The following is a 144,179-nucleotide window of genomic DNA, read 5'->3' on the forward strand; positions in this document are numbered from 1 at the left end:
AAGCTTTCACTTAGATGGAGTCGATAAATCAGCGTTCACATTTTTAAGTGTTTGCTGATTTAATATAGACCCTGATAAAGGGAATTTCCAAACTCTGGATCATACAAAGTTTGGTTTTGTGAAGGGTAGATCATGGCTGCTCAGCTTGTCGACTACTTTGAGTCAGTCACCAGAGCTGTGGATGAAGGCAAGGTGGTTCATACAGCCTACCTTGATCTAGCCAAGGCCATTGATACCATTCCCTACTCTGGAATCATAGGAAAACTCACTAAACTAGGCATCAACCCCTATATCACTAGGGGCTCAGAGACAGAACCCACAGTGTGAAAGTAGCTGACTCCAAGTCAGACTACAGACCAGTCACGAGTGGAGTCCCAAAGGGTTCGGTCCTGGGTCTGTTCCTGTTTGGAATCTACTTCTCTGAAGTCCAGGCCAACATGAAGGATCTCCGGCTGACAAAGTCCACAGATGATTGCAAGTTGGGAGCTATTATTAACTCCCCAAGTGATGTTGACATCCTACAGAATGGCCTCACTGAGACCAACGACTGATGTCTGAACCATGGCCTTAAGCTCAACGCCAAAAATATGTTGTCATCCCCCTTGGGAAAAACCCGGTTCCCTTGAATTACCACATCGATGATAGTCCACTGAACACAGAAGGCATTATAAGAGATCTGGGAACACAGGTTGACAACAACCTTGTTTTAATCACCACATTGTCACTGTGGTCAGAAACTCCTTCTATGTGGCACATCTCATTACTAAGGGTTTTGCATCCAGGAAGAAAGAGTTCATTTTCTCCCTCTACTCTTCCCTCATTAGGCCAGTCATTGAGTACAATGCCCCATTTGGCATGTACCCCACTAAACACCTGCAATAACTGGAGAGGCCACAAAAGTACCTCACAAAGAGGATCTTAGGCCTTAAACATTTGTCCTATATGGACAGACTAAAAAAACTCCAACTATTCTCTGTCTCGTTTCGCCTGCTTAGAAGCAATCTCTGCTTGACTTACAAAGCCATGTCTGACCCAGCTCTGTTAGAAATGCTACATCAAAAGAAATCCCAATCCCTCCACACCACATGCTCCAGAGACCTCAACCTCATCAGCACAATCAACAAAACATGCTGAAGGAACAGGTGCATAACCCAGAGACTGCCCATGCTCTGGAATAGACTTCCCATATATGTCAAGCAGAGCACCTCACTGGCCTTCTTCAAGTGATATCTTGATGAGTGGATGGGAAATAGTAAATTCATCCTGGGGATCACTCCAGTGGCTCTACTAAACAAAAGCACTAAGGTCAGGTGACACAATGCCAGGGTAATCTTATGGGCTAGGTTTGTAAAGGCTCCAGGGCCATTAGCCTAGTACACACCTATGAACCTATATGCTTTAAGCATTGTTATGTCAGTATGTGAGCCACTATATAAATTCTAAGCTGTCATATCACCCAATCTTTCAGATGTCAAACTGCAATAGGAGAGACAATTTTACATATCAAGGAAATAAAATAATAGTAGAGGGTCTGGGCCAGCATGGCTGCATCCTATTTTGATGGACAGTATAGAGATGATACGGTATAGAGAAATCTATTGAGGACAGATCTGGCATACATGATAAATGCCATGGGTGGTCACAATAGGTCCAAGGATGCCTGCCAATGACATTGTTCTGACATGATGCTGCACATAGCCAAAAGATTCTTCCACTATAAGAGGAGGGAGAATACCACTAAATGTGGGCCAACATTGCATTCCCAGATGAGATAATAATGTTCCTGGCCTCCGATCACATAATCTTCCAGGATCATTATATACCTGGTGGAGGTATTGAGGTAAGTGTTCAAAAACATACAGGTATGTCCAATGTTCACAAGCACTGGAGAATACACTAATTGTCATTATAGGGTATTAATTCACAATTCTTACAGTAATGCTATATTTGTGTTATAGCAACAGAACTAGGTCATGGACACACCTGATGTTAACCCACAATATAAGTCTTGTAGCATGTAATCTTACCAACACAGTACAGACATAACACTGTCAGCAACATCTGTGATGTTGTGCTTTTCAGCTGCATAAGCCCATCAGCATCTTTACAGCTGTTACATATTTTACTTTAGTGTCTCCATAGCCTGTTAGTGAGATCCATAGTTGTTGTGTGTGTCTCTGTTATGACTGCGGGATACTCACATGTTGTTGTTTGCATGCCATTTTATAATACAGGTTCTACTTTACATCAGATGGTATGTTCCTCAACCAGGGAAGACATGCCTGGTAAGGCAGCCGGTATAGTTGCTACATTTCACTATTGATAATTATATATATGCCCTTCATGACTAATGTGGTCTTGTTTACCAGCACAGGACATCTGCAATCAGAATGTCAACATCACACATACAGTAGGTGTATATCTTATTTTCTGTGTGTTATACATCATTTGGAATGCTACATGATGCCTTTGTTTGTGCTTACTACTGAAATGTGTCTGTTCATCTTTTCACATGGCAGTTTCATTTCAACCCTCACAACCGGTGGTTGAGTCAGCAGTGGATATGTCAGGTAGGTTTTAGTAGTTGTATTCACGTTATCTGTCATATGTGATTGATATGTAACTGAGATGGCATATGTGTGTTATACAGGGTCCCTGAACGATCCATAGCCATGATGAACTGGTAAGTCTATATCATCATTAGTATTGTAGTCATATAGTTGTTTGAATTTCAGTATTATGCTGCATCATTTGACTTCTGTAAATGCATATGATGTGTCATCTGTCTCTTTTTGCAGTGAGCCTGCTAACTGCTTCTTCTAGTAGCCCATCCACTGAGCCTGAGGTGGGATGTGATGTGCCTCACTCTGATAGTATGGTCAATGGCACATGGGCCACTACATTTGGTTCATTGTCTGGCCTGGAAGGGGATAGACATGTGGTTCATGGTGTAGCTTGTGATAGTGAAGATAATGTGGACAACCATTTTGATGATGTGGGGACACCAGATGATGGATATGTTGATAACCATGACTATTGCCCCATATAGAGTCTGGTATTGATGGTGACTTTTCCCCATGATGGACTGTCCATCAGACTACATATGGAAGTGCAGTGGATGTGCATGGATGCATGTCAGAGGGCATCCCCTTATTATTACAGACAAATGAACATTCACAGTAATGCTATGGCTCTGACCTACTGGTAGCTGCCCATGTTGCTAATCATGTAGCACACCAATTGTGTGTGTTACATGAAGGTCAGGAGTACAGACATGGGGACGCCATGACAACATTGGCTGCACATCATGACAGATTGGTACCTGTTGCACACTCTCTTGAGAAATTTGTTATGGTGGTATTAAAGCAGTGCCATAGTACTAACCCCGTGTTATATGTCCTAACTGTACTGAGCAGATTACCTTCAACAGTGAGAGGTGGACCTCCTCTCATTAGACCTACACATGACATTTGGACATCAAAGTCTGTGCTGCAATGTTGATTATTCAACTGTAAGCCCAGCAGTCACATCTAGTGAATCTGACACATTGTACTACTTCTCTTAAACACATTGTGTCTCAAAATTATAGTGTCACCACATCCAGTACAGCAATGTCAGCTGAGTGTTTCTGGATGTTACATGGGCAGCCAGGACAATGGTGTGACCCATCAGCATGAGTGTCTTAGACTGCATTAGATTAACACTGATGGTTAATCCAATGTGCACCCTGTTGTGTCATTCTGACCTGCTAGCAATGATGACTGCTTTGCTGACCACTGACTAATCAATCTGTAGGAGGTTTTTCAAATGTCTGATGTCACTGAGTTTTTCTGATAATTTCTCTGAGCTAGGTGACTAGCTTGAAGTGTGATATGTAGTACATATTTGTCATTAGTTAGTCATATATTGAGAACAGTAATGCTCTGCGTGACAATCGCCATGCTTCTATGGTTGCATCTCTTGCTAATTGACAAATACCACATATTTTCATGATTAACAGCATGTTATCTTAGCCATCCATCATTGATTGCTACATTACTCATATCCTTGTTGCTTGTCATTCTCGCATGAGCAGGTATGCATCTGTAGGTATGCTAGTGCTATTTATAGCATTTTAGTATAGTACTGCACATGCCTCACTCTCAGCACTCACTACATTTCTGTGGACCAGTTTCTACTTTCTGTTCACATGCTGACATTTAGTTCCCATGTATGCATTCCCATACCTCCCTGAGTCCACCCACATCCACCCCCCCACACACACACCATATAACTTTGTTGCTGTACTCCACTGATGTGTGTTCCATGGCCGATGTGTACTCATTGTCATTGATGCTCTGCATGATTGAACATGTGCCTGCCTTTAACTAAGTCATGTTGCAGTAATAACCTGTTCATCAAAGCATTGCATTATGAGAGACATGTCATGACAGACATCAGGTGTTAGGCTTGTTTGTGGTAGTTTTGTTTTTGGACAGTCCTTAGAATGTCATTACTCATGCTGTTGTATGCTGTTAACTGTATTGCAACACACTGTTATACATCACACATTGCTAAGTGTGATGCATCAATGTTAGTGTATGATCCCTGGTTTTAGGTAATGCTTGTGCTGATACATTCCCATGCACTGCATGGACCTATATTTCTTGTGAAACTGACTATTTCATGGATGCCTTCTCATGCTAGTTATTTGTATGACAACATCCAACCTATAAAATAACACCTTCTGTAGCACATACCTACATATCTCCTGTGTGCTACAGATTTGCCCAGTGTGCTCTTTATTGGTGATGTACCTTGTAGAGAGACTTCTTGTGGTAATGCTTCCTCTGTAAACATCCAGATGTGTTCTTTGCTGAGTGTTGTGTGCATGGTCTTACAGGTATATCATATGTTTCTGTTGTGTATGATGTGCAATGTGCCCAACTAATAGCGTCTTTTAATTTTATTCTCTGTGCTGCTCTTGTGGGAAAACACTATATGAACATCATTGTTTCATTTTTGTACATCTGTACATGTGGCTTGTCATGAATGAAAAGTGTGCATTAGACATTGCCATGTTACCTGAGCTAAGACATATGGCTGCATCATCCATTGTCCATACCAGTTTTTTCACACCCCTGTGTCCTCCTGATCATCCTGTGACAGCTCTGATACCTCAACATCAGACATCTGGAGTTCTTTGGGTAGTTCATTCACACCAAAAGATGGGGTCCACCATGTTTTCTTGTTATCATGCTGTGAACCATGGTACACACGGTAACATCTTGTGATGGCTTTTCTGGGGTGTATTGGCATGCACCCCAGACGTGTCCAGACATCTGACTCTTGCTTTCAGCATGGCAATTACATGCTCAATGGTATGTTGTGTTGTGGTGAGTGCTCTGTTTTATGCATCTTTGGCAGGGGTTGATGGGGGTGTGTACGATGTCATTGGCCAAGGATCCAGCAGATAACCAGTCACCTTTTTTAGGAGGATGAGGAGGAATATTTGGTCATTTTCTTCCTGTTGCAATGTCTGGCTACTGCTGATTGTATAGCAGTAGCCATATACTTAACTAAAAGGAACCCCTTTAGTATTTCACCATGTTGGAAAGCAGACCTCAGGGTAATTTCTCTCTATATTGCTGCATCATGCACACTACTGCAGTTTGTTGCTATGATATTACAAATGAGGCTATCTGCAGAGCAAACCACCTGACAATTGAGCAATGGCCACTGCTTTCTACTGATGTATTGTTCAGCATCAGGTATAGTTGAGGTCTGACTGGGATATGGGTGCAGTCTATTGCACTAAGTACATGGGGAAGTTGGCTATGGCTAGACAGTTCTGTGCTCCGTGGCTGTTGTTTGGAAGTGGATACATTCATCCAACTTGGTGCACATTGCTGCCAGGAATTGTGTGAGAATATGACTAGCAGCTGTCTGGGACACTCCTGTTGCATCTCTCATATGTTGCTGAAATGTCCAAGAGGCCAGTATAACTGGACTCTGGCACACTTTTGATTCTACCACTACTGGGTTAACCCACAGACTGCAAGCATATATATGGGATGCACACATCCTGCACCAGAGCTCTCTCTAATCTTCATCTATTATTTCCTGTTCACAGAGCTGGATTATCTGTAGTCTGACTACATGCTTTACTGGCTGTCTGCCTTCTGGAAGCCTTTGCAGGTCATCCTCCATTATGGTTTGCAATACCCCAACCTGCTGTAGTGCATTAAAAGCCAGTTGCATTTTTAAGTTAGTTGTGAGGAAGGATTCCCTAGGAATTTGTGGAGTATAGTAGCATTAAAATTAACCATATATGGCCTCCTCCGAGTGCTTTCAGAAAGTTGTCTGTGAAGTATGGTGTCGCATTGATATTGCATTGGGCATTCCCATTGTGTTTTGGAATTTGGTGGACATGTGCAGTGTCCACAATTATCCCGTGCTGAATACATTATTACTAGGTCTTGTTCCACAGCTGGTGCAGTGACATCTTCCTTCTGTGTATTGCACTGTCTGCAACTTTCTTTTAGAATCTTACCAATTGGTTTTTGTACTGCAAAAAGAATAAAGAATTTAAGGAAAAGTTTGAAAATTAATATAGATGAGAAGGGTTTAAATTATACATACAAATCTGATATAATATGGGATGTATGATAATGTAAAAAAATGTGATAATGATAAATGGGATAACGTACTGTTTGTAATATGAGTGCTGTGGGAAAAGATATGAACATTTTTTTTGTTGCAAGTAAATGAAAGAGGATGCTGTATTAACTGAAATAAGAAGATGGTTGTAGAAAAAAGAGTGGTGGAACAGAGATTAAAAATAAAAGAAAAACAAATGAAATAAATAGAACTGTTTAGTTAAGTTCTTTTTGTTAATAACTCACAAATTATTTTAAGTATGAATATAAAAAATAGTGAGCAAATAATTTATTTAAAGTTTTTATGTAGCATAAAATGAATGTAAGTGTTAATAAAGCATCTCTACTCTTTCCTGTAGGTGCTGTGGGATCTTTTGCATTCATCTGAGCTACCATCATGTCATGCAATGGGATCGCAATTTGATATTTCATTCAAAGGTCAGCACACTCAGGAGTGCAGCATTTATGAAATGCCTTCCACAGACAACACACATAATAGATCTAGGTGATATGCATGCTGCTAAGAGTTTTGCACCTCCATTTAAATTGCACCATAGTGATCACACACCAGAAGCATGCAAATACAGTGAAACCCTACATGGTTAACTTACAGAGATGCACCTTTTGTGGTGGGTACATACATTGTTACTTGTAGAAAATTAATAACACAGATTCTCTGTGCAGTTCTGCTGCCCCATGTAGTCAATGTAGCACAGCTGTATGCTAAAGTTACACCTGGCTTTGGGACATCATTCTTAATGTATCCACAAGCATGCTGAGTCTGGAATTCAGGAAACACCATGCACATGGTGCATACACTAACTGATATTATGATGTTGTGTTCATTTCACCCAATGGTTCTAAGGGCCTTTAAGCCATGCTTCATATTGCATAACTGCTCAAGGGAAGGGGCAGATATATTCCAGTCCAGCTACTCAAAGGTGATTTTGAAGTATAATAACCGGGCATAAGAAGATCCCTGTTGTGCTCTAATCAAACTTTGGTCTGGGGCCTGTGCTTCTTGAGCATCTGCAACAGCAGTGTTATGCTGGTTCTCATTCAACTGCTTAGCCTTTTGTTGCATAGTATATGGCATATTTGGACTGTGCTCTGGCATTTCTGCATGCTTAACCACATAAACATATTCATTATATTACATGCTGCGCAACCTGGCACACAACTGCATTCACATTGTACATTATTGTCTTTAAATAGCCTGATGCCTATAAATTGTGGTATTCTTTGTACAACAGTCCAACACAGTCCACAGAATGTTTTTTGAATTACAGAAAAGATAATTGAGAGAAAATGTTAATATCATGCTTGGAGTCATACTGTCATGAATGGAATGTAGTTGTCAAAACACATCTAATTGGGTGCCAATAAAAATAAAAAAGCAAAACTAAGAGATATGGAAGTGCATATCCCTGTAAATGACATTTACACTGACCCTATTGTTAAATCTCCAAGCAGGGAATAACTGGCAATGTTCATGAATGAGAATGAAATGCTCTGAATGACATTTTAAGTGGCACCCTTTTGGCCCCAGTCATGCTCACTCATTTTACAAATATCTGCTCATCAACAATGCTCTTCTAGAATTAAACAAACATAGCAACAATATATTAAAATATAGCACAGAAAGAAAACTGTCAAACATAATTGCTCAGTTATGACAGCACAAATGTTTGAACTATGCTTCAATCGTTTTTTTTTTCTGTTTCAGCTTGATTGACAGATTTTTGTTCTTTACCATCAGTTATGGAAGAATGCTATGGTCCTCCACCAATTTCTTATTAAATGCATTTCTTCTCATCTCTGACTTCATTCACATCACTTTGATTTTCTGATGATATCACAGTAATGATTCTCTGTATATTCCCCAACCATCATCTCCTTTATGGTGTACACAGCTTAGAACTATCAATGTACTCTTCAATTGTCTTCCGACTGTAGTTTGCTCCTGATTTGAACAACTATCTGTGTATCCTTGTAATATTTCAGTTCTTCTCCTACACCATTTCGTTTTTTTCAGGTAAGGTATCAAGTACCAAGAACAGTAATCTATGCAATGTATAAACAGAACTTCACAGAATGGCAGAATAAATAATCTTTCTAAAGAATCCCCACTTGTCATGGTCCTAATAAAAACTACACAGACACTCACAGCCTTTTGACAACCTTTAGTGTAATGAAAATGGAAGAATAAACATAAAACTTTATTGAAGCACATGAAATCAACTAATTGCAACACATAAGATAATTAAACATAAGGGCAGTGTAGCTGCTCACTCTTGGATAAGCAGCTTCCCCCACTTGCTCACTTTTCATTGTAATCGTAAAGGCAGCATTCCTACTCACCTTAATATCGCACATTCCATCTTTCCATTCCAAGTCATCCACCATCAAATATCACCACCTCAAATTCCAATTATCCTGCTGAGGAGGAACAGAGGAGGGTCAAGCCTGACCCTCTTCTCTGCCCACCAGCCTGAAAGGGCTGTTCCCCCTGAGAGAATACTCCACCATCAAACCCAGGTTAAGGTTAAATAAATCAAGCCCAAATTCATTGAGATGAACTCTATCTGACCTATACCATACAGGATCCCTGCTCCCAGATTCCACATGCTGTATAGTATGCACCCCAATGTCTTTCAAATATTTCACTAATGTAAAATTTACATACTTTTGAGCTCTCTCCACTGCCACAAAATTCCTTGCCTCCCTCCACAGCAACCGTTGAATAATCCCAGACCAAATCAAAACCAATGACAGATACATCCTTCTCAGTGCTAACACATCCTTACAAATGTGATAAACCAACTGCCTTTTTGGAACTCTACCTAAATCATTCCCCCCTAAATGGATCAACAAAATCTGCGGCAACCCCCATTGACACTGTAACCCAGCAAATACCTGCAATATCCTGCTCCACATTACCCCTAACCCCATGCCAGATGACCTTCCATCCAAAATGGTTCAGCCCCAAATTCATTCCATTGCATCTAATTGTCGCAGACTTAGCTGCCCAGTACATGAAAAAATGACCCAAGATGATCATCCTTCTGTTACCAAAAAAAAAAAAAAAACTTTAAACAAAGCCTCACACAAAGCTACTTAATATAAGTCAAAAAGGCATTGGAAGACCACCTTCCCACCGTCTTGATTACTTCTACTGAACTTCCTTCCTTCGCTAAATATGATGCCCTGCCCATGCTGAAAGAATGAGAAGAAAACTTATCCCCTTCTAAACCAACACTACAAAGAGCCCTTCTCATAATCAAGTTCAGTTACTCACCTGTCAAGCCTTTACCACCTACTGATGTAAAAACTAAACTTCAAACTCCACCCCTTTGAACCACCCACAATCTCTTTCCCCACACCACAGGACATCTCCAACTTAAATCAACCTCCTCCAAAACTATCAGGGACCCACACCCTTCCTGATCCATCTTCAAAGACCGCAGCCTAATATGCACTGCCCTAGGCAATATCAATACATCCTCCCATACCAACTAATCCAATAACTCAGACACTCTAAATGACCAACAATACATCCACACACTAACTGTACACCACACCACATACTCCTCCAGGGATCCAGACACTTTACCTAAACCCCTTAGCAATATTCTTAAGATCCCCCTTCATCACTGGCCATCTCCTATCTATGACCCCACCTTCAACACTGCCCCAACCTTTTAAAACTCATCTCACCACCTATGACCTAGTCCAATTCTGTAATCTGGCCAATGAAGTGAAAGCAGCAAAGGATGCCAATGCCACTCTCACCATTCAAACTGCCTTTTCTTGCTCCCTCAACATGGCCAAGTAATGCAACAACAAAACCTCTGACCACTCACACTCTTCATCCAGTAACTGCCTCAAAAACTTGTCAAAATCAAACAGTGCCCCACCATAAGCACTTCTCATAGACACTGCCCATGACTGCTGCACCAACCTGCCAATTATTATCGACCAGTATGCCAAATGTCCCCTGGAATGACCGATGGATGCAATGCCTCTGTTGGGGCCACCTGCCAAAACCTACAAAATTGAAAATGAGGCAAGCTATCAGCTATCTCATTCTTAACCCCAGGCACATGCAACCCTGTAAAGGAAAAGTTAATCATCAAACTTTGCAACACCAGCTGTAACAAGTAACAAATGAGGAGATTTAGCCATCTTAACCTGTAACACTCTCACCTCCGCAGTATTATCAGAATGGAAAACCACCCTCTTTCCTTTCAAATGATCCTGCCATACTACAGAAGCCACCCAAATTGGCATGAACTCCAAAAAGGGAACATCCCTTTTCCACTCCTCTGACCAATGCTCAGGCCATGGGACAGAAAACCATTGGCCTGCAAAGTAAGCTCCCATGACCAGCCCCCCCAGCTGCATCAGTAAACAACTGCAGTTCTCCTTGTTCTACCCAATTCAACTGCCAGAATGAAATCCCATTAAACTGTTTTAAAAATGTCATCCACAACTCTAAATCCTCTTGTGCTAGCTTAGTGACCTGTACTCTGTGGTGCTTACTCATCCCTCCTTTCATCCCTTCTTTCAAAAGAAATGCTACAGACTGGCAAAACGTTCACCCCAGATGCACCACCCTGCAACCAAAATTCATCAAGCCCAACAATTCCATAACGTCCCTCACCCAAAACTCGGACTTAGACTTCACCCAGCAAATTTTTCTCCTACAGCCAAACCATCTTCTACTGCGGAAAACAAAACAAACCTTGTCCTGCATCTATTGTCAAGCCCAGAAAGTCCAACCCCTTCACAGGGCCCTCCAACTTATGCTTAGCCAAGGGTACTTCCAAGGCCTCACACATCCCCACAAACTCTCACATAGCTACTTGTGCCTTATCTCGACCTTCACCCACCAACAAAAAGTCATCTAAATAGTGAACTGCTTGCTGATCCTCCACCCTCTGCCTCCATATCCAATGCAGTGCTGAGCTAAACTTCTCAAAAGTAGAACACACCACTGCACATCCCATAGGCATGGCAGTGTAAAAATAAAAGTTATCCCCACCACCATGCCCAACAAAGACCAATCCTCCTCCCGCACTGGCAGTAAACGAAAGCCCAACTCATTATCTACTTTAACTAACCAGGGATTGTCAAAACTCCTGATAATTCAGAACGCATTGCCCAAAGATGAATACATTACTTTAACCTCTTCACTGGGTTGAAGTCATTCACAGACTTGCAAACAGGGTATAACAAATGATGAATTAAATGAAATTCACCCTGTTTTTTCTTAGGAACCAAGCCTAATGGTGACATTTTAAATTCAGAAAAAGGAGGACAACGAAATGGGCCCAGCAATCCCCTGCCTGACACTACTTGTCAATCAATGCTTGCAAAATCTCCTCACTCCCCCTCACAGACTTCAAATTTTTCCCACCCTACTGTCCCCCACCAAAGAGGACTTAATTGAAAAACCCCTTGAAAAATCCTCAATTAATTCCCCTGCTACAACCGGCAACAGACAGTGTGTCAGGAACTTCTCCAAAACCTGAACTCTAATAGGTAAATGAGTCCCCTGGTCACACCCTACCTCCACAGAAGGATCCACCCCCCCTTTGCCCCTGAAAATTAGCCCGCCCACGTCCACCTTGCAATGCTAGGTGAGAACCAACGCAACCTCTAGGACCCAAAGATTAAGATGCCTGACCACCAAAATGACCCCCCCCCCTCATGTTATGTAACTGCATGTGCCCCCATACACTTAAAGCAAATATGGGAAAATTTACAACCTACCCATGAACACTTCCCTGCATTAAAAGCCCAACATATCCCTGAACCTCCCTCAGATGGTGGAGCTAATCTACTACCCCATCCGCTGGTGTCCATCATGGTAGAAAGCCAAATGTCCAGATGTCTGACCTCCCACCGCATGGATTTATCCACTGCCTTTCACATACGAAACTTCTGATCATACCAAAACCATGCATGGGCTGGCCGCAACCTCTGTGCTTCCCTTATAGTCAAAAAATAGGACAAAAGAGGAAAAGCCAGCGAAGTGTCCCCCTCCAAACAAACCACCATGTAGTTTATAAAACCTAGGACCCAATTATCCCATGACTTTGGCCAGAACCTACCTACCTTTTTGTGACCCATGGCCACCAAAGCCACCAAAAGGTCCTTCCCATTAGCTGACTTTGCCTTTGTCAAATGTTGAACCCCATCAGCATCAATCAATTCAAAAATATCGATGAGTTCCCCTTTCCAAATCTTCTTCTTCACTACCAGAAATATGTGAGGGGTCAATAAAATGGGTACCCCTTCCAGCTGTAGCACCTGCATCATCAACCATTCCCCCGGCGATAACCCAAAATCAGACCACACCTCATCTAAGTCAGGCCCCAACTCCTGATCTAGCAATGATAGAGTATTATCAAAAACCCCTTCGTAATCAGCTAAAGCCTCCAAATCCCTACCTGCTAGCACACCTTAGACACCCTCACATCACACTGGCTCACCCCCCATAGCTGCTCCTATCTCCTCACTCCCCCCAGACCTGATTATGTATTACCTGCAAGAGACGAAGGGGCCACTACCGGCGTCACAACCTTCATTGTCATTTCTTCCTTTGCTGACTGTCTGGCTCACTTCGTTCTTGACATCCAGGTTGCAGTCACCATCTGCCACTTCCTTCGAGTGTTCGGACCCTGCGTAGTAGTTGATGGAACTTCAGTAGGTATGTCCTTGAATAGGTCTTCAGCTTGTGCCACAGTACTGGCCCATCTCTGTCTCAACGCTTCTGCCATGATCACCTAAAGAAAAGAAATAAAATGTTAGAACAATCCATAGATAAATTCTTACTATAACTAACCATTACCTGCAGGTCAGATTCAACACATTAAGCCTAATGATCCCTATACCTAGTGTACCTTTCTCCTAAACCCTAGCCCCTGCTAATTGCTCCTCTCCCTAACTACCTAATCTGATTTACCCACCGGTGCTTGTGGAAAAAAAAACTTTATACAGTATGATGAGGAGAGGTGTCATCTACCAAATGTGATAATACTACACTTTTTGTCATTTAGTTTGAACTTAATTTAAGATGACACCTAGTAAGGCTTGAACCCATGGCCCTTTAAACTACAGTCAACAATACCACTAATCCATCTGAGATTCACCAGCAAAACTCCACATCTTGTGTCTGATAGCTATTCCTTCCTAAAACCTTCCCATCCCCCTTACCGAATGCCAAAAACTTCCAATACTTCCTGTTGGCAGGCTTGTTCATCTGTTATCTATCTTTATTTATTTATTTATTTATCTATTTAAAGTTTTTTTTTTGGATAACATGAAAATGACAATCCTGAGATTGCCAGGGCTACCAAGTATGCACGACTAGCCCCGCAGATACTGGAGACCTCAGGAAAGCCGCAGTCCCTTTTCTCTGCCCACATACCACTAGCTCACCAGGGATACTGAACAAACGAACTGTCCGTCAGACCCCCACGCCAACAATCACTTTCTTGAGCCTAAAACAACATGGGCAAACAAAGTATTTACATCCCACTGTCCAGGGGGGATACCACTAGCTCACCAGGGATAACCGTTAACAGATCCTGTGAAAAGATGCAATGCACCTCTCTCCCATATTGCACTATAGCCACCAGGGTAAAACACACTCCACCAACCACACACTTTCCGCTGACCAACATATGAAGCCAACTACAACACCGGCAATCACCATTTTAACATGTTACTGTCCAGAGAAGTTAAAAATTGAAACACCAGGCCATGGAAGAGCCAGGAATGAGAAACACACTCCACCATAACCTCACCTGTCAGGGAAACCTCTGGCGCATGCTGAAATTTTTTTCTTTTCTCTCTCTCTTTTTTTTTTTTAACATAATATACCACCTGCCCATGCTAGTGCTACTGCGCATGTGCTACTGTGTCAATCAGCCATTAACGGCCCTTGCCAGCCCATGAATAACCGCTAAACCACCATGAAACACAACTACAGAGAAAGAAACCCTTACAATAAGGTGAACAACTGCTAAACCGCCATGGAACACAACTACCAAGAATGAAACCCTTACAACAAGGAATCCATAAACATAATGACGTGTCCCTCATTTTACATTATGTAATATTAACATTCTGCATTTAAGGTATTATGTCTAAAGAACACGTGAAAGAAAACAAAAGCTGGATAAATGCCTGGTATACACCTCAAGCGAAAAAAAAGAAAAGACCAATGGTTAGACCACAGCTGAAGATAAAAATGGAATAATCCACGTCAGGAAATAAATCACTTGCAGCTTCACAGTAGTGCCCTTTATAAAACCAAAAGTTGTAATTGAGATGTAGTAGTCAAGGTCGGAAACGGTTCACTTGTAGTTTCACATCACTTTATTAAACAAGAGTAAGCGCTTTCGCGATCTAAGTCAGCTGATCGCTTCTTCAGACTCATAAAAACAGTTAAAACATTGGTATTTAAAATATGGTTCAACCAATAAAAACACATATGGAACTATGACATAGACTAATTAAAATTGCATACATCAGTACATTAATTTGCCTTATATTCTGCATAAGATGAAATAAAATATACATATAACAGACACATTTTATGTAATAATCCATATTACTTAATGTTTTAGTGGTCTGGATTTTAAAAAAGATTTCAAGGAAACAGCATTGTTCAATCCAGGAGACCTATCTGCCTGAAGTAGTAAAATCCATCTTTGTTCGGCTTCCTCTACCTTATTCCTTATATCACCTCCCGTCTTACTTTTATTTATTATTTCTAAAACCATGAAATTAAAAATATGTTTCCTATCTTCTTCTTCCACATGTTTTGCTAAAGCACTTGTGGCTTTTTTATTTCTTATATCTCTAAGGTGTTCAAGGATACGTTCCTTTAGACACCTATTGGTTTTGCCTATATAAAAGGCATGACAGACAGTGCAGAAGCTGAAATAAACCAAATTTTGTGTTCTGCAGTCAGCATAAAAATCTATATCAATTATAAATCCTAGTGTAGGATGTTTATATGTAGATTTATTATATAAATAGTCACATGCTGTACAATTTCTGCAAGGAAAAGTCCCCTGCCTATCAGACAGGATCATTCTTTCATTGTTTCTGGATTTGTAACATAGTTGCCTTTTTAAGGACCTCTTATTTCTAAAAGAAAAGCTGGGTCTATCTTCTAACAATTCTCTCAAGTCAGGATCCGACAATAAAACATTCCAATTCTTCTCAAAAATATTACAGAACCTTCTGATGTCACTTGAATAAGTTATAGGGAATCTAACTTTAAAATCATGACCTTCCTTGATTTTAACATCTTCTATAGTATTTGAGAAGAGCGGTTTACATCTCCCATCCCTATTTTCAGTGGTATATTTAGAGATTTCATTTATGTCTTTCTTACTATAACCTCTGTTTAAGAAGTCTTTCTCTAATATAGTCATTGTCTTCACAAAGCCTTCATCTGTATTATGTAAGCAGCTTATCTCATATATTGTCCTTTCACTACATTTTTGTGTACAAATGTTGGATGCATACTAGTCTTATGTAAGATACTATTTCTCCATCTAGATATTCTATACATCCCTGTTGTAAGTTCGTCTAACGCTGTCTTTTTAACCAAAACATCTAGGAACTCAGTAGAGTCCCTGGAATGTTGACTAGTAAATCTTAAAAATTCAGTGGTGCTATGTAAGTACTCCACCATCTCTTGCAACTCTTCACTAGTACCATCCCATAACAGGAAGACGTCATCTACAAAACGTATATACCATACAATTTTGCCAGCATATTTATTGCTAGCACTTAATACATGATCTTTTTCCCATGCAGCCAATGCTAAGTTGGTGTAGCTGTTAGCACAAGCCGTGCCCATTACTACACCAACTTTCTGCAGATAAAACTTGTCATTGAATATCAAGACATTATTTTCTAGGACAATATCGAGCAACTCACATATCAAATTAATTTTAGTGCTTTGAGAAACTTGTTTCAAGGACAGAATATCACATATTTTCTCAATACCCCATTTATTCGGTATCACTGTGAACAGTGAAGTGACATCCAATGTCACAAACATATAATTTCTATTAATATTCCTGGTCGTATTATATAACAGTCGCAGAAATGCCTTTGTATCCCTTAGTATAGTCTCACATGATTTTAGGACTATTTGTAAATTTTGTTCAATGTAAATTGAGATGGCATCTGTGGCCCATCCTTTACTGGATACAATAGGTCTCATAGGGGGCTGTGTGATGTCTTTGTGAATTTTAGGTAGACCATAAATAATGGGTATAGTTGGATGTTCTGTCTGAAAGTGGTCAAACAGATCCTCTGATACATAATTAGTAATCAATAAGTCAAAAATATATACAGATACCCTATCAATTATACCTTGTACTTGTCTCTCATTTAGTTCAACATAAGTATCTGTATCATTCAAAAGTTCCATCATTTTCTTGTAATAAAAAACGTTATCCATTACTACTACACTGCCCCCCTTGTCAGCAGGCCTAATTTCAATGCTGTGAGAATCCTTTAGTTCTGACAGTGCTTCAGTTTCTGATTTACTCAAGTTATAAAATCTAGGTGGAAGATTTTTAGCATGCATCTCTCTAATTTCATGTTCACACACATTAGTGAAAGTTTCAACTGTGGGATGTATCTTGCGTACAAAGGCACTAGGTTGTTTAAACATATTATCAAATACATTTCTTTTAAACATGGTTTTAAGTGTTAGGTTATGAGAAAATAACTTCAGCTCTTTTAATAAATCAGTTAATACTGTTTTCTGTGCTGGAATAAAGTTCAGGCCTCTATTTAACAACGAGGCTTGTGCATCAGTTAAAGAAAAGCTAGATATATTAATTACCAAGTTTTTTGTTGGTTTTTGCTCCTGGTGTTCATATATGCAGGAGTCACTCGTTCTCTCTGCTGTAATCATGTAAAATCCATCTTTGTTTGGCTTCCTCTACCTTATTCCTTATATCACCTCCCCTCTTACTTTTATTTATTATTTCTAAAACCATGAAATTAAAAATATGTTTCCTATCTTCTTCTTCCACATGCTTTGCTAAAGCACTTGTGTCTTTTTTATTTCTTATATCTCTAAGGTGTTCAAGGATACGTTCCTTTATACACCTATTGGTTTTGCCTATATAAAAGGCATGACAGACAGTGCAGAAGCTGAAATAAACCAGATTTTGTGTTCTGCAGTCAGCATAAAAATCTATATCAATTATAAATCCTAGTGTAGGATGTTTATATATAGATTTATTATATAAATAGTCACATGCTGTACAATTTCTGCAAGGAAAAGTCCCCTGCCTATCAGACAGGATCATTCTTTCATTGTTTCTGGATTTGTAACATAGTTGCCTTTTTAAGGACCTCTTATTTCTAAAAGAAAAGCTGGGTCTATCTTGTAACAATTCTCTCAAGTCAGGATCCAACAATAAAATATTCCAATTCTTCTCAAAAATATTACAGAACCTTCTGATGTCACTTGAATAAGTTATAGGGAATCTAACTTTAAAATCATGACCTTCCTTGCTTTTAACATCTTCTATAGTATTTGAGAAGAGCGGTTTACATCTCCCATCCCTATTTTCAATGGTATATTTAGAGCTTTCATTTATGTCGTTCTTACTATAACCTCTGTTTAAGAAGTCTTTCTCTAATATAGTCATTGTCTTCACAAAGCCTTCATCTGTATTATGCAAGCAGCTTATTCTCATATATTGTCCTTTCACTACATTTTTGTGTACAAATGTTGGATGCATTCTAGTCTTATGTAAGATACTATTTCTCCATGTAGATTTTCTATACATCCCTGTTGTAAGTTCGTCTAATGCTGTCTTCTTAACCAAGAGATGTTGGAGTACTTACATAGCACCACTGAATTTTTAAGATTCACTAGTCTACATTCCAGGGACTCTATTGAGTTCCTAGATGTTTTGGTTAAGAAGACAGCGTTAGACGAACTTACAACAGGGATGTATAGAAAATCTACATGGAGAAATAGTATCTTACATAAGACTAGAATGCATCCAACATTTGTACACAAAAATGTAGTGAAAGGACAATATATGAGAATAAGCCGCTTACATAATACAGATGAAGGCTTTGTGAAGACAATGACTATATTAGAGAAAGACTTCTTAAACAGAGGTTATAGTAAGAAAGACATAAATGAAAGCTCTAAATATACCATTGAAAATAGGGATGGGAGATGTAAACCACTCTTCTCGAATACTATAGAAGATGTTAAAAGCAAGGAAGGTCATGATTTTAAAGTTAGATTCCCTATAACTTATTCAAGTGACATCAGAAGGTTCTGTAATATTTTGAGAAGAATTGGAATGTTTTATTGTCGGATCCTGACTTGAGAGAATTGTTAGAAGATAGACCCAGCTTTTCTTTTAGAAATAAGAGGTCCTTAAAAAGGCAACTATGTTACAAATCCAGAAACAATGAAAGAATGATCCTGTCTGATAGGCAGGGGACTTTTCCTTGCAGAAATTGTACAGCATGTGACTATTTATATAATAAATCTACATATAAACATCCTACACTAGGATTTATAATTGATATAGTTTTATGCTGACTGCAGAACACAAAATTTGGTTTATTTCAGCTTCTGCACTGTCTGTCATGCCTTTTATATAGAAAACCAATAGGTGTCTAAAGGAACGTATCCTTGAACACCTTAGAGATATAAGAAATAAAAAAGACACAAGTGCTTTAGCAAAACATGTGGAAGAAGAAGATAGGAAACATATTTTTAATTTCATGGTTTTAGAAATAATAAATAAAAGTAAGAGAGGTGATATAAGGAATAAGGTAGAGGAAGCCGAACAAAGATGGATTTTACTACTTCAGGCAGATAGGTCTCCTGGATTGAACAATGCTGTTTCCTTGAAACCTTTTTTAAAATCCAGACCACTAAAACATTAAGTAATATGGATTATTACATAAAATGTGTCTGTTATATGTATATTTTATTTCATCTTATGCAGAATATAAGGCAAATTAATGTACTGATGTATGCAATTTTAATTAGTCTATGTCATAGTTCCATATGTGTTTTTATTGGTTGAACCATATTTTAAATACCAATGTTTTAACTGTTTTTATGAGTCTGAAGAAGCGATCAGCTGACTTAGATCGTGAAAGCGCTTACTCTTGTTTAATAAAGTGGTGTGAAACTACAAGTGAACCGTTTCCTACCTTGACTACTACATCTCAGTTACAACTTTTGGTTTTATAAAGGGCCCTACTGTGAATCTGCAAGTGATTTATTTCCTGACGTGGATTATTCCATTTTTATCTTCAGCTGTGGTCTAACCATTGGTCTTTTCATTTTTTTTTCGCTTGAGGTGTATACCAGGCATTTATCCAGCCTTTGTTTTCTTTCACGTGTTTCTTGGACTGTATTTAAAAGCTGGGACATGGCTGAAGGTAATGACAACAATAAGAATCAATGTGAACGACTAGTTGGACTACTACATATATACTCCAACCCCTTGATGCTAAACCTTATTTTTCCAGTGAATGAAAGAGAACAAGTGGACTATGATACGCATAAGAAGTTCACTGAACTGTATAGAGATCTGGAGAATAAGTTATATAGCTTTAAAAGGCTACAGTGGCAAAGGTTTCATCTAGAAGCATCATTAAAATATAAAATAGTGCCAAGAGGTCTCAGAGTATTAAATATGCCTACTTATGGTGAGACCTACCCTGAATTATTTCAAAAATGGCACAACTTAAATTTACAGCTTAGCTATGATTATATGCATTTGCTTATAGATTTTTTTAAACCACAAGAAAAAGAGCTAGCCGATGAGATAAAGAGGCTACAAGAACAACTGACTAATAATTTTCCTATAGAGGTACTAGGCAGTAAATTAGATGAACTTGCTGACAGTATACAGGGCTATGATAAGAGGTTGCAGAATACTAAAACTAAAAAATTGCAAAGGGACCTCAATGACTTTCAATGTAAAGAGGTCTTTTCATGGCCAAGAAGAACAGCTGTGAGTACAGAAAATGTAGAAAAAATGACTACAGTACAGATTTCTGAAAATTCAAATATGCATAGTACTGCCCCTTTAAATCAGAATCCCTGTGAGAACAGTGATGTCAGCACAGAGAGTATGTATAGAACCTCCCACATTTGAAAATGGTGGAATGGCAAAAGAAACTTTCCAAATGGCTTGCACTAACAGAAGGATGGATTCCAGTGTTAATTCTGATTCAGTAGCTTTTTTGGAGCAAAAGGAAGCTACACAAACCTCAGTCCTTCCATTTGTGTTAAAGAAGGCGCTGCCAATAAGGGACAGGTCGAGCAGCAGGAATCAAAGAGGGAGAACGCGATTACAGCAGAGAAAATGAGTGACTCCTGCATATATGAACACCAGGAGCAAGAACCAACAAAAAACTTGGTAATTAATATATCTAGCGTTTCTTTAACTGATGCACAAGCCTCGTTGTTAAATTGAGGCCTGAACTTTATTCCAGCACAGAAAACAGTATTAACTGATTTATTAAAAGAGCTGAAGTTATTTTCTCGTAACCTAACACTTAAAACCATGTTTAAAAGAAATGTATTTGATAATATGTTTAAACAACCTAGTGCCTTTGTACCCAAGATACATCCCACAGTTGAAACTTTCACTAATGTGTGTGAACATGAAATTAGAGAGATGCATGCTAAAAATCTTCCACCTAGATTTTATAACTTGAGTAAATCAGATACTGAAGCACTGTCAGAACTAAAGGATTCTCACAGCATTGAAATTAGGCCTGCTGACAAGGGGGGCAGTGTAGTAGTAATGGATAAGGTTTTTTATTACAAGAAAATGATGGAACTTTTGAATGATACAGATACTTATGTTGAACTAAATGAGAGACAAGTACAAGGTATAATTGATAGGGTATCTGTATATATTTTTGACTTATTGATTACTAATTATGTATCAGAGGAATTGTTTGACCACTTTCAGATAGAACATCCAACTATACCCATTATTTATGGTCTACCTAAAATTCACAAAGACATCACACAGCCCCCTATGAGACCTATTGTATCCAGTAAAGGATGGGCCACAGAAGCCATCTCAATTTATATTGAACAAAATTTACAATTAGTCCTAAAATCATGTGAGACTATACTAAGGGATACAAAGGCATTTCTGCGACTGTTATATAATAAGACCAGGAATATTAATAGAAATTATATGTTTGTGACAATGGATGTCACTTCACTGTTCACAGTGATACCGAATAAATGGGGTATTGAGAAAATACGTGATATTCTGACCTTGAAACAAGTTTTTCAAAGCACTAAGATTAATTTGATATGTGAGTTGCTCGATATTGTCCTAGAAAATAATGTCTTTATATTCAATGACAAGTTTTATCTGCAGAAAGTTGGTGTAGCAATGGGCACGGCTTGTGCTAACAGCTACGCCAACTTAGCATTGGCTGCATGAGAAAAAGATCATGTATTAAGTGATAGCAATAAATATGCTGGCAAAATTGTATGGTAAATACGTTTTGTAGATGACGTCTTCCTGTTATGGGATGGTACTAGTGAAGAGTTGCAAGAGATGGTGGAGTACTTACATAGCACCACTGAATTTTTAAGATTCACTAGTCAACATTCCATGGACTCTATTGAGTTCCTAGATGTTTTGGTTAAGAAGACAGCGTTAGACGAACTTACAACAGGAATGTATAGAAAATCTACATGGAGAAATAGTATCTTACATAAGACTAGTATGCAGCCAACATTTGTACACAAAAATGTAGTGAAAGGACAATATATGAGAATAAGCCGCTTACATAATACAGATGAAGGCTTTGTGAAGACAATGACTATATTAGAGAAAGACTTCTTAAACAGAGGTTATAGTAAGAAAGACATAAATGAAAGCTCTAAATATACCATTGAAAATAGGGATGGGAGATGTAAACCGCTCTTCTCAAATACTATAGAAGATGTTAAAAGCAAGGAAGGTCATGATTTTAAAGTTAGATTCCCTATAACTTATTCAAGTGACATTAGAAGGTTCTGTAATATTTTTGAGAAGAATTGGAATGTTTTATTGTCAGATCCTGACTTGAGAGAATTGTTAGAAGATAGACCCAGCTTTTCTTTTAGAAATAAGAGGTCCTTAAAAAGGCAACTATGTTACAAATCCAGAAACAATGAAAGAATGATCCTGTCTGATAGGCAGGGGACTTTTCCTTGCAGAAATTGTACAGCATGTGACTATTTATATAATAAATCTACATATAAACATCCTATAATTGATATAGATTTTTATGCTGACTGCAGAACACAAAATTTGGTTTATTTCAGCTTCTGCATTGTCTGTCATGCCTTTTATATAGGCAAAACCAATAGGTGTCTAAAGGAACGTATCCTTGAACACCTTAGAGATATAAGAAATAAAAAAGACACAAGTGCTTTAGCAAAACATGTGGAAGAAGAAGATAGGAAACATATTTTTAATTTCATGGTTTTAGAAATAATAAATAAAAGTAAGAGGGGAGGTGATATAAGGAATAAGGTAGAGGAAGCCAAACAAAGATGGATTTTACTACTTCAGGCAGATAGGTCTCCTGGATTGAACAATGCTGTTTCCTTGAAACCTTTTTTAAAATCCAGACCACTAAAACATTAAGTAATATGGATTATTACATAAAATGTGTCTGTTATATGTATATTTTATTTCATCTTATGCAGAATATAAGGCAAATTAATGTACTGATGTATGCAATTTGAATTAGTCTATGTCATAGTTCCATATGTGTTTTTATTGGTTGAACCATATTTTAAATACCAATGTTTTAACTGTTTTTATGAGTCTGAAGAAGCGATCAGCTGACTTAGGTCGCAAAAGCTCTTACTCTTGTTTAATAAAGTGGTGTGAAACTACAAGTGAACCGTTTCCTACCTTGACTACTACATCTCAGTTACAACTTTTGGTTTTATAAAGGGCACTACTGTGAAGCTGCAAGTGATTTATTTCCTGACGTGGATTATTCCATTTTTATCTTCAGCTGTGGTCTAACCATTGGATTATGTCTAAAGAGCCTACCAGTGAGCTGCATAACTCATAACTTCTAAAACAAATATTTGCTGATGTTATTTAATCTTCTCCCCGTTATTTAATTGAACAGCAGTGTCAGCAGGACATTTGTCTGCAACTATATTTTCACACAGGTTATAGCACTGAGTATTTATTCATTTGCAATCAACTCCCACTGCAATCTATATTTTTACTGAAATAAGATACTCAAAAAAAAAAAAAAACACACCACCTGTTGAAACGCAGGTCATCAGGGATGTTATCCTGCTCCAATAAGACCACATAAAAATGTGCTTACTCACACTTGCTTCCCCTTCAGACTCCTAAGACCCACCTCCTATCGTTAACTCACTTCTTCCCTGAGATGACCAGCTTAATTAACCCTTTCCTAGCCGCTCCCTACCTACACAAACCTAAATAACCTATCTCCCCACATCCCAGCTCCCCCAACCCCTCCCACACTAAAGCCATCCTGTGACAAATTGGTCTGTTCCAAACTTCACTTATGCTATAGCCTAAAACTCTTATTTTCTATGTGCAGCCTTAGTCTTCAGTGAATATTCTAGGTAGACGTAATGAAGAATAATCAATTTGCTCACCTTCAAAGATGCAACCAAAAAAAATAAGATTTCATCCATATTCCAGGGAAACTGAATCCTGTGACATGGCTTAGTGGTAAATGACTTTGGCAATGGTGTGCAGGGTCCTGGGTTTGAGCCTTGTATAGGCTGTTTATTTAACCAAGACCCAATCATTAAAAGGCAGGCGTCCAGTCTGGTGGACCCCTGCCATAAATAAACTGTACAACAGAAGGAGGAAGCTGCTACATGATAGAGCAAAATCCCTAATAGGGAAGGCATCTCTGATCAGTACTAGCAAAAAATTACGATCCCTCATAAAATCCTCCAAGGCCAGCTTCGAGAGAAAAATTGCACAGGACAGCAAAGACAATCATAAGGCTTTTTTCAGTTATGTTAGAAACCTGGGATGCAACTCCCAGACTTGTTCTGAGTTGATTCTAAATGACAAAAAATACACTGAACTCACAGACATCGCCAATATCCTGGCAGACAGGTTCAGTGCAAACTTCTCCACCCCCCCCCAAAAGAGCAAGTATCTATCCCGGCAGCGGGCTGCCTCCCAAACATCTCTGATGCTCAGGTGAAGGCTGCCCTCTCCAAAGCAAAAAACACTGCTTCCATGGGACCAGATGGCATCCCAGGTTGCGTCCTACATGAACTCCAAGAGGAACTAATCCCTCAAATAAAACAGCTATACAATCTCAGCCTCACTACAGGGTATGTGCCCACAGAATGGCGTACAGCAACAGTGGTCCCACTCCACAAAGGTGGAGCCTCTACGGACCCTGGAAACTATTGCCCCATAAGCCTGACTAGCTTAGTCTGCAAGGCTATGGAGAGGACCATCATGGCGCTCATAAACAAAGACATTGGGGACCTACAGACACTAGATCCTACCCAGTTCGGCTTTGTCAAGGGCAGATCCTGCCTTTTGAACCTGGTTGACTTCTTCGAAACAGTCACCAAAGCCATAGATGAAGGAACGGTAGTCCATACAGCCTATCTGGACCTTGCAAAGGCATTTGACACAATACCCCACTCGGGCATCATAGATAAGCTAGCCAGCTTAAATATAAACCCCTATGTCACAAGATGGGTCACAAACTGGCTCAAAGTCAGAACCCACAGAGTGAGAGTTGCTGGAGCCATGTCAGACTCGAAACCGGTCACAAGTGGGGTCCCACAGGGTTCTGTCCTGGGACCACTCATGTTCGGTATATACCTTTCCGAGGTACAGGCAAATGTGGGAGGACTATGGCTCACCAAGTTCGCAGACAACTGCATACTGGGCACCATAATCAACTCTCCAGCTGACACAAACATCCTTCAAAAAGGTCTCACAGAGACAGATAACTGGTGCCAGCACCATGGTTTAAAGCTAAATGCCAAAAAATGTATAGTCATACCCTTTGGCAAAAACAATGTGCCCACAAATTACCACATAGGCAGAAACCCATTAAGTACAGAGAAAGTTATTAGGGACCTGGGGGACCCAAGTTGATAGCAATCTCTCCTTTGAAAACCACATTGCCAAAGTGGTTAGAAAGACCTTCTACATAGCCCACCTCATCACGAAGGGTTTCACATCTAGATCAAGAGAGGTAATCGTGCCCCTTTATTCATCCCTCATCTGGCCCATCATAGAATACAATGGCCCTTTTGGGATGTACCTTACCCGACACCTGCCGCAATTAGAAAGACCCCAAAAGTATCTCACCAAGAGGATCAAGGGTCTCAAACAGATGCCATATGCTGCTCGGTTAAAAAAACTCCAGCTCTACTCAGTTGCATACCGCCTACTTTGAGGCAATCTATGCCTGACATACAAAGCTATGTCAAATCCAGAATTAATGGACATGCTCCACCTCAGTAAATCTAAATCCCTTAGAGCCACACACTCGAGGGACTTGAACCTTACCACAGAAATAAATAGAACTTGCTGGAGGGACAGGTTCATAACCCAGAGGCTCCCTTCGCTCTGGAATATAATTCCAGTTCATGTGAGGCAGAGCACCTCACTGAATCTCTTCAAGAAGAATCTTGATAGGTGGATGGGGGATCGTAGGTTTGTCCCAGGGATTACTCCCGTGTCACTATTAGACAGAGGCACAGTAAACTAAACCTTAAATAGGGCACAGTATACTCAAATCAAGGGGTGGCGTAAGCCATACAGAATCGGGCTAGGCTTATAATTGCCCCAGGGCAGATAACCTAGTATGAACCTATGAACCTATAACCAGTCTCTTAATTCCTGTATTCACAATGTTATTTTTTTCCACGTTACATTATGCTTTCCACACCATAGAAGACTATTATCCTACCCAAACCATTACCTTTATGTCATCTGCAAAGTCAGGCACCGTAATGTTCACATCTACTTATAAGAATGAATGAATGAATGAATGAATAAATAAATAAATAAATAAATAGAAATGGACAGACCAGATTTCATCCATATTCCAGGGAAACTGAATCCTGTGACCATTTATAAATTGCAAGTACTGTCCCTCAGGCTACATCTCTTTCTTCATGGGTAACATACCAGCCAATCCTGCAGTAAATTTGTGAATACCTATCCAGTCATCTAGATTATTTTTAAGGGAAGGTAGTAGCTTGCTCTGATAAACTTGCAGGGGAATTTTGTTTCAGAGCTTTGGGAGGCACTGAGTTATATGTCTCATGTTCTAATACTGGTTGAGATACTGAACTTGAGGAAATACAGGAGGTTCAGGACAACCAGGTTTCTAATGAGTTTAATTTCATTTATTTATCAATTGCTAAGTGAACTGATAACAGGCAAATGATAAGTGAGACAGAGGTTTCCTTACAAAAGTCTGCAAGACTCAATAAAGGGATAGAACTTCCAGCTTCTCTTGCTAGCTCTGGGACTATAGGGCTCTGTTCTTTTTGATTAGGGAGCTTTGGTGGTGTTCTCATTGTTTGACATGCTTGGTGAGATGGGCACATTGTACTTAAAATGGTCTCATCAATCCTGGCTAGAGTGAAATGATTACCTCTTTAAACCTTGAAGATGATCCTTTTGCAATAAGCTGTAGTGGATGAAAGAATTTACTGTTGATGATTGTGACATGATGGCTAAAAGAGATGGAATTATCAACACACATTCTTAAGGCCCTAATTACATTTTTATTTTGTGGTGGGACATTGTTTATACAGTATGATGAGGAGAGGTGTCGTCTACCAAATGTGATAATACTACACTTTTTGTCATTTAGTTTGAACTTAATTTAAGATGACACAGGATCTTATATAAATGGTATAATGATTTTAATTTCAAATTTCAAACATTGCACACAGAAACTTAAACTCTATACAAAGTACACGTTGACTCATACGAAGTATAGAGGTGGCATTTAAGGAGTTTCATTTAATTAATTTATTTATCAATTGCCAAATGAACTGATAGGCAAATGTTTTTTTTTAAATTTAACTCAGAACACAAGTCATGAGTAAATGCAATATGAATGAACAATTGAACACCTGTTAGGAAATCAACAGTACAGCTTGTCCTAAAAAGGAAGGAGGTAAGCTTTTTCATTCACTGCTATGCAAGTTCCAGCATGGTTGACTATGGAAGTCTATGTTCATTGATTGGCCTAATGTTTGACTTGTGCATATTAAATGTTGTGAGGTTGTATAATAAACAGATGGATAGAGGAATATATATATATATATGTATATATATATATATATATATATATATATATATATATATATATAAGGATTTATGTCAGATTCAATGCAAAGGATGTAAATACACCAAAAACCAATGCAAGGGTTGGAAATACACCAAAAACCAATGCAAAGGTTGGAAATACTGTTCGCTTTTCATCTCGTTTTGTTTTTTGATTTATGTCAGATTTTCAAGTTTTTGGAAACCCAAACTTCATATGTTTCAGACCATATGTTCAACCTTCCAAACACTTGAAAGAAGCAAAACAATAACAATCTATGAATTTTCAGGGGGCAAGCACCCTTGCACTACCCACCCTCTATGCAAATTTTACATACCAACTCTGAGATGGCACTACAGAGAGGAGAAAGGGAAAATTCCCAGTCCCTACTGTAAGATAATCTCCACACAAATGTTTCAAGCTTTCTGAAAGTGGAACCTATGGCCTCAATCATATGAAGTCCAAGTTTCTGAAAACTTGTTAATCTGACATGAAGCCACATATATTAATATGTACATAAAAATGAAACAGAAAAATGCAGTGTTCACCAAGGCTTGAAGCATATAATAAAATCCCCCTTAAGGCATAAAATAAGTCTTTATTAAAAACAGTCTAAAAGAGAGATAAGTGCTTCCACACTACCCATTAGTCCTTCATCAGATCTAATACTCAAAATAGGTCTCATAACTTTAAATGGGCAATCTTCCAATCAAAAGGCTTCTTCCATAACACACCTCCTTTACATCCAATCAAATCTTAGTGCTTAGCCCTCTTTTAGACTGTTTCTAATAAAGACTTATTTTATGCCTTAAGGAGGATTTTATTATATGCTTCGAGCCTTGGAGAACACTGCATTTTGTTGTTTCATTTCGGTGTACTGTTCTGCAGCGTCTCTTTGACTGCAAGTCTCCTGTTCTTTGGATTTGTATTTAAATATGTATATATATATATATATATATATACACACACACACATATATATATATATATATATATATATATATATATATATATACACACACACACACACACACACACACACACACACACACACACACACACACACACACACACAGAGAGAGAGAGAGGGACAGATAATTGCACAACATTTTATTGAAAGCAGGTAGAGACAGTATAGTTGTGTATACATGTATGCTTTTTGAAATGTCAATTTTGAGTTTGTATGTGATGCATACCTCTCAGCTGTCCAGATTTTTGCCTCATATTTTTGGTCTGTTCCACATAAAATTTGCAGTTTTCTGGCAAATCAGTGAATATTGAAGTCACTAAATAATAATAAACAATGGCAGACGTTTGAGTTTTAGACTTCATATCCTTCAGAAAATACATAGTAATGCAAAACCTGTTATTCTAATAACTTTCTAAGTTTATAGAAGCAATTTATTTATTTATTTATCTTACATTTTTTTTTTACCGGGAAAGTTCGACTGGCCACAAGTTCTTTTTCAGCTGTGGCCCAGGGAGAAGAGCTCCAGAAATAAGAAACACAAACATTGTAAAAGTTAACAGTAATGCAAGGAAATTCGAGTAGCGTTTACAATCAGCAATATTACAATAATGGGCAATACAGTTCTTTGGAGGTTACATTAGCATAAGATGTGATACAAGAATATATACATTTAAATGATGAGGAAAAGCAAGTTTCAATAGAAATGAGGTTTTAGATGGATTAGCAAGGAGGAAGTAAGGATAGCTATGAAGAGAATGAAGAATGAAAAGGCTGTTGGTCCAGATGACATACCTGTGGAAGCATGGAGGTGTTTAAGTGAAACGGCAGTGGATTTCTAACCAGATTGTTTAAGGAAATCTTGGAAAGTGAGAGGATGCCTGAGGAATGGAGAAAAAGTGTTTTGGTACTGATTTTTAAGAATAAGGGTGATGTGCAGAGCTGTAGTAACTTCAGAGGGATTAAATTGATCAGTCACAGCATGAAGTTATGGGAAAGGGTAGTGGAAGCTAGGTTAAGAAGGGACATGATGATTAGTGATCAGCAGTATGGTTTCATGCCGGGAAAGAGCACTACAGATGCAATGTTTGCTCTGAGAGTGTTGATGGAGAAGTACAGAGAAGTTCAGAAGGAGTTGCATTGTATTTTTATAGACTTAGATAAAGCCTATGACAGGGTGCCTAGAGAGGAGTTGTGGTATTGTATGAGGAAGTTGGGAGTGCCAGAGAAGTATGTAAGAGTGGTACAGGATATGTACGAGGGTAGTGTGACAGTGGTGAGGTCTGCGGTGGGAGTGACGGATGCGTTTAAGGTGGAGGTGGGATTACATCAATGATCATCTCTGAGCCCTTTCTTATTTGCAATGGTGATGGACAGGTTAACAGACGAGATCAGACAGGAGCCCCCATGGACTATGATATTTGCAGATGACATTGTGATCTGTAGTGAGAGTAGGGAACAGATGGAGGAGACCCTGGAGAGATGGAGATATGCTCTAGGGAGAAGAGGAATGAAGGTTAGCAGGACTAAAACAGAATATATGTGTGTGAATGAGAGGGAGGATAGAGGAATGGTGAGGATGCAAGGAGTAGAGGTGGTGAAGGTGGATGAGTTTAAATACTTAGGATCAATAGTTCAGAGTAATGGTGAGTGTGAAAGAGAGGTGAAGAAGAGAGTACAGGCAGGATGGATTGTGTGGAGAAGAGTATCAGGAGTGATTTGTGACAGACGAGTACCAGTAAGAGTGAAAGGGAAGGTCTACAAGAGGGTAGTGAGACCAGCTATGTTATATGGGTTGGAGACATTGGCATTGACAAAAAGGCAGGAATTCGAGCTTGATGTGGCAGAATTAAAGATATTAAGATTTGCACTGGGTGTGACGAGGGTGGACAGGATTAGGAATAAGTATATTAGAGGGTCAGCCCAGGTTGGAAGGTTTGGAGACAAAGCCAGAGAGGCAAGATTACATTGGTTTGAACATGTGTTGAGGAGGGATGCTGAGTATATTGGGATGCTAAGGATGAAGCTACCAGATCACAGGAAAAGAGGAAGGCCTAAGATAAGGTTTATGGATGTGGTGAGAGAGGACATGCAGGTGGTTGGTGTGACAGAGCAAGATGCAGAGGACAGGAAGAAATGGAAACAGATGATCTGCTGTGGCAACCCCTAACGGGAACAGCTGAAAGAAGATGATGATGAGATTGGAGTAAATGAAATAGCACCCAGTGAGCAAGATATGGTTGAACATAGTGAGGTCAGACTTATTCAGGAGGGTTGCAAGAACAGAGCCAGGTGTCTACTAAGGGAGTTGATAGGAGTTTTTAAATTGTACTGTGGAGCAGTTAGCGGTAATAGGGGTTGACAGTTTATTCCATATTTTAGGAATGATTTTGAAAAGAGTGATTTCCCAGCTGAGTTATTAGCTTTGGTGGTTTCTAGAAGGAGTTTGTTACTGGAATGGAGGGCTCTAGAAGTAGTATATGGTTGGTTAAGATTTTGGAGAGCAGGTATTTTATCCAGATGATGTAGGATTTTTATGGGCAAAGTTTAATTGTTTATAGTGTAGCAGTTGATGAGGTTCTAGCCATTACAGCTGTTTAAGAGCTGCACAATGATGTGACCTGTGTGTGTGTGTGTGTGTGTGTGTGTGTGTGTGTGTGTGTGTGTGTGTGTAATCAGTGGTAAATTTGACAATTTTATTGTAACAGTATTCCAGCTTGGTTATATCACCTTTATGGAGGTTGGTTAGTATTGGGGAGGCATATAGAAGAGTTGACAGGGGGTGTGTACTGGCAAACGTTGGTTTTGTGGTTATAGTTAAAAATTGTTTGTTTCTGTAAAGAAGTCCTAATTTCTTGTGGACCTTCTTAATGGTTTGAGCAATATGAATGTTGAGTTTCAGATTATTATCAGTTTCAAAGCCTAGTAGTTTAGTGTGCATTATTGAGGTGATTATAGTTTTGATTTTGGACTCTATATTGAAAGTTACATAAGATGGGGGAGATCTTGTGGGGTAGAAGAGAAGTAGCTTAGTTTTACTGGGGTTTAGAATGAGTTGAGAATTGGTGAGCCATGTTTCTACAGAAAGAAATGAATCTTTGGTTATGGTGTGGAGGTCCTGTAGGGAGGAGGCCATGCATGTTGGTGTAGTGTCATCTGCATATTGCATCATGGAGGCATGAAGAGTGGAGGTATGGAGTTGATTGGTGAATAGGCAGAAAAGTAGAGGCCCAAGGATGGAGCCTTGTGTGACCCTAAGGCAACTGGGAGAAGAGTGGAGAGGTGGTGTTGTCACTGTATGGCCTGCTGACATCTTGATAGGTAGCTTTGGAACCAGGTGATAGAGGAGTTACTAAGGGTTAGAGAAGTGAGCACTTTGATGAGTTTGTTGTGATTTACCATATCAAAGGCTTTGGACAAGTCTAAAAATATAGAAAAACAAAAAATGAAGTGAAAAACATCACCAAGCACCAGTTTATTCCAAATGTTGAGCGCTTTCATAAGAACAATGTCAATCCTCTTCAGAACACAGTTTAAAATCACAATTAAGCCTAAATACAGCAATCAAGTCACATGACTAAAAATTCCACCCTCAATTAATCCTTAAAACAATACATATATCTGATATAGAGTTATACTTATATATGCATCTACACACATAAAAAAAAACTTTCCTGTTTAAGAAATCTAGCATCAACATTCCTATTTAAAAATACCCCAATATGTACAAGCCCTTAGGAAAACACAAATCCAGCTTTTAGTTTTAAAATACTATTTATAGTAATAGATTCATTTAAACCAGGGGGTACAGTGGCATTACTCCTTAGCTGCCAAATCAGTTCTTTATATTCAAGTAAAATTTAATGTGTCCCTAGTCAAAATTAACTTTTTCTGTACAAGAAAACTTAAAAGAATGCATGGAAAACCTGGTAATATGTTTGGCTAATGCATTTTTGTCATCCAGCTTGTGAATATCATATTGGTGTTGGTAAATCCTTGTTTTAAACTTAGTTCTTGGTTTTACCTATATAAAATGAGGTACATTGTTGGCACAAAGCTATATATACCACATTAGTACTGTGACAGTTCTCCCACCTAGGTATAGACACTTCCTCGCCTTCCTTGATAAATCTACACTGGTTACAGTGGTCACACTTATTCATGCCCACCCTGTAAACCCTTCCTACAATCTCTCAAGCTAAGTCTAAAAATATGGCAGATACAAATTGTCCCTGATTTCTATAGTGGTTCACTATATTAAATAAGGGACATTAGAGATGTGGTACAGTATTGTGTGTTTGATAATAGTTTATGTGCATGAAGGTAGTCCATGAGTTGGCTTTAAATGTCTCTCTCTAGGGTTTTAGATAAGGGTGACAGTATAGAAATTCGATGATAATTAGTACATTCGGTGAAATTACCTCCTTTGTGTAACAGTATAATGTGGGAGATTTATTTTATTTATTTATTTATTTATTTATTTACATTTGTTGACCGGGATTGTCCAACTGGACGTAGGTCCATTTTCAGCGGAGGCCCGGGGAGAAAAGCTCCACAGTTAAAATAAACAGACAGTAGTTACATTGGATTACATAGCGATTAACAATTTGATTAACATAGCAATTAATTACAAACATATTTACAGATGAAGAACATAGTACATCAGTAGACAACTAGAATCTTTATCTGCGAAGGACATAACAGACATTAACAGATGCTACAATAAGAAGTTCCTGCTCTTTAATAAGTACTAGGCTTATGAGCATCTGAGCTTGCATAATCAAGGTAGTTAGTGGGGTGGAAAGAAAGGTACTGGTTGGATGGGGTGGGTGATATTAGTGTGGGAGTTGCAAGGAGATAGCCAGCATGTTTTTAGGTGCGCTTTTAGTAAAGTTTTGAAGTGGGTGCATGATGGCACAGAGGTAATTGTGGGTGGGAGGGAGTTCCATAATTTCGCTATGGCACAAGAGAATAGTGCTTCACCAGCAGAGTTATTGGCTTTAGTGATCTGCAAGTGATTTTTGTTGCTGGATCTTATTGGTCTGGTGGTGCGATAGGGTTGAAGTAGATTCTGGAGGGATGGGACATTTAGTGGATGGTTTACTAGTTTGTGGGCGAGTGAGAGTTGATACCATTGAAGGAGGTGAGGGAGTTCAAGCCAGCCCAGTTCAGCAAGTGAGAGACAGTGGTGACTACAGTAGGATGCCCCTGTGGCGAATTTGGCAATTTTTTTGTAGCAGGTCTCCAGCTGTTTAGATCGCATTGCCTTAGGTTGGTATATATTGAAGAGGCATAAAGTAGGGTGGAGATAAGGTGGGCATTTGCTATTGAGATCTTTGTTGCTTTGGTGAGAAGTCGCTTATTTCTGTATAATGCTCCTTGTTTTTTGTGGACTTTTTTTATGGTCATGGATATGTGAATGTCAAATTTTAGTTTATTGTCTATTTCCACTCCTAGCAATTTGGTGTGTTCAGTTGGGTATATAGTGGTGTTGTCTTTTGCTGTGATGTTAAAGTGAGAGTTGTTTTGAGTATGTTTGGTGGGTTGGAAGATGAGTAGTTTAGTTTTGTTTGGGTTGAGTATTAATTGGGCATCGGATAACCAAGTTTCAACAGAAGAAAAGGCTTCCTGTGTGACTTTTTGCAGTTTGGGTTAGGACTGGGCTGAGCAGATGATGGTTGAGTCATCTGTGTATTGTATGAGTGTGCCATGTTTGGTGGCAGTGGCTAGAATATTGTTGAAAACAGAGAAGAGTAGGGGTCCAAGGATGGATCCTTGGGGAACCCCTATGGAGACACGTAGTTGGGGAGATATGTCATTCTGCCATACAACGGATTGTTGGCGGTCAGACAAGTAACTTTGAAAACAGTTGGTGACTGATTGAGAGAAGGATAGGTTATTGAGGACAGACATGAGTTGTTTGTGTGGGACCATGTCAAATGCTTTAGATAGGTCTAGGAAAGTAGCAGAGGAGAGATAGCCATTGTTTTTATGCTGAAGGATAGTGTTAGTAAAGGAGAGTAAGGCAGTGGTGGTGCTATGGTTTGGTCTTCCATATAACAGGTACTAAGCCCTCAGATATTGATCTGTTAATGAGTATTACTACTGGGTATGCTATTCCTTCTACTGCAGTTTGCAGAAAGTCAGCTGGGAGGCTGTCTGCAGCTTTGGTGGTTAGTTTTAGTATTCACAGTATTTTTTATCATATCCACAGACACTGGTTGTAATGTAAATCCGTTGGGTCTATTTTGGAAGGAGTTGCTGTGCGGGGGTGCTACAGGGACAGAGTTGTTGGAGATGTCTTGAGAATTATCAAGGACTAGGATTATCTCTGTAAAGTATTTATTAAATTATGTTGCTATATTATCAGAGTTGCTATTTGAGGTTGGAGTGGGGGTAGTTGCTTTACCTGGTAGAAGTATATTATTAACTGCAGCCAAGAACTTTTGAGGGTTATCTGATGTTTTTTTTCTGAATATTATAGTAGTAGTTGATTTTGTCCTGTTTTACAAGTTTCTTAGCTTTATTTCACAGCTCTAAGAATGTTTGTTTTGTAATTTGTGTTTTGCATTTGTGATATTGTTACCGAGCCTTGTCTCTAGCTTTGAGTATGGATCTACATTCTTTACTCAGCCAGGGTTTGCTTACACTCTAATGATTCTTGGGGGGGGGGGGGGGCATGGCAGTTTACTATATCTAAAAAGTAGTGATAAAGGAGTTTACAGCATCATCAAGGGGTAGCTGTTTGAGAGTATCCCAGTTACAGTTTTGCAGAGCGGTGATGAATCTATTTGGGTTAAAGTTTTTTTTTTTGTTTCTGATTGTGCAGTAGGTGGTTTGGTTGTTTTGTTAGGTACGGGTACGTAGAAGGAAAGTAGGTAGATGGTTTCTCAGACCATCAGGAAGACAACCTGCCTGAGTTGATAGTGAGGGGTTATTAACAAGAATCCTGATGTTTGGAAGATTTGTCAGTCCAAGTGGGGGATGCAATGAGCCGGGTGAACCCATGTAGGTTAACATGAGATGTTGGATTCTGAGAGGAGCAGTCTAGCCAGTCAATGTTGAAATCACCCAACAGAACTGTTTCTTTTGGGAGAGAATTAGAGGCCAAGTGTAGTATGTCTTCTAGTGTAGGGCTATTGTTCCCAAGTGGAATGTAACCACCAATGATGTTAATGTGTTTTCTGGGGTTGAGTTTTAATTTGGTAAATATTAGTTCTGTATTTTCAAAGTCAGGGATGTTCATTTCAAGATAGCCTAGTGCTAGGTGATCTTTGGATAGGATAGCTACTCCTCCGCCCTTTTCGGTTGCCCTAACGTTGCATAGTATGTTGTATCCTGGAGCTACAATTTCATTGTTGTTATTATTGAGTTTTAGCCAAGTCTCTCTTAATGTAACAATGTTAGGAGAATAGAGGGAAATTAAGGCATGCAGATTGTGAAATTTATTTCCAATACTTCTTAAATTTATATTAAGGAGGAGAAAGGAAGATTTGTTTTTTTTTTCTCTGTAATAGTCCATAGTTGACTGTGATAGAGCTGCTAGCTGTATTAAGAAGTGGGGGAGGGTAGGACCAAGATTAAGATGTATGTCTCTGTAGCAGTTTAATTGCTTTAAAAGGTGTAAAAGCAGTTTGTTGAACTTGTATTGTAGTTTGATATGTTTTTGAGATGTGCTTGCTGGGGGTTGGAACTTGTTTGCATGGTAATCTAAATGGCTAGAATAGAAAAGGGTTGGAGCTATGGTGTAGTTTAATGGTTTATTTAGGTGGTATAATGAGGAGGCTTGCCAACGAGTGGTATGGATGGATAGTAGTAGGTAATTATACGAGGAGAGGGAGAACAGGAGTAAGCAGTGGTGATGTGTAGGACTGCTAGATTTAAGAGTTTCCTATTAAGGTGAAGTATTTTGTTAGGGTACTTTGACATTTATGAGAGCAGTTGATGTAACAGGGCTGATATCAGATAGAGCTTGTGAGTAGTGAAGTGTGTTTGGGTAGTGAGTAGTGAAATACTGAGCGGTAAAGAAATGGGATTAGTTAGTGTTCAGATCCTATTAATGGGAGGTTAACAAATGCATGGATTAATTATCATATCCTATCGGCCGTTGTTTATGGGCGGGTTTTAAGTATTGGTTTCTACTGGTTGATGTCTGGGCTGTGATGATGTTGTAAATTGGGAGGGGTTAGTAAAGTGTAAATGTCATTCATGTGGGGGTGGGTGAGAATGGGGGTAGTGTAGGGAAGCGGAATGAGCCCGAGTGTATCAAGGATGAATGGAGATGGATGAACCAGGAGATCACATCAGGCTATGTTTCAAGAAAAACAATCAGGAGAACAGAGCAAATACAAACGGAGCTAGAGTTCTGTTAATGAAAAGCCCATATCAGTACAGATGGTTGAAGTTAAGCAGTATCTCACAGAAATCAAGGTAATGAAAGGAAGGAGAGGGCACATATGTAACAGAGGGAAGCAGCAGTGAAGGGGTTAAAGAGAGTGGAAGTGAAGAAGAAGGAGAACAGCAGGGGAGTTGATATAAGGTTAGGTGATGTGCTAGGAGCTGTGGGTTTAAACAGTAATATCTTACAGAAATGTATTATAATCATACGTATGCAATGGCCAGTTTATGCAGACTTGAATATGTAGCTGTGTGAAGAGTATATTGATTCAGCAGATTTCTGCTGGGTTCTGAGAAAAAGAACAAGAGGAAAAAGATGCGGCTAATTGTAGAAGAGTGGAGAGGAAGATTACGTAGCGTCAGGGCAAGGGCAGGTCCTGGGGTTTAATAGGTCTTTTTTTAAAGAGTGTTTAAAACAGTTATTGTTTGTGATCAGTCTTACATATAGAGGCAGTTTATTCCACGTAATAGTAACAGACTGATTGCCAATGTATTTTTTGGGGCTTATAAATTTCCAGGAGGTGTTGTATAAAGCTACAGAGGGTACAATTAGTATAAAGCTACAGAGGGTACAATTAGGAGTGTAGAGAGATATGAGAGTTGAGGGAGTAGGGCAGGAGCTGGATTGGTTAAGAATGGAGTGGGTCAGAAGCAACTGAGGCAGGAGGGGTTGCTGGTTTAATTCTAGGCACTGTAGTTTTTTTTTTAGAGATAGGCAATGGTGTGAGCGATAGGGCTGATTTACTGCAAATCTGCCTACCTCATCATATAAACATTAACTGGAAAGGGGCTGGACTCTCTTGTACAAAGTGTAGGTCATTTACTGCTGATATTCCCATAATTTACATTAATTCTGGAAAGCCTGGAATTGCCACGCGCACCACTGGAATGACAGTTGTTGATCATTTTTCTTTTTCCTCTCCCGAACTTGTCCTAGCCTCCCTGTCCCATAACAGCTCGCTATATTAATCACTAAATGCTTAGTGCAGCAGCTGTTCACCTACCTTTACTAATCCAAACTGTATAAGAAATAAAGGGCATAGTCATCTTCCCTACTAGAACTAGCTAGACAGACTTTTCAAATTAAAGTTTCACTGCTGTATTTGGATATTGGGCACCTACCTATTTTTTTATTTCTGATAGCTTATTTTGTGAACACTGAAATCAAGCTCTGGTACTCTCCCTCACTTCACCCAGGCTCACTCCACTCCACTCCACTACCCTACCTGCCACCTTGTTGCATTACTTTTCAAACCAATTTCACATTCTCCCTTTATCCCAGTTTACAATGTGATACATCTTCTCCTCACTACAACCCTCCCTCTTTTTCTCTCTACCTCTACCTCCTACCATAACACCTTAACATACATAAACATCACCTCTACACTTAACTAACCTCAAACTCCACTCTGAACAACTCATACATTCGATATTGTCCCTACTCTATTCTGCCACAATGACACCCACCTATCTAAAAAAAAACTATTCCCTCAGCCCCCACTATCTCCCAAAATAAAACCAAAGTATCTCTTTATTAACCTAAACTTCTCATTTTCAAAACTCCATTTACTCAGCTTACTACTCTCAGGAGATATACACCCAAATCCAGGACCTGCCTCCAATTTCTTCCTCCCTACCCATCCCACACAACCCTCCCTGTCCTCTCCACTTTTCTCCTCTCAGACTTACACCTCCACATCTACTAAAAACTTAGCTATACTATCTCTCAACATTCAAAGTATTCTAAACAAAATCACTGAACTATACTCCTGCGTATCTCTCCACACCCCTGACATTCTCTCCATCTCTGAAACCTGGCTAAAACCCCATATATCTGACAGTGAAATCTTAATCCCTGGCTACAATATGATTCACCAGAATAGGCTCAAGGAAAAAGGGGGAGGTGTAGCTATACTGTACTCTGAACAACTCACCATTTACCCTCTACCTTTCTCAACACCGAAGTTCAACCCAGCAGAAGTCTTCACAGTTAACAGTAAATTGAACAATCACAAACAAATTGCCATTGCCACCATCTATATACCTCCAGGAAATAACATCCCTAGCCTTGAATATTTTCTGTCCTGGATCTCAAAACCTATATCTTATGAAACTATTACACTGGGCAATGATAACATTGAGTGGAATGCTCTATTTTCTGATTCTCCAAAGCCAGCATAAACCTTTATGGCTTCTCCCAACTAATCACTACCCCCACTCACCTGGAAAAACATTTTAATTCTGGAACTACACTTGATTAGATCCTTACATCCAAGCCCCACCTCTACCATAACCCCTCCACACTCCCCAATTCCCTAAGTGACCACCTCCCTACCTCTCTCTGTAGATACTACCTTCAACTGTCCAAATCGCATCAATACAACGACTGTCGCAAACTTTCTAACTTCAATCCTGACACCTTTATTCATATACTCTCTTCTATTAACTGGTCCTTCCTCCGTGACCTCTCCCAAGAAGAAGTTGTTCTGAAATTCAGTAGTATCTTTCTTAACCATCTCAACTCAGTGGCCACCATCAGGAAAATTAGAATTAAATCCAAGTTTGCTCCTTGAATAACTGAAGCCCCTACCCTCCTCATGCACAAGAGGGATAATGCCTGGAAAAAAAACTGGCAAAAAAACAAATCCCCTTCTAATCTTCAGTGCTACAGAGAACTATGTAATGTACTAAAAACAAGTTAACCTTGACAAAAAAACTTTTATCTAAAGCCAAGAATAAACCCACTCTAACCTCCAAAAAGTCTGAAATACTGTCAACAAGCTGCTACACCCAGGTAAGGCCTCTGCATTAAATTCCTTCCCTAATAGATCTGCCTTAGACGCTGTTACATTTATTAACTTTTTCTTCATTGACTCCATTCAGAAATTAAATAAAAAGACACAAGTACCTACCCCTTTACTTCTCCCCCTCATCGAACCACCCAACCTCCTTCTCTGTTAAGACTCTCTCTATTGCTGACATCAGCTCATGTCTCAGTAAACTCAGAACATGCTTCCCTTTTGCTGATAACTTGCCACCTCTTTTCCTTTAACTTGCAGTAAATGCTATTGCATAGCCCATCTCCATACTGACCAACAGTTCTATCAAAGAAAATATAGTTCCTGATATCTGGAAGAAATTCTATGTTATTCCCCTTTATAAAGAAAGAAAATCCACTGACCCCACCAATTTCAGACCTATTGCTATTCTACCTCCCCTATCAAAGATTCTTGAAAAATGCATTTATAAATACCTCCTTGCTCATTTACTACAAGAAAATCTCCTTAACCTTACCCAGCATGGCTTTTGCCCTAACCACAGTACATCCACTGCACTAATATCTTTTACACAGACTATCGCTAGATCATGAGACAACAATAAATTAGTTTCATGTCTATTCCTTGACCTCTCAAAGGCCTTTGACACTGACTCTCACAACCTAATTCTGTCCAAACGATCTCGCCTTAATCTCTCCAACTCTGCTCTTTGCTGGATCTCCAGCTACCTCTCCAGTAGACTTCAGTCTGTAAGATAGCTCCTTCTATTTTCCCTTTTCCTCTCAGTCCAAACAGGGGTACCCCAAAGCTCCATCCATGGATCCCTACTATTTAACATTTTCACTAACAACCTCTATCTTTCCTGTCCTCACTCCTCTCTAATAAAATATGCTGATGATACTATAATAGTTTTTACATCTGACAATCTCCCCTACCTACTCACGCTTACCCAAGAATCTCTTCACTGTTGAAAAATGGCTAACATCCAAACAACTCTTACTCAGTCCAAAAAAAATAAATTCCTCTTCCTCCCTAAATCTCTTCATTACCTCATATCTACCTTTACTGTCTCTATTCTGTCAAAACAATACCGAATTTGAAATTGTAAAAACTTCTAAACTACTTGGCATCACAACTGATGATAAATTCTCAATGGAAAATCATATACTCAGTGCAATCAGAGACCCATTTTAAGCTTGGCAAGCTCTATAAGCATAAACTCTATTTGGACAAGTCCACCAAGTTATAGTTAGCAAGTAGTGTATGCCCCTCCTTCCTCTATGGTAGCCCCCATCTTCACTAACCTACACACATTCCTCCTGGACAAACTATAGTTATGCTACTTTAAAATAGCTCAGTTTGTCTCAAACATGCCAACCTGCACACATCACTGCCTGGCCATTAAAACTTTAAACTGGTTTGAATTCCCTCATTACCTATATTATTCCCAAATTGCTCTTACCCACAAGTTCCTATACAACCCAAATTACTGTCCATCCTTTCAAACTATAATACAAACCCACACCCCTACTCGGAATCTCAGGTCTTCTAACAAATAACTCCTAACCATAACTAAACCCAACAAAAGGTCTGGACAATGTCTCTGTTCCCATGCTGATGCTAAACTATGGAATACGCTCCCTCACTCTATTATCCAACTAGACTCTATAAAAACATTTAAATCTGTACTGAAAGAACATTATCTCAATAACCATGTCTGTTCCTGTAATCACATGAGTAAACCACCTTGAATATTTTATTTTGGCTACAACACCCAACAAATAATTTATTACTTTAAATGTATCAACATTTATTCTTTATCTTGTCTTCTTCTCTAGTCTTTCTTCATGTTTTTCTTCTGTGGCTGTATAAACAGAATTACTTAAACATGATTTTACTTCTGAGACTGTATAAACAGAATTACTTAAACATTAACACACTGCAGTGAAAGCTTTTTATATACCTCTGCTGCAATTTGTAAATTGTTTTGTATCTCTGCTTCAATTGTAATATGTAAAACCTGATATTGACTATCACATTTAAACTGATGTTATATAAAAATTTCTGTAATTGTATGGAGCTTTTCTCCCGGGACCTCCATGAAAATGGGTCCTTTGGCCCAGTGGACTTTCCCGGTCAACAAATGTCAATAAATAAATAAATAAATATTTATTTCCAAAAAAGTAAGTTGAGTTTCAGGTAAGTAACTTTTATGAATGCATATTACTTGATTTTTATTCAGCTATCTTCATTATTTAATGTGATATTTTGGATATGGTTGCTTGGGTTTGGATCCATATCAAAGCGGCGGCTACATGTCTCTGATATGGTTCATTATTACATGTGGAACTGCAAGAATTTGAGTTTTGAGATGCTTATTTTCAACATTTAGTAAAGTTTGGATGGATTGTTGAGTGACAGTGTGTGTGTGTGTGTGTGTGTGTGTGTGTGTGTGTGTGTGTGTGTGTGTGTGTGTGTGTGTGTGTGTGTTTCTGCTGCAGTGTAAACTTTTTTTGTTCATGAAATACTCAGCAAAGACCTGGAACAATGGTTAAGAACAGAAGGGTGACATTATTCTGCAATGTTATTGCAGTTTAAATAAGTGATCTTTTAATAAAATCTGCAACAACAAGAATTTAAATTAACTTTACTTAAAGATTTGCCACAGAAGAACTTAAATTAATTGTTTTCTACTTCATTTTAGTCTTATCAATGCCTGAAGGTTATTAAGCTTAACATTTGTCAGATGTCTTTTCGGAATTGTGAACCATTCTTGTAAGCTTTTTTTCACAGCACTCAGACTTAATTTCCTGCAAATTGAATGCCCCAAGTTCCAACTTAAATAAATAGTGCTAGCATGTTGTTGCTATCTTTGCTGTATGAGAGGCTAACATCTGTTATTTTTTCACTTCTGCTGTATGATTTATCTTTTGTGCAAAATACAACTTTTTATCTTAATTAGAAATAAAGTTGGAATGAACATTATGGTTATGCAGGTTGATTTTTCTCTTTCGAAGTAAGATTGATGGGAAGACCTGTAACTTCTTCCATAAAGTCAAATTAATAACTTCTCACCTCTTCTGGCATCCTTTGTGGAAAGTAAGCCTCAAGATGAATCAATGTATCCCTAATATTAAGGATAGTTGGTGGCATTTCTCTCTTTACCTGTTATCTCTCTGTCCATCTATCTATCTATCTATCTATCTATCTATCTATCTATCTATCTATCTATCTATCTATCTATCCATCTATATATCTATCTATGGCGTTCTTTTTATTTATTTATTTATTTTATTTTACATTTGTTGACTGGGATAGTCAGACTGGATGCATGTCCATTTTCAGCGGAGGCCTGGGGAGAAACGCTCCAAACATACAGACAAAACCATGCATACATACTACGGGTTTTACAAAGTAACAGAAGAGAAAAGCTCCAATGGTGCAGATAAAAACATACATCCCAAGCAACACATAAATAACAAGCAGATATTACAGGTAAACATGGTGTGCCCCTCTACTGGGATCCACAATTTAACAGTAGGTAGTAGAATATAAAAATAATAAACAGTTTGATTACAGCAACACTTTATTGCAAAGAAATGTACAGAACAAGATTGCCATTGCAAACATTTGTGAGCAAGAAGCTAGAAAATTGCTGTTGAGTTAGGGAGTTGTTATGGGGATTAATCAGGGCTGGTACATGGACAGAGCCGGTGCCTTTTGTAATACTGTTTGAGGCATTTTTTAAAGAGGCTTAGAGAGGGTTCCAGGGTAATGTCTGCTGGAAGTAAGTTCCATGCTTTCCCCATGCAGTTGGCAAATAGGGAGTCACCAGTTGAGTTACTAGCTTTCAGTGTTTGGACTAACACTTGTTGGATGAGCATAATGGTCTATATGGTTTTATGATAGTTTTTCGGGCGGGGGTGTTTTCGGGTTGGTTGAGAATATTATGTGCTACTATTAGCTGATTGAACTGTATTAAGTTCAGCAGTTCTAGCCACCCTGGGAGATTGAGGTTGTGGCAATGATGTGTTCTATATGTTGATCCAGTGGCGAATCTGGCAATATGGTGCTAACAGTGAGAGAGTTTGGTAAGCTCTGATTTGTTTAGGTTACAGAGTATAGGGGAAGCATATAGAAGGGTGGAGAGAAGATGAGGGCGGTCAATAGTGATTCTAACTATAGGGTTTAGAAAAGGTTTATTTCTTTATAGTGTGCCGAGCTTTTTCTTGATGGTTCTGATAGTCTTGTTGATGTGCAGGTTGAATTTGAGATTATTATCTACTATTACCCCTAAGAGCTTGGTTTGGATATCTGGTGAAATAGAGGTGCCATTGTTTGATGTTATAGTAAAGGAAATTGGAGTGGACCTACAAGTGGGGGTAAAGAGTAACAGTTTGTCTTATTGGGATACAACAAAATATGGAGGGTGGGTGGCCTAATAGTTAAGGTGTTTGCCTTACAAACACAAGGTGCAGTGTTTGAGTCTCACAAGAAATAATTGGCTAGGCTTACAATGGCTCGCAAGGGCAGTTAGCCTAGTACTAACTTGAACCTTGTTAACCTTATGGTGATTAGAGAGCCTCTTTTCAACCGTGTTGAATTTACTTTGGGTTAGGATTTGCAGGGCTGTTGGGGAGGAGGCTGAGCAGATGAGAGTGGAGTCGTCTACATATTAGATGCAGGATGCATCTGGTATGGCAGTGTGTAGGTTATTGATAAAGATGGAAAAGAGTAGAGGACCTAAAATGGAGCCCTGAGGAACTCTAAGAGTGAGAGCTAGAGTGGATAGTTTGCCCTGCCAAAGTACTGCTTGTTGTCTATCATTTAGATAGGATTGGAACCACTGTATAGTATGGTTGTCCAGGAAAATAAGATTTCAAAGAGTGGATGAGTAACAGGTGATTGACCATATCAAAGGCCTTTGAGAGGTCAAGGAAGAGGGCTGATGACAGCATGTTATTATTTCTGTTTAGATTTATGCATCAGTGAAGGAGACGAGAGCTGAGGTGGTGCTCTGATGTGGCCTAAAGCCCTGCTGAGAGACAGCCAGTATTTGGTTCTGAATGAGATGGTTCATAATTTGTTTGTGGATACACTTTTCCATTATTTTGGACAGTGGTAAAAGAATAGCAATAGGTCTATAATTGGATAATTCTGTGGAACTTCCACCTTTGTGGAGTGTGATAATGTGGGATATTTTCCAGATGGGGGGACAGAACCATCAGTTATGCACCTGTTGATCAGGATAGATATGGGGAGTGCTATGACATCAGCAGGTATGTTTAAGAATTTAGCTGGGAGCAGGTCACCAGATAGGGTGGTGGGTTTCAATTTTTTGAATAGTGACCGAATTAGAGTGATAGAGACAGGTTGGCAGTTGAAGGGGGGATGATTAGTGGGTGTATTAGTGGAGGAGCTAGTCAAATTTGTATTAGTGGTGCAGTTAGAGTGTATGCAATTGAGTTGGTTAGCGAGAGATTGGATTGTTTCAGTAAAGAAATTATTAACGGCACTAGCTACATTCTCGGGTGGTTTTTGGGTGTAATTTGTTGGGGTTGGGGTGATAGATTGACCTGGATGAAGAAGATGGTTTATACCTGCCCAGAACTTTTTGGGATTGTTTTGTTGCTTCTGCTGCAGGTTTTGGTAGTGGTTTTTTTTGTCTTGTTGAATGTATTTTTTTTGTGTCATTTCTAAGTTGACAATATTTTAATTGGTCGGGAGGGGCTTTAGTTTCTCTCCAGATGGCCCAGGCCTTATTTCTGAGTTTGATTTTTAGTTTGGTTTCCTTAGTGAGCCATGGTGCTGTATTTGTTTTGGTCTTAATATTATGAGGTGGGGCATGGGAATCCAGGATGTTTAGGAATTTAGTGTTAAAATATGTCACTGTCTCTTCCAGGGTTATATGTTTTAGGACTGACCAGTTGACTGAGTTAAGTTCATTCTGGAGATTTACAGGACTGAAGTTTTTGGTATTTCTGACTGTTCTAGAAGTGGGCTGATGGGAGTTCTCACCCTTATCCTTAATAATGTAAGTTAGAGAGTGATCGAGTAGGTCATCCGGGAGGGTTCCAGATTTATACAAGTGGTGATGATTATTGATAAGAATCCATTCAAGAATACTTTCTCTATTGTTGGGTTTGCTGACCTTAGTAGGAGTGGTTATAATTTGACTGAACCCAAAGAGATTTAGGTGGGTGACAAGGGATTCAGCTGCACAAGTGGACCAGTCAATGATGAAGTCACCAAGTACAATGGTTTCTTGGGGGTGGTTAGTGGATAACCTTTGGAGGATATCTTCTAGGGTGGTTATATTGTTTCCTGGGGGAATGTAGATACAGAAAATATTTATACATTTGTTATTGTTAACTCGAAGTATAGATATAAGGATTTTAGCATTATTAAATGAGGGTGGCTGTATGGAATCTCTATTAACATTTAGTGTGTTTTTGTAGAGAACTGCTACTCCCCCTCTCTTTTTAGTAGTGTGGTCTAATCAGTGAATATTATACCCTGGTGGCAGTATCGTATCATCAGCAGTAGCAGGTTTCAGCCAGGTTTCTGTGAGACACGTTATATCTGGGGAATGGACTGCTAATAGAGCGTGTAGGTCATGTATTTTGTTGTTTATGCTTCTAATGTTTAGGTGAAAGGTGAGGAGAGAGTTAGTGGTTCTATTAAGTGTTAGAGTAATGGTGGGAGTATTGTTGTAGGAGTTAGTGGTACTAAGATAAGAAGGGCCAGGGTTGGGATGTATGTCCCTGTGTTCTATGAGGTTGTAGTGAAATCTGATAATGAGTTTTAAAAATTTATATAGAAGTTTTAGATAATGTTTGTTTTTGGGGTTGGAGTTTAGGGTTTTAATTGGGTGTTGATTTAAAGGGTATGAGAGATTAGATATGTAGGGGATAGTTAGATAATATGCGTTATTAAAAAGTTAGGTGTAATGGTGTGATGAATTGGGTAGTGGAATCCAAGGTAGTATTGGCCTTCCTAGGCGGTGAGGAGGTAAAAGATAGGTAGTATAGACAGTAGAGAGATAGCCAGTGAATGCTTCATTGCTGGTGTATAAAGAGTCCTAGACATTTTAGGGCTTGGGGTTACTTGGATATGATAAGAAGGAAGGAGTAAGGAGTGGCAGAGTGTTTACTTGACATAGGTATTTGATTTTTGTCTGAAGGCATTTTAGAATCTTGATTCCTTTTATATGACACTGTTCTTCAAAGCAACTATCAGGACCATGAAAAGCCAGGCCACAATCTCATCCTGTCCTCTTGCTGACAAAACAGCAGTTCAAAACAACACAGAAATAACATTATTTATTTATTTGTTTTTTATTTTATTTTTTTATTTTTTCATTTGTTGACCGGGCTAGTCCAACTGGATACATGTCCATTTTCAGTAGAGGCCCGGGGAGATAAGCTCCATTCAGCTAAGTGGATTACGAAATAATAATAATAACAATCGTAAAAAACTAATGAATTACAAGAAGGTAGACAATAATAATATACAAGAAGGTACCCTATAACAATATACTAACAAAAACATTTTACATGTATAACTGCATACAAGATATGTTTGCATTGTTAAAAGTGAATAACAGTATTTACAGGTATAAAACAAAGAATATTTCACACAGTAAAAAGCTTAATATTAATCACAGAGAAAGCTAGCAGGAAATTCATGTTGAGTGGGTTAGGTGAAAACACATGATTTTAAGTAACTTTCACATTCTGCAGTCCAAGCGTAAAAGTAGCAAATATCTACATGCTGGGTAGTTTTCAAATTCTACAGTCCAGAAGACACAGAAGCATATATATATATATATATATATATATATATATATATATATATATATATATATCTATAAGGTAGAGGAGATTTTTGAGGGTTTATCCTCCGGTATAGATTTCCAGAGAGACTAGGCTAGTAATAGCATTCAGTAAGCTAGTGGCCCAACTACCTGAGGTCAGTAGAGTAGTATGGCCAGAGGCCTAAAAAGATAGTGAATAAGAGCATGGAATGAAGGAGGCTATTAGATTGATAAGAGGGTTAGATTGATAAGAAGTGTTAACAGCAGCCTTTAGTGTAATAAAACTACTATTAATAAAACAAAATAGTTTTCAGTGCTGAACAGAGTTCTCACACATTTTCTTTAGAAACAGTGTCCCTACACTGCCTTACAAATGTAATCAATGTTACTGTAACTTGAGAGTAAAGGAAGATGACCAAACAATCTGTACCATGTCACAACTCAAGTATACACACATGCATGCATGTACAAGCATAATCTCACACACACACACACACACACACACACACACACACACACACACACACACACACACACACACACACACACGTGCACACACGCATGCACGCACGCACACACGCACACACGCGCAGATGCACACACACACACACACACACACACACACACACACACACACACACGCACGCACGCACGCACACACGCACACACACACTCACACACACAAAAGAAAATTAGAAATGACTGCAATAATGATCATTTTTGGATTAATTTGAAAGTTTATCTTCCAAAGAACATATTTAACACTTTCGGTTTCCCTTCCTGGCAACTTCACTACAATTCATTTTTAGACTTTAAGCTTTTTTTATGGGATAAAAATTGTGATATAACATGACACTGGGTAGGAGGAATAAGAAGCCACAGGCAGAGATGAGACAAGTATGAAATATGTGTAACAAACACCATTTGTAATGAGTAAAAAACAACTCTGAAACAATCCACAAATCCACAGAAAACAGGCAAGTTTATTCCTCTGACGTCTCGGCTTGAGCCTTCAAGGAGTAAAGAACAAATAAAACACACTACATTTATATATACAAAGTTAATTGATAAAACAATTAATCAATAAAACAATTAGAAATGATAATAATGAGCACTAGTAGAAAACCAATAATCAAAACAAGTAGTGCCCAACTGGCATAAGCAACACCATAAGCTCCACACAGTGTTCCACATTACGAAGTCTTTATTCCTTCATAAAAGTTTAGTGCTTTCATCCCTTGTATAATAATCTAGGACTTCTTCAGAAATAATTAATACAGTGAAGTCACCTCCTTTTTATACAATGAATCAATCAACAGTTGAACTGTAAATCAGCAATTGGATTTTGAAATGTTAAAGGTACATCAAAAAAGCTCTTTAAAATCCTTTAAACACCCTCAAAACACAATAAAACCACACCGACACTATTAAAATTCCTATATTTAAACACTTTTGAAAAATGTTATATGAAATGCACAACTGTAAAACTTTAGAAGAACATAGTAAATTGTGTGTTTGAAACAATAAACCATAAAAAATGTATTTAATTGTTAAAAGTCCAGGGCTTTCCTTTTTAACACAGGTAACAAAGATACATAGTCATCAAGTCCTCGTTCAACAACTGCGTGAAGTCTTGTGATCCAATAAAATTATTTTAAGTCGATTTGGAATTCTCACCAACCACCCTTTATACTGTGTGGAATCACTTCCAAAATTCCCAGTTTGAATTATGTTTCCCCTTGACACGTGAGTGTGTGACTGTATAAGGCATTCTTGGTGTTACCTTTGGTGATAGCATACAAATGTTCATATATTCTAGATCTAAATTTCCTCTCTGTTTTACCTATGTAAAAGTTGTTACATGTTTGACAAATGGAAATGGAAATAATACCTTTTGTATTGCAATTACCTCTCTGTAAACTGACCTCTTGCCTTCTTCCTTTTAAATATACCACGTCACTGTCAAGTATATGGGGGCATTGGTTACAGTGACCACACTTAGTTGTACCCTTAATTAGCATTGGTCTTGGTGCAGGTTCATGTTCCATAAGGTATTTGATGTTTTTGCCTGTTTTATACACAAAACTTGGTTCTTGTCCTATAATATTAAAAATGTCCAAATTACCCTGAAAATTTTTCCAATTTTTCCTGATAATATCCTTAAGGTTTCTTTCCCCTTCTCCATATTGAATAACCATACTAGTGTTATATCCAACTCTTCCTGTTTGTTGTCAAAAATTGTCTCACCACTGTAAAGCAGTGGTTTGTATTTAGTCTCTGACCCTTCAAACATTTCCTTGGTAATCCTTTTCAAAATTTTGTTAGGGTATCCCCTAGCTTTAAACCTATCAGTAATACCTTCAACTTCACTTAAAAAAGCCTTTCTGTTGGAACACATTCTTGCAGCTCTCACAAGCTGTCCTTTAAAATGTTTCTCTTAATGTGTGGGGGGTGACAACTTTGAAAATCCAAATAACTGTTGGAAAAGGTTTCTTTCCTGTGTATTTTTGAAAGGAAGGTTTTATTTATCCTATCTTTAGAAATAGTCACATCCAGATAATTAACAAATGGCGTGATGCAAATTTGAAATATGTACACAGTTGATTGATGAATTCTAAAAACCCCTCAAGGTCCACCTGATCATCTTTCCAAAGAATAAAAATGTCCATAAAAATGACAATATGTGAACCAGTGTTGTTTATAAGCACTGCTAAACACATACTTCTTTTCCCAGGAATACAGGACCAAGTTGGCATAAATGGGGGCACATTTTGCTCCCTATGCCATCCCTTGGACCTGCCTATAATATTCCCCTTCAAATGTAAAGTGGTTACTTGTGAGAATATACTCCATGACTGTCATAAGAAAATTGATCATGGAGTTACTTAATATGGTTAATTCCCTAATGGCGGCAAAAAATGCATCTAACCCTTCCCTGTGAGGAATAGAGATGAACAAATCCACTACATCAATAGTGGAAAAGATGCAGTTATCAGAGTACCGTATTTCATTAATCTTAGACAAAATGTCCCAAGAATCCATTAACAAATGATCAACAGAAACCACTGAATCTTTCAAAGTTCTGTCCACAAAAGTGCATAAAGAATACGTTGAGCTGTTACGGGCTGATATAGTAATCCTAAATGGAGGCTGTTGTATACATTTGTGCACTTTTGGAATACCAAAAGCTGTAGTTCAAGTATGAAATATATTTACATTTTTAAAGTAATTTGTATAGCATAGCATGCGTTCAGATATTGCAACAGGATTGGGATTGGGTATGCTACAATACATCAACAGCTTCATACAGTTGTGGGTAGTTAATGAATTACCATAAGTAAGCTCAAAATTTATGGAAAAACAGCTTTGTTGAGCACATTTCTGATGGAAAAAACATGTAACAACTGTGCTGTTAAGCTGTAGTCTTAGGCTATGCCATCAACAATGTCCCCATGGAAGAGTTTTGAGACACTCAAACAGCACTGACAGCTACAGAACAGTTCAGACCGCTGTACTTTATCTGTGTGACAGTGCAGAGTGTATTACAGGATTTAAAGTTGTGAAAGAATCAGATACATTTCACTTCTAGCTGCTGAGAGGCAGAGCAAAGAAAATTTCAGCTCTCAAAACTGTGCAGTACTTTGCACTACTATGCTTTTATGGGGAGAGGCATCTAAAGCTCGGTGAACTGCAAAAAATCATTAGGTCTCTGCACAGAGAAATAACTAGCTATGTGTTCTCATTGCAGACAACAAGAGTCACCTGTTTTCTTTTGCTTTGCTCTCAAGGTGAATTTCTTGATATGCAGTTATTGAGTAAGTAACAAGTTGGTTATGACTGCTGCAGAGCTGTACCTTGCTCATATAGTGCCTAACGTCATCTCATGATCTGACATCCCTCACCCCCCTTTAAGTTGAGAGGAAAGAATAAAAGTGGAGAGGCCTGTTTTCCCAGTCTGGTAATCCTATACTCGGTCTGTAGCTATTATTTCCCAAACTGTGCTCCTCAATTCTAATTCGAGGGGCAAAAAGTAAATAAACAATAAATAAATAAACAAATAAAAGGTCCCTTCTCTGATCAGATGAACAGCATATTAATGCTCATTGAAAGTCCATTTTCGTCATTCTGCACTAAGAAAGAAAGAAAGAAAAAAAGAAAGAAAGAAAGAAAGAAAGAAAGAAAGAAAGAAAGAAAGATTAAAAGGGTTTATCCTTTAATTAATGGCAAAATTCTTTCTACAAATACAAATAAAAATTGTAGCAAGCAGGTTTTTACAGTTCCCGTAACACTCACTATGTGCTTCAACACTAATTACAATGTAAGCATTCATTTCTGAACGCTAGTACTGTAAGAAAGTCCTATCAGCAGCTGTCAGTTATGCCTCCTATCACCTTGCACCAGAGCAGTTGCCCCCACAGCACCACACTAGCTAAGCTCCTGTATCAGAGACCTGGTCACAATCCTCCATGTCACAGAACTCTTTTCAATCATTACTTAATGATATGTGTTTTCTTTCTGAGACATTGATAAACTTGCGGTCAGAAAAGAGACGAGTTTTATTTTGCAGCATCAGACGTTTACCATTTTATCAGAATTATTGTCTTTATCTGGGCTAGTAAGTAAAAACAGCAAAGTAAGTAAGGCTAAAGAGAGTATTTTCAGTTTATTCAGCAAGTAAGTAAAAATCCCAACATAGCAACCAACTTCCTATTTTTGCCTGGTTGACCATTCATAATAAGACCTGATGTTTCCATCCTGTAATGCTGAATTAGTAAACTTTGGCACAGTGTGTGTTCCAGTGAAGTTGATTACTGTTTTCTTTGTGATACTTTTGGTTGCAGCCATTAGTATCAACTATAGCAATGGTTCTGGGTCAAAGGAGTCGATTTCTCACACAGGAATACAAAGTAGCATTTGAGAAATCCAAAAACTTAATTCCATTCCCCAAACTGATTAACCATCTTACTCAACTACATGCCAGTTTAAGGGATTCTGCAAAATAGGTCTCCTGCTTGAGCAGATTCCATGGTACAGCCATTTTTTTTAAACAAGAAACATCTTTATTAAATTTTCACTTATGACATAGGCAATCGTACATTTATATAAATAAAATCAAACCATATTGACATAATCTTAGTGAAAAACAATGTGCATCACAAACTATATTGACATACTGCAAGATTCAATAAACTCCGTGTAGGCTCTGCTTAGGGCCTACATGGAGTATATCCAAGTACACAGCCACAATGTGCTCTCAGCAATGTGCAATGCAAATTAATGATGTGCGGCAAAAATATGAAGCTGAAAAGCAAACAAACAGCACCCCCAAACACAACCAAAGCATCACATAGCTCAAAACACTAGTGTGTCACCCAACAGCAGCCCCTAATGCAAGACAACGGACTCAACACTTTAGTCAGAGGTGACTCTATAGTCAGGCACACTGATGTCCCACTTACCAGGTGGAACAAGGAGAAAATTACAGTTAGTTGCCTGTCTGGTGCTAGAATCCACCACATATGCATGCACTCATGTCACTCCACAACAGGTACAAATATGACTCTGTCATTGTCCATGTTGGAGTGAATGACTTGAGATGTACCTCCCTGGACTACATGAAAAGAGACATGGAAGAGCTCTTGGATCATGTAGCCCAAGCAGATATGACCCAGCCCTGAGTAGCATCCTGCCATCGCCCAGAATGATACCACAGTATAAGGACAAAATGATTGACTTCAACAATTGGCTAAGCTTCTGGTGTTATTCAAAGGGGATCCAGTATCTATCTGCCTGGGATGACATGATCGACAAACCACAATGCTTTGCAAGAGATGGTTTGAACCTGTCACCCCAGGGATAGTTACTGGCTAAGGCTCTTGCCACCCCTATAGTGCCTTTTTTTAGCTAAGGTTCAAAGGACAAAACTACCACCATAACAGGTACAAGCAAGCAAAATCTGAAGGTAATGCTACTCAATGCTAGAAGAATAAACCTCAAGATGCGCTTTCTCAATATCTGTGCAGTAATAGAGATCTGGTTCAAAGCTCCAGAGAGCACCCCTGCAATACCAGGCTACAACTCATACCACACATTTCAGCCACCAAACCAGGACTGAAACACTAAAGGTGGAGGAGTGTCCATATTCACCAAGGATATTTACACCTCCAGGCTGGTTGCCCAACACAATGCATCTGAAATTATCCAGGTGCAACTAACACTAGGTAAGGCTGCAATAAAAACTGTAGCTTACTACAGATCCCCCACCATGCCCCAAGATTCTCACTACACCTTTCTAAACATACTGGAAAATATTAAGATACAACCAAACACCCTAATACTGGGTGATTTCAACTACCCTGCCGTTAACTGGGAAAACTGCTCCTGTACCAACACCTTTTCCAATGCCCTAGAGCAACTAATTCATAGTCCCACTAGGGGTACCAATATTCCAGACCTGGTCGTTACCAACATGGGAGATCGATGCTCCATACCAGTGGTCACCCCATTGTTGGTCAGATCAGACCATAAGCTAAACACCCTTGACATCCACATCCCAGCCCCACCACCCCCCCCCCCCTTTAAAGAAACCTCTGTAAAAAACTTCTCCAAAGCCAACTTCATGCTTCTCAAGTCAGAAGTAACAAACTTCATGACACCCATGCAAACGGGAACTGGAAGTTCAACTGCTGAATCCTACACTAAGGTGCTGTATGAGCACATTCACTTGTGCATGGACCGAGCTATCCTAAATAGAACCAAGACGCTGTCCCCTAAAAAAAGGAAGCCAATCTGGTGGTCTCCTGTCATAAACAAGCTGTACAACAGAAGGAAGAATCTGTTGCAGAAAAGAGGAAGAACTCAGGATTCAAAAAACTCCCTCACCAGCCTCAGTAAAAAGCTGAGATCCCTCATAAAATCTTCCAAAGCTAGTTATGAAAACAAAATTGCCAAAGATTCCAAAGACAACCACAAGGCATTCTATAGCTATGCCAAGAATCTAAATGGCAATACTCTGGTCTGCTCTGAGCTACAGCAGAATGGCACTAGATATACTGATCCCAAGAATATTGCCAATATCCTGGCAGAAAGATTCAGTGCCAACTTCACCCCTCTCTCACCCCATAAAGGGCCCATTTCAATACCGAAAGAATGCCAAAATCCGGTAATCACTGCCACTCAGGTAAAAACCGCACTCTCCAAAGCCAAGAATACAGCATCCATGGGACCAGACGACATCCCGGGCAGTGTACTGCATGAACTACAAAATGAACTGGGACCTCACCTATGTGTCATGTTTAATCATAGCCTCACCTCAGACTTCATGTCTACAGAGTGGCGCACAGCTACAGTCATCCCACTCCACAAGGGGGATCCACTTTGGATCCCGGGAACTACCGCTCCATCAGTCTGATGAGCCTGATCTGCAAGGCCATGGAATGTATTATCATGGAACTTATAAACAAAGACATTGGCAACCTTCAAACACTGGACTGCACCCAGTTTGGGTTCGTGAGGGGCCGATCTTGCCTCCTGACCCTGATCGACTTCTTCAAATCAGTCTCCAGAGCTGTGGACAAGGGTAAGGTGGTTCACACAACCTACTTAGACCTTGCCAAGGCTTTCGACACTATCCCCCACTCTGGAATCATAGATAAACTTACTAAGCTGGGCATTAATCCTTACATCACTTGGTGGGTTGTAAACTGGCTTACTGACAGAACACACACTGTAAAAGTAGCTGACTCCAAATCCAGCTCCAGACAAGTGACAAGTGGTGTACTGCAGGGTTCTCTCCTGGGACCACTCTTGTTTCTCATCTACTTCTCTGAAGTACAGGCCAACACTAAGGGACTCTGGCTTACAAAGTTAGCAGATGACTGCAAGCTGGGAGCCATTACTGAATCCTCAAATGATATGGATATACTACAAAAGGGCCTTACCGAAACAGATGCCTGGTGCCAGTGCCATGGGCTCAAGCTAAATGCCAAAAAATGTATAGTTGTCCTGTTTGGGAAAAAACACGTACCTGTGAACTACTACATAGGTGGCAGTACACTAAACACCAAAAGTGTGATAAGAGACCTAGAGACATAATCTCATAGCCACAACAGTTAGAAAATCCTTCTACGTGGCACACCTCATCACTAAGGGCTTTTCATCAAGAAAAAAGGAGGTCATTGTCCCTCTGTACTCATCCCTCATTAGACCCATTATAGAATACAATGTCCTGTTTGGTATGTACCTCACAAGACTTCTGCAACAACTAGAAAGTCCATAGAAGTACCTCACAAAAAGAATCACAGGCCTAAAGGAGATGCCTTATGCTGACCATCTAAAGAAACACCAGATTTACTCTGTTGCATATCACCTACTCAGAGGCAATCTCTGCCTAACATACAAGGCCATGTGAAACCCAGAGTTGCTGGATATGCTACACTTAAAGAAATCCCAATCCCTCTGAGCCACATGCTCCAGGGATCTTAACCTTGTCATCACGATGAATAGAACATGCTGGAGGGATAGCTTCCTGACCCAGAGACTCCCCTTGCTCTGGAATAGGCTGCCAATACATGTCAGGTAGAGGCCTCAATGGTCCTCTTCAAGAGGAACCTTGACGACTGGATGGGAGATAGGAAATTCATTCCAGGGATCACTTCAGTAGCATTGCTAGACAGGAGTCCAGGAAAGTAAATATTTGTGGGAATCAATAGCCAGGGAATCATTATGGCTAGGCTTGTATAGGCCCTAGGGCCAATAGCCTAGTACCTACCTATGAACCTATGAACTTAAGTGAGGTTTCATAGTGCATCTCAGTGGTGTTGGCTGCGAAACCTTGTAGAACAACACAGATAATTGTTCCATATACAGGAGAGCACACCCCGTACCTCTCAACCTCTTAGAGCAAAAAACCTGTACAAAGCCATGAAATAAAGTGAGGCAAAGCCCAAGACATATGGACATAGGGATGTATTACCTTTATAAACTTAGAAAGTTGTCAGAATATACTGTTATGCATTAGCAAGCATCTTCTCAAGAGTATGAAGTCCAAAACAAAAATGTATGTCATTATTTAGTGACTTCCATCCCAAATGATTATTACAAAACCACAAATTTTATGAGGAACACTACAAAAATATAAGCCAAAACCCTGGTAAAATGCCAGAACTAGTTACATCTGTATAGTTTGGCTTTCCTCCTATTTTCCTTTTAATTTTGCCATGTTTGTGCAATGCACTGCAGAATTTGGCTATGCTTACCTCATTTGCGCAATGGCCACCTAAGTATCAGACATGATCCAGACATCCAAAAAATACAAACCAGATGCTTTCAATTGCTATTGCTCAGCACTGCTGGGCATTGCGCAAACCCAGTAAGGGGGGCTGCACTACGCGCATTCCATTAACTTAACATTGAGTACTAAGACACATAACTATATGTTGACTATATGTTGCCTATATGAATGATTTTATCCTATGTATTGTATCTGTAACAGTGCTTTAACTTGCTTAATGTAACAGGTTTTTTGTATGTATGTATGTATGTATGTATGGAGCTTTTCTCCCTGGACCTCCGCTAAAAATGGACAAGTATCCAGTCGGACTATCCTGGTCAACAAATGTAAAATAAAATAAATAAATAAAATAAATATGTAACAAATCCTGTGGTAAAACTTGCTGAATGTTGGACTAGAGTGCAGATGGTACTGGGTTCTAATCTATGCTATGCAAACTTTTTATACTGTTGTGATATTGCAGCTTATACAAATAAAGTGGCACTCTAATGAAATAACCGTGGAATTGCATTGGTTGAAAGTTATTTTCTGCTACATTCAAAAAAGGTGCATGCTGCTTAGCATCATGCAAACCAATGCACCTTTTTCAAATGTATCAAAATGTAGACAGTGCTCACTCTCAGTAAGAGCAGTTGGCAGGCAAATATGATTTTTAAAGTTGAATTGGCAGGAATTGCACTTTATTCATTGAGCTTGAACTTGTGCAGATATGTCAAGAATAGGAGAGGGTGTGTAATTCAGAGCACAGCACTGAGGTGTCCAGGAGTCAAGGGTCTTTACTGGGATTTTGATTAGAGATCATGGGCCCTGCCTGATGCAAGAAAACTGTGCTGGCTCACAATATAAATCTGAAGCCTGGGATAGATTGGCAAGGGCTCTTACTACTGTGACCAGTATCCCATGCAATGGGAAGAATGCCGTCACCATTATGACAACCTCTGCTGGAGGAAAAGGTATACCCTGGGTCAGTGGCTCAAGGATTGTCAGGCAGCGAACAACCTAGAGATGTGTATGCATGATTTACATCAACTACTTGTAAATATTCAAGCTGAATATGGTAAAATTTGTATTTATAATCCTTTTTTCTTTTTCACTTTTTCCACAGCTGCAGAAGGGAGGACCTCGAATGTGGGGTCCCATGCGAGGTGATTGGCCAGGATGTAAGAAGCATGTGGTAAGTAAACATAATTATATACAGTACTGCTATAGCAGCCTTAACAGTTATAGATGGATTCGTTGCTATATCATACAGTTGTATGAAATTGGAATTCATATCTGAACTGTAAAAACAAATATGCAGGCATTACTCTGTAGCATAGGTTTTAACTGGACTTATTTCTGCTGAATATCCAGATTTAAGAATCACTATTTTGGCTTGTGCATTTTAAGCTTCATGGTAGTCTGGCAAGTAGCTTATACTGAAGTCAGTAGATAATGAGGGTCAAAATGTATGTTAACGCAAGTCCTATGCAAATATTCATGTGTGTGAGAGCAATATTTGAAATATATTCCTAGGTATGGGTCATTGTACACCCATTATTTAATGATATGTCAAAATATCCTGCTCTAAAAGGTGGAGAGATATGGTCTGTAAAACAAAGCAACAGTTGCACATTCTCAGATAACAATGAACATGAGTCTATAAAGTTTAAGGGAAAGAGTGATTGCATTATGTTGTATTCCAAATGAAAAGTACAGTATCACTGTAGGCACAACACAACATTGCATAAACATCACTATACTCCCATGCAATGTTTACATGTGGGGATTCATTTCATAGTACATATCCCAGCTTGTGTTTATCAACATGTTTTATATGCCACAGTTATATTATTCTATTGTATTGTATTACTGACACCACAACTTATATTGAGGAATGTCTCATTTAAGTGTCAGTCTATGGATCAAGCAGTTGTGCTTTTCTTGCTATATTTTTCTTTTCCATCACTGTTTGGCTTCACATATAAGTTTTGATATTGTTTATCACCTTTGTGCAGTGGTCTAATGTGTGTTCTGCAGACACGTATGGCATATTGTTATCAATAAACATACATGTTACCCCATTATTATTCCTGCTGTCCTACCAGATGTTTCAGAAAATGATGTCACAATACAAGACTTTTTTCCATTTTGTTGGGTATAATCACTCATCAGTCATATACATTTTCAAAGATTAATGCAATTTATGCCTTGTATGGATGTCGGTACTGCACGCACCCATGTTTCAGACCACTGATGTGTGCAACTTGACAGCCACCCTTCTAATTGTAGTACTCATTCAAATGGGTCAGTACTGTTAGTTTTAGCATAGCATGATGCTACTCAAGTAGTGTATGTGCATGTGTCATGTCAGAATAGAAATTATATGCTGCAACTAACATTGTTGAGTAATGTTTGCATGTCTTGGTTGGCACTTTTACTGATTATGGCTTACACATTTTTGTACATCTGCATATACCATTCTTTGACCTGTGAATTTATACCAGAGCTATTCATGTTTTGCTGTGCATATGTTTGTGTTCAGGCCACTGTCGGTGCTGTATTGACATGTCGCATTGCATTGTGACATCAGAACTACAGATGGGATAATCCACACAATATGTACATATCCCATGGGTGAGTTTTTACATACTGTGCACATGTTGAAAATGATGCATTGTCATAATTTTGATATTATTTGGAATGTTTTGGCTTGTTATGACAATGAGACTGATTTGTGTTACTACTACTATTATATTACAGAGTCCAGGACCAAGCCAGCCCACCTGTCCCCAGGAAATCGTGTTGGTGTGCTCGACTTACGACAATTGATTCCAACTCTGATGACCAGAAATGACATCCAGAAAATTACTGTGAGCATATGGGGCCATCATTCCAGCTGATTGACAGTGACAACCTTCATTACCCTAGCTGAACAACCTGAGGGATAAGATCCATGTTGTGGTAACAGACGTTTTCCACACACAGTGACAAGAACTCATTGGAATGTTTTTCCAAGACATGGCATGGGCCATGCATGACTCCTTCTGCAAGATTGCGAGCGAGATCATTTGTGATGTTTGACCTGATCAAGGAAGGGCCTCTGTATTGTAAATATTGTCTATGTGTTCCTCACATGCAGTGCTGCCACCATGGTGTATTTCTAATTAGGTTTTCTCATACTTATATAGACATATTTGTTCACCTTTACACATATTGTGGTTATGCGTTTACTATATACTGTGTGATACACACTTTACAATCTGGCACTTATGATGCCATGTCATTTATCTGCATTATGATACATTATCAGAAATGTTGATTCTATTATAACCATTCTGTAAAAAGACATACACTGCTGTCATTAATGATGTCAGTGTTGCAGAGAGGCAGCTTAGTTAGCCCTGAACTCTGCCTATGGCCTGCCTAATCTGAATACCGAAGCCCATAATATTGCCATTTATGATCCAGTATGACCTTGTATATGACACTAGGTGTAATGCAGATTGCAGTCCACCATTGACTGCATAGCTGTATAATTGACAGTGCCTACATGACTACATTAAAAGCTGATGGTTTGTGGCATGTGTGGCCTATTTCTGCTGCTAATATTACTGACTTTCTCCACATGTACCACTTTGATGCCATTCTTCTGTGATGGCATCCACACATGTGTGATGTAGTTGCCTGCTCTGCATTCATCTTTAGTGCCATGTTTGCATTGTGTGTATGTTTTTCCATACTTGCCATAGCAGAGAAGCCACAATAAGTTTGACAATGGTGTCACAGAGACTCCCATGAGCAATCTGCCCTTTTGACTACTTCTCATTGTAACTTTGTGTCCCATATATTGTGCAGTTTATTTCTGGAGGTTCTGTTTGGGTTGTGCTCCTGTGAATATGGAATTAATTAGTTCAAATGACATGCAAAATTGATTATTTTGTCATGTTGCTACTTCCACATCTGTAATAACACTTTCACTGTATCGCAGTAGTGCTTAGACGCATTATCACACAAGAACACTGTATTGTACCTTTAGTTAATTTTCTACAATGTGTACAGCATTGATGCCAGTATCAACTGCTTATATTATGCTGCTTTGCTCATTCTGCATAATATGCCTTCAATGTTTTGTATGGTTGTACATTTGTAGCCCACAAACAACACCTCAAACAGACTCCTGTTATTTAGTCAAATAAGTGAGTCTTGGTCTCTCTTTTGATGAGTATCAGTGTGTGCAGCTGTCATTTTGGCAGCCAGATACAGCTCACGTTTGCATTTATATCCCTGTTTGTGAGTGTTCCACTTGTCATAGGTGTTTATGGCAGCACATATGGTTATGTGATAATGGTCACAAAATTTTGTGTGTACTTATGCTACTTGAAATTTTCCTGTTGTACCTGACTGTGTTGTCACTTGCACTCCATACAGTACTTGTGCAAAATTCACACATATCAGCACTCTTACCCTTGCAGCATCCTTTACACCCACTTGCTGTTTGCATTGCATTTGAGACACATGCATAACTGCTGTTTTTTCCTCAGCTGTGCCTGTCTGTGTTTTTTATGTGACAGATTTTTCATGCATTACTGATCATTAGTACTAGGGTCATAACATGACCATTTTCCATCTCACTTATAGCTTTTAGATATGTGTTGTACATCTGCATGTCCTATGTATATGCTTATGTACATCTTTGTGTACTGTAGTATCATTAGTCTGTAGGCGTATTGTGCTTTTATGACAACTCTGTCACCATGACAGGTTGACACAAATGTTGAGTTTATTACCACACACGGTGGTGGTCATTGTGATGTTTCTTCGTATTTGTGATCTTGACAGGTGCATCATGTATTCTCATGACATACTTTCCATACTTCCTTCATACCTGCTACTGAACAGGCTTACTGATGTTCATTTGTCATGTATATTTGATGTTTTCCAATGAATCTCTGTCACCATGACCTTTCTGCATGGCAAAAAAAGATTCATGCCATGGATGGAAGTATGCATGGTGGCCATTCTAGACATTACACTTGTATGATATGACTGCACAAATTATCTACAAGTATACCTAAATACCATCTGTGCTGTCCTTGGTACGTAATGCCTTCTGTGACAATAGGATCCCAGTACTGCTGTCCACCTATGTGGTGTGCATGCTTATTTGTGTATTGCACAGCCACCTGACAGAATTGCTGCTGTAGTGCTGCTTGGCTCTGTGCATAGTTGTTTGCCTCTTGAATGCATTACTGGGGATTAATCTAACCACTGCTTCTGTTCACCTACATTTTCTCTTGTGGGTGTGATCTGCTTTGCTGCTGACTGACTTACACTTGCACTGCTAACAGTCGACTGAATGATGATGTTTGCTTTTGTTGTTCATCGTGGGGTACTACAGTGTCAGTATTCCCCAGTTAGTGGTCCCTGTCAGATGTCTACACTCTGACATTCTCTTATTTATATGACTGTCACACAGTTTGCAACATCTTACCACTGCTTTGGGCATTGCTACTTAATGTATTATTGTGGTGCACCATGGCTGGTATGCATCCCCACCATGTTTGTTAATTTTCTTTCACCCATGTTATGCAGTCCAGATGTATGTTGTCTCTGTACTTCACCTGTCCTTTTTGTATATTGCCAACATTTGTCTGTCCTCTAGTGTGATATGTGTTATATGTTTTATATCCATTCTTTTAACCTCTTCATATATCTGTGACTTTTCCAATCCTTCTTTTCTCAAAACAAAGAGGCCCATTCCTGCCAAAAAATAATTACCCATGCCAGTCTGACAATCCTTCTGACCTTCCTTTTCAATCAACCCTCTTGTGTGACCCTCTTCTTCACCCCACCCTTCATCTGATTTGCTATTACCCAATTTCCCAGGGTATGTGTGTTACTTGTGTTCCTCAGACATACCTCAGACTGTTGGTTAACTATAGTTTCTAATGGCAATGTGGCCATATTTGCCACGTCACTGTATTTATTTTTTTATATGTTATTTTTTGCAGCTTATGATGGATTCTGCAAATATATATGTCATACTATTTAATTTTTCCATTGCATTCTATAGTGAAATCCACAATATATTGTATATATTAATAGTATAATGGGGACATTCCTGATACATCTTTATGTTCTGTGTTTCTTTACTGCATATTATGGACAAGTAGATTTGGTCTTGTGTACCTGTCATAGACATGCCTTGATAATATTACCATATCTACTTCTGGGCATTTTGTTTCAGCATAAAATTTCAGGTTATATTTGACATTGCACTGACATTACTACTTACCTGTGGTGGCTGAATTTCACTGAGGGCCACTTTTCATACTGAAATGTATTTGCTTTCTAACAAATCTTACACTGATCTTGGCACACTCTGCCAAGTTCTGGGAATATTTTGAAATCAGGTCTTTGTGTTAAAGGTTAGGATAACCAGATTAAGATTTTATAATAGTATATCTCAGGATACACTGCTCAGAAACTATATCTGATGTTTTTAATCTACATGCCTACTATGTTTTCTTCCAGTTTTAGTCTTGTTCAGTTTAGGTTATTTTAATGTAAATAATATTTTCTTGGAGTTTTCAAAAGTTCTAATTTAGGGCAGAAAACAAACCAGTTACAACAAATCCTAACTTGAGAGTATTCCCGGAAGGCACCAGAACAGTCATATTTTGCAAATAGAAAATAACCAGCTAGTGATCGCATGCTGTGGTATGTTAAAACCAAATAGCAGGATCTATGAATCTGAGTATAATCTGAGAATACAATGAAGCACCTGTAGCAGGAGTTAACTGGGGCTGTTAGAAGACTTTTACTACCCTAGAATACTGACTATTAATGTTCCCTGTAAGACAGCCCTTACCATGCAGATGTAGGAAGCAATCCTCTTTTAATTAAACATTTTTATACAGCAAATGTGACACTAAATCAAGCAAGAGAAGTAGCTTGTTTGGTCTCATAATCTCACTTAGACAAATTATACTACAAAAGTATAAATGAACCTCAAACAGCTCAGAATTGATTTTCTATAAATTATTAAACAGACTGACTAATTGGGATGAAGTCTATTTGCTGCAAAGGCTTGGCATCCCTGGTAAATTGAATTGCTAAGAGTTATACTTGGAGCAATTGGAGAATGAAGGAATGAAATCCATGACTGCAAGGTAAAGACTGCCAGCAGTTCATAGATTCAATCCCTATATACTAAACTGATAATTAGGGTAAATATTAGAAGACTGAAGATGCATTCTTTCGAATGCATCTTGGTCGAACTTAAAAGGCAGAAAACAGAAAATATCAAAGTGGCTGTTAAGTGAATTCTTTCCCTGGGAAAGAATTTGCTTGGCAGCTTCAGTATTTTGCCATTTCCGGCACTGTAGTGAGGTCTCGGAGTTGGTATACTTAAGTAGGGGGGTATGGGGGGTGCAGCCCCCCACATCGGGGTGGGGGCCACCACCGACTCAATGTAATGTTTGATATTCATTTTTATTTATTTATTTTTTGTTGGAAAAAAATTGCTGCTCTGACACTTCGCCATTGTAAGCTTTTGCTTACATAGGGTCGATCAATGACCGTTCACTTTTTTATGCATTCAGTGATTTAATATAGACCCTGACAATTATTATTTATTTATTATATTTCTTAACCAGGGAAGTCCGACTGGGCTAGGAGCCCGTTTTCAGTGGAGGCCCGGGGAGAAAACTCCAAAACATAGTACAATGTATACTACGAGTAAAGAGCAGTAATTACAGTTAACAGAATAATACGAAATTAAATACACACCTTTCGTTACAACAAATTAAGTACAGGCTAGGTGAAAAATTGGTATATACAAATAGCATATTACCAGAAATAGTATTGATTAAATTATAATTATTGTTTGCAAAGTATGGGTGTATGGTACATGCTGCCTTATAGTTCCCTCTTCTACCTATTACACTTTGGCTTTATATTTCCAGTGAATGCAAGTTAAAATTCAGGATTGATAAATGCCTGCTTAAATGGCATTACATATCTTTTTTTCTATTTACGATAAATGTATAATCCAGGTACATAGCAGCCATGTTCACTTAAATTGCAGTGTCTTGCTTTGTCTGCATATATGTTTAAAAATGTAATGTTTTCTGAGGAAATCATAAACTTAATAATCAAAGATCTACTGGAGACTTTTTTGCATAGTTGGAAGCCATTCTCTGCAGTTGCTCACAATTGTTTTTACTTTGTTACATTTTTGTATTCTAAGATTTTACAGAAAAGCAAAAACAAACTTTAGACTATTTGAGCCTTCTGATTTTCCTGGTATTCCTGCTAAATTATCTGACACTCTCCAGTACTTAAAATGATATTGATAAAACCCTTATATTTTCTGATAAAAATAATAACAAATGATAAATAAAAACAAATACACACCCTGTATGACTATACTCAATGTGTTTTAGTTTTTTCATCCTTCAGTTTTTAACCTATCTTCAACCTACAATGAAACAAGAACTAAAACCATGAAGTCCATTAAATGGTAAAATTAGGCTCATTATGAAGTACAGCTACCAATAAATAAGAAGAAAGTGACTTAAAGAGAAATGCTTGTAAAAGATGTTTGAAGATTACAGACTTAATTAAATGATCTTTCAACCCTGCACATGTTGGCTTTTAAACATAGTTGCCACCATAGTAACAGCTTTTTATCCAACTTTAACACAATGGCTTAGAGTTACAGACATGTTGCATAGCACTTAGTGTACATCTGCATTAGAATCAGCTACAAGCAAGAAGGTTCAGACTATTTTTTTACTTTTTATTTATGTATCTTTTGTTAATGAGGTTAGTCCCACTAGGTTAGAGGCCTCTTTTGGGGGAAATACCAGGTGGTATTTGCACTACATGGAGGAAATTAGACCAGGGCTTTTGGGAACGTCTCCTACTCTATTTGTGATCATGTATTGATAGCACACTTCCTTCCTGTTTCCATTCCTATTGTGGGGACAGCCAAGAGAATTAGTGAGTGATGGCACTTAATGGAGAAAAAGTTTGTTTTGATGATGAAGCTGAATAGTAGAATCAAGACAAGAATATGTTAGTTGGGCAAGAAAAAGACTTTTGTTCTGAGATGGAGATTGTAGATCGTAGGCCTTTAGTAGACTTTAAAAATGAAATGGAAAAAGGAAACAACATTATGGATTTGGCATCTGGAGGACTAAATACTCAATTGGCTGCTTCAATGGATATAGGGAAGGCAGATGATGAATCAGAGGTTTCATGGTCAGATAATGTAGACTTATTGATTGGAGTGGAAAACATGCAAGCCAATGATGAAGAGTGTGGAGTGGAGGATATGAATTTGGTACATCTAAACTCTGGAAAGAAAACATATATGGATGTGGTTGCTAAAGCCAGAGTAAAGAAACTAGATACTGTAACTGCTGTTAGAAGGAAAACATTTATTGTGAGAATTAGAAGTAAAAACGTGAAGTTATTGACAGGTATTGTATTAGGGGAAAAATTAATTTTACAATTGTGTTTTGATATGAGAGACATTCAATTTTGATTAATTTGGAAAAATATTTTTGTGATATTACTTTTGAGACTGAATCACTAATGGACATTTTTTTTGTATTTATGAGACACTTTTTCTATGATATGACTTTATTTTTTCAGGACGTGGAAACAGACTGAAAGATAAGGTGCTTGTGCAATTTAATACTGATGACATTAATGCAAATTATTTTAAATACTGTTTTCAGAAATTAAGTCATTCTGTTCAAAATATAGTAAAAATGAAAGTTAAAAGGAGTGTGTGGCATGGAGGCTAGGAATTGGAGTTTTTTAAATAGAAGGAGAAAATGTAAAGCATTTGCTGGTATAAATGATGTTGCTGTAACAGTGGGACAGAAAGATGTATGGGTCAATTTAAAACATGCCAATTTTGTGATGATTTTAACCATGTGATTAATGTGTGTACAAAAGTAAGATACAAACAGTGTGAGGAGGCAGGGCATGTGATGCATAAATGCAAAAATAAAGAGTGCAGCACATGGAAAGAGGGACATTCTGGTTGGATTGTGATAAAGAGGATCTGGAAAACATAAATATTGAGAATGATAAGGTTGAGGCCTAAATGAGGTTGAGGGAGAGAATAAAGAGATAATAAGTGTAGAAGAAGGAGATATCAAGCAAAGAAAGGAATGTAAATATTATTGATGATTTTCAATAATTTGGCATGATTTTAAAGTGGGGAAACATAAATAAGGTAAGAAAAAAGTGCAATATAAGCTAGAGTAAGAGTGAGGAAATAAATAAAAACATTTCTTCCAAGATTAAAAATAAAGGAAAGACATAATGTTGGAATTGTTTTAGTCAATGTTAATATTTTGATAATTAAGGCAAAAAGCATTACATTTTACACTGGTGTACACAACGGGAATTTGAGATTGTTTGCTTATAGGATACAGGATTTATTTCAGAGAATGATAGAATACTGGTTGAAATGTTGTAGAATGCAATGGTTGTATGGAATTTAGATAGGGAGTGATGTCCTGGTGTTGTTTTTATGTTTAAAGAGGAGATACAAATATTAGATTTTTTGGTAGGTAGAGTAATTGTAATATATAACTATATATATATATATATATATATATATATAGAGAGAGAGAGAGAGAGAGAGAGATCTACTTTAGTAGATTAAACATATTACAAGTTCGAACCAAATACATACTCGGAGGCTCTAAATAAAAATCTGCCTAAGCAGCAGAGACCTCCAAAGCAGACATCCAAGCAACCGCTACCCCAAAACAAAACACGTGCAACACATAGCTCACAAAGCCAGTGTGCCGAACAGTCACAGCCCTTAAGGCTAAACAACACACCTGATACACTTGTAATAGGTGACTCTATCATCAGGCACACTGACGTCCCGCTCACCAGGCTGAACAAGGAGAAGGTCACGGTGAGCTGCCTGTCAAGCGCTAGGATCCGCCACATAACACAAGCACTCAGGTCACTCCAAAGCAAGTACAAATATGACTCAGTCATTGTCCATGCTGGTGTGAATGACCTGAGACGTACCTCCCTGGACTACATGAAAAGAGACATAGAGGAGCTCTCTGAGCATGTGGCCCAGGCGGTATGACCCTGACCTTGAGTAGCATCTTACCCTCACCAAGAATGATGCCACAATATGAAGACAAGATGATCAATTTCAACAATTGGCTTAATTATTGGTGTCATTCAAAGGGGATCAATGCCTGTCAGCCTGGGATGACATGCTCGACAAGCCACGATGCTTCGCTAGGGACGGCCTGCACCTGTCACCCTGGGCTTTCGGATATTGGCAAAGGCTCTTGCTACCCCCATAGTGCCTTTTTTAGGCAAGGCTCAAAAGACAAACCCACCTCCATAGGTATGACAAGGGATAAGAAACTAAGAGTAATGCTACTCAATGCCAGAAGTCTAAACCTCAAGATGCACGCACTCGAAACTCTCCTTAGCATGGAGAAAATCGATATCTGTGCAGTAACAGAAACCTGGTTCAAGGCTCCTGAGAGCACCCCAGCACTACCAGGTTATACCTCATACCATGCTTTTCGGCCCCAAAACTTGGACCGACCCACAAAAGGAGGGGGAGTATCAATATTCGTCAAAGATACCCACACCTCCAGGTTGGTGGCACAGAACAAAGCATCAGAGACTATCCATGTGCAACTAACAGTGGGTAAAACTGCCTTCCAGTTTATAGCCTGCTACAGACCACACTCCCTAACCCAGGAACCCCACTCAGCCTTTATGAGAACACTGGAAAATATGAAGGTCTCTCCAAACACCATTATATTGGGCGACTTCAACTACCCAAACATAGACTGGGAGCATTACTCTAGCTCCAACACCCTAGCCCAAAGGTTCCTAGAATTTATAAACTCAAATGCTATGGAACAACTTGTTACCACTCCCACAAGAGGGGAAAACATACTGGACCGGATCATCACCAACATGGGGACTCTATGCTCCAGACCAGAAGTGTATCCCTCACTGGTAAGATCAGACCATAAACTAATCTCACTGGATGTTCACATCCCGACACCACCCCCTGCCCAGAAAACCACAGTGAAAAACTTCTCTAAAGCAAATTTCACACTCCTCAAAACTGAGGTGGAATCCTTCAAAGCCCGGGCCTGTGGAAAATCTGGCCCAGACCGCATAATCCTTTATAAATGCATTCTATGAACACCTTCAGGAATGCATGGATCATCGATCCCAAATAAAACCAAGACCCAATCCTCCAAAGGCAGACATCCTGTCTGGTGGACCCCAGCCATAAACAAGCTATACAATAGAAAGAGGAAGCTACTAAATGATAGAGCAAAATTCCAAAAAGGGAAGGCATCTCTGATCAGTATTAGCAAAAAACTATGGGCACTCATAAAATCGTCTAAGGCCAGCTTCGAGAGAAAAATTGCACAGGACACTAAGGATAATCACAAGGCTTTCTTTAGTTAATTCCCAGATATGCTCAGAATTAGTCCAGAATGACAAAAAATACACTGAACCCACAGACATTGCCAACATCCTAGCTGACAGGTTCAGCGCAAACTCCCCCCCCCCACCAAAAGGGCAAATATCTATTCCAGCAAAGTGCTGCCCCCCTGACATCTCGGATGCTCAGGTAAGAGCCGCCCTCTCCAAAGCAAAAAACACAGCATCAATGGGACCAGACGGTGTCCCGGGCTGCGTCCTACATGAACTCCAAGAAGAGCTAAACCCAAACATAAAACTACTGTTCAATCTCAGCCTTACTACAGGATATGTACCCAAAGAGTGGCGTACAGCAACTGTGGTCCCTCTCCACAAAGGTGGTGCCTCAACGGATCCTGGAAACTATCGCCCCATAAGCCTGACTAGCTTGGTCTGCAAAGCTATGGAAAGGATAATCATGGACCTCATAAATAAAGATATTGGGGACCTACAGACACTGGATCCTACCCAGTTCGGCTTTGTTAAGGGCAGATCCTGCCTCTTAAACCTGATTGATTTCTTTGAAACAGTCACCAAGGCCATTGGCGAGGGGAAGGTGGTCCACACAGCCTACCTGGACCTCGCAAAAGCCTTTGATACAATACCCCACTCGGGCATTATAGATAAGCTCACCAGCTTAAATATAAACCCTTATGTCACTAGATGGGTTGCAAACTGGCTCAAGGACAGAACCCACATGGTTAGAATTGCTGGAGCCATGTCAGACTCCAAACCAGTTACAAGTGGCGTCCCACAAGGCTCAGTCCTGGGACCTCTCTTGTTCAGTATATATTTCTCGGAGGTACAGGCCAACACGGAAGGACTGTGGCTGACCAAGTTCGCAGATGACTGCAAACTGGGAGCCATAATCGACTCTCCAGCCGACACAAGCATCCTCCAAAAGGGCCTCATAGAAACAGACAACTGGTGCCAGAGCCATGGCCTCAAGCTAAACGCCAAAAGTGTATAGTCATCCCCTTTGGCAAAAACAAAGTGCCCACAAATTACCACATAGGTGGTAATCCATTAAGTACAGAAGAAGTAATTAGGGACCTGGGGACCCAAGTTGATAGCAATCTTTCATTTGACAACCACGTGGCCAAAGTGGTTAGAAAAACATTTTATATAGCCCACCTAATCATGAAGGGATTCACATCTAGATCAGGGAGGTCATCGTGCCTCTTTACTCATCCCTCATCAGGCCCATAATTGAGTACAATGCCCCTTTGGGATGTACCTTACCAGACACCTGCAGCAACTGGAAAGACCCCAAAAGTACCTAACCAAGAAGATCAAAGGGCTCAAACAGATGCCATATGCTGCCCGGTTAAAGAAACTCCAGCTCTACTCAGTGGCATACCGCCTGTTCAGAGGCGATCTGTGCCTGACGTATAAAGCCATGTCCAACCGGAATTAATGGACATGCTGCACCTCAGAAAATCCAAATCCTATCGAGCTACATGCTTGAGAGACTTGAACCTCAGCACTGAAATAAATAGGACATGCTGGAGGGACAGATTCATAACCCAGAGGCTCCCTTCACTCTGGAATAAAATCCCAGTCCAGGTTAGGCAGAGTCCCTCATTGACTCTCTTCAAGAGGAATCTTGATGAGTGGATGGGAGATCGTAGGTTTACCCCGGGTATGACTTCTGTGTCACTGTTAGACAGAGGCACAGTATACTAACCTCAAAAAAAGGGCATAGCAAAATTAATTTAAAATGGGTGGCGAAAGCCAAACACATTCTGGCTAGGCTTATAAATGCCCTAGGGCAGATAGCCTAGTATGAACCTATGAACCTATGAACCTATATGACCAGGACCATAAGTTCGAACTTGTAATAGTTCAAACACTGAAGGAAAATAAGAAAAAAAAAATTAAACTGCATTAGCAGGGGGCCTATGCCCACCTGCACCCCCACACCCCCCTTACTTAAATATACCAACTCTGAGATCGCACTACATTGCGGAAATGGGAAATCTTCCCGTTCAACTCTGTACACGGATCTCCATTCAGTCCGTTTGGACTTTTAAATGTTTGAAGTTATGGTCTCGGCCATATCGTCTTCGAACATTTAAAAGTTCGATCTACCAAAGGGGACCCATATATGTGTATATATATATATATATATATATATATATATATATATATATATATTAAATGGACTTGGGATGTGTATAGATGAATAGAAATTTATGCACATACTTATACAAAAGAAAGTGGGGAATTATTTGAGAGAGCAAAACCTTTTGTAGTAGTTAATATGAGAATTATTGCAGAATAAACAAATTGTACAAAATAGGGATATATACTGAAAAATAAGAGAACTTATTAAATATGGAGGATCAAGAATGTGTGTTATGATTTGTGGATGTTTAGCAGAGGTGATAAGAAAACAGAATTTGGTTATTTCCTATTGCCTAGATCTGTGCTTGAGGTAGAAGGGGGTCTTTTATTGCTTTTCTGTGTTGATGAAGATTTATGTTTGAAGAGTGGGAACAATGTGAAAGTTATTATTGAAGGAAAAGACATTAATAGATTGATTTCTAGTTTTTTTTAGTAAGGGAGTACTACAATGAGCAATATACCCCTTGTGTGATTATTAAATTTCTTTGAAAAATTATTATTTGTCTTGGTCAGAATGGTTGGTTAAATTTAAAGAGAACTTTAAGATTTTTTGAAGATAGAAAGAAAAGAAAAAAAATCTGAGTTGTTATTTAAATGATCATACTGAATTGCTAAAATTTTTGAAAATGAGAGGAAAATGTTATAGAAAATAAGAAAAATAGAGCTTTTTTGTGAGGGGTAAGAAGGCTAAGGTTTCACCATTTTTGTTAAGATTATTAAACTGAAGTAAGTGTTCTTAGGGAAATTGGAAATGAAGAGAGTATACTTAAGTACAAATCTTTCATGTTGTTGAGCAGTGTATAACAAAGTTATTTGATAAAGGGAAGCATTTTGAAAAAATAAGATGGGATATTTAAATCGTTTCTAAAGAAGCTTTAGACAGTTTGGGGAAAAAAGATTAATTTGGTAGAGTTATATTTTGTATTGGGTAAGGTATAAATGGAATCAGTGGCATGTAAAGATGGTATGTAATTCGAAATTTGGAAGAAGGAATCATTGTTCAATGTATTTAATGAATAATTGGAAAAGGATGAAGTATTTGTGGCAATCTATGAGGGTATTATTAAATTAATTTGGAGAAAGAAGGGAGAAAAACATGATATTACATTAAATAAAGTGGATTATATAATATATATATATATATATATATATATATATATATATATATATATATATATATATATATATATATATATATATTGCAGGTAAGGTCCAATAAGATTTTGCATGAGGTTTTAGTGGAAGGAATTTTTGATGTTAAAGGAAGAGGTAATTAAGCTTTGATAATACTGGTAAGGAAAATTGTTCATGATATTATAAATGGAAAAGGTGATCTTAGGTTGATTTATGAGACACTAAAAAGGCATATGATTGTGTGGCGCATGATAGTTTGTGGAATATTATAAGGGAACATGGTTTGATAAATAACACTATGAGTGCTATTATGCTATATGTCATAATGCTAGAACTGGAATTCTGGTTAAGTGATGGTAAGGTACTAGTATTTCTTCTGTGGAGAGGTATGAGGCAAGTGCATCCTTTGGTTATGAATGCAATTGGTTAGAAGATTTGAAAATATTAAGATGTTTTTCATGTTAGGGGTAGTGTATGTATTCCAAATGTTTTGTCTTAAGCAGATGGCATAATATTATTGTTATTGTTATTGTTATTATTGTTATTATTATTATTGTTATTATTATTAGTAGTAGTAGCAGTAGTAGTATAGCTAAGAACTGAGAGTGGATGGATAGAATATTAAGTTGTCTGCATACGTTTTTGGTGAATGTTGAGTTAGAATTGAGTAAAGAAAAAAGTAAGGAATTAGGTGAAGATGTGCAAATAGAAGAGGTTTGTTGGTCTATGAATGGAGTGAGTTTGCTGTAGCTAAGGTTTGGAAAAAAGAGGTGATTGAGGAGCAATGAAGTAAAGTTATAAATAAAATTAAAGAAATAGGGAGAATTTGGAATGTTTTTAAAATGTCCCATAAAAAGAAAATGTATCTGATTAATTTAGTTATTTGGGGTAACATTGGCTATTTATTTGTATTTAGCTTTTCGTTGGAGGCCTGAGGAAAAACTCCGTAAGACATAACATTTATATATATATATATATATATATATATATATATATATATATCTATATATATATATATATATATATATATGATCTCAAAAGCATACAAGTAGTAAAAGAAGATTACAATAAATTGCAATAAATTATACAAATGAGATCAATGGAAGAAAAAGCATGACTATACCACAGTAAGCACACACTTTCACAGACACACACACACACACATATATATATATATATATATATATATATATATATATACATAGATATATATATATATATATATATATATATATATATATATATATAAATATATATATATATATATATATATATGGGTCTACTTAGGTTGGTCGAAGTTTCAGTACTTCGAAACCCACTTGTGTGAGACCACTTGTTTGAATTACTGAAAATTCAAAAACCAAGTATGAAGATCACAATACAGAGTGGAATGGGAATATTCCTTTTTCCTCGCTGTAGTGCAATCTTGGAGTTGGTATATTTAAGTAGGGGTGTGTGTGGGTGGCACAGCCATTTTTTTTTTTTTTTTTTAGTCTGCTGATCTGGTGACTAGACTTCAACAGGAACTGAAATATGGATTTATTGAGAGGGGCTATAATAGGACGTCCCTAGATATGGAAACTGAATATGTCTTGAGCTGTAGGGATGATAGCACTAAACCTTATTTCTCTATGAACACAATGGAAGTACCCTTTGTAACTAAGGAAACCGACTTAGATGTAGGTAAGCTACATTTTGTTACAACTTTCAACAGAACTACTTCTGAGGAAAGAAGAATTATTAATACTAACTGGTGTATATTAATATCTCTACCTGAATTATGTCTCATAGTTGGCATGGAACCTAGTTTCTCATACAGAAACTGTCAGAGTTTAAAGCAGAAGTTATGTTGCAAAGACATGTGTGTGAATAATGGGGACGGGGGGGTAACAGCAGCTAAATCAGGTACCTGTCCTTGCTACAATTGTAGCTGTTGTGAAGTCATTAACAAAAATAATACTTTTCAACACCCTATTACTAGGAAAAATTATATATTTTCTGGCTTAGCAACATGTGTTACAAATAATATAATATACCTGGCTGCTTGTAATAGACGTCAGGCATTTTATGTTGGGAAATCTACCAGAAAACTGAAGGAAAGAATAACTGAGCACCATTCAGAAATAAGAAGAAATATTGACATTAATTCCTTGGCTAAGCATATCAGTACATATGGAAATGCACATAAATTCTATTTTAGGGTGATAGAGTATGTAAGGATATACGAGGGGGAAATCTTAACAATAAGCTTGAGATGAAGGAATATTAGTGGATAATATGCCTTTGTGCTGATGTATTACCAGGTTTAGACCAGACTGTATCTTTAAAACCTGTATTAAGGTATAAACAAATGTGTTTGAAATACAGAGTTCTGTGCTTCTGCAACTATTGTTTTTAACTAGGATTGATTGTTTAATTAAATAATCAATGGCTGTGTGATTTTTTGATAGTATATAAAAATGGTTAGTATGTTAGTATTTTATACACTGATGAAGGGTTTGTTTGACCTGAAAGCTATGTTTTATTAAACACTTGTTCAGTATCAGCATTGCTTGGTTTGTTTCATACTGCATCCAGTCTTGGTTTTATGAACTAAGCTTTGTTCTGCAACTGTGTGGCTCTTTGTGGATGTGGCCATGCAGTTCTCACCTTCTGGGTCCTATCAGCAAGCCAGCTACTTGTTTAGCATGTTATAAAGGAGTTTATACCTAGTTCTGTACATTTGTTGACAATGCCTGAGTGTTGTATTGTATTAAATGGCTTAGCCAGATCTAGACAGACAGTATACCCAGTTTTTCCATCCTCCATTGCCTTAGTGACCTTTTCAAAGAAGGTCACTAGATTCAGTAAGCATGACTTTCCTTTGACAAAGTCAAAATGGGATGTATCTAGTTTCTGGAGGTCTCCTATCTATGTGTTGATGATTTCCATGATAATTCTTTCCATGGTTTTTCAAATAAGACTAGTCAGATTAATGGATATGTAGTATACAGGACCTGTTGGATGTCCTCCTTTATAAAGGGTGATGACCATCATAGTCCTGCATTCACATGGCACAAAATCTGTTTTATAAGTGTATTAGTTAAATAATGAATCCAGGAGTCATGAAAAGTCATATTTTAGACTATTGAGGAAGTATCCTGGGATGTTATTGGGGCCTATTTAGTCTGTGTTTTTGGCTTTAGTGAGTGCAGCCAGTACTTGCTCCCTAGTTATAGTTAAAGGGTTATGCTTTAGGGTATTATTGTGGGATGGTTGGGGTAACATTCAAATTTAGTTTGTCCATTAACTGGTTTGCTATATTGCCAGGCTCAGTGAATGTGGTACCATTGACCACCAGTTCAGCACTTTGCTGTGTGTTGCCCTTGAGGTTTTGAAATAGTTGTAGATGTTCTTATGGTTATTGTTCACCTGGCAGACTATCTTAACCTCATAGTTGGCTTTGCTTGGCTGATTAGCCCTCTTAGTTGCCTACTTCCTTTGATAATAGAGTTTTTATCTTTATAGAAATTATTTTTTTCCTATGTCATATATACTGTTTAATTGCAGTTGTCACTATGGAGGTTTGTTTTTGGGGCTAGCTGAGGGCTACTTCCGTTAGGTATGCAGCCTCTATGCAGCCATTGACATAGTTATACAAAGTTTCTGAGAGCAATTCAGTATTGGCTGGTGTGTTCTTGGGGTTTGTTGATGCATTGAATTTTGACAAACTGTCACTTAATAATAGGTAATTTGCCTTGGAATAGTTCCTAACTCTTACTAGTTTTAATGGGATTATGGAGCTGATTTTGATTTCAAAGGAGACAACTGAGACATCGAGTGCAGCATTCTCCCAAATTTGTGAGCACAAGGTCCAGTATGTTGGAGCCTCTAGTAGGGATATTTAACTGTTTGGTCTAGGATGTTTTATTTATGAAGTTCAGGAATCTCTGTGCCTGTAGATTTGAGGCTGTGTAGGATTCCCAATCTATAGAAGGTAATTATAGTCTCCCATGAGTAGGGTGTTAGTTTGGATGGTAAGTGATTATAGTAGGTCCAAGTACACATTGTGATCTTCTTGGGACTTAGAGGGTAACCTATAACTGGCTAGCATATGGTATGAGATTTTGTCTATGGTGATCTGCACATGGCGGACCTACAGCATGTCATCTTGTTTGACCACGCTAGAGGTATGCTTGTTATTGTTGTATATTGATACATGTCCACCATTAGCTCTTGTCTGTGCAGCAACTGGTCTAAAAGTGAGGAAGGCACTGAAGCCTTGCAGTGCTGGGGTACTCTCTGCCACTTTAAACTATGTTTCAGTAACTGCACAGATATCTCTATTCTTGAATGGAAGGAGGGCTTGTAGGGAGTGTAGTTTATTGATTGATTGATTTATTTATTTATTTAGACTCCTGGCATTGACTAGTAACACCCTGAGGTTTATCAATTTGGCATTGCTTACAAAAGGCACTATGGGAGCGGACAAAGCCTTAGCCAGTATTTGAAAGCATAGAGGGGCAAGGTGCAGACTATCCTTGGTAAGGCAATGTGGTATTCTGGCCATGTCGTTCCAAGCTAACAAGTATTGGATACCCTTAGAATGTACACAGCTAGTTGTTGAAATCAATACGTTTTTCCTCATTAATATGGCATCATCCTTGGTGATGGTAATATGCTACTCAGTGCCAGGCTCATACCACCCTGAGACACATAGTCTAAAAGCTCCAGAGCATCTTTCTTCATATAGTACAGGGAAGTACATCTCATGTCATTTACACCTATGTGCCCTGTGATGGAATTATACTGGTACCTATGGCATAATGACTTTAGTGCATGTGTGATTTGGTTAATCCCGAGTCCAGATAAGCAACTAACAATTATCTTTTCCTTGTTCAGCCTGGTTAGAGGAGTATCAGTATATCTTACAATGGAGTCCCCTGTGATCAGAATCCTGGAAAGTGTATTTGCTTGCCTTAGGCACTTAGTGTTTAAAGCTCCATTGAAAGACACAGTATGTGTGATGTTAGGTATTGTTTTTTCTGAGTGCCTTTTGGGTTGCAGAGGTATAGCTTTGACAGCAGGTGGTCTAGGTGATTTTTTTTGTTTAGGAAGATTGCTCTTAAGTGCATCAGCATATGTTAGACTATCCGTGTGTTGTGAGGAAGGTGTTGTGTTTGTGGTCTCAACAAATAGATGTGGACTTGTATGCAAGAGTTTAGCCTCCAGTGTCATTGTGAAATTACACCTCTCTCATACTGTGTCTGATTTGTTAAGGATTAAGTGGTTACCAGTAAATATATGACAATTGCTATATTTTGTCAAGATGTCCATATCCACCAGGCTGCATACAGAGAAGTTAGGAATTGCATATTAATACTTTCCAGTCCATTGATTTGTGAGCTACAAGGGGGTGGTGTATTGAGGTCAGAAGGCTATTTAGAATGCTATGCTTTGTTTGTGCAGACTAATAAGGGTTCTTTACTGAGACAGATTAAGCTAAACAGTACTAAAGTCATCTAACTTTAATGTTTACACAATACTGTTTTCTTCCAAATCTGTAGGGATTGTCACTTGAGGTCCAACTGGTCTAAGCTTCTTGGAGCACAAGGCATTTACATTATATTGCAGCTTTACAGGTTACAGTTTTATGGCTCTTTTTGCAGAGAAAATGCACTTTCTATCTGTTTGCTACTGTACAGGGCACTGCTAACCCATTGCAAACATGCAAAATTTATAGCTCACAGACAAAACAGAAAACTAAATAATGAAGCCTTTGGCCAATAAAATGACTACACTATGAGCCCTTTTGTGTATTTCCCAACACACATATACTAAGCAAACACCCCCTGCCACAATGTGAATAAACCTAGTCCTCTTGATGAAAAACACAGCAGAAGAAACCCACAAGTGCAATGCTAACACAAAACAATTAAACAACTAGTTGAAAATCCCTTGCTAAAGATAATTTCAAGACAGTAACAGTGATTGGAAGAAATTTTGTTTTATTAAATATGTGACACGCAAGGGGGCAGGGTGCCACTTCACAGGTAACAATCATCTAGAGGCAATGTTTACACCAATGGGTTGTGCAAAAAAAAAAAAAGGAAAAAGAGGTTGTGGATGGATGCAAGGGAGCCCGCAGGATTTTTTGCAGGGGGGTGCAAACCCAAGCCCCGCCCACACAGTCCCACCCCTCTGCTGCCACCGCCCACGCAGCCCCACCCCCACCCCTGCCCACGCAGCCATTCCAGTGTCCCAATACTTGGTTATTTTTCCCCATTTGTCATAGACACTGTTCAAATCTCTGTGTGCATACTGTTTTATACTTTACTTCTACAATGATTACAGATATTTGGATTTCATTTACAACTTTTATTTCAAATTTTATAGCACAAACACTGATAGACATTTACTAAACCTAAACAAAGCAATAGTCTTACAATGAAAAGAGAATTAGCATTAAAACTTCTCTACCTTAGAAACCCACATTCACGAAACAACATTGAAACCCGCATTCAAAGAAAATGCATCTAGCCAGTGGCAGGATAAGTTTACCTTTGGGCTGTTTTCAAATCATAGGCTCCTTGCACACATTTTTAGAACCATGCAAAAGTTATTTGATTCACCTTTCTGACTGTATTAATTATACTATATAATAATTGAATTATATTCCTTGTATAATACAGCACCACTTGTTAGAGTGTGTTTTAAATTTATAGTTCTGAACCTTTTTCCTTTAAGCAATGAAACAAATCATATGAACCAATAATGACAACCTGCACAATTCAGAACATTTCAACCATAAAGGGCCACTCTACTCAAACTTCTGTCATACAATCCACCAATATCAATCAATATGCAGAATCTTTGCGGAAGTAAAACTCATCTGAATAATTCCACGTTAAAGAGATCTGAAACCAGTGAAGAGGTTTGTTGCTAGAAAACAACTTTATATTTCTGTGTTTCATCTACAAATTCACTGCCTGCTGCCCTTGAAAATAAATTGCCTACGTTATATTAAAAATGGTAAGCTGGTATATTGCAATAGGGAATGGGTGGCAAGCTGAAAAATAAGTACATAGTTATTAGCATCTCATCCAAAGGAGGACATACACCCCCTTAAAATACAAATCTATATGTTGTGGGAGTAGAACCTACAGCCCTCTGTATCAAGATGCAAGTATGCTACTTGCTGTGCTGCTTTAAAAATTCTATACCACGATAGTGATACTATTTACTAAACAAAACAATTGCACATTTTAAGCATTCTTAGCATGAGCAGCAGTAAAACTCTCTTCCTTGAAGCTCACAATTCCTTGAAAATGCACTTGAAAATAAATGCCACCTGCTAACTCTAGGGCATTTCACTCTCTCTAACACACACCTCAACCTCTAAGTGCAAGAAATCTGGACAAAGCCTAAAGTAAATAGGAGCAGATTATAAATATTGCTCTCATGAACTTAGAACATTGCTAGAATAACAGGATTTATGATAGTATGCATTTTTCTAAAGGATATGACATCTAAAACTTAAATGTCTGTCGTTATTTAGCAACTTCAATGCTTTTTAGGAGGAATATGGGGCAAAATCTGGACATTCTCCAAAAACCTGGACAGCTGAGGAGTATGCTTCCTCCTTCTTATACATACATACAGACACACACACACACACACACGCACCATACCTCTCAATCTGTTAACACAAGAAATCTGGACAAAGCCTGTTATAATGTTGGGGATAAAGGCCCAAAACTAGAGACACATTAGAAAGTTGCTAGAATAAAAGGATTTGTGTTAGAATTAACATTTCTGAATGATATGAAGTCTGAAACTGAAATGCTTGTCATTATTTATTAACCAACTATATTCAGATATAGCTGGTTGTCTCAGTACTCACCATGGCTTGCATTTTCTCCTCTCTTGAAAGACCCACTCTGCTTAACTTGTGTATTATTTCCTCAGTCACTTCACCGTGGGTTGCAAGGCAGCTTCATCACTAGTGCGTGCACAAAATATAATGCCTTCAATGAGTCTTTCAAGAAATCACATGCAATCATCATGGCACAAAGGTTCTACTGAAGGCGCTTCCAATTTTTCTCATACACGAACATGACAGAAGCCAGAAACAGCTGTTATTCCACAGCTAGATGCAGCAGTAGCAAAACAAATTGCAGAGAACCAAAATAAATTGGAACCAATTGTATCTACCATTATTTACTGTGCAACCCATGACATTCCTCTCTGTGGAAAAGAAGGCTCTGGTGGAAATTTGTGTTACTTGTTAGATTTTTGTATTGAAGCTGGTGACACAATACTGAAACAGCACAGTGAAACAGCTGCAGAAAATGCTTGGTACACATCCCATAGGGTGCAAAATGAGCTGTTGGCAGAATACGAACATGTACTTCAAAAGGAGATTGTTTGTGCAGCAAACAGGGCAGTTGGATTTAGTGTATTGGCAGATGAAACTGCAGATATCTCAGACATTGAGCAGTTGTCATTGGGCATTTGATTTGTTGATGATTGTATTCGAGAAGAGTTTGCAGTTTTTGTTCCCATTGTTGTGAGAGATGCACAGTCTATATCAAATGTCATTGTCAGTGAATGCATAAAGTGCGGTCTAGACCTGGAAAAATTACTCAGACAGGCTATGATGGCTGCTCCATAATGGCAAGCATCCAGAATGGTGGTCAGGCAAAGATTTGTGAAAAGTATCCAAAAACAGCCTTTATCCACTGCGCATCTTACAGACTAAACCTTGTAGTCAGTGATCTGAATGATGTTACTGAAATACATAGTGCTGTTGATGTTATCAAGATTATTTTTTCCATGACAGTCCAAAACGACAAGCATTGGCACCAAATATACCTCTTCTGTGTGAGACACGATGGACTGGGAAATATAAATCCATTTGTGTGTTTAGTCAGAACTTTGAGAAAATATTTGACTGCCTGACTGATTCAGAAGAGCACTGCTGGTGAAACCAGACAAAATGCACATATGTTACTCAGCACTTGCTCTTCGTACACGTTTCTTATTTTTCTCTTCATTATTGCAAATTACTCATCAGTTCTTGAGCCTGTTGCCCAGATGTTTCAGTCTGTTCAACTTGATATAGTAGAGGCTCAACAACACATCAGCAGACTCATTGAAATATTCAAGGAGCACTGCAACCATGCTGAAGATCACTTTAGGAATGACATTCTCAGTAAGGCAAGATCACTAGCAGATAAATTTAGTATTGAGTTAGTGTTGTCAAGGATTTGCAATCGACACACCGAACAAACACAGTAGGCGTGGATTTTGAGAGTTATTACAGAACAAGTATTTCTATTCCCTATCTTGACTCCTTAGTTTCTTCACTGGCGTCTCGCTTTTCCACCATTAACACTGCTCAGTTCAACTTATTTTATCTGCATCTTAAAATGATGCAAAACCTACAACGTGAAGAATTCTGAAAACAAATTGCCATCAGTAATGAACTATATCATATACTGCTACTATATCTGAATGATCGCTTCTTGTTTGATGCATTGGCTTTGAAGTTATAAGACAACCTAAAGAATCCAATGGGCTACTACTGCCTTTGTAGTCAATATCTTGCAGATCTTCTATCAATGATGTTACTGAACAAAAACAAACAAAAAAAGTGTCAGATATGGGATTTAAAAAAAACATTTTCTGATGTGTTTCAGCTACACCAATGATTAACATGTGCATCATGCTAACCTGGACAACAAAAAATAAATACGTAAAACTAGATGATTTTTGCTTTTGTACATGTTTATGCAAAGAAAACTTAATACTGCAGTAAGCACCATTATACCTCTCAACTGAACAGATTTTTGCCTCATATTTTTTGTGTTCTTCCTAAAATCTGTACTTTTATGGCAAATAGATGAGGATTGAAGTCATTAAATAATGATAAACATTTGAGTTGAAGACTCCACATCCTTCAGAAATGTCATGCTAATGCAAGACCTATTATTCTATCAACTTTCTAAATGTGTAAGAGCAATATTTAAAATCTTTCCCTACTTGTTCCCCCATTATTTTAATCTTTGTCCAGATTTTTTTGCTCTAAGAGGTTGAGACTGAAGTTTGAATTCTGGATAGGAATATGCGTTTTATGCAGAGTCTTCACAGTTTCCCTTAAAGTGTCAATGAATCTCACATGAACTTGTCTATATTCTCCTGCTTTGACAATCTGGCTAGTGCTCTTTTAGTTTTTCCTTTTTTGTCTTATTTTTAGTACATCTTCAACGTTATCTCTACTAAACATACTGTAAGAACAATCATATGTTACTACCTACTATACTTTTAATTGTATGTCTAAACCATTATGCTTATTTAAATATCTTATGCAATCATATATCTACAATTCAGTGCCTACTGCCCCTAAAGAATAAATTGCCCATGCTACATTAAACAAAAGTGGTAAGCTAGTATATTGCAATAGGGAATGGGTGGCAAGCTGAAAAACAGGTTCATAGTTGCTAGGTATTTCCTCCAAAGGAGGACATACTCAGGACTGCAGCACCCCATCTCCTTAAAATACAAATCTACATGCTGTGGAAGTAGAACCTATAGCCTTCTACATCAAGATGCAAGTATGCTACCTGCTGTGCTACTAACACTGCTTTAAAATTCTATATGACAATAGTGATACCATTTGCTGAACTAAACAGTTGCACATTTTAAGCAGACTTAGCATGAGCAGCAGTAAATTTATCTTCCCTTGAAGCTCACAATTCCTTAAAAACACACTTGAAAATAAATTCCACCTGATAACTCTAACTAGGACATTACACACTCACACACTCACCTCAACCTCTTAGTGCAAGAAATATGGCCAAAGCTTAACATAAATAGGGACAGATTACAAATATTTCTCTCATGAACTTAGAAAATCGCTAGACTAACAGGATTTGTGTTAGTATGCATTTTTCTAAAGGATATGATGTCTAAAACCCAAATGTCTGTCATTATTTAGCAATTTCAAACCTTTTTAGGAGGAATATGGGGCAAAAATCTGGACATTCTGTAAAAACCTGGGCAGCTGAGGGGTGTGCTACCTCTCTTTTATACATACATACACACACACACACACCTACTACTTACACACATACCTCTCAGCCACTTCGAGACAAATTTCAACAGAATCAGGGACAAATGTAGAACAAATCAGTGACACAAACTATTACATCTATTAACTTGAGACATTAACAGAATAAGAGTATGTGAATTAATATACATGTCCTACAGGAACAAAAATCAGTACCTCTTAATCATTGTCATTATTAAGTATAATGCAGCACCTTTCCTTAAAAAGGCACTAGTGTTAAGAGGATTCATTTCAGAGGGGCAGAGCTAAAATTTGAGTTAAAATCAAGGACAGTTGAGAGGCATGCTTACACACACACCCCTACCTACTACGTAAACACACATGCCTACCGTTACCTACCTACTTCTTACAGTGCATATCTATTTTTGTTCCAAGTGAATGGCCCTTACTGGTGTCAGTGGGGAGGATTCAGGCTCTTTGATTACTGGTCCAGAGGGGGACTTCACTACATCAACAGACAGTATTACACAAGCCTGTATTTTTGTGGTGGACACCTCTATGCAAGGTCTTCAATAGAAATGGAAATATGGAATCTGTTGGTTGACAGCTTATGTAGAAGATGGAATGAAATATGACAAAGATGTCCCAAGAATGAGAAATTATATATAGTCTGATCCAGAGAGGATCCATTTCAGCCAAAGCTGGGGAGTTACACATCACATTTTACATGAGCACAGAAGTCAAAGTAGAGCTTCTGGCACAACTGTACAAGCTGAAATGTCTTATAACAGAAAAAGCAAACATAATACATACAAAGACAAGCCTTAAATCAGAAAGTTGACCAGATCATCTGTAGATATGTACAATATGAGAGAGAGAGAGAGAGAGACAGCGAGATTACTGACAGGGGTGTTAATGCTAGGTAGAGATTAGGTTAGGCTGGTGTATTAGTGTGGTGGGGTTGGTTAGTGCAAAAGGGGTGGGAGCAGGAGGCAAATATGTTTTTTAGCAATGACCTGTGATTAGGGAATGTGTACATTAATGCCAAAGAGCAAACTCAGGTTATTTAATGCTACTGGTGGGTTACTGAAACATGTGCAGGTGGCCCCTGGATTATGCTGAACGAATCTCTTAACTACAACATTAAAACTGATTCACCCAAAACAGCCACAGGTGCTCAGTAAATGCAAACCAACTTCTCATTTAAAATACTGTGAAGTAAGAACATTGCACTTCCAAACTCCTAATGCATACAAACCCCTATCTAATTCTTACATCCACACATAGGGTTACCACCTGTCCCACTTTGCGAGGGACAGTCCCTCTTTGGACAGTTGTGTCCTGCAAAGAATTTGTAAAAATGGCAAATGTCCTGAGATTTTAGAGCAAAATTATTTCCTATATTTTATGTAAAAGTTGTATAAAACAGTTATTCTGTATCTGAAACACCTAAATATTATAAGAAACAGAATAAGCAACTAAAATGCTACAAGAATAAGCTTTTATTTAGAAAAAAGTGAAGTTTTGCCCTTTGTACTGGCCGTGGGTATGTTTCGGCCTGCAAAATCTGACGTCTGTACCAAAAATGTCCCACTTTGGACATTTGAAAAGTTGGCAACCTCGCGAGTAATCCTACTTAATGGAGAAAAAGTTTGTTTTGATGATGAAGCTGAATAGTAGAATCAAGACAAGAATATGTTAGTTGGGCAAGAAAAAGACTTTTGTTCTGAGATGGAGATTGTAGATCGTAGGCCTTTAGTAGACTTTAAAAATGAAATGGAAAAAGGAAACAACATTATGGATTTGGCATCTGGAGGACTAAATACTCAATTGGCTGCTTCAATGGATATAGGGAAGGCAGATGATGAATCAGAGGTTTCATGGTCAGATAATGTAGACTTATTGATTGGAGTGGAAAACATGCAAGCCAATGATGAAGAGTGTGGAGTGGAGGATATGAATTTGGTACATCTAAACTCTGGAAAGAAAACATATATGGATGTGGTTGCTAAAGCCAGAGTAAAGAAACTAGATACTGTAACTGCTGTTAGAAGGAAAACATTTATTGTGAGAATTAGAAGTAAAAACGTGAAGTTATTGACAGGTATTGTATTAGGGGAAAAATTAATTTTACAATTGTGTTTTGATATGAGAGACATTCAATTTTGATTAATTTGGAAAAATATTTTTGTGATATTACTTTTGAGACTGAATCACTAATGGACATTTTTTTTGTATTTATGAGACACTTTTTCTATGATATGACTTTATTTTTTCAGGACGTGGAAACAGACTGAAAGATAAGGTGCTTGTGCAATTTAATACTGATGACATTAATGCAAATTATTTTAAATACTGTTTTCAGAAATTAAGTCATTCTGTTAAAAATATAGTAAAAATGAAAGTTAAAAGGAGTGTGTGGCATGGAGGCTAGGAATTGGAGTTTTTTAAATAGAAGGAGAAAATGTAAAGCATTTGCTGGTATAAATGATGTTGCTGTAACAGTGGGACAGAAAGATGTATGGCTCAATTTAAAACATGCCAATTTTGTGATGATTTTAACCATGTGATTAATGTGTGTACAAAAGTAAGATACAAACAGTGTGAGGAGGCAGGGCATGTGATGCATAAATGCAAAAATAAAGAGTGCAGCACATGGAAAGAGGGACATTCTGGTTGGATTGTGATAAAGAGGATCTGGAAAACATAAATATTGAGAATGATAAGGTTGAGGCCTAAATGAGGTTGAGGGAGAGAATAAAGAGATAATAAGTGTAGAAGAAGGAGATATCAAGCAATTAAAGGAATGTAAATATTATTGATGATTTTCAATAATTTGGCATGATTTTAAAGTGGGGAAACATAAATAAGGTAAGAAAAAAGTACAATATAAGCTAGAGTAAGAGTGAGGAAATAAATAAAAACATTTCTTCCAAGATTAAAAATAAAGGAAAGACATAATGTTGGAATTGTTTTAGTCAATGTTAATATTTTGATAATTAAGGCAAAAAGCATTACATTTTACACTGGTGTACACAACGGGAATTTGAGATTGTTTGCTTATAGGATACAGGATTTATTTCAGAGAATGATAGAATACTGGTTGAAATGTTGTAGAATGCAATGGTTGTATGGAATTTAGATAGGGAGTGATGTCCTGGTGTTGTTTTTATGTTTAAAGAGGAGATACAAATATTAGATTTTTTGGTAGGTAGAGTAATTGTAATATATAACTATATATATATATATATATATATATATATATATAGAGAGAGAGAGAGAGAGAGAGATCTACTTTAGTAGATTAAACATATTACAAGTTCGAACCAAATACATACTCGGAGGCTCTAAATAAAAATCTGCCTAAGCAGCAGAGACCTCCAAAGCAGACATCCAAGCAACCGCTACCCCAAAACAAAACACGTGCAACACATAGCTCACAAAGCCAGTGTGCCGAACAGTCACAGCCCTTAAGGCTAAACAACACACCTGATACACTTGTAATAGGTGACTCTATCATCAGGCACACTGACGTCCCGCTCACCAGGCTGAACAAGGAGAAGGTCACGGTGAGCTGCCTGTCAAGCGCTAGGATCCGCCACATAACACAAGCACTCAGGTCACTCCAAAGCAAGTACAAATATGACTCAGTCATTGTCCATGCTGGTGTGAATGACCTGAGACGTACCTCCCTGGACTACATGAAAAGAGACATAGAGGAGCTCTCTGAGCATGTGGCCCAGGCCGGTATGACCCTGACCTTGAGTAGCATCTTACCCTCACCAAGAATGATGCCACAATATGAAGACAAGATGATCAATTTCAACAATTGGCTTAATTATTGGTGTCATTCAAAGGGGATCAATGCCTGTCAGCCTGGGATGACATGCTCGACAAGCCACGATGCTTCGCTAGGGACGGCCTGCACCTGTCACCCTGGGCTTTCGGATATTGGCAAAGGCTCTTGCTACCCCCATAGTGCCTTTTTTAGGCAAGGCTCAAAAGACAAACCCACCTCCATAGGTATGACAAGGGATAAGAAACTAAGAGTAATGCTACTCAATGCCAGAAGTCTAAACCTCAAGATGCACACTCGAAACTCTCCTTAGCATGGAGAAAATCGATATCTGTGCAGTAACAGAAACCTGGTTCAAGGCTCCTGAGAGCACCCCAGCACTACGAGGTTATACCTCATACCATGCTTTTCGGCCCCAAAACTTGGACCGACCCACAAAAGGAGGGGGAGTATCAATATTTGTCAAAGATACCCACACCTCCAGGTTGGTGGCACAGAACAAAGCATCAGAGACTATCCATGTGCAACTAACAGTGGGTAAAACTGCCTTCCAGTTTATAGCCTGCTACAGACCACACTCCCTAACCCAGGAACCCCACTCAGCCTTTATGAGAACACTGGAAAATATGAAGGGCTCTCCAAACACCATTATATTGGGCGACTTCAACTACCCAAACATAGACAGGGAGCATTACTCTAGCTCCAACACCCTAGCCCAAAGGTTCCTAGAATTTATAAACTCAAATGCTATGGAACAACTTGTTACCACTCCCACAAGAGGGGAAAACATACTGGACCGGATCATCACCAACATGGGGACTATATGCTCCAGACCAGAAGTGTATCCCTCACTGGTAAGATCAGACCATAAACTAATCTCACTGGATGTTCACATCCCGACACCACCCCCTGCCCAGAAAACCACAGTGAAAAACTTCTCTAAAGCAAATTTCACACTCCTCAAAACTGAGGTGGAATCCTTCAAAGCCCCCGGGCCTGTGGAAAATACGGCCCAGACCGCATAATCCTTTATAAATGCATTCTATGAACACCTTCAGGAATGCATGGATCATGCGATCCCAAATAAAACCAAGACCCAATCCTCCAAAGGCAGACATCCTGTCTGGTGGACCCCAGCCATAAACAAGCTATACAATAGAAAGAGGAAGCTACTAAATGATAGAGCAAAATTCCAAAAAGGGAAGGCATCTCTGATCAGTATTAGCAAAAAACTATGGGCACTCATAAAATCGTCTAAGGCCAGCTTCGAGAGAAAAATTGCACAGGACACTAAGGATAATCACAAGGCTTTCTTTAGTTAATTCCCAGATATGCTCAGAATTAGTCCAGAATGACAAAAAATACACTGAACCCACAGACATTGCCAACATCCTAGCTGACAGGTTCAGCGCAAACTTCTCCCCCCCCCTCCCCACCAAAAGGGCAAATATCTATTCCAGCAAAGTGCTGCCCCCCTGACATCTCGGATGCTCAGGTAAGAGCCGCCCTCTCCAAAGCAAAAAACACAGCATCAATGGGACCAGACGGTGTCCCGGGCTGCGTCCTACATGAACTCCAAGAAGAGCTAAACCCAAACATAAAACTACTGTTCAATCTCAGCCTTACTACAGGATATGTACCCAAAGAGTGGCGTACAGCAACTGTGGTCCCTCTCCACAAAGGTGGTGCCTCAACGGATCCTGGAAACTATCGCCCCATAAGCCTGACTAGCTTGGTCTGCAAAGCTATGGAAAGGATAATCATGGACCTCATAAATAAAGATATTGGGGACCTACAGACACTGGATCCTACCCAGTTCGGCTTTGTTAAGGGCAGATCCTGCCTCTTAAACCTGATTGATTTCTTTGAAACAGTCACCAAGGCCATTGACGAGGGAAGGTGGTCCACACAGCCTACCTGGACCTCGCAAAGCCTTTGATACAATACCCCACTCGGGCATTATAGATAAGCTCACCAGCTTAAATATAAACCCTTATGTCACTAGATGGGTTGCAAACTGGCTCAAGGACAGAACCCACATGGTTAGAATTGCTGGAGCCATGTCAGACTCCAAACCAGTTACAAGTGGCATCCCACAAGGCTCAGTCCTGGGACCTCTCTTGTTCAGTATATATTTCTCGGAGGTACAGGCCAACACGGAAGGACTGTGGCTGACCAAGTTCGCAGATGACTGCAAACTGGGAGCCATAATCGACTCTCCAGCCGACACAAGCATCCTCCAAAAGGGCCTCATAGAAACAGACAACTGGTGCCAGAGCCATGGCCTCAAGCTAAACGCCAAAAAGTGTATAGTCATCCCCTTTGGCAAAAACAAAGTGCCCACAAATTACCACATAGGTGGTAATCCATTAAGTACAGAAGAAGTAATTAGGGACCTGGGGACCCAAGTTGATAGCAATCTTTCATTTGACAACCACGTGGCCAAGGTGGTTAGAAAAACATTTTATATAGCCCACCTAATCATGAAGGGATTCACATCTAGATCAGGGGAGGTCATCGTGCCTCTTTACTCATCCCTCATCAGGCCCATAATTGAGTACAATGCCCCTTTTGGGATGTACCTTACCAGACACCTGCAGCAACTGGAAAGACCCCAAAAGTACCTAACCAAGAAGATCAAAGGGCTCAAACAGATGCCATATGCTGCCCGGTTAAAGAAACTCCAGCTCTACTCAGTGGCATACCGCCTGTTCAGAGGCGATCTGTGCCTGACATATAAAGCCATGTCCAACCCGGAATTAATGGACATGCTGCACCTCAGAAAATCCAAATCCTATCGAGCTACATGCTTGAGAGACTTGAACCTCAGCACTGAAATAAATAGGACATGCTGGAGGGACAGATTCATAACCCAGAGGCTCCCTTCACTCTGGAATAAAATCCCAGTCCAGGTTAGGCAGAGTCCCTCATTGACTCTCTTCAAGAGGAATCTTGATGAGTGGATGGGAGATCGTAGGTTTACCCCGGGTATGACTTCTGTGTCACTGTTAGACAGAGGCACAGTATACTAACCTCAAAAAAAGGGCATAGCAAAATTAATTTAAAATGGGTGGCGAAAGCCAAACACATTCTGGCTAGGCTTATAAATGCCCTAGGGCAGATAGCCTAGTATGAACCTATGAACCTATATGACCAGGACCATAAGTTCGAACTTGTAATAGTTCAAACACTGAAGGAAAATAAGAAAAAAAAAATTAAACTGCATTAGCAGGGGGCCTATGCCCACCTGCACCCCCACACCCCCCTTACTTAAATATACCAACTCTGAGATCGCACTACATTGCGGAAATGGGAAATCTTCCCGTTCAACTCTGTACACGGATCTCCATTCAGTCCGTTTGGACTTTTAAATGTTTGAAGTTATGGTCTCGGCCATATCGTCTTCGAACATTTAAAAGTTCGATCTACCAAAGGGGACCCATATATGTGTATATATATATATATATATATATATATATATATATATATATTAAATGGACTTGGGATGTGTATAGATGAATAGAAATTTATGCACATACTTATACAAAAGAAAGTGGGGAATTATTTGAGAGAGCAAAACCTTTTGTAGTAGTTAATATGAGAATTATTGCAGAATAAACAAATTGTACAAAATAGGGATATATACTGAAAAATAAGAGAACTTATTAAATATGGAGGATCAAGAATGTGTGTTATGATTTGTGGATGTTTAGCAGAGGTGATAAGAAAACAGAATTTGGTTATTTCCTATTGCCTAGATCTGTGCTTGAGGTAGAAGGGGGTCTTTTATTGCTTTTCTGTGTTGATGAAGATTTATGTTTGAAGAGTGGGAACAATGTGAAAGTTATTATTGAAGGAAAAGACATTAATAGATTGATTTCTAGTTTTTTTTAGTAAGGGAGTACTACAATGAGCAATATACCCCTTGTGTGATTATTAAATTTCTTTGAAAAATTATTATTTGTCTTGGTCAGAATGGTTGGTTAAATTTAAAGAGAACTTTAAGATTTTTTGAAGATAGAAAGAAAAGAAAAAAAATCTGAGTTGTTATTTAAATGATCATACTGAATTGCTAAAATTTTTGAAAATGAGAGGAAAATGTTATAGAAAATAAGAAAAATAGAGCTTTTTTGTGAGGGGTAAGAAGGCTAAGGTTTCACCATTTTTGTTAAGATTATTAAACTGAAGTAAGTGTTCTTAGGGAAATTGGAAATGAAGAGAGTATACTTAAGTACAAATCTTTCATGTTGTTGAGCAGTGTATAACAAAGTTATTTGATAAAGGAAGCATTTTGAAAAAATAAGATGGGATATTTAAATCGTTTCTAAAGAAGCTTTAGACAGTTTGGGGAAAAAAGATTAATTTGGTAGAGTTATATTTTGTATTGGGTAAGGTATAAATGGAATCAGTGGCATGTAAAGATGGTATGTAATTCGAAATTTGGAAGAAGGAATCATTGTTCAATGTATTTAATGAATAATTGGAAAAGGATGAAGTATTTGTGGCAATCTATGAGGGTATTATTAAATTAATTTGGAGAAAGAAGGAGAAAAACATGATATTACATTAAATAAAGTGGATTATATAATATATATATATATATATATATATATATATATATATATATATATATATATATATATATATATATTGCAGGTAAGGTCCAATAAGATTTTGCATGAGGTTTTAGTGGAAGGAATTTTTGATGTTAAAGGAAGAGGTAATTAAGCTTTGATAATACTGGTAAGGAAAATTGTTCATGATATTATAAATGGAAAAGGTGATCTTAGGTTGATTTATGAGACACTAAAAAGGCATATGATTGTGTGGCGCATGATAGTTTGTGGAATATTATAAGGGAACATGGTTTGATAAATAACACTATGAGTGCTATTATGCTATATGTCATAATGCTAGAACTGGAATTCTGGTTAAGTGATGGTAAGGTACTAGTATTTCTTCTGTGGAGAGGTATGAGGCAAGTGCATCCTTTGGTTATGAATGCAATTGGTTAGAAGATTTGAAAATATTAAGATGTTTTTCATGTTAGGGGTAGTGTATGTATTCCAAATGTTTTGTCTTAAGCAGATGGCATAATATTATTGTTATTGTTATTATTATTGTTATTATTATTATTGTTATTATTATTAGTAGTAGTAGCAGTAGTAGTATAGCTAAGAACTGAGAGTGGATGGATAGAATATTAAGTTGTCTGCATACGTTTTTGGTGAATGTTGAGTTAGAATTGAGTAAAGAAAAAAGTAAGGAATTAGGTGAAGATGTGCAAATAGAAGAGGTTTGTTGGTCTATGAATGGAGTGAGTTTGCTGTAGCTAAGGTTTGGAAAAAAGAGGTGATTGAGGAGCAATGAAGTAAAGTTATAAATAAAATTAAAGAAATAGGGAGAATTTGGAATGTTTTTAAAATGTCCCATAAAAAGAAAATGTATCTGATTAATTTAGTTATTTGGGGTAACATTGGCTATTTATTTGTATTTAGCTTTTCGTTGGAGGCCTGAGGAAAAACTCCGTAAGACATAACATTTATATATATATATATATATATATATATATATATATATATATATATATATATATATATATATATGATCTCAAAAGCATACAAGTAGTAAAAGAAGATTACAATAAATTGCAATAAATTATACAAATGAGATCAATGGAAGAAAAAAGCATGACTATACCACAGTAAGCACACACTTTCACAGACACACACACACACACACATATATATATATATATATATATATATATATATATATATATATATATATATATATATATATATATATATATATATATATATGGGTCTACTTAGGTTGGTCGAAGTTTCAGTACTTCGAAACCCACTTGTGTGAGACCACTTGTTTGAATTACTGAAAATTCAAAAACCAAGTATGAAGATCACAATACAGAGTGGAATGGGAATATTCCTTTTTCCTCGCTGTAGTGCAATCTTGGAGTTGGTATATTTAAGTAGGGGTGTGTGTGGGTGGCACAGCCATTTTTTTTTTTTTTTTTAGTCTGCTGATCTGGTGACTAGACTTCAACAGGAACTGAAATATGGATTTATTGAGAGGGGCTATAATAGGACGTCCCTAGATATGGAAACTGAATATGTCTTGAGCTGTAGGGATGATAGCACTAAACCTTATTTCTCTATGAACACAATGGAAGTACCCTTTGTAACTAAGGAAACCGACTTAGATGTAGGTAAGCTACATTTTGTTACAACTTTCAACAGAACTACTTCTGAGGAAAGAAGAATTATTAATACTAACTGGTGTATATTAATATCTCTACCTGAATTATGTCTCATAGTTGGCATGAAACCTAGTTTCTCATACAGAAACTGTCAGAGTTTAAAGCAGAAGTTATGTTGCAAAGACATGTGTGTGAATAATGGGGACGGGGGGTAACAGCAGCTAAATCAGGTACCTGTCCTTGCTACAATTGTAGCTGTTGTGAAGTCATTAACAAAAATAATACTTTTCAACACCCTATTACTAGGAAAAATTATATATTTTCTGGCTTAGCAACATGTGTTACAAATAATATAATATACCTGGCTGCTTGTAATAGACGTCAGGCATTTTATGTTGGGAAATCTACCAGAAAACTGAAGGAAAGAATAACTGAGCACCATTCAGAAATAAGAAGAAATATTGACATTAATTCCTTGGCTAAGCATATCAGTACATATGGAAATGCACATAAATTCTATTTTAGGGTGATAGAGTATGTAAGGATATACGAGGGGGAAATCTTAACAATAAGCTTGAGATGAAGGAATATTAGTGGATAATATGCCTTTGTGCTGATGTATTACCAGGTTTAGACCAGACTGTATCTTTAAAACCTGTATTAAGGTATAAACAAATGTGTTTGAAATACAGAGTTCTGTGCTTCTGCAACTATTGTTTTAACTAGGATTGATTGTTTAATTAAATAATCAATGGCTGTGTGATTTTTTGATAGTATATAAAAATGGTTAGTATGTTAGTATTTTATACACTGATGAAGGGTTTGTTTGACCTGAAAGCTATGTTTTATTAAACACTTGTTCAGTATCAGCATTGCTTGGTTTGTTTCATACTGCATCCAGTCTTGGTTTTATGAACTAAGCTTTGTTCTGCAACTGTGTGGCTCTTTGTGGATGTGGCCATGCAGTTCTCACCTTCTGGGTCCTATCAGCAAGCCAGCTACTTGTTTAGCATGTTATAAAGGAGTTTATACCTAGTTCTGTACATTTGTTGACAATGCCTGAGTGTTGTATTGTATTAAATGGCTTAGCCAGATCTAGACAGACAGTATACCCAGTTTTTCCATCCTCCATTGCCTTAGTGACCTTTTCAAAAAAGGTCACTAGATTCAGTAAGCATGACTTTCCTTTGACAAAGTCAAAATGGGATGTATCTAGTTTCTGGAGGTCTCCTATCTATGTGTTGATGATTTCCATGATAATTCTTTCCATGGTTTTTCAAATAAGACTAGTCAGATTAATGGATATGTAGTATACAGGATCTGTTGGATGTCCTCCTTTATAAAGGGTGATGACCATCATAGTCCTGCATTCACATGGCACAAAATCTGTTTTATAAGTGTATTAGTTAAATAATGAATCCAGGAGTCATGAAAAGTCATATTTTAGACTATTGAGGAAGTATCCTGGGATGTTATTGGGGCCTATTTAGTCTGTGTTTTTGGCTTTAGTGAGTGCAGCCAGTACTTGCTCCCTAGTTATAGTTAAAGGGTTATGCTTTAGGGTATTATTGTGGGATGGTTGGGGTAACATTCAAATTTAGTTTGTCCATTAACTGGTTTGCTATATTGCCAGGCTCAGTGAATGTGGTACCATTGACCACCAGTTCAGCACTTTGCTGTGTGTTGCCCTTGAGGTTTTTGAAATAGTTGTAGATGTTCTTATGGTTATTGTTCACCTGGCAGACTATCTTAACCTCATAGTTGGCTTTGCTTGGCTGATTAGCCCTCTTAGTTGCCTACTTCCTTTGATAATAGAGTTTTTATCTTTATAGAAATTATTTTTTTCCTATGTCATATATACTGTTTAATTGCAGTTGTCACTATGGAGGTTTGTTTTTGGGGCTAGCTGAGGGCTACTTCCGTTAGGTATGCAGCCTCTATGCAGCCATTGACATAGTTATACAAAGTTTCTGAGAGCAATTCAGTATTGGCTGGTGTGTTCTTGGGGTTTGTTGATGCATTGAATTTTGACAAACTGTCACTTAATAATAGGTAATTTGCCTTGGAATAGTTCCTAACTCTTACTAGTTTTAATGGGATTATGGAGCTGATTTTGATTTCAAAGGAGACAACTGAGACATCGGGAGTGCAGCATTCTCCCAAATTTGTGAGCACAAGGTCCAGTATGTTGGAGCCTCTAGTAGGGATATTTAACTGTTTGGTCTAGGATGTTTTTATTTATGAAGTTCAGGAATCTCTGTGCCTGTAGATTTGAGGCTGTGTAGGATTCCCAATCTATAGAAGGTAATTATAGTCTCCCATGAGTAGGGTGTTAGTTTGGATGGTAAGTGATTATAGTAGGTCCAAGTACACATTGTGATCTTCTTGGGACTTAGAGGGTAACCTATAGCTGGCTAGCATATGGTATGAGATTTTGTCTATGGTGATCTGCACATGGCGGACCTACAGCATGTCATCTTGTTTGACCACGCTAGAGGTATGCTTGTTATTGTTGTATATTGATACATGTCCACCATTAGCTCTTGTCTGTGCAGCAACTGGTCTAAAAGTGAGGAAGGCACTGAAGCCTTGCAGTGCTGGGGTACTCTCTGCCACTTTAAACTATGTTTCAGTAACTGCACAGATATCTCTATTCTTGAATGGAAGGAGGGCTTGTAGGGAGTGTAGTTTATTGATTGATTTATTTATTTATTTATTTAGACTCCTGGCATTGACTAGTAACACCCTGAGGTTTATCAATTTGGCATTGCTTACAAAAGGCACTATGGGAGCGGACAAAGCCTTAGCCAGTATTTGAAAGCATAGAGGGGCAAGGTGCAGACTATCCTTGGTAAGGCAATGTGGTATTCTGGCCATGTCGTTCCAAGCTAACAAGTATTGGATACCCTTAGAATGTACACAGCTAGTTGTTGAAATCAATAGGTTTTTCCTCATTAATATGGCATCATCCTTGGTGATGGTAATATGCTACTCAGTGCCAGGCTCATACCACCCTGAGACACATAGTCTAAAAGCTCCAGAGCATCTTTCTTCATATAGTACAGGGAAGTACATCTCATGTCATTTACACCTATGTGCACTGTGATGGAATTATACTGGTACCTATGGCATAATGACTTTAGTGCATGTGTGATTTGGTTAATCCCGAGTCCAGATAAGCAACTAACAATTATCTTTTCCTTGTTCAGCCTGGTTAGAGGAGTATCAGTATATCTTACAATGGAGTCCCCTGTGATCAGAATCCTGGAAAGTGTATTTGCTTGCCTTAGGCACTTAGTGTTTAAAGCTCCACTGAAAGACACAGTATGTGTGATGTTAGGTATTGTTTTTTCTGAGTGCCTTTTGGGTTGCAGAGGTATAGCTTTGACAGCAGGTGGTCTAGGTGATTTTTTTTGTTTAGGAAGATTGCTCTTAAGTGCATCAGCATATGTTAGACTATCCGTGTGTTGTGAGGAAGGTGTTGTGTTTGTGGTCTCAACAAATAGATGTGGACTTGTATGCAAGAGTTTAGCCTCCAGTGTCATTGTGAAATTACACCTCTCTCATACTGTGTCTGATTTGTTAAGGATTAAGTGGTTACCAGTAAATATATGACAATTGCTATATTTTGTCAAGATGTCCATATCCACCAGGCTGCATACAGAGAAGTTAGGAATTGCATATTAATACTTTCCAGTCCATTGATTTGTGAGCTACAAGGGGTGGTGTATTGAGGTCAGAAGGCTATTTAGAATGCTATGCTTTGTTTGTGCAGACTAATAAGGGTTCTTTACTGAGACAGATTAAGCTAAACAGTACTAAAGTCATCTAACTTTAATGTTTACACAATACTGTTTTCTTCCAAATCTGTAGGGATTGTCACTTGAGGTCCAACTGGTCTAAGCTTCTTGGAGCACAAGGCATTTACATTATATTGCAGCTTTACAGGTTACAGTTTTATGGCTCTTTTTGCAGAGAAAATGCACTTTCTATCTGTTTGCTACTGTACAGGGCACTGCTAACCCATTGCAAACATGCAAAATTTATAGCTCACAGACAAAACAGAAAACTAAATAATGAAGCCTTTGGCCAATAAAATGACTACACTATGAGCCCTTTTGTGTATTTCCCAACACACATATACTAAGCAAACACCCCCTGCCACAATGTGGATAAACCTAGTCCTCTTGATGAAAAACACAGCAGAAGAAACCCACAAGTGCAATGCTAACACAAAACAATTAAACAACTAGTTGAAAATCCCTTGCTAAAGATAATTTCAAGACAGTAACAGTGATTGGAAGAAATTTTGTTTTATTAAATATGTGACACGCAAGGGGGCAGGGTGCCACTTCACAGGTAACAATCATCTAGAGGCAAGGTTTACACCACTGGGTTGTGCAAAAAAAAAAAAAGGAAAAAGAGGTTGTGGATGGATGCAAGGGAGCCCGCAGGATTTTTTGCAGGGGGGTGCAAACCCAAGCCCCGCCCACACAGTCCCACCCCTCTGCTGCCCCCGCCCACGCAGCCCCACCCCCACCCCTGCCCACGCAGCCATTCCAGTGTCCCAATACTTGGTTATTTTTCCCCATTTGTCATAGACACTGTTCAAATCTCTGTGTGCATACTGTTTTATACTTTACTTCTACAATGATTACAGATATTTGGATTTCATTTACAACTTTTATTTCAAATTTTATAGCACAAACACTGATAGACATTTACTAAACCTAAACAAAGCAATAGTCTTACAATGAAAAGAGAATTAGCATTAAAACTTCTCTACCTTAGAAACCCACATTCACCGAAACAACATTGAAACCCGCATTCAAAGAAAATGCATCTAGCCAGTGGCAGGATAAGTTTACCTTTGGGCTGTTTTCAAATCATAGGCTCCTTGCACACATTTTTAGAACCATGCAAAAGTTATTTGATTCACCTTTCTGACTGTATTAATTATACTATATAATAATTGAATTATATTCCTTGTATAATACAGCACCACTTGTTAGAGTGTGTTTTAAATTTATAGTTCTGAACCTTTTTCCTTTAAGCAATGAAACAAATCATATGAACCAATAATGACAACCTGCACAATTCAGAACATTTCAACCATAAAGGGCCACTCTACTCAAACTTCTGTCATACAATCCACCAATATCAATCAATATGCAGAATCTTTGCGGAAGTAAAACTCATCTGAATAATTCCACGTTAAAGAGATCTGAAACCAGTGAAGAGGTTTGTTGCTAGAAAACAACTTTATATTTCTGTGTTTCATCTACAAATTCACTGCCTGCTGCCCTTGAAAAATAAATTGCCTACGTTATATTAAAAAATGGTAAGCTGGTATATTGCAATAGGGAATGGGTGGCAAGCTGAAAAATAAGTACATAGTTATTAGCATCTCATCCAAAGGAGGACATACACCCCCTTAAAATACAAATCTATATGTTGTGGGAGTAGAACCTACAGCCCTCTGTATCAAGATGCAAGTATGCTACTTGCTGTGCTGCTTTAAAAATTCTATACCACGATAGTGATACTATTTACTAAACAAAACAATTGCACATTTTAAGCATTCTTAGCATGAGCAGCAGTAAAACTCTCTTCCTTGAAGCTCACAATTCCTTGAAAATGCACTTGAAAATAAATGCCACCTGCTAACTCTAGGGCATTTCACTCTCTCTAACACACACCTCAACCTCTAAGTGCAAGAAATCTGGACAAAGCCTAAAGTAAATAGGAGCAGATTATAAATATTGCTCTCATGAACTTAGAACATTGCTAGAATAACAGGATTTATGATAGTATGCATTTTTCTAAAGGATATGACATCTAAAACTTAAATGTCTGTCGTTATTTAGCAACTTCAATGATTTTTAGGAGGAATATGGGGCAAAATCTGGACATTCTCCAAAAACCTGGACAGCTGAGGGGTATGCTTCCTCCTTCTTATACATACATACAGACACACACACACACACGCACCATACCTCTCAATCTGTTAACACAAGAAATCTGGACAAAGCCTGTTATAATGTTGGGGATAAAGGCCCAAAACTAGAGACACATTAGAAAGTTGCTAGAATAAAAGGATTTGTGTTAGAATTAACATTTCTGAATGATATGAAGTCTGAAACTGAAATGCTTGTCATTATTTATTAACCAACTATATTCAGATATAGCTGGTTGTCTCAGTACTCACCATGGCTTGCATTTTCTCCTCTCTTGAAAGACCCACTCTGCTTAACTTGTGTATTATTTCCTCAGTCACTTCACCGTGGGTTGCAAGGCAGCTTCATCACTAGTGCGTGCACAAAATATAATGCCTTCAATGAGTCTTTCAAGAAATCACATGCAATCATCATGGCACAAAGGTTCTACTGAAGGCGCTTCCAATTTTTCTCATACACGAACATGACAGAAGCCAGAAACAGCTGTTATTCCACAGCTAGATGCAGCAGTAGCAAAACAAATTGCAGAGAACCAAAATAAATTGGAACCAATTGTATCTACCATTATTTACTGTGCAACCCATGACATTCCTCTCTGTGGAAAAGAAGGCTCTGGTGGAAATTTGTGTTACTTGTTAGATTTTTGTATTGAAGCTGGTGACACAATACTGAAACAGCACAGTGAAACAGCTGCAGAAAATGCTTGGTACACATCCCATAGGGTGCAAAATGAGCTGTTGGCAGAATACGAACATGTACTTCAAAAGGAGATTGTTTGTGCAGCAAACAGGGCAGTTGGATTTAGTGTATTGGCAGATGAAACTGCAGATATCTCAGACATTGAGCAGTTGTCATTGGGCATTTGATTTGTTGATGATTGTATTCGAGAAGAGTTTGCGGTTTTTGTTCCCATTGTTGTGAGAGATGCACAGTCTGTATCAAATGTCATTGTCAGTGAATGCATAAAGTGCGGTCTAGACCTGGAAAAATTACTCAGACAGGCTATGATGGCTGCTCCATAATGGCAAGCATCCAGAATGGTGGTCAGGCAAAGATTTGTGAAAAGTATCCAAAAACAGCCTTTATCCACTGCGCATCTTACAGACTAAACCTTGTAGTCAGTGATCTGAATGATGTTACTGAAATACATAGTGCTGTTGATGTTATCAAGATTATTTTTTCCATGACAGTCCAAAACGACAAGCATTGGCACCAAATATACCTCTTCTGTGTGAGACACGATGGACTGGGAAATATAAATCCATTTGTGTGTTTAGTCAGAACTTTGAGAAAATATTTGACTGCCTGACTGATTCAGAAGAGCACTGCTGGTGAAACCAGACAAAATGCACATATGTTACTCAGCACTTGCTCTTCGTACACGTTTCTTATTTTTCTCTTCATTATTGCAAATTACTCATCAGTTCTTGAGCCTGTTGCCCAGATGTTTCAGTCTGTTCAACTTGATATAGTAGAGGCTCAACAACACATCAGCAGACTCATTGAAATATTCAAGGAGCACTGCAACCATGCTGAAGATCACTTTAGGAATGACATTCTCAGTAAGGCAAGATCACTAGCAGATAAATTTAGTATTGAGTTAGTGTTGTCAAGGATTTGCAATCGACACACCGAACAAACACAGTAGGCGTGGATTTTGAGAGTTATTACAGAACAAGTATTTCTATTCCCTATCTTGACTCCTTAGTTTCTTCACTGGCGTCTCTTTTCCACCATTAACACTGCTCAGTTCAACTTATTTTATCTGCATCTTAAAATGATGCAAAACCTACAACGTGAAGAATTCTGAAAACAAATTGCCATCAGTAATGAACTATATCATATACTGCTACTATATCTGAATGATCGCTTCTTGTTTGATGCATTGGCTTTGAAGTTATAAGACAACCTAAAGAATCCAATGGGCTACTACTGCCTTTGTAGTCAATATCTTGCAGATCTTCTATCAATGATGTTACTGAACAAAAACAAACAAAAAAAGTGTCAGATATGGGATTTAAAAAAAACATTTTAAGATGTGTTTCAGCTACACCAATGATTAACATGTGCATCATGCTAACCTGGACAACAAAAAATAAATACGTAAAACTAGATGATTTTTGCTTTTGTACATGTTTATGCAAAGAAAACTTAATACTGCAGTAAGCACCATTATACCTCTCAACTGAACAGATTTTTGCCTCATATTTTTTGTGTTCTTCCTAAAATCTGTACTTTTATGGCAAATAGATGAGGATTGAAGTCATTAAATAATGATAAACATTTGAGTTGAAGACTCCACATCCTTCAGAAATGTCATGCTAATGCAAGACCTATTATTCTATCAACTTTCTAAATGTGTAAGAGCAATATTTAAAATCTTTCCCTACTTGTTCCCCCATTATTTTAATCTTTGTCCAGATTTTTTTGCTCTAAGAGGTTGAGACTGAGGTTTGAATTCTGGATAGGAATATGCGTTTTATGCAGAGTCTTCACAGTTTCCCTTAAAGTGTCAATGAATCTCACATGAACTTGTCTATATTCTCCTGCTTTGACAATCTGGCTAGTGCTCTTTTAGTTTTTCCTTTTTTGTCTTATTTTTAGTACATCTTCAACATTATCTCTACTAAACATACTGTAAGAACAATCATATGTTACTACCTACTATACTTTTAATTGTATGTCTAAACCATTATGCTTATTTAAATATCTTATGCAATCATATATCTACAATTCAGTGCCTACTGCCCCTAAAGAATAAATTGCCCATGCTACATTAAACAAAAGTGGTAAGCTAGTATATTGCAATAGGGAATGGGTGGCAAGCTGAAAAACAGGTTCATAGTTGCTAGGTATTTCCTCCAAAGGAGGACATACTCAGGACTGCAGCACCCCATCTCCTTAAAATACAAATCTACATGCTGTGGAAGTAGAACCTATAGCCTTCTACATCAAGATGCAAGTATGCTACCTGCTGTGCTACTAACACTGCTTTAAAATTCTATATGACAATAGTGATACCATTTGCTGAACTAAACAGTTGCACATTTTAAGCAGACTTAGCATGAGCAGCAGTAAATTTATCTTCCCTTGAAGCTCACAATTCCTTAAAAACACACTTGAAAATAAATTCCACCTGATAACTCTAACTAGGACATTACACACTCACACACTCACCTCAACCTCTTAGTGCAAGAAATATGGCCAAAGCTTAACATAAATAGGGACAGATTACAAATATTTCTCTCATGAACTTAGAAAATCGCTAGACTAACAGGATTTGTGTTAGTATGCATTTTTCTAAAGGATATGATGTCTAAAACCCAAATGTCTGTCATTATTTAGCAATTTCAAACCTTTTTAGGAGGAATATGGGGCAAAAATCTGGACATTCTGTAAAAACCTGGGCAGCTGAGGGGTGTGCTACCTCTCTTTTATACATACATATACACACACACACACCTACTACTTACACACATACCTCTCAGCCACTTCGAGACAAATTTCAACAGAATCAGGGACAAATGTAGAACAAATCAGTGACACAAACTATTACATCTATTAACTTGAGACATTAACAGAATAAGAGTATGTGAATTAATATACATGTCCTACAGGAACAAAAATCAGTACCTCTTAATCATTGTCATTATTAAGTATAATGCAGCACCTTTCCGCCAAAAGGCACTAGTGTTAAGAGGGATTCATTTCAGAGGGGCAGAGCTAAAATTTGAGTTAAAATCAAGGACAGTTGAGAGGCATGCTTACACACACACCCCTACCTACTACTTAAACACACATGCCTACCGTTACCTACCTACTTCTTACAGTGCATATCTATTTTTGTTCCAAGTGAATGGCCCTTACTGGTGTCAGTGGGGAGGATTCAGGCTCTTTGATTACTGGTCCAGAGGGGGACTTCACTACATCAACAGACAGTATTACACAAGCCTGTATTTTTGTGGTGGACACCTCTATGCAAGGTCTTCAATAGAAATGGAAATATGGAATCTGTTGGTTGACAGCTTATGTAGAAGATGGAATGAAATATGACAAAGATGTCCCAAGAATGAGAAATTATATATAGTCTGATCCAGAGAGGATCCATTTCAGCCAAAGCTGGGGAGTTACACATCACATTTTACATGAGCACAGAAGTCAAAGTAGAGCTTCTGGCACAACTGTACAAGCTGCAATGTCTTATAACAGAAAAAGCAAACATAATACATACAAAGACAAGCCTCAAATCAGAAAGTTGACCAGATCATCTGTAGATATGTACAATATGAGAGAGAGAGAGAGAGACAGCGAGATTACTGACAGGGGTGTTAATGCTAGGTAGAGATTAGGTTAGGCTGGTGTATTAGTGTGGTGGGGTTGGTTAGTGCAAAAGGGGTGGGAGCAGGAGGCAAATATGTTTTTTAGCAATGACCTGTGATTAGGGAATGTGTACATTAATGCCAAAGAGCAAACTCAGGTTATTTAATGCTACTGGTGGGTTACTGAAACATGTGCAGGTGGCCCCTGGATTATGCTGAACGAATCTCTTAACTACAACATTAAAACTGATTCACCCAAAACAGCCACAGGTGCTCAGTAAATGCAAACCAACTTCTCATTTAAAATACTGTGAAGTAAGAACATTGCACTTCCAAACTCCTAATGCATACAACCCCTATCTAATTCTTACATCCACACATAGGGTTACCACCTGTCCCACTTTGAGGACAGTCCCTCTTTGGACAGTTGTGTCCTGCAAAGAATTTGTAAAATGGCAAATGTCCTGAGATTTTAGAGCAAAATTATTTCCTATATTTTATGTAAAAGTTGTATAAAACAGTTATTCTGTATCTGAAACACCTAAATATTATAAGAAACAGAATAAGCAACTAAAATGCTACAAGAATAAGCTTTTATTTAGAAAAAAGTGAAGTTTTGCCCTTTGTACTGGCCGTGGGTATGTTTCGGCCTGCAAAATCTGACGTCTGTACCAAAAATGTCCCACTTTGGACATTTGAAAAGTTGGCAACCTCGCGAGTAATCCTCGAAGTCTGTAATTCTCTGTACAAACTGAAAAGGGGAACAGTTTTACTTTTTCTTGTCAGAGTTTGAATATGACCTAAAAATCAGAAATAGCGTCTATGCCTAGAAAGAGCAAAAATGCTAGATATAATTCAGTCAGCGATCCAACAAAGTGGAAAAAGCTGTTTCCCAGTGTTGCTCAAACTTTCCCAGGATGGTAAATACTTAATTTTTTTCGTGAAGGTTCTGGTCTAATTTGTATACAGTCCCAAGTAAGAAGTTAAACAAGACTTTGACGGATTAACAAATACAAAACTCATATTACCCACACACTAACTTTGCCATTTTCATTTTGTTTGTTTCTGTTTCATTTTGCTGTACTGCACTTATTAGAAGAGAAAATAAAAATACTTCAACTGGGTATCACATCTATAGGACAACATATTATTGAAATAACGTTTGCAACTTTAACTAGCAGATGTTAATGACTTCTGGAGTCTGGAGACAATCTTGGGAAGCATAAAAATGAATGCTGCTATGGCATGATTGCGATGGATGGCTGTCCACACATCCCCGACCCTAACTACCTATGTTTTACTTGCGCACACCTCTCAAACATTTAAAAACACACACGCACACACTTACCTTTCACTTGTACGCTCGTCCCAACAGCTTCTGGATTTCAAATTCCGCGCGCAGGGTGGAGGCGGAAGCTAAAGACGTAAGCCAACAGTCGTACAGACGGAGAAGACGAATTGAGGTCGCAAACACCTGTTCCGTCTTTGCGACTTGACGCAAAGAAAAAAAAAACATTTTTTTTTTTAAATTAAAATAAAATGAAGTCTCCGGTCCAGCCAAATCCAGGGGGGTGCAAGTGCACCCCCTTGCACCTGCCTGCGGGCGCCCTTGGATGGATGTAACACATTGCAATTGTATTACCACTGAGTACCATGACTATCTCTTCTAATTGTAGATCCCCATATAACTTCCCCCTCAACCCAAACCTGATGACAAAAAAGAAAAAAAAAAAAGATTTGGAAAGTCGAGGACCAAAAAAGGTCTACTTCTGTATGAGTTTTTGACAAAGGTTGAACACTCCTAACTTGCATCTACAGCCTGGTAACAGTCAAAGTTTTAGAAAATATCTCATAAAACACCTCATACCATGCTTGTAGTGTATTTGTTTTGATACCCATTTATAAAAGAAGCCCGCTGCACTGAGCTATCATTCTCCAGATGTAAACACATCACTAAAATTTTCTGATTATACCTCTCTGTCTTCTTCCTTCCTATCTTCTCTACTTGTTTGTTCTGTGCTGTGCACATTACCCCAACTTATTACTTTCTTATCCTCATCCCATTGTCTTCCCTGCCATTGCTTCCAACTCTACTACAGTATTTCTCACAAATTATTCATGCCATAATATCTCCCTGTTACTACACCGGCCCTTACTTTAGAACCTCTCTCTCTCTCTCTCTCAAACTTTATCTGTCTGACATAAAGCTCTACATTGTAAAGTCTGAGCATTTTTAATCCTTTCACTCTCTCACATTTTACCCTCTTCTCACATAATAAAATATTTAATTTTTATTTGACACTGGAAAGATAAACATTTAAGATTAAATATATTTCCATATTGCTCGGTGTAGTATATATAAGTGTGTATGCATAGGCAAAACTATTCTCATGTACTAAAAATGCATATATATAAACTACTGCTGTAGCAAAAGTTTTCTACATTTCTTGTATTACTTTTGGTGTAATGCCTTCAAGGCCCAGGTTTGATTTGAAGAGGGTCCTCAGACAAGTGTATTCAAACAAATTGTATGTATTTATTTATTTAGTTATTTATTTATTTATTTATTTATGGTTTGTTTGCCAGGATAATCCACTGGGCCATGAAGAGCCAATTTTCAATGGAGTCCTGGGGAGTAAAGCTTCAGAAAACTACAAATTACAGATTTAACATGAATAAGTTATTAGAGAAATGTAATATGCACAAATGAAGCAAAAATTAAACAAATAGAAAAACACATATTGGTAGAGTGCACATATTAGTACAATGCAATAAGAATAATATTTACAAGCAGTCAAAGTTTTTAACAGTTTGACATAGCACAATGCAATAACAGAAACAGTCTAATTTTTTTAACAATTATGCTAAATCATTCGGTCAATTTCTAGGCTCATGAATTGTACCATTCTAGGAGTTATGCTAATTCCTAGAGTTTATTAGGGGTACAAAACAATGGGAGGCTATTGTGAATTATAACTTATAAAGAGTAGCTATAGTATAGGGAGATTATGTGGTGTGGGAGCAAGAGCATTCCCATAGTGAAGTTAGGTATATGTTAAGTAAGGTTTTGAATGAAGAGAGGCTGGTGGGGGTGGGGATGAGAGGTGGGAGGGAATTCCAATGGCATGCTAGAGAGAAGGGCATTCGATGTTTGTCTGGTGGATGGGCAGGTTTATGCAGTTCAATTAGATTTTGGGAATTAGATCTCAAAAGTCTATTTGGTTGGTGCATTTTAAAGGTGCTGGCAAGAGAGGGACAGACATAGGGGGTGAAAATAACTTTGTGTGTTTGGACAAGTTGAATATAGATGAGGTAATTGGACATCTCAAGCCAATTCAGTTGGTGTAGGGGCAGTGCAGTGATAGGAAGTGGATCTATCGCCGGTTGCAAATTTTGTTATTTTATTATAGCAAGAGGAGAGTTTAGTCATGAGGGAGGATTGCAGGTTAGTAAGGATAGAGGCACCATATAGGAGGGATGGGATAAGGTAAGTACTGGCGAGGGTGAGTCTAGTGGAGGGAGAGATGTAACACTCATGGCGGTAAAGTAAGCCTATTTTTTTGTATTTTTTTTGGTATTTATTTGTAGATGATTATCAAACTTTAGCTGGTCATTGATCAGGACTCCCAGTAGTTTAGCATTAGAGACTATTTTGAGAGGAGTATTATCTTGACTGATGACTGAGAATGAGGTTTTATCTAGGGTGGTAGCTTTGGAAGCAGTAAACATTATGAGTTTAGTTTTAGAGTGCTAGATGGTTGTCCATCATCCATTGCTCAGTGGAGGAGAAGGCATTGTGGTTAATTTAACTAGGGTGGGTATAGAAGAGGCAAAGCAGATTATTGTTGAATTGTCGGCATATTGGACAAGGTTGGCATTTGGGATGGCTTCGTAGAAATCATTTATGAATATATTGAATAGAAGGAGGCCTAAAATTGAACCCTGGGGGACACCTGTGGGAGTAATGAGAAAAGGAGAGGTGGCTTTTTTTCCATCTGACTGCATGTTGCTGTTTGAAAGGTAACTGGTAAACCAGTTAATAGAGGAGTGGGATAGATTTACTTTGGAGTGTTTAGTGAAAAGAAGGTTATGAGAGATAGTGTCGAATGCCTTAGAGAGGTCAAGGAGGAGAGTGGACACAATGTGGCCAGTGTCACAGGCCTTATTAACAGTTTCTAGGAAGGAGAGGAGAGCTGTGGTAGTGCTATGGCCGGGTCTGAAACCATGTTGAGTAGGGGTTAGAAGCTGGTTGTTTATGAGGTAAGGTAGAAGTTGTAGATGGATGCATTTTTCGAGAAGTTTAGAAATGGAGGATAAAATAGCGATAGGTTGAACGTTTGTGATATTACTGTTATTACCAACATTATGGAGTTGAATAATAAAGGCCTTTTTCCAGAGCTGGGGAATGTGACATTCGGCAATAGATCGACTTATAACAATGCAGATGGGAAGAGCTATGCCTTCTGCGGCAAATTTTAAGAAATATGAGTGTATATCATCAGGGGAATTGGTGCCGGGTTTCAATGTTAGTAAAAGATTTTTATGGTGCCTGTAGGGATGGGGTTGAAGGAGAAAGGAGGAGATTGGGAGCAGGAGATGCTAGGGGATGGAAGCATAGGTGGAAATAACGGTGGGGAAGCCGAATGGGAAGTGAAGGATGATGTAAGTTTACTTATGGAATCGATAAAGAAAGTGTTAAATTGGGAGGCTAAGTCCAAGTCAGAGGCATCTAGATCAGGGCAGGGGTTTTCTTTTTTGCCATGGTTGAGAAGGGAGGAGATTCCATGCCAGAATATTTTGGGGTTGGTGTTATGGTTGGTTTGGAGTGTAGAGATGTAGGCTTTGCCGTCTGAGATAATAAGTTTTTTTTTTTACTTTGTTACGAAGTGTTTTAAATAATTAAGGGTGGTGATAGTTTTATTTTTGGAGTAGCGTTTCCAGGCTTTATCCCGGAATCGCATGGCTAGTAAGGTATTTTTGGTTAGCCAAGGTACAGGATTGCTTCTTATGCATTTTGTGTTCAGTGGGGCAAAGGAGTCGAGCATGTTGAGGAAAGTTGAGTTAAAGTAGGTAACAGCATTTTCTAAGAAAAAGGTTTTTAGTGGTTTCCAGTTAATTTTTTAGTGCATTGGAGAATGTGCTAGGATTAAAGTTTTTTAGACAGCGAGTGAAGGTGTAGGTATGAGTTAGTTGTATGGAGGAGGGAAGACAGTGGGCAAAAGTGGGGAAGTGGTCGCCTAATGCGTCAGGCAGAGTGCCAACATCAGAGATGTAATGAAGATGAGAAACTAGAATCCAGTCTAGGGTGCTTCCAGTAAGGAAGTTCTTTGAAGGCATAGTTGTTGAGTTAATAAGCTGAGTGAAGTTGTACAAGTTTATATTAACTGAGTTTGTAGGAGACTGAATTGTTGACCAGTTAATATTAACATCACCCAGGATTATAGTTTCATTAGTGATGTTGTTAGAGAAACAGGAGAGAATATCTTCAAGGGTTGAGATATTGTCTCCAGGAGAGATATAAAGGGAGTCTATGCATATAAGTTTGTTTATATGAAGTAGGGCTGGAATTAGTTCTTCCTTGCCAAATTTATGAATAGGTTTGGTACAGGGGGTAACTAAGTGGGATGATGAGTAGAGGAGATCAACCCCCCTCCTGTTTTATGTGTTCTATCTTTCCCAATTATGGAGTAGTTGGGTGGTGTTAGTTCAGAGTCTTTTATATGGGGTTTGAGCCAGGTTCCTGAGATGGCCAGAATATCGGTTGGTTATGGAGAAGCCAGGCATGAAGGTTAGGAATTTTGTTGCATATGCTCTGAGCATTTAAAGCTGAGAAACAGAGGGGTTTACCAGTTGTGGGAGGAGGATGGGATTGGGAGGTTGAGATGTATGAGGGAGAAGGGCCAGGGTTTGGGTGAATGTCTCCGGAGAGAAGGAAAGAGATGTGATGGCAGAAGAGGCATTTGAGTTGCTTGGTATGTAATCTATGGGGTGTAAGCTTTATGAGGATGTGGCTAATTTAGATGTGAGTAGAGGCTTTGGGGTTAGGTAAGAGTTTGTAGGTAAAGAGCATACTATTATTGAAAGGGTAGAGACTGGGTGATATGCCAGTTGAGGAATATGGGTGCACCATGGAGATTGGGTTAGTTGTATGAAATGGGAGTGGATGAGATAGGTTAGGTAAGATATGGTAATAAGTAGTAGTATATGAGTTAGAACTGAAAGAGGTTTGATAGACATGATTACTATACAGGATATAATGGGGAGTGAGTTTGGGATTAAGTAGATATTAGTAAAAACTTAAAGTATGGGTTTGGGTACCTGAGAAGGTAATATGGATCGTTTGTGTTAATGTGATAGAAAGTTTTGGCATAGGAGGGGTGAATTATAATGTCACATATTCAATGTTAGAAGTTATGTATGTGATGTTTGGGGTGTTTACTGGGTATGTTTCTACTGGGTAGTTGCTACTGTGTGAGTGCAAATGTAGATAGGTAGAAATTTGCAATGGGAGGGGTTAGCTATAATTACTTAAGCAGATTTGGTGGTTTGAACTCTGGTGGGTGTGGATTGGTCAAATTTAAATTACAGGTATCGGGGTCAGGTGGGATATGGGGGCAGGAAGGGGAGCAGAGTTAGCCCAAGCATAACGAGGAGGAACGGAGCGGGATGAGCCAAGATCCAAGCAGAGACAAGTTTGTGTTTAAGAAACAATCAGAATCGACCAAGAACTGCTCTGAAGTTGTAAGTGATTTCTTAACCATTTCTCAGGTGGAAGAACAGGAAAACCTTGTACCAGTAGGCTACTGTGGTCTCAATTTAAATTAACAATCACACAGTATTTGATCATTTATGGATACTATTTGCTAACAGAAGGTAATAAAAGTGAAATGGAAGATGAGTGTGAGTGTGGGGGGGGGGGGGCTGCTTACAAGCCAAACAGAGTGCTCTCCAAGGGATAATGAATATTAGCTCAAATAGGTAGACACATACACAAAATTAACTTTAGCTGTATGTGTTTGCAAACAGTTCAGACCCGGCCCGTGCTTTTCTTATAACATCCAGCAGTCAGATAAAAGATTAAGTTGGTACAGCAGCTGAATATAGCTGTTTGTGTTTGCAGACAGTTCAGACCCAGACTGCACTTTTCTTATAACAATGTATCCACCGGTGGTATAAAAGATAAAAGTGGTACCACAGTTGAATACGTAGAGTGGTGTTAGGTCTAGAAAAGAAGAGTACAGAGAGGAGTAAGCACTTTGAGATGGTAAAGATACATTATAAAGATTACAAAACAAACTGAACAAATAGCTACTGCATACAGGAAAATATGTCTTGAATCAACTACTAGTATATGCAGATACTGAGCCAAATGGAAAAACACATCAGTGAGAAGGGACCCCAGATGACAGGTATGCAGTCACAGATAAAAATATAGCAAGCAGCACTCTGTCCTGTGTCTCTAATGTGATTCTATCCACCACTAACATCACAAGTATATAGAAATAATAGACACCAGTATGAGCTGTCTATGCACAATGCATATACAGGAATAATATAATTTAACAAGGTGCAACTATGCAGATAGTACATACTATTATACTAAAAACAACTTGGTGCAGACAAACACAATACTAGCATGCCATAGTAACCTCCAGTAATAATGCACAAATCATATTAGATGTCTGTGTAACACAATTCAACATAAATATGCATATGCAGTTGTAATGTTACTGCATAGACAGTGAGCTCTTCATGGGGCCTGTAGCAGGGTTGTTGTGGTTTTAAAAATGGTGCCTGCCACAGGTAATATTTATTAACTTTGGGATTGGCTTAAGGTAATAAACAGGGAAGGGGAGGGGGAGAACTAGGGTGTGAGCAGGCAGTTCTTTTGTACTGCTGCTAATGAACCAAGATCAAGCAAAGACAAGTTTGTGTTTAAGAAAAAATCAGAATTAACCAAGGACTGCTGTGAAACTGTAAGTCATTTCTTAACCATTTCTCAGGTGAAAGAACAGGTTAACCTTGTTCCAGTAGGCTACTGTGGTCTCAGTTTAAATTAACAAACATACGGTATTTGATCAGATATGTATACTATTTGCTAACAGAAGGGAATAAAAGAGAAAAGGAAGATGAGTGTGAGTTTGGGGGGGGGGGGGGGGGGCTACTTACAAGCCAAAGCAGGGTGCTCTTCAGGGGATAATGAATATTAGCTCAAACAGGTAGACATATAGACAAAGTTAAGGGGGGGCTACTTACAAGCCAAAGCAGGGTGCTCTTCAGGGGATAATGAATATTAGCTCAAACAGGTAGACATATAGACAAAGTTAACTTTAGCTGTTTGTGTTTGCAGACAGTTCAGACTCGGACTGTGCTTTTCTTATAACAAGTGTATAAATAAATATCTATGTACGTTAGCCAGATGCTTCCTACAAGCACCTTGCTACAGTTATAAGCACACACTGAGCTACATCATAAATACGCCTGATGTATTGGCATTCATTTATGAAACCATGCTCTCCTCATGGCTTTGTAATTGAATTCTGGCACTGCAGTTCATCCCTATCAGATAAATTGCACACCCTAAAAGGTTTTGCACAGAACAGCCAACCCCTTCAATCCACCCTAGTTATGGCTCTATTTCCACTTCGTGTATACTCACATTCTACAGGGCCATACAGTTGGTAAGTGTCAACACTGTGCCAACATTATTGTAAACTGCCACATTCATAGTGTGCCCACATTTATTAACCTTCCCTGTATTCAAATCTTCTCCCCCAAAAGAGTATTGGTTACAGTACACCACAGTTCAAGTGAAGTGGTGATAACTAGTCCTTGCCTATAGGCTCTGACAAGCACATAGAGACAGTGCTGTGTCTTATACACCAAACTTGATGTATGCAGTGTGTTAATACTGATGGCCAGTGCATAGTTGAGCCACACTGTGCAACAGACATTCCCGCATGCACGATGACGAAAAAGGGTGGGTCACAGTTATTATCAAGGGCATGGATGTCATTGGTCCCAACTGCATATGTATGACTACACACAAACACATGCACACTCACACACATACACATGCACTTTGGGTGGCAATGGCATTTCTCTGGAGGAGAAGACATGGTTGTTAAGATGATGGGTACTCTGCATCAAGGACTAAGCCCTCCTTTGATGTAGAAGAATTTGCAAGTACATGACTGTGACCTATGGTAACTCTGCTTAACTTATTGCACAAGGGCTTCAGATTTACCCTGGCAAAGAAGATTGGTGATTTTGAGACCATAAACTGGACGAATCCTGCTCTTGTTGTCTTTTGTCTGTAGAGAATGAGTTCATAGGTTCATAGTTTGATACTAGGCTATCTGTCCTAGGGCATTTACAAGCCTAGCCAGAGTGTGTTTGGCTTTTGCCACCCTTTTTAGATTAGCTGACTGTGCCTCAGTATAGTAGGTCACAAAAGATAGCCCATTTAAGGTTAGTTTACCGTGCCTCTGTCTAGCAGTGACACAAAAGAGATCCCAGGAGTAAATTTACAATCTCCCATCCAAACGTCAAGATTCTTGTTGAAGAGGGTCATTGAGGGGCTCTGTCTAACATGGATTGGGATTTTGTTCCAGAGTGAGGGGAGCCTCTGGGATATGAATCTGTCCCTCCAGCATGTTCTATTTATTTCTGTGCTGAGGTTTAAGTCACTGGAGCATGTAGCTCTGATGGATTTGGATTTCTTGAAGTGGAGCATGTCCATTAATTCTGGGTTGGACATGGCTTTATACGTCAGGCACAGGTTGCCTCTGAGTAGGTGGTAAGCAACTGAGTAGAGCTGGAGTTTCTTTAGACTAACTGCGTAGGGCATCTGTTTGAGTCCCTTGATCCTCTTGGTGAGGTACTTTTGGGGTCTTTCTAGTTGTAGCAGGTGTTGGGTAAGGTACATCCCAAATGGGGCATTGTATTCAATTATGGGCCTGATGAGTGATGAGTAGAGGGGCACAATGACCTCTCTTGATCTAGATGTGAACCCCTTTGTGATAAGGTGGGCTATATAGAATGTCTTTCTAACCACTTTGGCAATGTGATTGTCAAAGGAGAGATTGCAATCTACTTGGGTCCCCAAATCCCTAATTACTTCTTCCGTACTTAATGGATTACCACCTATGTGGTAATTTGTGGGCACTTTGTTTTTCCCAAAGGGGATGACTATGCACTTTTTGGCATTTAGCTTTAGGCCATGGCTCTGGCACCAGTTATCCATCTCTGTGAGACCTTTTGGAGGATGCTTGTGTCAGCCAGCGAGACGATTATGGCCCCCAGTTTGCAGTCATCTGCAAACTTTGTCAGCCATAGTACTCCTGTGTTAGACTGTACCTCAGAGAAATATATACTGAACAAGAGAGGTCCCAGGACTGAGCCTTGTGGGATGCCACTTGTAACAACTTTCCTGAAGATTGGTCATTCACCACCATTTTATCACAGCTCCTCCTGTTAGTAATTGAGCTTCATCTACCTCTGTCTTTGGCATATTTAATTGTGGTTTAGAGTCTGACATGGCACCTGCAATTCTGACCATGTGGGTTCTATCCCTAAGCCAGTTTGCAACCCATCTTGTGACATAGGGGTTGATATTTAAGTTGGTGAGCTTATTTATGATGCCCGAGTGGGGTATTGTGTCGAAGGCTTTTGCAAGGTCAAGGCAGGCTGTGTGGACTACCTTCCCTTCATCTATGGCCTTGGTGACTGTTTCAAAGAAATCGACCAGGTTCAAGAGACAAGATCTGCCCTTAACAAAGCCGAAGTGGCTAGGATCCAGTGTTTGGAGGTTCCCAATGTCTTTGTTTATGAGTTCCATGATGATATGCTCCATAGCTTTGCAGATCAGGCTAGTTAGGCTTATAGGGCGATAGTTTCCGGGGTCTGTTGTGGCACCACCTTTATGGAGTGGGACCACTGTTGCTGTACACCATTCTTTGGGTACATATTCTGTTGTAAGGCTGAGACTGAATAGTGATTTTAAGTGAGGGTTCAGTTCTTCTTGGAGCTCATGTAAAATGCAGCCCAGGACACTGTCCGGTCCCATTGATGCTGTGTTTTTTGCTTTGGAGAGGGCAGCCCTCACCTGTGCATCTGTGATGTCAGGGAGGCTACACTTTGTTGGGATAGTCATTTGCTCATTTGGGGGGGAATGGGGGGAGAAGTTTGCACTGAACCTGTCTGCCAGGATGTTGGCAATGTCTGTGGGTTCAGTGTATTTTTTGTGGTTTTGCGCTAACTCAGAGCATATCTGGGAGTTTCCACCCAGGTTTCTGACATAACTAAAGAAGGCCTTGTGATTATCTTTAGCGTCTTGTGCAATTTTTCTTTCAAATCTAGCCTTAGATGATTTTATGAGGGATTCTAGTTTCTTGCTAGTACTGATCAGAGTTGCCTTCCCTTTCAGGGATTTTGCTCTATCATGTAGTAGCTTCCTCCTTCTGTTGTACAGCTTATTTATGGCTGGTGTCCACCAGACAGGTCTCCTGCCCTTGGAGGAGTGTGTCTTGGTTTTATTTGGGATAGCGCAATCCATGCATTCCTGTAGGTATCCAAAGAATGCGTTTGTAAAGGATTCTGCGGTTTGGGATGTATTTTCCACTGGCCCTGGGGCTTTGAAGGATTCCACCTCGGTTTTGAGAAGTAGGAAGTTTGCTTTTGAGAAGTTTTTGACCGTGATTTCCTTTGCTGGGGGTGGGGACAGGATATGGATGTCCATAGTGATTAATTTATGGTCAGATCTTTCCAATGAGGGGTATACCTCTGGTATGGAACACAGAGTCCCCATGTTGGTGATGATCAGGTCCAATATGTTTTCCTCTCTTGTGGGAGTGGTGACCAGTTGTTCCATAAAATTTGAGTTTATAAATTCTAGGAACCATTGGGCTAGCGTGTTGGGGCTTGAGTAGTGCTCCCAGTCTATGTTTGGGTAGTTAAAGTCACCCAATATAATGGTGTTTGGAGAGACCTTCATATTCTCCAGTGCCTTCAGGAAAGTCGAGTGGGGTTCCTGAGTTTGGAAGGGTGGTCTGTAGCAGGCTACAAACTGGAATGCAGTTTTGCCCACTGTTAGTTGCACATGGATGGTCTCAGATGCTTCGTGCAGTGCCACTAGCCTGGAGGTATGGGTATCTTTGATGAATATGGATACTCCCCCTCCTCTTGTGGTTCGGTACGAGTTTTGGGGCCGAAAAGCATGGTATGAGGTATAGCCTGGTAGTGCTGGGGTGCTCTCGGGAGACTTGAACCAGGTTTCTGTTACTGCACAGATATCGATATTCTCCATACTGAGGAGAGCCTCAAGTGCATGCATCTTGAGGTTTAGACTTCTGGCATTGAGCAGCATTACCCTTAGTTTCTTTTTCCTTGTGTTGTCTAAGGAGGTGGGTTTGTCTTTTGAGCCTTGCCTAAAAAAGGCACTATGGGGGTGGCAAGAGCCTTGGCCGGTATTTGAAAACCTAGGGGTGACAGGTGCAAACCGTCCCTAGCGAAGCAACGTGGCTTGTCAAGCATGTCATCCCAGGCTGACAGACACTGGATCCCCTTTGAGTGACACTAATACTTTAGCCAATTGTTGAAATTGATCATTTTGTCTTTATACTGTGGTATCATTCTTGGTGAGGGTAAGATGTTACTGAAGGTCAGGGTCATACCGGCCTGGGCCACATGATCAGAGAGCTCCTCTGTGTCTCTTTTCATGTAATCCAGGGAGGTACGTCTCAGGTCATTCACACCAGCATGGACATTGACGGAGTCATATTTGTACTTGCTTTGGAGTGACCTGAGTGCTTGTGTTATGTGGCGGATCCTGGCACCGACAGGCAGCTTACAGTGACCTTCTCCTTGTTCAGCCTGGTGAGAGGGACGTCAGTGTGTCTGCCGATAGAGTCACCTATTACAAGTGTATTAGGTGTGTTGTTTAGCCTTAAGGGCTGTGACTGTGTGGCACACTGACTTTTTGAACTATGTGATACGTGGGTATTGTTGTGGGGTAACGGTTGCTTGGATGTCTGCTTTGGAGGTCTCTGTTGCTTTGGCAGATTTTTATTTAGAGCCTCCGAGTATGTTTTTGTGTGTTTATGTGTTTGGTTTGCTGTTGCGATAGGTCTATGTGAGACTGGATTTGTGGTGTGTGTGATTACCTTCTCCTCCAGACTGACCGTGCCAGTACTATGTTGAGAGAGCTCAGCCTCCAATTTGGCTATATAGTTGCATCTCTCACATATATTTGAGCTTGTTGGGAAGAAGAGAGGGTGGTCTGTGTACATAAGGCAGTTGTAACATTGCCTCAAGATTCCCATATTCACCATATGGACTGAAGATTAAACATGAAACTGACTTTTGGACATGCCAGAATAGTATAAGGAATTTTTTTGACTTGATCAAAAAGGACCAATAGGGAGCCAAGTACTTAAAGGGAGTATAAGAGGGTGTAGTGCTTTAGTTTATTAGTACTTACTTATAAGACACTTATCCTAGCTACTGCTGGGTTTTAGAAGGAAAATAGAATGCTTACTTTGAGATTTGGAACAGTTCTAAGGGAAAAGGTGAAGAGCAGACTTTGTGGAGCCGGGAATAGTCCAAACCTGATTAAGCGGCACTGCCGATGCTGCGCTATGTGCAGAAATGCGCAAAACCGTGCAAAATAGGGTTTTAAGAGAGGGGGATCAAGGAGTTTGGAACTGACCCAAAATGGCCAATAAAACTACAGTTTCTAGGCAGTAACCACTCCCACAGGGGCAGGCAGTCTGTTCAGTGTTTACCACTGTCACTGATGAACACAGAGACTTCCCTTTAGCCCAAGCAAGCAATGGCCTCCAAGAAACTTACAAACAGTTCAGAACAGCAAATCTGTAGCTGAACTTTTTTTAAATTTCGGAAAGTGGGAAAAAAGCAAGATTTTTTTTAAAGATAGCAGAGATACCCAAGTAGCAACAAGTTAGAACAGTGCAATAAATGACCCCACACTTGAGTGCTAGGCCAGAGACAGGTAAAATGCAAGTTTTAAGAAAAAAATGATTTTAAAATAAGTGCAACTTTTAAAATAAGAGTGTTTTGGAAACTCATTACAAGGGGTGGTAGAGTGCTGCTCACTTCCAAATGCAGTTGAGGACTGTGTAACCTGCAATGGCCAAGCTATTCTTCCATCCTGGTCACATACCTTACCATATACTTAGATAAGAGTAGCAGCATGGAACGTGATTGTGGCTCCAACAGTATTCTGCTTGCAAGCATGAATGCCACCACTGACCTCATATGACCAATTACTACTGAGCAGATGCACTCCATTTCCTCACCTATGTCATGCAACATAACTCCATGCTGCTCTGGGTTCCAGCTGATTGCTCCTGGATGATATTTTGGCACATATACTATCACTCACTAGTGTTGTCCAAATGTTAGGGCAGACTTCTCAACAGTTCCTGTTTTGGAGGCATGTACCTATTTTCAGGCCCAGTTTACCCAGGAACATCAACTACATATTTTTGGAGGTATGTCCCTAGTTTTAGGCTTGATTTGTTCCTTCACACTATTTTCTGAATCCCCCCATCACATGTGATTTTTGAAGCTGTCAAGTACACATTGAAACATTCTAGATGACAGCATACTAGTGGCACCAATTATTTATAGAGGACACACATCTTACAGTTCTCTTTTTCAGAAGCAAAAATAAATGACACTTGTTGCGTATGCAAAACATAGGCAACATTTGCTGTGGTCAGCCTACAGACTCCGTATTCTTTGTTGCTATGTAGGAGAGGGTATATCTTCAAGTTAGTATTAACTCTTCCAGGAATGATTCCATAACCAATGCTTCTCTGGAGGGACACCAAAACTTTGGCTGTGTCAACCTGTCACTCACTCATGACTGCTTTCTCTTGATCTACCTCTGAGCTGCTATGGAATGTGGCATTGCCCTAGTACAGAACAGCATGTGGATAATATGCTCATGAAAATGGTGTAATGTATGACTGTGTCACCACACATTGTTTTTGTCATGGACCACTGTCTTCCACCCCATTCTTGTAAAGACTAGTCAGTCCTCCTCCCCCTCTCTCCAGCAGTTACTTTCCACATGTCCTAAGTGCCTGTATCCAGCGATATTATTTTCAGCAAAGATGAAACTGACAAGCATTTGCCATCCACTTTGAATGGACAAGCTAACATCTGTGAAAATGTGACAACTGAGCAATAATTTTACTTCTGAGATGCTAGGTGGACAGCCACTACAAAGGGGTGACATAGTTGTTCCATATTATACTTACAGGAATAACTATGTGGTATGGCATTCCATACCATACTGTATGGATAAATATGGTAATACCTGCAAAAGGTGTCCTTGCCATACCTTTGCACATATGCACTCCCTCACATGGATTACCAAATTTGTTAGGTCCAGCAGGCACATATAGGGTAAGGTACATATTCCTGATGCCAACATTAGGGGACACTTTGGTAAATGCTGGTGACATGGTCCTTACCCTAGTACAGTTAGGGGGATGGCCATATTTAGGTTGTGTGCCATACTCAACTATAGGCCAGTCATAACCTCGCCATACATAGTGAAAGGCATGCAGATGGATAGGGTATCATGATGTCACAGGCTACCTTTTTGTCAGCATAACTCAATAACACTTATGTGATGTGGAATACCACATCTCTGGTAACCTACATATAGTGTTACATTCCAAAGCATGTTTTGGGACATCAACTTAAAAATATAACACAAAGAAATGCAAATATTTTGTGAATAGTAAAAACTATTAAAATGGTACAATCAGCAATGTTTGTCAAAAGTCTTCTTTGCTTTGATAACAGTCAGCACAGTCACACCCCAGGATTTAATAAAATCCGTGTAGGCACAGTGTAAAGCCTACACCGAATGTATTCATGTACATGGCCACAGTTCCACCTCGGCAGCGTGCCATGCATATTAATTATGGTGCGCTGCCAAGGGAGAGCTGAGGAACATGGATATTGAATCAGTGTAGGGAGAGGTGTAGCAGCTACCTGTGGCTGCAGATGAGTGTGAGCCTCCCTGTAATGCTCCTTGTCACTATTGCAATGTTGTGAAGTGTGTCAACTGTCTGATGAGTCATTTTTATGATGTGTTATATTTTTTAAATATTTCTATATATTTTTTATTAACTGCATGTTTGTACAGTGCGACGCAGAGTGCAGCAATGCCAAACTGTGCTCACATATAGACAGCTGACATCTGGCAGACATCTAAAAATAGAAACCAGATGTAATTAATTATCATAATTACATTTATTTATTTATTTATTTCAGTTACTTTTGCGAGGCGTGGAGCGCAGCAGAGCTGATAGGAGCTCATACATACATGGCAGACACCTGCCAGACATCTAAAAATAGAAACCAAATGTAATTATTTATTTATTTATTTATAGGTGTTTTTAAGCAAGTTTGCGTGGTGCAGTGCTCAGCAATGCTAACAGGTAGTCTAGTAGTATATGTGACAGTATAATAGTTTTTATAACATCCAACTAGCTCCATGGATAGAGTTACGGTCTTATGTGTAGTAGGTCCTGGGTTTGAGTCCATAACAGGCAGAATATGGCTGCAAATGAATGTACTATTTTTCTTTAATTTCATTACAGTATTGTGAATTTTGACACTGCTGTGCTGATATGCACTGCTCATTCATGGTTAGCAGTGCATAAACATAACAGCTACTAATGTTTGCAGGTGCTAATCCTCAAAAAAAACATGGTTCTATGAGTTTTACCACTGCTTGGTTTCATTTAGATGGTTTGCACGCTGCTAAGTGACACATAGCTTTTTTGTATGTTGCTGAATGATGAGTAAGGGCAGGAATACAGCCTATGTTAAACCTAATAGGTGGGAATTCTGCAACAAACATTTGAGTTCTATCAACTGTTGGTGTAGCTGGTGGTATTGGTGAAGGTGTACACTTTCAGGTGCAGTGATGGAGTATTCAGAAGTCCAGGGTCATGCTCGGGCTCCTTATTAAAAGCCATGAACCCAGGCTGATGCAGGGTGGATTTCAGGGCTCAGAGTGTAAGGCAGAGGCCTGGGACCATTTGGCCAGAGAACTCACCAGTGTTACTGGCATCCCCCGCAGAGGTGTGCAGTGTTGTCACAATTTTGATGACCTGAAAAGGAAGAAGAGGGGAACCCTGGAAACCTGGGTCCAGGAAGCTTAAGCTGGGAATGCTCCACAAGTATGTAAGCATGTCTTCCTCTGTCTAACCAAAATGCAAGCTGAAGGTCTACAAAACAGGTATGTATAATTGTGTGCTTCTCTCCCAACAGCTGCAGCTGAGATGGCTTGCAATGTTGAGTCCCATGCCAGGTACCTGCCCAAGTTGTGCTGTGAGTGTGGTAAGTATGGATTTAGTATGCCAACTGTAATGCAATAAGCAAGAAAGGGTAAAGCATTTACTGCAATAAAGTATACACAAGAAAAACTGTACTGCAATAATCTAATGGTCTGCAAACTGTATTGTTCAACTCTTAGTACTGTCCAAGGCTGACTCCAGGCGAATATCAGTCACATAATGCTCTCTCTTCCTTAGACATCAGGTAATAAAGGTATACATGTGGGTAGCCCAGTCCACGGGTAGGTATTGTGTGTAGACTTCACAGATATGTCAAACCAAGAACAATAAAATGTGTTCTCTAGCATTGTTGATTCTGAACTAAAGCTTTTTTTTCATATATGTGGTATGATTGTATTGCATGCATGTGTGTTCTACTGTCACTGCAGTCTACTATAACACTGTAATAGTACAAGAATGCCAGAGGAGTGTCCTGTAACTTGTATTGCTCAATTCATAGTATAGTTCCAGGTGTTTTCTGCTATGCTATCTTGTGTTGGTCAGGGCCAGCCTGCACTTAATGGGAGTAAGTAAACTGGTTGGAAATGGTCTGGCATAGGGTGTTGAGCTAAGAGCTCAGGGGCAAGAGTTGACTGGTCATTTCTAGTGTTTCCATTTTACTTTCATTTTTGTGGTACTTAAACCAAGCATTTGCATGGGTTTGTGCTTGTTTGCCCACTGTGTACTGCCACTGTGCTGTTATAACCCTTTGCAAGGTATCTCACTTGCATTTATTCCTTTACCAGCCCTCCTGTGTGAGTGAGGCCCTTGCCTGCAGCTACTGTATTGATTTTATCCAACCCTACTTACACTTATAGGTACTCTCCTCAGATAGTACCCACACTACTATCCCTGGCCTCTCTACCACAGATTCTGATAACCATGTATGGACAATTTCCTGTGGTTTCTCCTGCTAGTCTGGTTGATATAGGCATCCTGAGACAGTGCAGAAACTGCCTTATGTGCACAGGCAACCCTCTACTACTACGACCTAGGAACACAATATGTGAGAGATGCAATCACATGAAGAACCTAGAATCCTTGCTGTCTCAGCCACAAGCCAGTACATTTGGCACTGAGAAGGTTGTTTGCACAAACACTACAAATACCACACATCTAACACCACTCACATCTGTACAACACACTCCTACATATGCAGGGGATCCCAAAAAAACATACCTAAACAAAAGAGACCTCCAAAGCAAAAACACACATGCACATCACAACCCACAGCACCAAACATAACACATAGTACACATGTCTGTGTCTCACAGCCTCTAAAGCCCAAACACAAACTCAACATACTAGTCACAGGAGACTCTACTGTGAGACACACAGATGTGCCCCTAACCAGGCTAAACACGGAGAAATTCACAGTAAGTTGCTTGTCAAGTGATAGAATCTGCATATCACGCATGCACTAAAGTCTCTTAACAACAGGTACTGTACCATGTCGGTGTGAATTACTTGAGACGTAGCTCTCTGGACTATATGAAGAGAGACATGATTGAGCTCACTGAATATGTGTCCCAGGCAGGTATGTCCCTAGCCTTAAGCAGCATCCTACTATCACCCAAAATCATACCCCAATACAAACAGAAAATGATTGACTATAACAAATGGCTTAGTTTCTGGTGTAATTCCAAGGGGATCCAGTACCTGACAGCCTGGGAGGACATGATTGACAAACCATGATGCTTTGCCAGAGATGGACTTCATCTGTCTCCCCTGGGCTTTAGGATTCTGGGAAAGGCTCTTGCCTCCCACATAGTGCCTTTTTAGGCAAAGTCATGAGCACAAAATTACCAACATGAATAATTCTTATAAATGAAATTTAAAGGTCATGCTGTTAAAAGCTTGGAGTCTTAGCATGAAACTGCACTCATTGCAAGCATTCCTTGCCCTGGAGGATGCTGACATTTGTACAGTCACTGAAACCTGGTTCAGAGCTGTAGACAGCACCGCAACCTTACCAGGTTACTCATCCTACCATACTTTCAGATCCTAAATGGATGGCTACAAAGCCAAATAGGATGGAGTTTCAATATTTATCAAAGTCATACATACCTTCAGACTAGTCAAATGGTATGACACACAGGAGACACTCCAACTGCAGTTAACTGCTGACAAAACACCTATTCAAATAATAATTAACTACAGACCCCCAACCATGACTCAGCACACCCACTCCACCTATCTGGACTTACTTGAATCCATCAAGATTCAACCCTCTACCCTGATCCTGGGTGACTTTAACTACCTAACCATAGAGTGGAAGACTTATTCTAACACAAACATGAATGACCAGAGATTCCTCAACTTTGTCAATGCCAGTGCATTGGATCAGCTGGTCGACACCCCAATGAGAGGTGAAAATATCCTGGACCTGGTCCTTGCCAACATGAGTAGCCACTGTAGTACTCCTACAGTGTCATCCTCCTTGGTAAGATCCGACCATAAAGTGATCAATTTTGAAATCAATATCTCCCCTGACCCCCCCCCCCCGTTTCAAAGTCAAATGAAAAAACTTTTCCAAAGCTGACTGCAATCCCCACAGAGCAGGTATAAGCAGCTTCACAGCCACCATCCCTTCAGTTGGAACTAGCACTAATGTCCAAGCCTACACCAAAAAAACTGTATGAGCACATAAATAGCTCTATGGAGTCAGCAATACCTAACAGGACCAAATCATCTTTCTCAAAGAAGAGTAAACCTGCCTTGTGGACAGCAGCAATAAACAAACTCTATAATTAAAGGAAAAAATTGCTTTCCAGGGCCAAGAAGGAACAGGTGCCAATTTGGAAGCAATCTCTCCTTTGTCTGAAAAAGCAAATAAGGTCATTGGTGAAATCCTCTAAAGTTAACTTCAAGTCCAAATTGGCCAAATCCACCAAGGAAAATCACAAGGCCTTCTTCACATATATCTGCAGTCTCAAAGGTAGCACCCAAATCTGCTCTGAACTGGTGGTCAGTAACACCACATACACAAACGCCATAGATATAGCCAAGCTGCTGACACAGGTTCAGTGAAAACTTCACCCCCTCCCCCCATCAGTAAACCAGGACATCCCCAGCACCTGCCCCCCTCCCCTCATCACCAGGGAGCAGGCCCTAAATGCCCTCTCAAAGGCAAAAAATACAGTCTCCATGGGACCTGATAACATCCCTGGCTGTATCCTGCATGAACTCAGACATGAGCTTTCAGCTCCATTAGACACCCTACTCAACCAAACCTGAGCACCAGCTTCATCCCAGATGAATGGAGGACAGCCACTGTCATCCCTCTACACAAAGGTGGAGCATCTGCTGACCCAGGCAATTATAGGCCCATCAGTTTAGCTAGTCTGATCTGCAAGGCCATGGAACACATTATCATGGACCTTATAAACAAGGACATTGGTAACCTCCAAAAGCTTGACCCCTCACAGTTTGGTTTTGTGAAAGGGAGATCATGCCTGTTAAACTTGGTCGACTTCTTCAAAACAGTCACCAAAGCCATGGACAAGGGGAAGACGGTGCACACTGCCTACTTTGACTTAGTCAAAGCCTTTGACACTATTCCCCAATCAGGCATAATAGATAAACTCTCCCAGTGAGGCATCAACCCATATGTTACCAGATGAGTAGATAGCTGGCTCACTGATAGAACCGTCTCAGTCAAAGTAGGGGAAGCCACCTCTAGTAGTTGACTTGTAACAAGTGGTGTGCCTCAACAATTGGTCTTGGGGCCTCTACTGTTTGGAATATACTTTTCTGAGGTGCAAACCAAAACCAGTGGTCTGTGGCTGACTAAGTTTGCAGATTACTGCAAGCTGGGTGCTGTCTTAAATTCCACTAGTGATGTGAACATCCTCCAAGAGGGCCTTACCCAAACTAATGACTGGTGCCAGAAGCATGGCCTCAAACTGAATGCCAAGAAATGCATCATTATCCCCTTTGGGGAAAATGTCGTCCCCACTAATTATCACATTAATAATAATGTACTAAGCATGCAATTAGTTGTGAGGGATTTGGGCACCCAGGTTGATAGCAACCTGACTTTTGACCACCACGTCGCCTTCATTGTACGGAAGGCTTTCTACATGGCCCACCTCATAAATAAGGGTATTTCATCCAGGAACAAGGAGGTCATAACATCCCTGTACTCCTCCATAATCAGACCCATTATTGAGTACAGTGCCTCCCTCAGCATATACCTTAACAAGCACACACAGCAGTTGGAAAGACCGCAGCAGTTCCTGACCAGGAAAATCCAGGGTCTCAAACACCTATCCTATACAGATAGGCTAAAAGCCCTGTCCCTCAGCTCAGTATCATACAGACTGCTCAGAGGTGACCTATGCCTGGCATACAAGGTCATTTCAGACCCAGTCTTGATGTAGTTGCTGCATATCTGTAAGACAAACTTCACTAGTGCAACCCACACGCAAGGCCTTATCCTGGTCTGTGACATTAATAGAACTTGTTGGTGGGTTAGATTTGTGTCCCAAAGACTGCCCCATCTGTTGAATAGACTCCCTCTCCATGTCAAGCAGAGTTCCTCTCTAGCCCTCTTTAAGAGGAGCCTGAATGACTGGATGGGAAACAGAAAATACACCCCTGGGATCTACCTGCGTCCTTGCTGGATGAGGAAATAAATTCTGATTTTGAGGGAACAATGGCAAAATTCTTGGCTAGGCTTATAAGGGCCTCCGGGTCAAAAGCTTAATATCATCCTATGAACCTGTGAACCTATGATTTCCAGGTAAGTATCAGTCACTCAGCAAGTTAGCATTGAGTTGGTAGCTCAGTATGTTAAATGCTTTGTATGCAGTACATTTTGCCATATGCAGTCCTGGGTTCGAATCCAGTGATATATAGCACTAAATTTTCAGTATCAGTCACATAATGCTCACATTTTTCACTCACCAGGAGCACAAGAAATATATGGGTGAGGTGGCCCTCTATGATGAGCAGATATTGTGTTTAGAATTCACAGAATGTTAACATCAATACCAAGAATGTGTTCATCAGGATTGTTGAGTCATAAATAAAACTGTGTAATCCTAGTATGGCTCTATCCCTTGCATGTCTGTACTAAGTTGCTGCAGTCAATTATTACATTACTTGCAGAAGTCCCCTGCAGTCACAGCTATTGGATTTTACTCCTATGCCTGCTAAGGCATGACGGCTGTCTAGTTGCTTACAGTACACAAACATGCCTGTCAAGTATGACGATTTCTCATAATGTAATTAAAACTGTCAAATCTATCTGGCACATGATTAGCAGACATCAAAACCAAAAGAGGTGAAAAAACAAACCGAATTAGTTCTGACATTTCACACAAATAAATTTTGGAACTGAATGGTTTAATTGGAAAAGATTTGCTACATTCTTTACAGGAATTTCATGTTAGACATGTTAACATATTTAAAGATGTTGGTAAGGTTCTTGATAAAAACATGAAAAGAAAATGAATAAGTTGGAAAGGGATGATAATGAATATAAAGAAGGAAAGGCTTATTCAACTGTTTTCCCAAGGAAATCAAGTGGACATGATTCTGCTAGACAAAATGTTACATCAGAGGTAGTGCAGCAAGAGATTGGGAACACATGGGAAGACAATTAAATCAGGGAACAACATTGGGGTCCCTTTAGATAACCCCCCAGGTAAGGAGGTCCCCAAGGTTACAGAATCTCAGTTATCAACCCTCATATGCACAGGAAACATGCAAAACATACTATCCCTATCAACACCAATGGACACTGAGGGGAAGGGGCAGGGATTATTAGGAACCTTAGGGATTACAGGATCTGTATGATAGTGTTATATGCCCCATGGTGATACAAATATCCAAAATGAAGGTCCGATATTTACTATGGATAATTTCCATATATTTAACTATAGTGATGTAAGTTTAACTACCACTCACTTTGAGCTCTTTAAAAAGGGATTTACCTTTGTGCCTAACAAGCCGAGTTTGGTTGCCAATATCATCCTAGATGTCAAATTATTTGTTTGTAAGAAAATTTAATTTGGAGGTACTTTTGGTGAACAGTGTCCCCAGTGCTACATGTTTAATAAAAAAGAAAAGTGTTATTTATCCACGAACACATTCAGTATTGGCCAATTTTGAAGCACTGGTGGAAAAAATGTGCAAAAAGTATTAAGTAGTAAAGGGAGAACAATTTAACCCAGGCTGAAATTGAAATACTGCATGGTGTAAATGAGAACCACGAGGTAATCCTGACAAGGGGGAGGGGTGGTTATAATGGAACAATGGGTATATCTTAGTAAGTTGTTTGACATTTTGCAAAATGAGGAAAAGTATATCCAGGTCTCAAAGAATGAGATTAACTTATCCTATCAAAATTTGGACATGTGGTTAGAGGACAATTTATTGCAAGGAGTTATTGATAGACAATTAATTGACTTCTTTATGGTCCCTAAACCAGTAATTCCTTGTATCTTTGGGATTCCGAGAGTCCATAAAGATGTTCATGACCCCCTTCTTAGACCTACTGTGTCCTCAGCTGGTTCTAGGACCCAATCACTTGCTACTTTTGTGGATGCTAAACTAAAGCCACTGTATACACTGTTCCATCATATTTTGGTTTATTCATGGGATTTTCTAGGAAGATGATGGGGGTGGAATATGATGTTGAATGCAAGTTTATTATCATTGATATAAAGGACTTGTTTAGTGCAATTTCCCATGGTGTGGGGTTGTCATGGCTTGAAGAAGTGCTTATTGCCTGGACTTTTTGTCCCCCATGGACTTTAGATTGATCTTGGAGAACATGGAATTTATTCTCAAAAACAATTTTATATACATTCAGGGGGAGTCCTATAAGCAAGTGGACAGGGTGGCAATGGAGGCTTCATATGCCCCCATTTTTGCAAATGCAGTATTATACTAGGAACAACAATATGTTTTTTCATTCCCATTTTCAAGAAACATCATAGCATGCTACGGATTTTTGAATGTCATCTTTATTGTATGGAAGGGATCCACTAAAGATATAGACAATTTCATTAACTATATTAATAGTACCACTGAGTTTTTGAAATTTACTCATATCCGTGGTCTAACAGAGGCACATTTTTTGGATGTGAACAGGACACTTTAAACAAGAGATATGATGTATCCAGTCTTTATAGGAAAGAGTGTTTTTCCAATTCCTATTTACACTTCCAGAGTGACCACCCACCTTTACAAAAAAGAAACATAATCAAGGGGCAAATGGTCATGGCAGCATGAATGACTACACTTAAGGAGGAACTGGTAATTGAACTGGATTTTATAAGAGATTTATTTGTGGCTAGGGGTTATCCCAACAAGATAGTGGAATCCATCAAACAAGAGATTTTGAATGGATGAGGAACAAGATATGTCCCTTTGATGTTTTATGGTGAGACCCCAGTAGTCAATACCCCTGATGGGCATGTCTCAGAAGTGAATTCCCAGACATTAAAGGAAAATAGAAACACAATGGTGAAAAGGTATACATACTTTGTGACAAAATATCATTTTGATACTAGGGAAGTAAATAAAGTGGTAGGGAAGTACTGGAACCTTTTTTTCTGAGATGCCCAACAGTTTGGATGTTTTTTCCATGCCGCTAAAATTTAGTTTCAAAAGGGGAGCTAACTTGAAAAATGACTTTGAAAAGAATGTTAAAAATGATAGTGGTACCAGAAAGGGGACCTTCAAATGTGGGATGTGCAGCCAGTGTCCTTTTATTGCTAATTTTGTGGAATTATAGATATCAGGGGTAAACGTTAAATTAGTAGCAAATGGTTACTATACATGTCACACCAAAGGGCTGGTCTATATTGCATATTGTGTAGAATGTTCATCCTTTTATATAGGAAAAACTGAGAGAAAACTTAAACAAAGGATCAACAAACACAATTATGATATTACAAAGGAAAAGATGACCAATGCCCTTTAGAAACATTCCTTAGAATTTACCCAAGCCAGTTACAAGTTCTGGGTCTTGGAAAAGGTTATGTTTCCCGAGAGGGGTGGAGACTGGGAAACCCATTTAGAATTCAAAGAGTTAATGTGGCAGCTAAGAATAAATGCTTGGTATCCCCTGGGTCTAAACGAACATTATTCTATCATCACTGCTTTAAAAATGTGGCCTTAAAATTTTAAAGAATGTTGATATTTTTAATACTAAATAGTGTGTTTTGGTTAAGTGTGCACATATATACACACATATCTACAATATATTTTACAGTTTTATACAACAAAATGTTTTTACTTGCTTTTTAACATTTAAATCAGACAACCGATTTTTGAAGTTTACTTTCATTATGTAATTAATTAAGAATGCTATTTAAATATGGTTGTGATTTTTTTTATTCATTTTGATGAGTTCCATGTGAGGAATGAAAGTGCTTAATCTTTGATGCCCAATCTTTGAATAAATACTATATTAGTGATTTGGAGTTGTTTGGAAGATTTATCTATTGTGTGCTTTTGGAGGACTAGAGCCTGTATTGGGACCAGTGTGCGAAGACTGAGTGGTTTGGTTATTAATGATTAGCAGACATATTATTACTTGGAATGCAATGTATTACCAAATCCATTTACAGAACACCTGGGTAGTTATGTAAGTCCATATTATGTGAAACTGTTCTGTGTAGTGGTGTACTTGCATTTGTTAATGCTTAGCCCATACTGACCTATGCTAACAGCTTGAGAGGTGCCTACATGCTACATCAGTTATAGGAGAATTGTAGTCACTGTACTCAAACCTGACACTACACACCTGCAGAGTATATACTTCAGTGTATTGAGGGATATAATCTGCAATGTCAGTAATGGAATTTTTCTTTCTCTTCCCACTCCTTATCTTCATTTATTTATTACTATTATTTATTATTATGATTTAATATTAACATGTTTTCTTACACTAACTATATTTTGGAAAAATGTGTTTCATTATTAATATGTTTTATTATGATTTAATAATAACATATTTTGTTTAATTATATACTGGAAAATGTGGTTGATTATTTTTATGTTTTATTATGATGCAATATTAACCTATTTGTTAAACTAACTGTTTAGCTGGCCCTATGGTTTACTTTTTACTGGCACGCTGTTGTCATACTAACTGTAATGTTGTTTAATGTTGTGTTGCACATTTTATACACTAATATGTATTTGGATGAATAAATATGAAGTTTAATTCTGTTAATGCTAACACTGGTTTGGTTATTACTAACCATAACATATTCCTATACCTCATTTCCCACAGCACATCAAGGTAGGTCGGTTCTGGCTGATCCCCCTACCTTGCCTCAACTGGCCATGGCACCAGGTCCCAACACACCTGGGACCCAGACTGGTGGTGGCCTCTCTGCTGCCCCTGCACTAACTGTGGCATTGGGTAGTACCACCCCAGGGAATGGAGCCCGGACCCCCACCGGGAGAAGTGGCAGAGGGGGTGTTGCCCCCATGTGGAGCTGTCAGGCTTGGTGCACAGGATAGTCCACCATGGCTAAGACTGCTGCCTGCGTCAGACTGAGGGCATGCTGGCCACCCTGGTGGGGCAGTCTCACCTTGGTGCCCAGCCTCGAGCACAGCTACCCTTTGGGGCAGTAATGGAGGAGTGCCAACAGTCCCATGGGTGGGGACATGAGTCACACTGCTGCCATCTAGAGGCACGTGGGACTCGGATTCCACAACACCCTCCCTATTGAAGGTGTTCATCCCCATCATGTGTCACACACCATCCCTGTCTGCTATCCTGTCTATCTTGTCTGTTTTCATATGTATCCTCACCTACCCAACTTACCTCCCCCAGCCATACCTATGTCCTTTCCCCAACATTCCACTCTCACCTTCAAAAAAAAAAAATGGGCACCTGCCCCGAAAAAAAAAAAAATCATCCCATGCATAGCTTTCCATTTCACACATGTGCCCACTGGACACAAGTAATTTGGTCCAACTGGCTTGACAACACAGTTATGTTGTCCTCACCTGTCTCTCTGGTGTTTGAAAATCCAAAATCATCTACAAATTCTGTCAAGGTGCACAGTTGTTGCTGTACATGAAATGGATAGCTATGGTTCTTTCCTACACCCTTCCTGCACATCCCTTCCTGCCTTTCATTATGTTTTTCCCTCTGCTTGCTCCCGTTTCACTACTTTCCTATCTCCCCTTTTTTCTTTTCTTTATATTATTTTAGAGCAGTGCTGTGCAGTGTGCCACGTTGCTCAGCTTCACTAAGCTCAGCTAAATAGACTTATAATGATTATATGTGTTTCTAACATTGTAAGACACATGTACAAAATAAACACCTCTGCCATGTTTTGAACCTGAGCCTATCACACATGTAGCACATTGCATTAACCCACCACTCAACTCTTAAGACAGGTGTTTTAAACAAGACATAGTAATTACCAATTACAGTCATTAGGCATGTTTCAGCAGAGCAGCTCGCCATGTCGCACCTCACAAACTGGAATAAAAAGTAATGGAATAAAATGGGAGTGTACCTTGGACTTTGGTGTAATAGTACACCACTACACAACCAAAGACATGATAATGGATGTAACTGAGACCTGTGGTAGCAGGTAAATGTTCCCTTTTATCAGCAACATGTAGAAAGTCACCTGCTAAGGCATTCATTGTAAAATACATATTCAACTGTGACTCTGTTGTAGAAATACATCCATATAAAGCCATGCACATACTGATGGTTGTAGTAAATGTATGTCACAGCCTGTATGTGTGCACATATATCTTGCAAATACACCCACTGTAGCAGAACAGAACAAGTGCTGTAACTTTAAGAAGTATTTAAAAATGAGGCCATGTAAATATAAATAGAGAGCATGTGCAGGCAGCAGTGCCATTTTGAGAAAACAGCCAGATTGTTAACATGTATGAGTGCGTTAGCCAGTTTGTTTATAAGTTTATTTAAGTTTACATTGCTAAGCCTCAATTCTGATGTGTTTGTATATAATAACACTTCTTGAACCAAACCCACAACTGCTTGTCTGTTTTATCCTGACTGGATGAGCGACATGGTATCAGAACCAGCAGAGAGGCAACTTCTTCAAGACATGAGGTGCAGAGTTAACAGTGAAGGTACATTGAGCAGATTGGGTGATACAGTGCTCAAACAATTAAAAAAGGCCAGAAACAAACTTCAGGTAACCAAAACTCGCATAAATTATTTATTTAGTAAAGAAAATTATATGAAGCATTCAAAAAGCACAAAACGCATTGTCAATCAAACGAATAGCACAAAATGCATTATTAATCAAACGAAAGGCACAAAGCATATTATTGATTAAACAAAATATTCAAAACCACAATATTTGATAGAATTATCAGAAATACTTATGTGGGTATTCAGAGTTACTTCTGGAAATTTGGTTCAGGGCTGCAGAGAGCACCCCTGCCTTACCAGGCTATACCTCATTCCACACTTTCCAACCCCAAAATGAGGTTGGAAAGACTAAGGGTGGTGGAGTCTCTATCTTCATTAAGGATAGGCACACCTCCAGACTGGTTTACCAACATGACGCACTGGAATTACTCCAGGTGCAACTGGCAGTTGGCAAGACACCCATCCAAGTTATAGCCAGCTATAGACCTCCGTCCATGTCTCAGGACACCACACCTCCTACCTGAACCTACTTGACTCCATCAAGGTACCACCTAGCACCCTGATCCTTGGTGACTTCAACTACCCCACCATAGACTGGGTGAACTATTCCTGCACTAATGCACTCACCCAACAATTCCTTGACTTTATCAATTCTAACTCACTAGATCAGCTGGTTTTATCCCCCAGAAGGGGAGATAACATACTGGACTTGGTTCTCACCAACATGGGCGACCGCTACACCACTTCCATAGTATGTTCTTCCCTGGTGAGCTCAGATCATTGGTCTGTCTCATTCAAAGTTTCTATCCCACCCAATCCCTCTCCAGCTGTAACCAGGCTAAAAAACTTCTCAAAAGCTGACTACAACCTCCTAAATGAGGGTATCAGTAGCTTCACACCATCCCCCCCTCAGATGATGCAGACAACTATGTTGAACAGTACGCCAGTGCAATATAGACGCATTTGTACAACTGTATTGACTCAGCCATACCCAACAGAAATAAAATCTGCTCCTCAAGGAAACACAAACATGTCTGGTGAACATTCTCTATCAACAGGCTTTACAACAAAAGGAAGAAACTGTTGTCCAAGGGTCAAAAGGAACAAATTCCAAATTGAAAAAACTTCCTCCTCTGCCTCAGAAAACAAATTAGATCACTAGTGAAAACCTGCAAAGCCAATTATGAGTGGAAACTAGCCTCCAAAACATAGGGAATCCACAAATCCTTCTTTAGTTACGTTAGGAGCCCCCATGACAAAGCCCAAGTTTGCTCTGAACTAGTACTTAATGATACCATTACACTGATCCTGCTGACTTAGCCAACCTGCTAACTGATAGGTTCACTTATTGGCCCCCAAAGGCCCAGTCACCATCCCTGATACTGGTCCCACACCTCACATTTCAGTAGATCAAGTGTTAAAGGCTCTATCTAAGGCAAAGAACACAGATTCTGTGGGACCTGATAGTATCCCAGGCTGTATTCTGCACCATCTCCAGCAAGAACTAGCTTTGTCATTGAGTACTCTATTCAACCACAACCTAATTGCAGGCTTCAATTGTGCAGAGTGGAGAACTGCCATCGTCGTCCCTTTGCACAAAGGTGGTGCCACTACTGACCCGGGAAACTATCGCCCCATCAGCTTGACAAGTCTGATCTGTAAAGTCATGGAGCATATTATTATGGATCTCATAAACAAGGACATAGGCAATCTCCAAGCACTCAACCCCACCCAATTCGGATTTGTCAGGGGTAGATCTTGTCTATTGAACCTAGTTGACTTCTTTGAGACTGTCAGCAAAGCCTGGATGAGGAAAAGTCAGTACATACAGCTTACCTTGACTGGGCCAAGGCCTTTGACACAATCCTACACTCAGGCATCATCAAAAAGCTAATGCAACTTGGTGTTAATTCCTATCTAGTCAGATGGGTTACCAACTGGCTCACAGATAGGAGCCACAAGGTCAAAATAGGTGCTGTCACCTCAGGCAGCAAACCTGTCAATAGTGGTGTTTCCCAGGGATCTGTACTGGGACCCCTATTGTTTGGCATATGCTTCTCAGAGGTCCAGACAAAGGACCAGGTTTGCTGATGACTGTAAGTTGGGTGCTGTCATTGACACCCCGATTGATGTTAAACTGCAAGAGGTTCTCACAGCTACAAATAACTTGTGCCAAAGTCATATCCTTAAGTTAAACACAAAAAAAAATGTATTATCGTATCATTCAGCAAAAACATGGCACCTGATGATTACCACATAAACAGCAACCCCCTAAGCACACAACCTGTGGTGAGTGACCTGGGTACTCAGGTTGACAACAATCTCACATTCGACCATCATGTGGCAGCTGTGATCAGAAAAGCCTTTTACTTTGTTCATCTTATATGTAAAGGGATTTCAGCCAGAAAAAAAGCATGTTATTACCTCTCTGCACTCCTCCCTTATTAGACCTATGATTGAGTATAATGCCCCATTTGGTATGTATCTCTCACACCTGCACCAACTGAAAAGGCCACAGAAATACCTCACAAAGAGAATCCATGGCCTCCAACATGTATCCTACGTGGACAGGCTTAAATCACTCTCACTGTACTCAGTCAGATACAGATTGCTCAGAGGTGATCTGTGTCTCACCTACAAGGCAAAATGGGACCCTGCCCTACTAGACATGCTCCATATCTGTAAGTCTAACTCCTCGTGCATTACCCACTCAATAGGCCTAAATCTAATATGATACATCAACAAAACCTGCTGGAGAGACAAGTTTGTTTTCCAGAGGCTACCCCATCTCTGGAATAGACTTCCTATACATGTAAAACAGAGTACCTCACTGGCCCTCTTCAAACACAATCTTGACGAGTGGATGGGAAACCATAAACTTGTCCCAGGGGTTCCACCTGTATCACTCATTGACAGGGGTGACAGGTGCTGACTGAGGCTTCTTTATTGGGGATAAACTCTTGGCTAGGCTTGTAAGGGCCTCAGGACCATTAGCCTAGTAACCTCCTATGAACCTATGATCCTATGATTTAGATAATAAGCATGCTAAAAGTAAAATAAGCACACGAAACATATAACAAGCATGATAAGATGTAAAATGGGCAAAATGATTACAATAAAAAGGCAAAATAAGCATACAAAAGCAAGGCAACTGCATGATTTTTAGTAAACAACCATGTTTTGACTTGATAGGGTCATAGGTTGGTACTAGGCTATCGGCTCTAGGGCCTATACAAGCCTAGCCATAACAATTCCCTGGATATTTCTTCCCACAATATTTACTTGCCTGGACCCCTCTCTAGCAGGGCAACTGACGTGATCCCAAGGGTGAATTTCCTATCTCCCATCCAATCATCAAGGTTCCTTTTGAAAAGGGCCAAGGAGGTGCTCTGCCTGACATGTATGGGCAGTCTATTCCAGAATACGGGATGTCTCTGGGTCAGGAACCTATCCCTCTAGCATGTTTTGTTCATTGTGATGACATGGTTTAGATCTCTGGAGCATGTGGCTCTGAGGGATTGGGATTTCTTTAAGTGGAGCATGTCCAACAGCTCAAGGTTTGACATGGCCTTGTATGTTAAGCAGAGATTGCCTCTGAGTAGACGATAAGCCACAAAGTATAGCTGGAGTTTTTTTAGACGGTCAGCACAGGGCATCTGCTTTAGGCCTGTGATTCTTTTAGTGAGGTATTTCTGCCTTTCCAGCTGTTGCTGATGTCTTGTGAGGTACCTACCAAATGGGGCATTGTGCTCTATAATGGGTCTAATGAGGGAAGAGTACAGTGGGACAATGACCTCCTTTTTTCTGGATGAAAAACCCTTAGTGATGAGGTGTGCAACATAGAAGAATTTCCTGACTGTTGTGGTGATGAGGTTATCGAAGGTGAGACCACTGTCCACCTATGTCCCTAAGACTCTCATCACACTTTTAGTGTTTAGTGTACTGCCACCTATGTGGTAATTCATGGGTACATGGTTTTTCCAAAAGGGGATAACTACATTTTTTGGCATTAAGCTTGAGCCTATGGCTCTGGCATCAAGCATTTGTTTCTGTAAGGCCCTTTTGTAGAATATCCACATCATTTGGGGATTCAATAATGGCTCCCAGTTTTCAGTCATCTGCAAACTTTGTTAGCCAGAGTCCCTTAGTGTTGGCCTGTACTTCAGAGAAGTAGATGCCAAACAAGAGCGGTCCCAGGACTGAACCCTGAGGTACTCCACTTGTCAGTTGTCTGGAGCTGGATTTGGAGTCTGGTATTTTTACAGTCTGGGTTCTGTCAGTAAGCCAGTAGGCAACCCATCGAGTGACATAAGGATTTATGCCCAGCTTAGTAAGTTTATCTATGATTCCAGAGTGGGGGATAGTGTCAAAGGCCTTGGCGAGGTCCAGATAGGCTGTGTGGACTGCCTTACCCTCATCCACAGCTCTGGTGACTGATTTGAAGAAGTCAATCAGGTTCAGAAGACAAGATCGGCCCTTCACGAATCCAAACTGGGTGGAGTCTAGTGTTTGAAGTTTGCCAATGTCTTTGTTTATAAGTTCCATGATAATGCAGTCCATGCCCTTGCAGATCAGGCTCATCAGACTGATGGGACAGTAGTTCACGGGATCCAAGGTGGATCCCCCCCTTGTGGAGTGGAATGACTGTAGCTGTGTGCCACTCAGTGGGCACGAAGCCTGAGGTGAGGCTATGATTAAACATGACACTTAGGTGATGTGACAGTTCATTTTATAGTTCATGTAGTTCACAGCCCAGGATGTCATCTGGTCCCATGGATGCTGCATTCTTAGCTTTGGAGACTACAGTTTCTTCCTGTGTGGCCGTGATTACCGGAATTTGGCAATCTTTTGGTATTGAGATGGGCCCTTTAGTGTGTGAAAGGGGGGTGAAGTTGGCAATGAATTGATCTGCCAGGATATTGTCAATATCTTTGGGATCAGTATATTTTATGCCATTCTATTGTAGATCAGAGCATACCTGAGCATTGCCATTTAGATTCTTGACATAACTATAGAATGCCTTGTGTTTGTCTTTGGAATCTTTGGCAATTTTATTTTCGTAACTAGCTTTGGAGGATTTTATGAGGGATCTCAGCTTCTTACTGAGGCTGGTAAGGGAGTTTTTTTGCATCCTGGAATTTTCCTCTTTTCTGCAACAGTTTCTTTGTTCTGTTGTATAGTTTGTTTATGGCAGGGGATCTACAGATTGGCTTCCGTTATTTGGAGGAGAGCATCTTGGTTCTATTTGGGATGGCACAATTCATGCACGAGTGGATGTACTCATACAGTGCCTTAGTGTAAGATTCAGAAATTGAACTTTTAGCTCCTGTCTGCATGGGTGTCATGAAGTTTGTCACTTCAGACTTGAGTAGCAAGAAGTTGGCTTTGGAGAAGTTTTTTTTTTACGGAGGTTTCCTTACTGGGGGGTGGGGGTGGGATGTGGGTGTCAAGGGTGATTTGCTTATGGTCAGACCTGACCAATGAGGGGGTGACCACTGGTGTGGAGCATCTATCTCCCATGTTGGTAATGACCAGGTCTAGGATATTGGAGACCCTGGTGGGACAATGGATTAGTTGATCCAGAGCGGTGGAATTTATGAATTCCAAGAACTGTTGGGAAAAGGTGTTGGTTCCTGAGTAATTTTCCCATTTAATGGAAGGGTAGTTAAAATCACCCAGTATTAGGGTGTTTGGTTGTATCTTAATATTTTCCAGTATGTTTAGAAAGGTGTAGTGAGAATCTTGGGGCATGGTAAGGCTACAATTTGGATTGCAGTCTTACCTACTGTTAGTTGCACCTGGAGAATTTCAGATGCATTGTGTTGGGCAACTATCCTGGAGGTGGGAATATCTTTGGTGAATATGGACACTCCTCCACCTTTAGTGTTTCAGTCTTGGTTTGGTGGCCAAAAAGTGTGGTAAGAGTTGTAGCCTGGTATTGCAGAGGTGCTCTCTGGAGCCTTGAACCAGGTCTCAGTTACTGCACAGATATTGATGTTCTCCATTTTTAGGAGTGCCTTAAGAGAGTGCATTTTAAGGTTTAGACTTCTAGCATTGAGTAGCATTACCTTCAGATTTTGCATGCTTGTATCTGTTACGGTGGTGTTTTTTATCCTTTGAAACTTGCCTAAAAAAGGCACTATAGGGGTGGCAAGAGCTTTAGCCAGTAACCTGAATCCAAGGAGTGACAGGTGTAGACCATCTCTGGCAAAGCATTGTGGTTTATCGATCATGTTGTCCCAGGCAGACAGATACTGTATCCTCTTTGAGTGACATCAGAAGCTTAGCCAATTGTTGAAGTCAATCATTTTGTCCTTATACTGTGGTATCATTTTGGGGAAAGGCAAGATGCTACTCAGGGCTAGGGTCAGAGAGAGTGAGATACTATTTTGCATTGACCAAAGCTATTCAAAGTATAACTGGAGTTGTTTGAAGTATTTTAGAGTGTGCAAAGTGTTTGCAGTGTGCGCTTTATTGCAGTATAATTATTTTGATGAGTTTAATGTGTGCAAAGTTCAGTTATTTCAAAAAGTGCAGTCAGAATACAGTCACTTTGAAAATGTTCTTCTGCTGTGTATATTTTATTCAAAGTGCAGTAATTTCAAAGTGTCTCTCCCACTGTACAGAGTTATTTTGCAAAGTGCAGCAATTTCAAGAAGCTCCTTGTGCTGTGTACAATTAATTCGCAAAGTGCAGTAATTTCAAAGTTGTTTTTACACTGATAAGGGGTGGTTTCACAAATTACATTGATTTTAAAGTGTTCTTGTGCTATGGATACATTTCTCAAGGTACAATTATTTCAAAGAATCTATTGTGCTATTGGACATAATTATAAGTTCTGGCATACATTTCTGATATATATGTGTGTACGTTTGTGCATAATTGCAACGGTCTTATTACTGTGTGTTGATATGGCAGAGGCATTTTGCAGACTCTGTCCAGTTGTCTTTGATCATAATACTACAGAGAATTGGAGAGTATTTGAGCAGGAATATATTTTCATACAAGCAGCTTTTTCCTGATAAAGATGCACATACAAGGGCATTTATTTTGCTTAACTTAGTGGGGACAGAAGCCATTGAAAGAGAGTGTTCATTTGTTTATGCACCAGCAGTAAATGCAAGAGAAGGGGAGAACCACCATAAAGTTGTACAAGCTCAGTCAAGGGAGGACCCTGAGTGCTTGAAATGTTAATTTAGAGAATCTCCAGACAAATGTTACATTGGAGAGGCATCTATTTTATACAAGAGACCAAAAGCCAGGAAAAACTTTTGCAGCTTATATTACTGACTTGAGAAACAAGGCTAAATCATGTAGGTTTGATGATTTGAATGATGAGTTGATAAAGGACAGGCTTTTATGTGATGTAATAATGTTGCTGTGAGAAAGATTTTGCTTCATGACAGTGATTTAACGTTGAACAAAGCTGTAGAAATTTGTCAAATACATGAGTTTACAGGAAGGCAGATAAATATGCTTGCAAGTGATAAGACCATGGTTTCACAGCTTCTAGAGCAAATGTAGAGCATGCAGCATATGGCTAGCAGAAACAGGCCTAAGCACATGGCAGCTGCAGACCCTGCAGGATTTCCAAGGAGAGTCTGTAACTTTCCAGCAAGTTCTGAGACTAGCTCAGTAAAATGGGCATGCTCAGTGAGTCAGCAAAACCCAAGTCATGTCTTATTGTTACTGTCTTAATTGTGGTGCCAGTCATGAGTCAAAAAGAGAGAAGTGCTTAGCATTTGGTCATCAATGCCACAAGTATAAAAAAATGGAACCACTTTCAAAAGGTTTGTAAATCAAACAAGCCTCATTTATTTATTAAGAAAGGTCACTCAAAAAAGCAAGTTGATCATACAGAAAGCTGCAGCTCTACTTTCTATGTACAGTAGATGGTGTATCAGTGGTCAGTGAAAAGGTTAATGCAGGAGATTTGTTGGCAAAGAACAATTTTTTACTGTCCTGATAAATGGCAAACCTACAAAGGTCAAAGCAGACACTGGTTCAAAGTGCAATGCTGTGTCAGCAGAAAATCTGCTAGAGTAAGAGCTGGTGAGCAACTTAATTTGGCCAATTGTGCAAAGTGTGTTGCTTATGGCATTGAAGAGATTCAAACTGAAAGCTCAGTAGTGCTTTCATACTATTCAGCTGGGAACAGTTACATCTTGCAGTTTTATGCAGTCAGAAGACCAGTGCAGTCACTATTAGGTCTCAGAGACAGTTTAAGAATGAACCTGCTTTCTTTTTCCAAAGAAGTCATGTAAGCACATGTCCTAGTTCCAGTTTCACCAATGCTATTTTCTTAGTGTATGCTGATATTTTCGAAGACAAGCTAGACAAACTTCCACTACTGTATGGCATGAAATTAGACCCAGAGGTCAGTCCAGTGGTCAGACCAGTGAGAAAAGTTCTAATAGCTATGCAGGACAAAGTCAGGGCCCAGTTAGATAAAATGGTGCAACAAGGTGTGATTTGTTCAGTCATAGAACCAATTGAATGGGTGTCTTCCATGGTAGTTGCTCATAAAAAAGCTCAGATGAAATCAGAATATGTATTAACCCAAGAGACTTAAACAAAGGATTAAAGAGGTCCCATCATCCTATGCCTACAGTCGAGGAGGCTGCTACCCTCATGCCAAATGCCACTGTTTTTTTTCTGTCTTAGATGCAAAAAGTTTATTTTGGCAAGTAAGGCTTGATTGTAAATCTTCACTACTGACTAAATTTAGTACCCCATTTGATAGATACAGAGTTCTCAGAATGCCTTTTGGAATAAATTCTGCCACTGAAGTCTTTAATTGTGTAATGGGACAAATTGTTTTAAGTTACTTGTGTTCTATAATAGTAGATGATTTACTAGTTGGAGGTAATGGTGAAGCAGAGCATGACAGAAATTTCACTGGACAGAGCATGTGAAGTGAATGCAAATCCCAATCCTTTGAAATGTAAATTCAGGCTACCAGATGTTAGTTATTTACCAGTACAGGCTTATGACCAGTCCCTTCCAAACAGCCATTCTTGAGATGCCAGCTCCAGTACATGTCCAAGCTTTACAATGTTTCCTTGGTATGGTCAACTATTTGGGCACATTTCTACCAGTCCTCAGTGAATTATCAGCACCTTTAAGAGAGTTGACATGCAAAAGTGCTGCCTGGTTATGGTTGGAACAACACCAGAGAGCATTTGATGACCTTAAACAGAAAATTGCCAGTCCACCTATGGTGAGATACTATGATGTCCACAAACCAATTCTTTCCTGTGGTACTTCAAAGTTCAGTCTTGATGCAGTTATTCTTCAAGAGGACAGACCAAGTAGCCTATGCATCTAGAGCTCTTACTCAAATTGAGCATACTGCATGTATGCTCAAATTGAGAAGGAACTTTTTGCAATTATGTTCGCATGTTTGAAGTTCCATTATTATATTTATGGATGAGCTGTCCAGATCAAGACTGATCATCAACCTCTAGTTACTATTTTAAAGAAGCCTATGCATACAGCTCCAGCAAGACTATAAAGAATGATGCTCAGATTACAAAAGTAGAACTTCAAAATGGTCTATACAAAAGGCAGACTTCTTTAGTTGGTTGATACCTTATCCAGATTGCCCAGAAATACCACAGAAAAGCTTTATACAGAGAATTTTGACTTCAGTGTCATGGAGGTGCATAATTTTTCTACCACAAGAATTGATGAGCTAACAGATCATGCAAAGACTGATTCAATTTTGCAAAAGCTCAACTACTTCATCAGTGGTGGATAGCCATCAAAACTATCTTGTGTACCAGCAGAAGTGCAACCATATTTTCCTTACAGGCATGAGATGTTGATTGGAAGATGGCATCATTTTCAAAGGTCCTAAATTTATTGTTCTTACTTCCTTATGACATGAGTGCATTCAGATTTTGCATCATAGCAAAAGAAGGGTGCGAGGACTACTATTTTGGTCTTCTCTGTCAAAAGACATTGATAAAGCACTTTCTTCTTGTTTAGTAAGTGATAGTACTAAATCACATTTGCAAAAAGGACCACTTCAGTTAAGCCAGATTCCTGAACTACCTTTGTCAACAGTAGCCACTGACATATTTGAGTGGAACAATCAGAATTACTTAGTGTTGGTAGACTCTTATTCAAACTGGTTTGAGATCGATCTGCTACCTAACCTAACGTCCAGTACTGTTATTACTAAGTTGAAACATCACTTTTCAGTCCATGGTAGCCCATACAAAGTAATTTCTGACAATAATGCCCAGCTTACCAGTCAGTTATTTCAGAAATTTGCAAAAGAATGGGACTTTATCCATATAACTAGCAGTATGGAATGCACACAGTCAAACGGCCTAGCTGAGCATGCAGTACAAAGTGCAAAGCAATTAACTAGAGAGGTCAAAGCATGGCAATACTGATATTTTCTTGAATTTGTTTAATCTCAAAAATATACCCCATGACAACTTACTTGACTTGCCTAGTCAAACCAGAACAACTCTGCCTATCAGTTCCAGTTTGTTGGTGCCTAATGCTAAGAACATCAGAGCAATTAAAAGCCCAACAATTCAAAAAGCATTCCTTTCAGAAGTCCAACTGTGATAAAATGAGCAGATTTATTTGTCTATTGAAAGAAGGAGAGAAAGTGAGGATGCAAATGGTGAAAGGTTTTGATTGAATTGGCCAAGTGAGAGGCATACCTGCCAAGCTAAGATCCTACTTAGTGAAATCTGAGGGAATAGAATACAAAAGAAACTGCAGGCATCTTCTTCTGGTGTCTGAATCAATATCTCAGCATTGTTTCTGTGAAACCAACTCTAGATCTCAGAACAGTTCAGACAATGTTCCTGTTGAAGGACACATCTCAGTACCTATTCCCATTCCTGATGATGTCCCAGATGTCCCTGAAGTTGAACATTCATTAAAGACAGTCCCCATTGCTAGACCCACTTATAATTTTTATGTCACACGATCAGGTCATATTTCTAGACCTAGTGCAAAATACACAGCAACCTGGACATGATTATTTTATTTGTATTTAGTTCTGTATGATTACGTCAGAGAATTAGTTCTGTATAACTGCATGTTAAAGGATCATTTCTGCACAGCTGCATGTCAGTGAATGTTGTAATTTTCAGTGTATGATTTATTTCTCAAAGAGGGAGGATGTAGAACAGAATGTGTGTTGTATCTTTAAGATGCATTTCAAAGTGAGGACACATGCATATAAATAGAAAGCACATGCAAGAAGCAGTGCCATTTTGAGATAACATCCATAGTGTTAACATGTATGAGCGTGGTAGTCAGTTTGTTTATATGTTTA

Source organism: Protopterus annectens, chromosome 1.part0 (assembly GCF_019279795.1).
Source record: "Protopterus annectens isolate FY-2018-M chromosome 1.part0, PAN1.0, whole genome shotgun sequence".
Taxonomy (NCBI): Eukaryota; Metazoa; Chordata; order Ceratodontiformes; family Protopteridae; genus Protopterus; species Protopterus annectens.